Below are 144,179 nucleotides of genomic sequence, written 5' to 3' on the forward strand. Positions count from 1 at the left end.
ATGACATAAGTTTTACGCTGTGGTTTTACGTTATCTATCAAGTCTTTTACCGTTATTAAATTGGAGGGAAGAGTATAAATATTATTTTAAATTTTTATTTTTTATCAAGTATAATAAAATATATGTACTCATTTACTGATTTTTAATATTACAGCATTCTGCATTCTTTTTAATCTTTAAAACGATTTTGTTTTACAGAAGAAGGTACATTTTCGTCAATATTGGCGGCACTTTGAAATAACGATATCTATGACATTGATCTTTATGACAATAGAAAGAAGTGGCGAATATTTTAATTTAAAGTAAATTTTTGTAAGTAGGTACTTATGCTATATAAGCTATATTATTATTAGTAGGTACTTATGCTATATAAGCTATATTATTATTAGTAGGTACTCTTAAATATAAGGAACATGGTAGGTAAGGCAGGTAGGTTATTTATAATAATTTGAGGCAAAGAAAAGGCTGTGACTGAGATGTTGCTGAGATGTCAAGTCAATTATACGTCATACCTCCTATATTGGGCAAATTCCGCTCTATTCATGTGCTCTATCAATATCTTCATCTTATGACGTGTTCATGAAACGTGTGAGCTTTTAAAATTAAACCTGCCAAGTAGGTACAAGTCGGATTCGCGCACCGAGGGTTTCGAACTAACAGACAGTCAGACGAACGGACAACAAAGTGATTCTATAATTGTTCCGTTTTCTCTTTGAGGTTCGGAACCCTAAAAACACTTAAAATCTAGTTCCTATGTCATGAAAAAAAAAATGAAATGTTTCGAAATCTATTATTGTTTGTAGCTGGTAGCAAGAAAGTTCCACAATCATTTAATAACAGAATAATTGACATTTTATTTGTAATATGTATTACAGAATTTTCAAAAATGGTGAACAGCGTGTTAAACCAGTATTTGCCGACCAGCCGAGTTTGTTGCTTCTGCATACCACCAAAACCAGCTGCCATTATGATTGCAATCGTCGGTTTATTTCCGAGCTTGGTTTATGTTTCATTTTACGAACTGGGTGAAGAGATTTTAAAGAGATTTAACATAGCTGAACTTCAAGCACAAATCATTGTACATATTTATGCTGTAATGGGCATTTTATTAGTAGCTGTTCACGTTTCCCTTTTTATTGCGGCTGTAACATATAACGAAGTCCTCATTTTGATATATCTCTGGTGTGTTATAATGTTTAGTGTAGTTGATATTTTGGTCGTATCATATGTAGGTATATCTTTAATTATTGGCAATTCTATTTTATTTGGGATCTTTATTTTTTTGGGTGATTTATTTTTCTGGATAATTGTATATGTTTTTGTACTGCCTGTACTAAATGGATTTCGAAGGAATATTCATACAATAGTTATAGTGTTAAGGTAAATTCTGTACGTTTATTAAATTATGTATTCGACACATCTTTATTCCACAGAGTATTATTAATAAAGCTTATTAAATTAATAACCTATTCCAATATCAAACTATAATAAATGTATAATTATTGTTACCTAATCATAATATTTAATTAATATTGATTACTAGCTTCCGCCCGGGACTCCGTCCGCGCGTAAAAATTAAGAAAAATTAAGATTTTTTTTCTACGTATTTTTCCAGGATAAAAAGTATCCTATTTTATGCCCAGGATAATAAGGTATAATTATACCAAATATAATTCGATAGGTATACGGTTCGGTTTCATCGAAATCGAACCGTTAGTTTTCACGTGATGTCTGCATAAACAGACAGACAGACAGAAAGACAGACAGACAAAAAAAAATTAATCACATAACTATTTGGGTTTGGTATCGATCCAATAACACCCTGCTATTTATTTTTTCAATATTTTCAATGTAAAGGATTAACCACATTAACCCTCCTACAGATTTATTATAATATGTACCTAGGTCGGTCTATATATTATGATAACGAATGAATTAAGTAGGTACACTACGAATATTGCGTCAGTGTTACTTTCAGGAAATTATTGAATGATGCGGATGCTTCAATTTTTAATTTTTATTGGTTTTTCGGTTATGTTAAAATATTTAAATCTATTAAAATTACCTAGTTACCTACCTGTGAAAATATGATTAAAAATTTTAATCCATCAAGTTATTGATAAATATAACAAAATACAAATTATTGCCTAACAAATTACAAATCTCATACAGTCAGTCGCCAGGTAGAATGGGGAGGGTGAAAAAATAAAACAATAATAACAAATTTATGTTTTGTTTAATTTGTGACTAATTAGAACTTACAAAAAACATTCGTATAAATATCAGTAAAAATAATAAGAAACATTTTTAACGACTAGAATTTTCGTCAAGTTGCACAAATCCCTCTCCTACTCAAAAGGCAGTTATATAAATACAAAATAATTTTTAAAACAAAAGAAAACAAGAAACAAATGCAGTTTTATTATTTTTTAATTAACGATGTTCTTTAGTCTATGCTTAAAATCGTTTTAAATTTAGAACGTGGTATATTTCAAAATACGGACGAGTGTTCCATTGATGTCTTCGGTTTTCGTCGTTGAAAAAAGTAAATGTTCTAGAATGCCCAAGTTGGCGATACGACAGATACTGGGCAGAAGTAACATGAGCCTGCCGAGGCGGGATGCGTCCTTGTTAGCACAGTTCCTTTGGAGGTGTATAAGCGCTTGCTCTTGTAGGACTTCAACGTGAGAAAACGTTAGACAATCTATGAAATCTGTGAAAGGTATATTGTTGGACTGTAATAATATGTTAAACGTTGTACTTGTTACGAACTGCAAATTTAGTTCCTTCGATTTGAAAAAAAATACCTATTGAAATTTTTCCTCAATTATGTTTATATAATTCTAACTAATTTTTTATTTAATTTTCAATAAATTTTGATTTACCTGTCCTGAAGAGAAGGGCGGATTTCAAGCAGTCGTATTCTAACTTGTCTGGTCGGCAGCGAACTATTTTTTTCAAAAGCAATGTGACTTGTTTGATTTCATCTCTTATGTTTGGCCGCTTCGAAATTAATGCGGACGATAGGTGTTCTATAAAATAAATATAAAAATTATTAAATAGGATTTAAGAGACCCGGTCAATACTGGTCAAAAGCAGAACTTTGAAATGAGGAGATAGTACAATTATTTTAAATCTTTAATGTACCTAATAATAATTTGTTTAAATGAGTGTGTGGGTTTCGGTCTCTCCAAACCTACATGTTTTGTCAAAATTCTGAAAGTGAAACTAATAGTTAGTTATAATCTATGGAACAGGACAATATTTTATACATACCCTGATCAAATGAAAACGAACATTGCGCTGCTGTTAAAATAAATAGTTCCTTCCAATTACTGATAAGGAGACAGGTCTGTTCGTTTGATGTCATCTGTCTATATGGAGAAATGGTGTGCAGCCACTTGATTGCTCCCACAAGTAATTTCGCAGCTGGTGCATACAATTCCTCATTGCTGAAATCTATATGCTGTACTGGCATAGATGTCTCATCAAATCTTATAGTACTCTCTGCTTGATTCACACTTCTACCTTTTTCGACAACTCGGTTATCCACGGAGACTGGAATTTTGTCGCTGTCAGAATCTGGGTCATCATTGTCTTTGGATGTATATTGGCTCACAGAATTCTCGAAATTAATTGATGGTGGGATGTGTTCTTTTTGTGCTGTTGATGAATGAATATTTAATCAGAAACGTAACAAATTATCAAAGTAATGATTAATCCTACGGTGGACAATAGTAATAAAAATGTAACTGCGCGCAGTTCGCTATGCTGCATGCAACTTTCGCAATGCAATTAATTCTAAATATTATACTATTATAAATAAGGATCTCTGAGCTGTTAACATACAAACCATTGCTTCTATCATCGCTAGTTTCAATTTTGCGCGCCTCCTCAGAGCTAGACACTTCATCGTCTTTTATTTTTTCCACCTTCTGCGAGTCCGGTTTGTCAGAATTGATATAAAAAGTTGGCGAGTACTTCAGAGAATTGACTGAGGATTCTGTGAAGGTAGTGAATTTCGGTTATGTTTTACTTTAGATAAAACTTTAAAATAAAAAAATCGATAGTGGCAAACGTTAAGAACATCATTCATGTAAATGATACTGCAGTATGCATAATGCAGCGTACTTACTGTTATGCAAATATTCCAACCCGTGCAAGGTGTCCGATGTTATTATGGGAGGATAGAAAATATTTGTCGGCAAATATCCGGGATGCGGCATCGGGTAGTGAAGTGGCGTCGGGAATATCGGGATCTTGAAAGGATTTACAGAGCTGAGAGAAGTGGGAGTCGATATTAGTGGACTAAGCTGAGGTACTTCTGCGAGTGTGCCTTCGGGAAGTCGGGAAAAGTCTTGCAGTGTATTTTCTATAAAAGGAATGTGATGGCGATCGGGTAATGTTCGATATGTGTGAAAAGGTGAGAAGCTGGATGAAGGAAGTGGTGAGTTGGGAAACGATTGACGGGTCAAGTTGTAGCCTAGCTTTTGTAGCGCTAGCTGCTGGTGGTTGGTTATCGGTCTAGGCGCGCGTTCGTGCTGGACCGCTAGAACAAAAGTATCATTTTTATTCCATATTCTGATAAACCTATCTTTATACTTTGCTATTGATTATGTACTTAGATATTTTGAAAAATTAAAGTTTAAAAAAAAAGTAGGTACATATCTGAAATTCAATTAGGACCCATAAAGATAGTATTAAATGTGTACACGAATAATATTTATCCAGCAAACAAAGCTGTTAAAATTACAAGCGATGAGCAAACATAACTTGGGGAGCATTGTGATCGCGGTGGCAGGGTTTAGGTTTTCGTTTCGCGCCAATCAAGTGACATGTAAATAAACATGGCGGCTGTGGGTGACGTTCCATTAAGGGACAAGTCTGAGATTGTTAGTTTTATAAATTTTTTTGATAAATAATTATAAAATTACAAAGTAAAAAATAATTTTTAATTTACGTAATATTTATATTCTTATCCCCTCTCGTTATCCCTGTAACTATTTTTTTTAAATATATTACATTTTACAAAATATTTTGCATTTTAAATATCAAAAAGTTTAAATATTAATTAATTAATTGTCTTATTTAATTCTACGAAAAGCAATACCTACTTACGTGATTTCAATATCTACACAAGATCTACACCCACAATATACGAAAAGCGACAGATAATAAAAATAGTGTTGGCGGACTCGCGTGTGAACCTCAAGCTGTGGCTGATCGTGGGGCAGGCGCTTTTTCTCGCCTTTCACCGACACTTGTGTACCGCAAATACTTGAGTGTCTCCTAATGGAAAAGACATGCTGCTACGAGGATGCCTGAATAAATACTTTATAGAGACAAGTGCTCGGTCGTGTCATCGCGAAATCTTCAATTTCTGAACGATTTGCCGTGTGTCAAATATTAGAGGGTTCAAAATTAGAAATCAAGTTAGAAATGCAATAAAGCGGGAGAAGATAAATAATTCAAAAATTAACTGAAACTACTTATGTACTAAGCCGATTACCGATATATAATACAATCATAGTTTTCCATTATAAATCATAATTTTTAAGTTAAACTCCTATGTTATTCTCTGCTTAAAACAAAAATCCGACAATTAATTAGGAACCTATATTTTAAATAAATAAAAGCGAAATTCTTTTAGATTTTTAATCATAAATTATTATTACATTATCTCTTTACAGAGAGGAACGGATTTTCCCGAGATGTTCACAAATAAACATATCGTATAGAAAGTTTTGGTGTCAACGTTCGTAAATTGCTAAAAATAAATCATACTTTACACGTAGGAATATAAAAGCTTCTTATACTAAAAAAGCTCTGACTAGAAGAAAACATTCTAAATTATTTCTCATTGAACATTATCTTACCATCTTTCTTCATATTGACGCGAAGACACTTAGAGAAGCGACAGGCCTGGCATTGGTTCCGACGGTTCACGTCCACAACGCACCGCCCATTTTCTTTGCACACGTAGTCCAAGTTACTGTGTAAAAAAGTTATTGAAATTATTTCGGATTAAATCACAACATAAGTCAAAGTATAAAACAAAGTTGCTTTCTTTGTCCCTATATGATTTAATCTTTATAACTACGCAGCGGATTTTGATGCAGTTTTTTTTTAATACTTAGATAGAGTGATTGAAGAGGAAGGTGGTACCACGTAGTATATTATTATTAGCCTGACCTACGTATAATTTATTAGGTTGTAGACTCAGCGAGCAAGGCCGCGGCGGAAAGATTGTAAATAATAGAGAATATTCTCAATTTACTGTCTTATATCTTGCTTAGGAGAGCGTTGTAACAAAAACCCACAGACCACTCTATTTATAATCCTTATTGATTTATCTTTGAACTAATTACAGCCTCGCTTCTTTGTTGTTTTAACAACGAAGTTCAATGAACAAAACATTTAACTTACGTTTCAATTAATGGACTATTTTAATTTTTGTTTCTCCATACATTAAAACATATTGTTATGATGGAAAATTGATGGTAATTGAATACTAATTGCCCAAAAAGTACTTCTTGTATGATAGGACTGGAAAAGGTTGAATACTTACTTGTCATATAAACAAAATAAAAATACAACCTCATTGAAAATTTTAGTACTCCTAAAACGGTGATATTCCTGAACATATCTGTCATCCAGTCTCCAGATCTAGAGACCTACTGCAACTTCTACATTAAACAATCTGTTATACTAATATTATAAAGCTAAAGAGTTTGTTTGTTTGAATGCGCTAATCTCGGGAACTACTGGTCCGATTTGAAAAATTCTTTCGGTGTTAGATAGCTCATTTATCGAGGAAGGCTTTAGGCTATATCAACACGCTACGACCCACAGGAGAGGAGCCTCGGGGGTGAAACCGCGCGGAGCGGCTAGTGAGTTATATTTTAAGTAAGTATGTCTATAAGAACATTACCGTCGTATACTCCGCTTGAAGAAGCCTCTGCAGCCGTCGCAGGAGGGCACTCCATAGTGCTTCCCTGATGCTTTGTCGCCGCAGACCCGACACAGAGCTTCGGGCTTCGCTTCCATAGCTATGTGACATACAAAATCATTGTAACGACAGTATTGTTTTTGGAAAATAAAATTATTGAATAATTTAAAGATATATAGATACCTGCATATTTGATGAGATAAGGAAATATGGATAAAAAAGAACGTGATGCTGTGTAGGATTTGACTATGTTTTGATGGTCAAATAATTTATATTGGCAGCATATTAAGTGAAAACTAATTCTATAGAACAAATTAGCAGAGAAACCAAGCGTAACTACTTTTTTACTTTAGTGTAGTTCTAAGATACCTATCTACTACCAAATTGCCATCTATATTATATACATATAATAAATCTGTAGAAGGGTCAATTCTGTACATTGAAAATATTGAAAAAATAAATAGCAGGGGGAGTTACTGGATCGATACCAAACCCAAATATGTGATTAAAAAAATTTTTGTCTGTCTGTCTGTCTGTCTGTATGTTCAGGCATCACGTGAAAACTAACGGTTCGATTTCGATGAAACTTGGTATAATTATACTTTATTATCCTGGGCATAAAATAGGATACTTTTTATCCCGGAAAAATACGTAGAAAAAAAATAAATCTTAACTTTTCTTAATTTTTCCGCGCGGACGGAGTCGCGGGCGGAAGCTAGTAAACAATAAAACTAGCTAGAGAGCTGAGGCAGGAGAGTGAAATTACTTTAGATACCTATAGAATATAGATACATTTTTTTTAAATAATAGCAATAGCTCGTACGCTTCTCTACCTTGTGACTTGTCTTTAAAAATATTTTCTAACAATAATAAAACAGTAGTTTCACCGCGATGGCCAACAACCACAGCTGCGACCCGAAAACGCGATTTTAAACAGCCCCAGCAGGCAAAATGTTAAAAATATGTGCATAACTTGTTCAACAATAGCTCAATCAATATCGGCTCAAACACGTAAAGTTTCAAAGAAAAATGTCGCATCATCATATCGGGTATTAGTAATGGGTTGATAATTCAATAAGGATCCGATGTCATCAAATTGTTATTCGATGAAGGGCTTGAATTACTTTTTGATGTGGCTTACGCAAATGTGCTAAAATTTGATATGGATGTTTTAATATTATCAAAGTTTGATACTTATATCCATACTAGTGGTCCGCCCCGGCTTCGCCCGTGGTAAATGTTTCGCAATAAAAGGTAGCCTATGTCCTTTCTCGGGTATCAAAATATCTCCATACCAAATTTCATGCAAATTGGTTCAGTAGTTTAGGCCTGATTGAGTAACAGACAGACAGACAGACAGAGTTACTTTCGCATTTATAATATTAGTATGGATGTGTAGACGTTCTAATATCGAGTTGGAAACGCACGTATGAGGGAAAAATATAAATACATAATTATTTTTCTCATGTCTGAATGCGTATTATTGTATCATTTTAATAACTACTTAATTATTTTTTTTAAAAAGACTCATTCATCTTCTTCTTTTAAAAATGTAAAATATTTTTTGGAGAAAGTAGGTACCCATTACATATCAGTAATTAAGTACTCGCCATCCTGATCAATATTAAAGCCGCTGTGAACAGTTTTCAAAAGGCACATGACTTATCGCTCAATCATACCATTTTTCAACCTAATAGATATCACGTAAGCTGTCCGAATCTATATAATTTCACCTCACATTCTCGGTCTATCATTACCGTTGTGCTACCAATTTCAATTTTAAACCAAAGGAATAAAGTTGAAAATAAAAAATCTCACAATACGGCCTATTTGGTTATATTGAACAATGATTTTGAACCATAATACAGTGTGCTTAGGTTGAAAATAGATAAAAGCTGCCGTTACAAGTGGCAGGTTTCCCACGCGGCCGCGGGTTGGAAAGGGAATGACTTCAGGACTATTTTGTTAAATTATGATCGAAGCGATTCGCCGACGTATCATTATTATTTCCTATGTGGTTTCATTATGAAAATACACCATTATTTACGTTAGTAGTACTATATCTGTGATTTTATTTTGCTTTCAAATTATACCTACGTCAATCGTGGGTATATTACCTAGGTACTAGTTGTAAGACTATCTATTATTTGCATCTTTAAAAAAACTTGCCTATAAATTACGATCAATCAATCACATTCATATATCTCTAATTAAATTTAAAGTAGGTACACTTACCAGCTGTTTTTGCTATTATACAAGTATAAATATACATAAATGTGTTCATAGTAAAATCGACAAATAATATAACAAATTACTAGTTTATATACCAAAAATATTTCTTTCTGAAATGCCTAAGTTATTTTCTTGTTTAAAAATTTAATTTTGAAAAGTCTTAATGATATTTAAATATAGATAAATAAACAAGTCAATAACTGCGTTAAAAACAACCGACTTCAAACTTGCACTTGCAACATTTACAAATACAGACAAAAATGCTCATAAAATAAAAACTACTCGGCCTATCCGAATAAAATTTTTATGGGACCAATTCGACACCATCCCGCATCGAAAAAAAAAGAATCACGTAAATCGGTTCAGAAACCTCGGAGTAATCGGTGTACATACATAAAAAAAAAATAAAAAAAAACATACCGGCCGAATTGATAACCTCCTCCTTTTTTTGAAGTCGGTTAATAAATAAATTTCTTTATTTGTTAGCCACATTATGACTTGACTTTAACCACCTTAAATATGTAATTAGTGATTGTGCAAACAATTTGACCATATGTAACCCAGCAAGGGTCAACATAGCACGTTCCATTTAATGGGTGGCCCGTGGCAGGGGTGTGTCACAAGCTGTTTATAATGAGCTCAATTATCAGACCCCAATTAAAAGTCAATAATTTGTTACCGATCGACAAGTGGATATTATATTTTATTTATATTTTACACTGGTGTAACGTGGAGAGGGTTTTGCACCAAAATAAAATCAGTGTGATGAATGTTTCCGAACCGCTGGTAAATGGTATCTAAACTACTAACTATGTAATCATCCAAAAGTGCTTCTAGAAGAAGTCTAATTTAGTGAATTAATGTTTGAGTTAAATTTATTTTTCACGATCATAGCAAAAAAGGGCATTTAGGTATTATTTTTTTTAATACCTACAGAATATCAAAAGCGTAGGTACTAAACTAGATTGGACTAGGTGTCTTGGAGTCCTGTTTTATTATTGGAAATTCAATAGGTAGTTAACTATTTGATCAATTGGGATCAACGAATTACGAAGGTAAATAGTTCTATTTATATCTACAAATCTATACAATCGATAATGTAAATCAGGTGTCGAATTAATATATTTTTGTACCCTGTATGTACACTTTACCCTATAGAGTATAGAGTAAAGCTCCAGCCGCTCACTTCATGTTAATTTAAACACTATTGGTAAGTATAAGAATTAGATCATTCAGGTTTTTAATTTACCAGCGGCGTTTAAAACATATGGAGGCTAGGATATTAACTCAACTCGATTTGACTCGACGCCGCGGCCGGGCCGGTCTCCACCCTTACGCCATCGACATCCCACCCATACGCACTAAGCGTTTCGCTTCTTCCTTTCTTATCCTACTGGTAAGGAGTGGAACAATCTTCCGGCTTCCGTTTTTCCCAGAAACTATAATCTGGATTTATTCAAGAGAAATGTGAATAGACACTTATAAGGCGAACATTCTCCATCCTAGACCACGCTTGTCGCTTTCCATTCGGCGAAGCTATGGTCAAATGCTTGACTAATCCTAACTTAAAAAAAAAGTTAAATTCCTATTATTTAATTATCAAACTTTTAACTTATCTGCTACCTATTTGTAGCAAACTATTTAATATGCCCCAATAGAATAAGGTAAGTAAGTAGTACTTATTAATACAAATTCCTTACTAAATTATATTGATATTAAATTATAAATATAAATAAAATGACGAATAGATAATATTTCTAAGAACAAATCTTCCTCAATTCATGATAATAAACTACAACAAAAAGACAACTCATTAAACATAAATTAGTACAAATCAAAATCTCGCGGCATTCGATGGTAACCCCAAATCTATAATAATCGAACCCCAGTGTTTAAATGTCAAAATAGCGACATGTTTTCATAAATGTGGCGTGACGGCGGACCACAATTATACCGTATGGCAATACTAGCGGGCGGGGCTCATGGGTTTTTAAATGGTTCACCTGTATCACAGATAATATAGTACTCTTGTGTATAGTATTCTTGTACTCAGCTTGTGCCATTGCAGTGAGGCAATAGTTTAAGGAATGATTTGTTGGGGTGGCCTTCTTGAGTTCTTTATTAAAAGTGAAAATTTTAGGTGTACTGGGTAACTGTTTCAAGTGACTTCGCCTACATAGAAGGTAGAGATCACTTTTTATTCACGAATTGATTACAATACTCAATGTAAACAATATACCTACTGTAACCGAAGAGTACCTACCCACTACAATTTGTTTCAGTTAAACCGCTTCTATTAGGTACCCGAACAAATTTATTATTTGAATTATTTTGATTCAAGTAATCAGAATAAGGGCGGCCGTACACGGACCGCTTCAAGCAGTTGAGACCGACGGCTTGAAGGCATAGGTACATAACTTGTTGGTCTTTGTCTTGAAAATAGGCGTTGTTCAGGTAAAGATAAATATTTTTTCTAGAATTAATAATAGGACCGGTCTAATAGGACCGACTGGTAATTAGGCAAATTTCAAACAAGACAAGATTTTTTCTAATTTGTCTCTCATCGGGGAACTTACAAAAAAGAAGATTACGACGAAATGAGAATTTCTTATATTTGAACTTGGTTCAAAAGTGTAAGAGAAGATCAATCGGCCCATTGGAAAATCAATGAGTGAAACAGATGTGAAATATCTACCCCAAACACCGAAAGGAAACTCGAGACTTTTAGTTAACTTTCTGTTGCAATATATGCCTATCTATAGATATATCTATGCCAATAATAAAATTGGATAGTTTGTTTGTAATATTAAAATAACCGCCTTATACTAATAAAACCTATCACAAAATATAATGAAATAAGTTACCTAAATAATCAGGTCACGTTATACCACCGTAGTATATATCTGTCAACTGTGGTTATACCTACTCCTTTACATTTTTCTATTATGATAGATTTTTTGATATAGATTTTTCCAGTCAAGTAGCCCACGTCAGTAACGATTGTGCCAACTGGCCATTTTATTTACACTAAACATAATATCAAGATTTATTTTTATTGAAATAATAAATTAGATTTAACAAAAAACTAAACCGCCTGAGGCACCAGTTTTAAAATAAAAAAAGACCCAATGGAATGTTAACAAAGCTTAAAAAAATACTGTCGAAATGATAACCTCCTCCTTTTTTGAAGTCGGTAGGAAATATTATTGAAGTAATAGCGTATGGAACCCAAAAACAGTTATTAGTTAGGTAGATTATTTTCTAAAGTGAAGGTGAATGTCCTCGTTTCTTAGCTAAGTGCCTAGCTATCAACATCATAAAATAGAAATTAAATAAATTGCAAATTCTTGAAAATCGCTTCATGGGTGCTTTATAAATATAATATAAATTACTGTCATGAGATGTTTATCGAATATTCTTTAATATATTTGTTAAAAGAGCAATATCTTTACAATTTATCTAATAAATACTACCTGCCCACTGGTTCCGCCTGGTTTATAATCGAATCGGTTTATAATCGAATCGAACAAACATAGTATTTAAATGAAGAACATTTTTAACAATGAAATATTACAAAAAATAATTAACTTTTGACCATATTAGAACCCATACAAAAACTGAACCTTACTTGTACTTCAATATAAAAATAACTGCGTTAAAAACAACCGACTTCAAAAACGGAAAAGTAAGAAATAAAAAAGATTTGATATTATTAATTACTACATATTATTTTTATGTGCTATTTACTAAAAAGGTTTGATGTCGGTGCATGGGCTTAATACTAAGTGCTTAGTGTTTGGCACCGACTTCAAACCTATTTAATAAATAGCACATAAAAATAATATGTAGTAATTAATAATATCAAATCTTTTTTATTTCTTACTTTTCCGTTTTTGAAGTCGGTTGTTTTTAACGCAGTTATTTTTATTTAATACTTTTTAGTGTATTTTTCAACACGAATCAAACGAGCCCAAACTCGATAAAGTTGAGTCAATATATTACTGAGTTCCTATGGCCACCTTCCGATTCCATCATCAGATCAGCTCCATGTCATGATAATGTTTCATCGCTATCCAATTTACATTCGTATACAAAATTTCAGCTCAATCGGTTACCGGGAAGTGAATCAAAGTTACTTGCTACATTGAAATTAAGTCATCGAGTACTGACAAAAATGCTCATAAAATAAAAACTACTAGGCCTAGCCGAATAAAATTTTTATGGGATCAATTCGACACCATCCCGCATCGAACAAAAAAAGAATCACGTAAATCGGTTCAGAAACCTCGGAGTAATCGGTGTACATACATAAAAAAAAAAAAAAAAAAATATATACCGGCCGAATTGATAACCTCCTCCTTTTTTTTGAAGTCGGTTAAAAATACACGTACGGTCTATCTAGATTCAGCTATGGGATGAAAAAACTAGAAAATGATATTTTTTCGGTCTAAATTATAATATCCAAGGAGTTACAGGAACGTATTAAAATATGTACTTTTTTTCTTTCTTGTCGTAGATTACTCGTTTACCATTAAAGACATATGCTACGAAATTGCTACGAAAACGAGCAAAAGCATGCCTTTCTACGACATAAACTGCTTACCTACGTCAATGCTAAATATATATATATACAATACCTATATCGTCACATTTCGTTCAGCGGTATTTTGGGTAAGACTTTGTAAGATATACTGAAATAGGGACACAGTAGAATATCTAGACGTTTAAGTTACCTACCTATAATTAAAGTGTAAGAAATTTTGCGGCAAAAAAAATATCTAAATAATGTATGGCATATTAATCACTACATAATATAAAACGAAGTCACTTTCTCTGTCCCTATGATGTGCCTTTGTATGCTTAAATCTTTCAAACTACGCAACGGATTTTGATGCGGTTTTTTTTAATAGATAGAGGAAGGTTTTAGTATATAATTTAAAGAGGGCGAAGCCGCGGGCGGTAAGCTAGTTAAATTATAATTATATATAGGTAAATAAGAAGCGAATTAAATATAATAAAAATATAGATATTAAGTTGTAGCTAGGTAGACGTCGGATTCGTTTCAGATTTAATTTTTCTACCAAGAATTTGTTGTTCTTTAGTTTATTAAACAATAAAGCTGTTTAATCTTAATAATCCATACTAATCCTTTGATTGATCATTTAAGATAGAATTTTATTCAAGTAGGAAATAATAATTTCTCAAATTAATAACTTAATAATCAAACAATAACGTAGTTAAAAAGAAATTAAAAATTTGCAGACATTAGACAGATTATAATTTTCCAACTGTTTTCAGTTTCAATTTATTTTCTGTTCTCTTATTTTTGTTGAAATACCTAAATATTTTTTACACGGATAGGTATAAACCTTGATAATATTTTTCGAACTGAGCCTGTATAGCATTAATTTTAAAGATGTTTAATTTATTACTAGGTAATATTATTATCGATTATAGTAATTTCAATTTAATGCAAATATTTATAAATTATTGAAGTGCGCATATTTTAAATTGCCTAATTGAATTAAATTGAGCCTTGTCTATAGCTAATAATTATTTTAATTCGCATTGCAAAATTAGAAGAGGTCATTTTCATTTGTTGTTATTGCAATTACAAAGTTAGTTACAGTTAATATTTAAAATTAACTAGATATTAAAGTCTTTAACATATATAAATAATCTTCAATAGGTATTTGTCCATATTAATTTTAATTTCAATATACTTTTGTACTACTTATGAGTAATACTTGAATATTTTCTGATAATATTTTAAATTTAATATAAATTACAAAATCACTCAACTTTTTATTTGTAACAAATAAAAAAAATTCAAATAATTACAAGGTTCCTATCGCAATCTCATAACGCACTACATCCAACAAAAACTTCTAACCAAAAAAAATTTTATGTATAAAAAAAGACTCACCTCAACTCCAGCCAGTACCGTCACCACTGCACATCTGATATCTATGTCCATGGGCGTAACTAAGTAGGGAGGGTTTGGTCGAAGGGCGGCAACCCTCCCTCGCTTCCATTGGACACAATAGCTTGGGCGTAGCATTGTGTGAAGACATTTAAGGTCCGACCGCACTAGAAGTAACGCGGCAGCGTAGCGACGCGACACAGCTTTATATTCTTAGTATAATTTTTTTTTTTGTCTCTCGATGTTAGCCGGACGGGCCAAGGAAGTAAGTACATCTTAACCCGGACAGAACAGAAGATTCACCGTCAGCAACATGCACAACATCCCTTAACGGGGTTCACGAAACTCGGCTTGGGCTGTCACTTGATTATGAAATTGTATGAGGTATTACGCACTACGCGAACTTAACCAATCGACAAAATATGTGTCTCGTCGTATCGCATCGCATAGTTACGCGTAGTGTGGTCGGACCTGAAACCGTAAGCTTGAAGTGACCCTAGCTAACTATTTAGTAATCTGTGCCCCAGCTATAGACTGGCTGTTAAAATATTAATTCGTCGATATGGCACTCATTAGTTATTTTATGGAAATGTTTGTATGCTGTAACTGCTGGCTATTAGTTAAAGACGTAAGCTAGTAACTATACATATGTAGATAATCTGTGCTATTATATTTCTTTTGAATAATATTTCATGAAGCGACTTTATTTGTTGCCTGTACGTACTTTAGGTATTTATGAATCGTGTGAGTGGGTTGACGTGCTTAGGTATTCCTCTTTTTAAATGAATAAAATTGAGTACCTACCTATTACAAACAGGTGAATAGTTAACAAAACAAAAATGTTTTTTTATCAACCTTCTTTTTCAAAACTATTTGAAGTTCAAATAACGTTTTCAGTTATTAAATATACATATTAATGTCGAACCAATTAAATCACAAAGGTAGGTTTGTAAATATACCTTATTTATTTGTCACGTCAATAAGAACATAAGGAATGTTTTTAGCATTCCTAACTATAAACTTGTAGAAAAATTGTTTTTTTATCGATTTATAAGCAACTAGCAACCAAGGCAACTTGGCAATAGGGCGGGCGGCAAGTTAGAGTTAGGAAAGCTTACTACTTAAATTTAGTCATAGTCTTAATATTTATTTATTTGGTTATTAAAGGGAAGAAATAAAACGAATTGCATGTCCGTGGAACCTATTTAATGCCGATTCCCATTTTTATAAAACAAAATGTTCTAACTTACATAATATTATGTATTACACAAAATGTGCATTAGATGCGTATGACGTAACCGCAATATAAATATATTAACAACAACGTCAATAAATAAACCGCTACACATAACATTGTTCAAACTAATTTGTGCTTTGGACAACACTTATAAACCAACAGGGATAGGGTAGGATCTATACAAACGATATTTCCCGCGCATTTTTCTAAAAAATATTCGATATGACATTTATTGCTTACGTTTGTCGCAAGATATTAGGTACTTTTAGTACTTCAAATGTTGGACGCTTACTCCTTTGAGGATTCTATATAATAAATTAATTAATGTAGGCCAATGTGTATTCAACATTTACGTAGGTGTTATTCAATCTTTAATTAAACATCGATAACAAAACAACAAGGATTTAATCCTTATTTAAGTGGAAAAATGAATTATTTTATTAGAAGTTATTTGAGTAGCTAGGTTATTTTTTTTTCAAATCATTATCTTCATTTTACATGTGATGATAATCCAATTATTTATATACACATTTGGATTCAGATTAAGTCTTTTATTAAAAAGTATCTACTCTCATTTCATATAGTTATAAATAATCTCGGATTAAGATATTTCTAATTTGTAAGTAATACTTACTTCTTTCGTTGTCATAGGTAAATATCAATCCACTTTTCCTTGTCATATAGTTTGTATGGTAAAAAAGATATACAAATATGAACGTGGATGTGAAAGGAAGTTAATGAATAGTCAATAAAACAGGTATTCAATAAGGAAGGTTGGAACGACAAATTACATTTATTATTTTATTAAACAATACAATTAGGCACTGTAACTACAAAGGATTAGATTTTTATGCAATTTCCACTATACGGATCAAACTACACATGAATTTAATAATGCAACTATGTACTAAATTTTCATTGATGCCGAAATTACAACTGTTATAATTTCTTCGTGAAAATCATCGTTTGTATAGATCCTTATTTAAATTTAATATGTCGACACGACTATACAACGTATTGTGAAATTAACTATAAAAAATATATTTGTATGAAACCCGGATGGTTGAAAATAAGAATAACTTAAGTGACATAATCCATATATAAAGATTAATTAATTACATTTAGTTAAAAATTGCTCCGTAACACAAAAAAACGTACAAAAATGTCTCTTACATACGTAAAATTATGTAACTAAACAATTACAAAAAAAAAGAAACTTTATGCAGATAGTCTCTAAGTAATACAAAGCGTAGTCGTGTCGACACTATCCTAAATAAATAAATAAATATTAAATATTAATAATAATATGTGCCATAGACATTTAAGATTCCACATACACAAAACAGCAAGTAACTAGAATTTATATGCAAATGTGTAACTTAGCGGAGTGGCAATTGTGTACAATCAAGATTACCTCAACATTAGAATCACGAGTAAATGTACATATGTAATGAAAATATAATTTATCCTACATATACCACATGGCCTTTCCTAATGATTAAAATGACAGTTCGCAACACAAACTTTCTATAAAGCTTTGCAATATGCTATTAGAACATCAATCCGTTTCACTGAATCTTCCAAACACTGCCAAAATCACTCGTTTATATCCTTCAAAAATGTTACGGCAACGACATTAGAGCAACACTTCAAACTGTTATATGTATAATGTTTTCTAGACAATTCTATGATAGAATATTAAAGACATATCCATACCGATGTTTTTAAAAAAACACATTTAGTGAGAGAACACGTGTCTCCTATGTTCTTGCTCAATACTAACTCCAATCAATACATTCCGGGTGTTTCCCTTGTGTTGCTCTAGGTTACATTCTCATACAATCTTATCCTTGCAGATATGTACTTGTAAAACTAGTCCTCTTGCCCTTAACATAAGTAATCACATCTGAACCGACTGTTTAACTACAAAGCCGGCTAACACCAATATCATAAAGTAGACATATAAGTATTTAGCATTATAAGATAAAATCGGCTTATGTTACAGTTGACATTCATATGTAACAAAATAATTTATCACCCGTCAACCTAACGCTTGTGCTTCACAAGCAATTACAACATTCCACCTCTCCGCTGTACCCTATAAAATCGTAGAAAATTATGCAAAAGTAACATTTTTTGCGAGTACGAGAAACAGCTCTGAAATCCTTAGTCACAGATAACTACGCTAGTTGCCAATCTCTATATATAATCTGTATTTTAGCTCTAGATAGTAAGCTGAAAGTTGTAAGACATTTTTGAGTACGGCGCTGCTAGGTAACGCTTTGCAGAAGATTGTATACAGAGATCGGCATAATAAAGAGATCGTTGTATAGCACGCCTCGTGCAATCAAGTGACTGTGTACACTAGCCTTAACGTTAACACGAAACCTTATGTATCACTAATTCTTTTTGCATAATTGTATGCATCACAAGGGACACGATGTCCCACGGTAGCTATGACACTTAACACATTGAGGTTTTATATTCACGCCGTAAAGATGTAAGTGTAGAGATTCATAGTGCCAAAATAATCACCATTCGTGTTTAGTGCTCTTAAATACATGAGTCATTGTCTAATGTTTTAAAAGTGATTTGCCAAACCTGTAATTTTGCATACACTTAATTAAATGGCGTGTTTTCAAAACGAAACATTACTTTTACAGAGTGGTTTCAATAATTGTTACTTAAATACTGTGTCTTGTGTCCGAAATGTTAAGAAAATCGACGTGAATCTAGAACCCTTGGTATCACAACAAGAACAAAACATGATTATACCGTGCGCGTACAAAGGTTGCATTAATACATAAAACTATTCAGTCACTGTGCATAGCATCGCACATTACCCTTATACTCCTACTACACCAACGTATATGTTACTAAAATTCAAAGTACCTACAACATGCGATACCCTACGCGGTACGCCATCTATGAGGTAAACGCCTAAAAGCACTAAGCTAACTTTAACGACGGCTTCAAAATCTCTTAAAAATCTATTTTCTAGTGTGTAAATAAAAAAGGACCGATGCTATCTTCGTTGTCGATGAGTTATGATTATATTTTAGAGGATCAGACAGGTAGATATGCCTGATAATACAGGAAAGGCAAGAGCTGTCGTACACTACTTAATAGAAATAATAAAGCGCATCGACAAATATTCATTGTTGATGACTTTAGAATGAGCGCGTAAATAATTTAAATGAATTGGTAATTCATTGAAGTGTTTAGAAAGTGTTGCTGTAAATGACAAGTTACCTGTAGCACAGTAGATACTAGCCTTTAGTACCTACCCCAAATGTACATTTTAATGTTAACCTATATCCCTAATAGGATTCTTTTTTAATTTTGTTATATTTTATGATCATAATATTCAAGTTCTTATTTTGAATATGCAGTGGTAATTTAATATTTTTTAAATTATTATTGGTATTAATATCACAAAACAGTGATATCCTGCGTCAGTTTTATAAAAAAAAAGATATTTATATGAACACTTGTTAACTATTAATAATGTCTTAACAGTTTTTTTTGTTAATAATTTCAAAAAAGTTTTTTAAATGTAAGATTAATTAAGGAACACATTAAAGATATGACGAAATATAATTATTGCTTATTTTTTCGTAAAAATTTGTAAAAAAGAAGAAAATCGAAACGTTTTGTATTCGTATCGTAAAACTTCTTTACCTACTTATTGTGTTTATGTTGATTCCAATTTTTAGAACACATTGGCATTTAAAAGATAATAATTATGATATGATTGATCAAAGAAACCTTCACAACCGATAACTTATTCGACTTCAATGTCGTTTTATCGAACACAATTTGATAAAGCATTTATTTATTTATATTTTTTGTTTATTAAATTTTAAATTAACTCTGGATACCCACAGCACTTGAACCTTCAGCAGTTCAACAACAAGTTGGCAGTAAAAACTAAATTTAACTGCAACTAGAAAAAAATCATTAAATCTAAATGATAGGGAAATAGCAAATAACTAATCACTTTTGTAGTTTAAATTATGGAGATAAACTTGGTACCTATATTTAATTTTATCAGATGCGATGCCTTATTTATATGTGTTGGTGATGTTAATTAATTAAATGTATTCTTAAGAGATCCATATTTAAACACTATGGGCACTAAGGTTCTTGGAGTAAAATACGACCAAGTTATAATGTTACTCAGGAAAAACTCTACCTATGTTAAAAAGTCATATGCGTTAACTGGTCGTATAATCCTCTGACCTAAAGAAAGTTGTAGTATTTTGAAGTTTGTGTCAGAGGTGTTCTTTATCTACTATTTCTATCAAACCTTGGCTATTTCTACCAAAGCTATGTGTAGCTATTTGAAGGGCCAACATCAACTTTTAAAAAGCCCTTAGCCCTATATATATGTGATTGTTAATAAAGAAGTTATCAAATCGGTGTAGCACAGTATGCGTCAGGTTAACCGATCCTACAGAAGCAATAAGCATACAAAATATATACTTTGCTTACCCTATTGTCTCTACTTCACACTACTCTATACTATTTCATTTTCTCTAACATTTAATATTGCCGATTTGATAGACATCAATTTAAAAAAATGTGGTACTATAAAATGTTTGAAACTGGTATCTTGACAAGCCTACAAGTTGGCTATGTTCCTATTTATGTAGCTAACGACCTATACTTTACCAAAACCTTCTCCGCGCCGGTATAATCAGTTACTTAATATTATGTTTGACCACAGCCACTAAACATTTATCATTTTGTTACACGTAATACATTTTCGTGAGCGATATAATTAAAACAACAGCCATTGAATTCGAAAAATACTTATTTGGGAACAAAATCCACTGTTAATAATGTGACGAGCGATTTGCACTTTATTTCTGTGCAGCAGAGTCGATTTTGTATTGGCACGGTATTTTTTAACTGGATTGACCGAATAGTGAGGAAAGTTTTTGTAAATGTATCATCTTCTGATATGCGTGGGCTAATTTACAAAGGTATGAGGTGAACCTTAAATTACGATTCTGTACAAAAGTCCACATTGCTTTTATCAAGAACTATGGATAATGATGTGTATTGTATTTTGATAAAAATCACAGACTAAAAATTTACTATCAAAACACTTCAGTTTGTTACAAGTTTGTTATTTAATGTTATGAACCGGAATAACTGTATCTTTGAGGAACCAGGAAAGGTGTGATTCTTCCAATAATTGTTCTCTCTACCTACCAATTTTCTCTTTTCATCAAAGTGCGATTCAAAAAGTGGCAATTGGGTACTTTTTTTGCGATTCCGTATTCAGATAGTATCTTCCTTTAAATATCGCCCTTTATAACGCGAGTGGATATTATTCCCATAAAAAAATGAAGTTTTTCTATTCTAAGCCTTAACAATATGGCTGACACGCTCGGCCCCCGCCAATGCCTCTGCTATATATACAAGTGTACTTAACAAGGCCGTTTGATATCAATTATAAGTTAGCTAAAAATTTGTACTCAGACAAGTGCGCATCACAAACCGGGCGAAAAACCACTCAATTCCTGTTTTGGTGGCGAAATTATTTACAATCGTTGTAACTACCGCGGTTCGTTTAAATTATTTGGTTCTTATACTAGATGACTCCGTCGATAATCGAACTTTGAACTCTTAATAGATTCAAATTGGACATATAAGCTTATATGCCATTCATGATCGAATCAATTAATATGTAAAGTATGAAAATTGCTTTTAGAAACTGCATCAGAAAAAGAGAAAATTCGATTTTCAACTTTATAGTCACCGTAATACAACACATTTAAAAAAAAGAAGACACAACATCGATTTTTGCCCTTAACATTATTTGATATGTTTGCAATACAACATACCACTTGACACATTATCGTGACGACATGTCGTCTGCGATATCGTGGACGACACAAGTAATTAATAACACCAAATACTGATTCAAGTACATACAAAATACTTTCGTTCAAGGGTCGATAATACTACATGACTGAAAACGAAAAATTAAATGTATTTTTTATGAATCATATCTCAATCATAATAATAAATAAATAAATAATTAAATACCAAATCCATATAAAACTTTAATATCAACAGTCACGTAGTACATATTGATCCTTCCAACTTCCCATACAAGCAACGTCATACTTCATTATAAATATAAAGTTAGACTCCATACATATTAACGCAGTACATGATATGAAACAATTTAATAAAAATTTAATCAACTGAGAGTTGCCAATAGAAGTTCTAACTTAAAGAGCTAGCGCGCAAGAGCAACTTTTGTCTCCGCAACTATTTTGTCTCTCCCATCAACTCTATGGGCTAGTAAAGTGCGCGCACGTAGCGACGCAACTTCCCATAGAGTTGATGGGAGAGACAAAATAGTTGCGGAGACAAAAGTTGCTCTTGCGCGCTAGCTCTTAGATAGCCTAAGTATGACGTGGTCTCCGTAATTGTCACATATAAAAAACGAATAATATTCGAGGTATTATAGAAACAGAGGAGTCTTAAAGCAGTATTGATTCCAGTGTGGATAAAGGAAAGAGCTATATAGGTTGTCTAGCGCCATCACGTTCGCACACTGGAAACAATGCTTTAGTATATCATTGTCACCCCCTGGAGGGAAAACACAGGTGTTTATAATTAGAAAGTGACGTTTTTAAAGAGAGTGTACTTTGTCTCATTTTAATTAAAAAATTGCGAATTAATGATTGACGTAGAGTGCAGTGGGGAAATTTCGGATGTGGGTAATTTCGGAAAGTAAAGTATTTTGAAGATATTATATGAAAATATACAGGTTTGATAGTAAAAGCATTAAATTTAATCATTACTTAGGTATTAATTTCACATTATTGTTCCCACTCCTTTGTAATTACCCCAATATACCCTACGATATTCCGTCTCTTTCTACCTAAAGCTTGGTAATATCTCTTCTCCTTTTCAATACCTCTATGAATAACATCGCCAAAATAAACAAACTGGTCCTGAATTTCAACAGCTCAATTTCGCAACCAATTACACAACGATCGTTAAACTTGAGATTTATCAAACACGTTGTACTTTCGTCAGTTTATAACTAAATGACGTATGAATATGATGAAGGTGCAAAAGGTTATAGGGGCAAAATGTGTATGTAGAATTGAAATACCCGAACAAGCGTAAGCGAGATAGCGAGGGATCGGCGTCTATTGTACAAGCGAGATAGCACGCGGTTAAGCAGTTACTTCTTTCAAATGACGTTTTGAGTGTGTTCACATACACATAGAACCCCGAAGCTTTCACCCACACTAGTCTAACGCAAAATTCATTCCATAATTGCGTTAATCACAACAAATTTGTACTCAAACTGGATGAATTTCACAGTTAGACAGAATGACCCTACTGTATTAGTTATGAATACTAAGAGCACTTTATTACGTTTGAAAACATTAACTTAGAAGCGCAATGAAGCACTCGAATGGTTTGATGAAGCGAAATCAATTAAATTTTGAGGGTCGAGACGATTGTTTTTTTTTTGTCACTTTTTTTTTCTTTTGAAACATACATAAAAGTAACTTCACAAACTGGACGCTTAACGTTTTATGTTCGTAGGTGAAATAATCTTACCTAATACAGGTGATTTGAGTAACTTTGAATTTTTGTTTATTCAAACTCAAACTCAAACATTTTAAGAAAGCAAATCATAACTTATTAACTTTGTTTGACTATCTTGTTTTCAAATTATTGGTATAATTTGTAAATATAAACGTAAAAGTAATCAGCGACAAAAAGAAACCATTTTTTCAGCCAAAGACAGGCGTATTCAAAATTACCAAAAAATCTTGATAAAATTGAATCCGACAAAAGAACAATTACTTAAAATTAAAACACCAATACTTTTTGAAACAGTTAGGTAACTAAAAATGTACCAATACGCCAATAAAATATTTAAAATGTTATTCAAAGTTACCCAAAATTAATTTATAGGGATTAATACATAGACATCATTTAAATTCTATCACCGATGTGTACACACGTTTTTAAGTGCTTTGCTCATTTCTTCATCTAAGCATTTAATTATTTACTCCACTATTTATTTAAGAAATAGTTGAATTAATACTGAAGACACTTGAACGAGATAAAGAATACAATCTATTTGATTCCAGAACGTTCTACGTAATTCCGACCTCCAAATATACAATCAATTTTTATTTCATCGTTTCTCTTCCGAATTTCAAATTTGTTCTAGAACGCCACGTTCCAAACATAGAACATTCCAGAATAATTGCATTTTTCACTCCGTTTCGCGGTGTTAGAAATTAAATGAATCACTAAAATAATTCTCAATGGACAATGAATAAAGACGATGGGATGGCAACATCGTATGTCGTAATTCAGAGACGTTTACATTTTTTGTTCCTTTAAAGTATACATACTTAACTTATATACACTACGTTACTTGATTATTACATATTATGTACATTAAATTACATTTTAATTCATACGATAGACTTAGTGTCATATTAATGGCAACACTATATGTTACCGTGAATTTCTAAACCGAGAATATCATTAAAATTGACTGTATTTGTATCAAGGGGCCATGTTTGGGCATGTCCAATTTATTTGATGGGAGGATTGATCAAGCCAATTGTGTGTGTGTGTGTGTGTGTAAGAACATGTCACAAATCTTGTATGGAGCTTTTATAAGTATGATGTGTGTTTTTAATATTAACATGTCTACTCGCATGATGTTAATAATAATATATTTGATGTGCAAAGTCCTTTAGTTATATATTAGTTGATTTGTTCTAGCCTCATGCTATCCTTGTCTTTTCCAGAAGGAGAGATAAGGATATCTTCATTTATTAGTCTCATCCAATTTAGGCTTTAACAGCCAAATTTAGAAAATCCGATGTTCAAATTATTTGATTACGTAATTATTATCATGTAGGTCTTATTATCTTCTTTGATTTCTTATATGTGTAAAATGCGTGTAATGCCTGTGGCATTTTAAACTTTATGGAGAGCAAAATAGGGCACATTATGAAAATGCGATTTTGCTCTTATTATGGCATCTAGAATCTGAGGTATGTCCAGTATTTTTAAAATATGCGTCAACGTCAAAAGGAATGTTAGTAAAAATATGGCCGTCCGAATAAAGTCGACCACAGTATAACAGAATGTTAAATAAAAAAAAAAATCATAATAAAAAATAAGAAAAACAATAATTTATTATTAATTTACAATATTTTCATCTTTGGTGAAATAGACGTATGTGCGTCGTAAATATACAATAAAATCATAAATAATAATAATTAATAATCATTATCAATACTAATTAATAAAATGTACATTTGCTAATTTACAAAAAAATAATAATAACTAAAATAAACGCAAAGCAACAAATAATTAACTAAGATATAGGCAAATAAAAACATTTACTACTTAAGTAGTACAAATCACATTATAGTTTAATAAGAAATATTATGCGAAACATTATTATGCGACAGTTAAAAAAAATCAACGTATATTTATTTTACTAAATAATAATTATTTAATAATAAGGAAATTCATCATTGACTGGATAAAATAAATCATTTATTAATCCCAAAAGAAATAAAATTATAATTAATCCCATGTTACGTATACAATAATCACAAAATTGCCAAGCAAAACAACAATAGGTATACATAGAATTAAATAAATATACAAAATAAGGAAAAGCGCAAAACAAACGTCAGGATTTCATTTTAATTAAATTTTAAGTGTCATAAAAAATTGAGGATAACAATTTCATGAATCAGTATTAAAACAAATGCCAATTAAATTAATTCAAAAAAATAAAAAAATAAATCAATAATTTCCTGACGCTCAAAAACCAAAGACTTACATAATAATACTGTTCAGTACCACAGCCTGAATGTATAAAGACAAAAATATTGCTTTCCACGAAATTTAAACGAGTCAAATAAAAAAAAAAAAAAACGTTTCGCATATATTCAGTCATGTTCATGTATTTCAATTTAGTCACATTAAATCATTCTATATAGAATTCGACTTGTAAATTCCAAATCATTCCATGTAAAATTCGTCTGTAAATTATAGATCATTCCAAACAGAATTCTGTAAATTCCAAATAATTCCATACAGTATAATCTGTAAATTCCAAATCATTCCATATATAATAATCTTATAAATTCACAATCATTCCATATAGAATAATCTTATAAATTCACAATCATTTCATATAGAATTGGTCGTAAATTCCAAATCATCTCCATCGTTTCCTTACATCTTAAAACTATCTAACGTACGCTAAGCCGAGTTCGTACACTACACTCGCACTAAACACTATCACATGGGCTAGTCTACGTGTTGCATGGACGTATACTGTGCGGTTGCACGTTCAGCTGGTGCAACATAACCTATAAGTCCGCTATGAGCTCCGAATAGTAATGGGTCGCGTTCAGGTAGTCGAGCAGACGGCGGGGCAGGGGCAGGCTGCTGACGAGATCACGGCGCACTTGCTTCAAGATCACGAATCTGGAATGTATGGAGAGTAAAGATGAAATTTTGTCACTAAAGATTGTAAAAGTGATATGTTCCCTTGAACATATTATACAAAATTATTCGGTATATTTTTTTATTAATTAATAGAAAGAGCAATGCGGGAAGGAATAATGTACCATAGTATGACTAAAGTCAGAACGCAATAAAATACTGATGGAAAAAATATTTTAAAAAGGATTTTTCTATCCGCGATCTGCCCGAACACCGGCCCGAGAAAATACAAGTTGTATCCACTGCTAGAAGCATCCACTTCTAGAACAATCTAGAAGTTACTACGCACCTGCACATGTGCTGCAGGCTCTGCACGCGCTTAAAGCGCGAAACCGGGTACAGCAGCTGCACTCGCACCGGGCCCAGCACTGGACGAAGGTTCAGGAAGAACAAGTAGCGGCCGCTTCTGGAAGTTTCCACCGCGTTCTCGATGAATTCGACTATGGTCTGCGCTTTGAACATTGTGCACCCGCCGAACGAGAAGTTACCTGCAATTGTATGTGGTTAGTGGGTTTGATATAAATCTATAGAAAATATTTACTCGTCTATTAATACAAATGGGTATTGAAGACAAATTGTTTTTAAGAACTAATTGATAAATGTATACCAATATTGCATGAATACATTAGAATCTGCATCAATTAACAAATTCTATAAAATCTTAAATATTTGCCCCTACTCTTTTCTGATACAATTTTGTACAAGTAGCATTTTAGTAAAATTCCTGAATTCCGAATTCCATACTAAACTTACCCTGATCATGTTCTATCCTGACATGTCGCAGCCCGTTGAGCTTGAACGTGAGCGTGAAGATGTAGTGATCGTCGCTGCTATCGCGAACTATGAACGAACCGTCCGGCTCGTTGGAGAGGATCTTCTCCGCTGCTTCCACTGATATCGGACCCCAGTACCATCCATACTGGAAAGTAGTAACGTTTCAATTATTGATTGTTTTAGGGAATAGTAAATATCAATTCGGAAGCGGAATTTAACCTGCGAAATTTCGGTAATTTCTTGTAAAATTTGTAACACTAATTTTTTTTGCTGTAAGAGGAATTTCAGTTATTTGACCAAGCCGAATAAGTTAATCGATATGTTACATAAGTAACTATAATACTAACAAATATCACTTACATCTTTGACTTTCTGGATTGAGGTTGCGAAGTCCATCACAGTCTCGTCGTCATTAGCGGATCGCCTCGAGTTGGACTGGTGAGGCGACTGCGGCAGCGGAGGCAGAGCTCGCCGAACGGCCGGCGGAGGGGAGTCGCGCCCTATCTTCTCCACGCTATCGCCGTCGCTAGACCGTCTCCACCGGAACAAGTTGCAAAAACTCTGCTTCAAATTCATTGAAAGCAACCTCACGGGTGATATCTTCACTTTACTACCCTGATTACCTTTCTTCTTCGCACTTTCGAGCTCCATAATGGTACAATCTTTAGACGCGTTCTCTTTATGCTTCTTGTTCTTCACATTCATGTCCGCTGTATTCTTGTTCGTCTTTTTGTGATTGTTATTCGTTTCAACAGTCCTCGGTTCGTGACTCTCTTTAAGAAACACAGCGGTGGGGGCCTCTTTTTGGCCCTGACGGGCGTGAACGGTGACGGTTGTCAGAATATTATTGTTCTTTTTATTTATCGTGTTTCGGCATTCAGAGTCACTCGAGCTGGAATACAGCGTATGTAAATATTTTCTCATTTCACGTAGAGTTAAATGTACTGACTCCGAGTCAGATTCCGCCGGGACCTTTTTCTTGCAAGAGGAACCCGGCAAGGAGTGCCTTTTGGTTTTAGTATCCGTGTCTCGTTTGTGTCTCATTTGATTTGCCTTGTAGGCCCTTTCAAGAATAGCATTATTTGTGGCCAGAGTTATTGTATGTGTTTTGCTCCGTCGTTTGGTTGTTCTTTGTGGTCGTTTTACTTTACTCTTCATATTACCTTCTTCAGGCCTAATCATATCGATGGGTACCGCGTAGATATCGCTATCGAAGGGCACGTTGTACACGTCAGTGATATCCGATGTTTTCGCGGACAGAGCGTCGTGAGATATCGCTTGAGTAATGAAACTCGAATCGTCGGCTTGAAACTGCGTAACGAGAGAGTTATGACTGCTCGAAAGACGCGAGGAAAGGGAATTCCTGGATGAAGGTCGTGTAGCTCGACAAGGACTGAGATGTAACAGTCTAGGGCTAGCGAATCGGTGGTTTAAGCACTGCCTCCTGTCGTAAAGAACTTCAGGTTTCAATTTCCTGGGATATATAGGGGACACGTGACCGGGGGCGACTGGTATATTTAAGCTCGTTGAGTTTGATTTAATTATATTATCACTGGTACATATAACAGATGGAGGCACGCACACAGCCAAACGTTCCTTATGTGTCCCAACAAACGTAGGAGTACATTCTACGCTTGTTGGGACCGGGTTATCCTGAAAGAGGAAAAAAACGATCGTTAAATATAATTATGAAGATGATGCACACAAGCGATTACTAATAAAATGAGTCAACAATTAACCGGATTAAGATGACCTTGTGGCACGCGGGATGTATAATAAATATGTTGTGAAAACAGCACTTGGGTTAACAAAAATACATTGTTTTAAAAATATGTTAGACACAATGCACATGTTATTGAGTCACGAGTGTGCGCTATTGGTTTTTGAAAACAAAAGTTATATTTGTAAAAACATTTTAATATTTGACTGTAGAATTCTAAAATGTATCGGTGAAATTCTAATATAAGGAATACGTAGATAAAGTATTCACCGGAGATTATCGAATCTCCGGCGAAAAGTTTGTGCGAATCAAATACGGTATATTTTTATACATTCCTTAATCTGATTTCCAACTATAAAATACACTCGCAAAAGCGAAGTGAACGAAGCTTAACAGAAAAGGTTTTTAATGTCTTGTTGTGTAGACTGGAATATAAACATTGCATAGGTACATTTTTAACATTTACGACATTACGAGGTTTGCATCATAAATAAGTAATAACTAATAGGTATGCTAATACTACAAAAAATACTCAAATATGTAACACACACACACAGTGTACACAGTTCGTTTTCTGAAGCTCAATTATCCACCTACACATTGTACATGTTAAAGTAAAAATTAAAGCATGTTTCTCGTACACTAAATAGAGCTGAAATATTATCATAAAATGCTGGTTGAAAAATAATGTAGCAAAACGTTATACTAGCTCCCGGCTAGATTTCTTCCCACTTAACGATTTTATGGTAAAAACGAACACGAAAGATGAGCTGAGGTTAATACAGCAGAAAATGTAACATCCGCATTAGCAACAATGTTAGTTGGAAATAAAATGCAAAAGCTTTTTTAAAATCTAAACAGCAAATTGAAATTTAATATCACGAACAGATAATACCCATTATTAAAGCGAGATTCATAGAAAATACACTGAATAAATTTTAATATTTATTTTGAATATCTGTTACGTATGCAGACAATGACAACGGTTATTTGTAAACAAAATTATGTTAAACATTGATTGTCATGTGTAAGTAGGTATGTTAATTATTGCGATTGATTGTCATATTTTGTAATGTTATAATAAACATCCGTCTACAATAACAGCGAGAAAAATGGAATTGAAACAAAATTTATAAACCAACACTTAAATAAAAATAATTCATATTGGCTTTGATTTCGAACACTACATAAATTATAGAAAAGAAAATATAATTCGTGTGTGTTAAAACAAATGTTTTATTTTCCTTCTATGTGCTTTATAAAATATTTATATTTAAATCGGCAACAATCTTACTTATATCGGTCACCACTCAGCGCGTCTAAAAATAAATATCGATAACATGAATACTTTAGTATCCCGTCTATACAAGTTTATAAGAATCATGCCCTAGTTACAAATATAGTTTTTGTTGCAGACATAATTTTGTTTTTCTTTGGTTATAAGTAATGTATTTGTACCTTAATCATGTGCGTAGTGAGCCCTGTTTTTTGAAGTCTATTTTGTTTTAAGCAAGTCCTAGCCGTGCGGTATATCGAAGTACTTAGTTATTTCTTATTATACACTAGTTTCCGTCAGCGTAGTCCGCGTAGTCAAAGGAAAACCCGCAGTTCCTGTTCCCGTGGGATTTCCGAGATAAAACCTATCCCCTGTGTATGTATGTCCTTCCTCAGGTTGCAAGCTATCTCTGTGCGAAATTTCAATTTGAAGTTAATCCATGCAGCACTTTTTGAGAATAGCTCCGATACACAGAAAGAAAAACAGACAATATTTCTAAAAACTATATATTTTTGGCTTCCATATCGATTGTAAAGCACGCCTCAAGTAGGTATTCTTTTAAAATAATATTCAATGTACAGATTGACTTTCTTACGATTTTATTATTTATGTAACTAGCTTTCCGATCGCGGCTTCGCCGGCTTTGTCTAAACCCTGATAAATTACACACAAAAACCTTCGTCGAGCATCACTCTATTAAACTCTATTAAAAACTACTGCATCAAAATCCGTTGCGTTGTTTTAAAGATTTAAACATACAATGGGACATAAAATGGTACGGCGATAGGACCCAAAACCTTTTAACAATTTTGTTACTTTTAATATTATTCATTTTCTCTACATGAATGATAGAAAATGAATAATATTAAAAGTAACAAAATTGTTAAAAGGTTTTGGGTCCTATCGCCGTACCATTTTATGGACCACATAACGTTGTCTGTGGATGTTCATGAATTCCCTATATCATTCACAAGCACTAACAAGGGTTATTTGTATTAATTACGTTTATCAAACACTTTATCTTTTTCTTTTTTTTTATTATATTAATATATTTAGTTCACTTTTAACATCAAGCGCAATACACACATGCGCCGGCGCGTGTTGCCCGCAGACATGTTGGCGGCTTGGGTACGCCTGCGCTCAGTTGCCCGGCGACGCTCGACCTGTAGTTGACTGTCAAATAAATTTCTCATCTCAAGCCGTCGACATGCCACCGACCAAATTTTCCGGCTTATAATAAGTGCAGCCGCAAACAAAAACTTGGCCCGGCCGGCGGGCTCAATATATATTGCGCTTTAGATATCCATACATTTCATCCAAATTTCAAATATTTACATTATTTAAATCAAATTAATCCTCATATACTTATGTGAAAATATATTAACGGTACTTCAAATAATAATTATTAATTAGTTTGTGGATTTAGTGCGGATATTAATTTGATTACTGAATTTAACTCTATGTGCTTATAATACATTACAACCACATAATAATACAAAGTCAAATAATGTAGTATCCATTTAGTTACTATTACTAATGCTTTTAAAAACATTAAAACGTCATCGTTTTAAAAACATAATATTTTTTTATGTAAGAGGAGGCAAAAGAATAGACGCGTCAGTTAATCAATCCTCCAATTACTTCCTTTCTCTACCTTTAACTTTTTACAACATACGAATATCATCATATCCATACATACAATATGTTCTCATTCCCAATAATGCGATGAACGTAAAATGTGGAATATTTCAGTTCAATCGCATACCGGCTAATTCGATTAGGGGATATTTTTAGGTGACAATCTGAATTAGCATATTTCCGTCGGTCCAATCTAGCTGGCCTTTGTATGACACAATACAACAGCTATCGATCTATATCAGAGAGTTAGTTACATCACCTATAAATCAAGAACGGGTTGACTTATTTTAGTGATTTTTGATTGTGGACTTGTCTTTTAACTGTCAAAATAAGGCGGCTAATAATTGATTAGTCTCTACATACTAAAATCACTTTTTGCTGTGTCTGTCCCTATGTATACTTAGACAATAAAACTATGCAACGGATTCTGATACAGTTTTTTTAAAGGATGGCTTTAATGTACCTATAGTACATGCATAAAATAGCGTAGTATATTCAGTATTAGCGTTATAACTTCGCACGCAATCGGAGCAAGTCTCTAGTTATTTGTACGTTTTTAAAACTTTACACTAAACCATAAGATACACTGATAAAATGAATAACGTATCAATTTAGGTTGCAGTTCACCTGTTGCTAGCTCCCCAGCCACCTGACTAGCCAGTCAGAGAAATTATTTATTACTCTTTCGAGTACTAAAACAATCGAAAAACCTTTCACTTTATCGGGTTTTTGGACTGAAGAAAACTGTAAAAATGTAAGCCTATTTGACGTTAGAGTACTTACTAAAAATATCCATAATTTCTTACAGAACCATGAAATTGTTTTGTCTACCGTGTAACTAAGCTATAATGGTTCATCGAGTACCAATAAGATATTAAAATAATAATAAAATAAAATAAATGTTTATTTCACCTTTAGGATATGTATACAATATTGATTATGAGGCTCTGGCTCTCTTGTTAGGCATAGCCTGTGTTAAGAAAGCCAGTCCCTTCCCTTAATACATTGTGGTCTAGATAAAGGTAAAAATAAAAAGAAAATGTATACAAAGGCAAAAAATAAAAAATAAAAAAAATATATTATTATTTTAGATGTTATTATTTTGCAAAAATAAAATTTCCATCCATTACAACTTAGAGTTTATAAAGAGAATACTTTTCTATAAAAGATTGTCTTTAGGCTATGAAATTTGAAGAAGTTACTCGCTTATTTGTGAATCGATAAGGACGAATCATTAGAGACATCTCGGACGATGCCTAGACAAAAGAATGAAACGGGGAAATAAATATAGAAACAGAGATAATTGCAAATCATATCATTTTACGCCACGTTACCTGTATTCTACGAATACACCGGAAATACTCTCGTGTACATTATTAACATTATTATGTTAGCAGACCGGATATTACAGGAAATGAGTAGTATTTCGGGCCGTTAATATCATAATTGTTCGAAATGACGTCGCCTGTAGATCAACAGAGTTAATTCGAATATCATCAAACATCTCCGCTAATTCCGAACACATTTAATCGTTCTAATAACGTTTGCAAATACGGCGTCCAAAACGTGAATTTCCAAAACTGTCATTAAATTAAATACGAAAAGTGCGGTCTTGTATCTTCCGGCTAAACTCGAGGCAGAGTCAGAAAACTAGAAATATTTATTTCACAGTATTCGCATAAATATTAAATGTACATTTTTCCGTCTCAAGTTTTAAATAAAATTGTCACTATAACAAGTTCACAATTAACTCAACTCGTACTGGAACGTTTCATTAACAAAGCTGTAACTTTTAATTTACCTTCTAAACGATAAAAACTTATTTCAGCGAATTCCCTTTGACACTGCAGTTACCATTGTTCGAGTTATCAAACGCTTTTTAAATCGCATGCCTTCACAGGTATTTCAAAATTTCAGATGGATAGAATTCCGTATTGCACATTCCGCAGAAACAACGTGTAAGGTCCATTCACACGCGCGGCGGCCGCCGGGCTCCGCCGAACACGCTATTGCCAAACTTACTATTTCGTAAATGCACCGTTTCCCGTTTAGTTACCTCATAGTTAAGCTCATAACTCAAAACGGATTATTTGAAAACTTGTCAAAAACAGTCAACTCGCAACTGAATCCTGAATCGTGATTTTCTATAGAATAATCTGTGAGCATTAAATATATTCCATTTTGGAATAATATTTTAGTAATGGAATATGTAAATCATGATATTAAACTAACCACACATTAGTTTAAATCAATGTAAACTCTTTAATGTTTAACAAGCAGTTAAAAACGGTCGAAATATTATGCAAACCACAGACGCCGTTGTGATTATGCTTTCAGGTATTTCAATAAACGCAATACTAAACGATTAATTATGTTGTTTAATTTATTACTAAACTCATATAATGAACTATATTGCAATATTTACTTACTTTGAATCAATATTAGATTAAAAAATGATTAATACGTAGTTAAAAATGTAATACCTATGAGCTGAGAATACAGTTTTATTTATTATTTATATTATATAAAAATAATTGTATTTTAATTGAAGAGATTTATTTAAATCCAGTTCAAACATTACCTATACCGATATTATATTAAGACTCAAGGAACAAAATATTACAGTCCGCACAAGATGGAATTTCAGTTGCGAAAAACATCGAACTTTTTTATAATAAATACTACAGCTACTGCTCGCTCCGGCTCTGCCCGGTTGGATGTGTTACAAAATCTTAAAATATATTATCCTAATGAATCTTCCAACAATTATTCAAAATTCATAAAAAGTTGAACTGTTCATTTTCAAATAATAATCGCAGCGTCAGTCGAGAATGGATTGGCCAATAAGCCTAACGTTTTTGTTAAGTCACAAGGAAAGGTTATATGGAGAGAATTGAAGTAAAAGGATGAATAGGGTAAAACAATGTCTGCCGGGACAGCTAGTTTTATAAAGATTATAGATATATTTTTCATTACTATTTATTTATTTAATTAAGTCACAAACATTCGTTTAGAATGTTCCTAAAACGCTAATTTATCAATAAAAATCCAATGTTTCGCTTGTTCTGCAGATAAGCTCTAGTTAACGTTCAAAGTTAATCTTCAGAGCTTTATGGAAAGCTTTAAAATATTGTTCTACCGTGTACCCGCTGCATGCTCTCTGAACTTTCTAGAAACGTTTTAATTGACCACGTGCAGTTTGTTGGAAGAGGATTAGTAACATAGTAAGCTGGTATTCGATAGTTTTATAAAGCAAACAAACATTTTCCGTGAATTCACTAATAAATACATTTTGTTACAAACAACACAATTTGTGAATTAATGTTTCACTATAATACTAAATTTCAATGCACTTTTGTAATCTGGTTTCGACTCGACCTCTATGTAATCTGGCACTAGATCCCACTATGCCTATTATCCCCTTATATACAAATTAATCATAGACATGTTTTCATTAATAAGTCTAATCAGTTTAATTAATATATACACAATAATTTAATATGTAAAAAGTACGATGTCGCATGAAATAAAATAGTATTAAAATACAAAATACATTAAATTAATAGGTGTAATAAGTATTATACGATCGAGTATTAACCTCACATTGTTATCATGTTATAATGGTTTTATTAATTCCTTAAGCCTCTTTCGTCGTAGTTCATAATGTGTGTAAAAATTTAAAAGTATTTTATGTAAATTAAACAAATTTATTAATTACTATAAGAACTGCTGTTGTTTCCATCGTGTTTATTTTATTAATCTATTATACAATTTTAATAGTATACTTATATATTGCTATTCAATTTGGACATCTAGTTTTAACAAGTTTGATATGACGATTCTCTCTTTATAATATCATGAACGTGAAACAATATCCCTGTTTTAAACCGCCAATACAACATAAGCTCTTATTCATCAATAAAAATACAAATGAAGAATATAAAGGCCGGCTTATAAATAAAGGTAAACAATTTTCCAACACCACCATTGTTTTAATTCCATAGAAATTGTATAAATAAACAATTTGTTAAATTCAATTTTATTGGTAAAGTTCACATGTTCACATCAATTCTGTATCTGTATTGTCACCAAAAATAATTTACCGGATTACGTGCGAACAAAATGGTTTCCGAGAACGTAATACAAATATAAAATAATAATCATTGCACAGGTACCTGCAATATGCGGTGGGTGGATTTATTAATTAATTCACATATTCATCTATAATTTAATTTGTTAACGTGCACATAATTGATCCTTACCTTATTACAAATATGTTTCAATCGACATACTCGCCGTTGGCCGTGCGGAGCGCATCGCAACCCGCTGCCAGAACTTTAGAGAATGTGCATCGAACGGAAAATTGATATAACACAAACACTAGTTTTAACTAACTCGCCCGCTCATTAGAGCTCCCAATATGAGAGCTTTGTTGCTAATCGATTGCTCTAGAACCGATTTACGTATCTATACAGGTCAGGGATGCTGAAAGTCTGCATGGAATTGGACGAAGGGTGAGCAAGACACAGGTCGAAGCGAGTTCAATATGTTTTAGTAATTGACTTTCCTTTGAATCCAGGCCGTACACTATTCAGTTTCCATTATCTACAAAGTAGTTGAAGCCTTACCCTCGGTTGACTGTAAGCTCTATTCAAATTTCAACAAACATTGGCTACATAGTTGAGGAAACGTGTCTTACATACAGTAATATAGATGAACGTTTTGTAATAAATTATAATTACGATGGTGATGGTCATCGATTGACTTTTTAAACAACCCGTTTTAATAAGTTCATTTTACATTGTGCATTTTACAAAATTGTAGGTATTACTTCCGAAAATGTGTGGGTGGCGAACATTTTATAAAGTTGTTCATTATTTTTCAATTATGACGTTGCCGTGTCACAAAAATAGTAACTTATATATTATTAAAGTAGTTCTGGGAATATCAAAGAATATTTTACAAGCATGTATATTCAGCTAGGTACTTGGATGTATGTGTGATATATTATCCAACGTGTGCTTTGAGCACACACGACGATTGCTGTAATCGTTGTAATTAGTAGTACTCTATATATAGAATATAATATTTATATACACTACTATTTTCATAAACTATGTACATCTAGCACAAATATATTTGGAAAAAGATCTAAAACATAGGAATAAACAGAAGATAAAAGTATAACCAGAATACGCATTCGAATATGTGGAAAAACTACAAAATTTATTTATGCAAGCTCCTTCAAAAGCACTTATTCATCGTCGTATTACACATCAATTAAATATTGCCGGTAACTGGATCGCGCAAACTATTCGGCAAATTGTAAAAGTATGCGAGCGTATAAAAATATTTCACGAAGATGACTCTCGAACCGGCGATATTCGCAAATGATTCGCGGATGCTACAAGTGCAGTGGGATCGAATACCACACCGTCCGGACCCCATCCAGCCCGCCAATTATTTGCAGTCGTAACTCGCTCGTGAATTATTTAGACTCTTGAATAGCACTCCGATGGTATTAACTAAAAGCGCTACTAAAAATATTAACTATTCAGGCGTTACCGCAATAACACGCGCAGTTATAATCCGTCCGTATAATATTATGATTCTGAAACCTCTATGTTATAATCGTTAAATTTATTTTACTATGTCAATTTACACGTTGAAAGGGTAAATATATTTTGTACCTTACTTAACTAATACGGCTATAAAAATAATTAGAATCACAGAAACACTTTGAAAATATACGCGAACAATTTGTAACAAATGTAAATAAATCCCATTGATATGAATGTTTATAATCTTAATTAATGTATTTTTTTTTTGTATTAATGAATAAATCTTTAATATAAAAATGAATCCCAAAATGTGTTGGTAAGCGCATAACTTGAGAACGGCTTAACCGATTTCGTTAATTCTTTTTTTATAATATTCCTTGAAGTTCGAGTATGGTTCTTATGTAGAGAAAACGTGAATATGTACCACGGGCGAAGCCGGGGCGGACCGCTAGTTGTATTATAAATTTGACCTCCCTATCGCATTGGGTAAACTGTAATCGGGGATCGTATTTCTATTTCATTTTAATGAAGCGAGTATGTAATGCAATCGTATATATTATGAGCACATCATGTATAATTTAATAAAACCGACTACGATTTCCTATTTACATACAAAACTTTTGCCACAGACTAATGAACCTCATTTGTGAGAATAACTAATCAAATATAAAATTGAGAACAAAATGGATTACATTTTGTTCGCGTCGATGAAATATTAAACACGATTTTTTCGAACGCAATTCTGCCATCAAAGAAACCTTTGTGTAAATGTAAAACATTTAACCACATCACGGCAAATTTTTTTACTGACATTGTTGAAAATGTTTGGAAACTACCGTCAAACAAAGGTTAAACATGACTTTCTCCGCGTCGAAAATCCAAATTTCATCGGACCGTCCGCGTAGTACGTAACGAATAACGATGCACATGCACACTTTTTTAAAAAGCAGCTTAATTTTAATGACGCCATTTACAGCCGAAATATCGCGTAATACATAAAGCGAGCTATCGAAAATGTTCTTAAATTAAGAACACACGGTTTTAATGAGAACTTTTTAATGCAGACTAACTGTAGCTAAGCCTTCGCTAACGAGGCTTAATCCGCTTTATATAACAATTACATGACGAAATGTTTCATCGAGCATCGATCACAACCACGTTGTATTTCGTTTCGTTTCAATTTGCGAATCGCTTTGTATGTTTTTGAGTCTTTGATGAGACCGTTATAGCTACAAATGGGACACAGGAAATTATTCTGCGGTGACGTGCGCCATTGTGTTTAACCTTTACTTGGTGTCTTTATGACCTCGGTGACCACCGACCTACCTGCCCGCTTTATTGCTACGGTTTCCTACCTCGTCAATCGAATGTCTCACCGATGTTTGACTTGCTCTACATTCGCTGCGAACGTCATACGACTGACTTAAATGTGAGCTTCTATCAATGCGTTTCCTGCTGTTTCACCTCACGATTGATATTATAAACAGGAAATATTACGTTGTATGTTCGAATGAGCTCCGTAGGAAATAATTGATTTTATAAATTCTTACACCAGCAGAAAAACTCTAGATTTTCAGTAAATTGTTTTGTTATTATTCCAAGTACACGTGGGCGCATCAGGGACTAACTAGGACTTACCCCATAAAACTGTATAAGTAAGTTTTTCGTCCCACTCAACGTTTACACAAATAACAGAGACAGGAAAAAGGCAGATCATTAATGTGGTTTTAAATGGTCTGTGAGTGCTTTATGTTACAAAATTGTATTAAATATCGGCGATTATAAACAAATTGTACTGGCACGTGAAATACATCAGCATCAAAAGGCATGTATTTATTTGCAATAAATAAACAGAGTCACGTTTAAAATATTTACAGATCTTTGAAGAGGCTTTTGTACATAAAGCTCAATTTTTATTACTCAATTTTATAGTGTTATATTTTAGTTTTTACATTGCCAATTTTATGCAATACTCAAAGGATTATTTACTTTACACAGAGCTTTGTGTGAGTGTTAGCAGTAGTGAAAGAAATTAATTTAAAACATTTGACAATATTTTCATGATTGAAAATTCGATAGCTCTGAATGTATAGTTAAGTTAAATGCATAAATATAACTGTAAACTAACATGTCAATATTTGTATAAATCTCTCTATGACACTATGATAGTATAACGATTTGTAAAAAAACGCTTTACCAACTAACTATTAAAGAGATGCTTAGAATAACCGCTGACGAAACTATAATGCATTCACACAATACATATTTCCCATATACTATTAAAATTACCGCTCTTAATTTAAATACGCAAATATTTTCTCTTGTAATTTAATTTTGACATGAACGTACAAAGGTGTGACTTTAACAAAGTTGTTAGTGAGCTTACGAAAGCGTGTCGTTGGAGGGCGGTTGTTTTTAACATGTTTAGCGATGTCAATTATAAGCACTCACGATCAAAGCTTTCACAGCTGGTAATCGGTATCGCTCACACCGAGCTTTTATGTGCTAAATATTTGTTATATTTTATTTATTACTTGAATAGATGTAGCCAGGCCAAGTTCCGACCGGGTATACATTATTTTTTGTTATTGTCCTAAGGCAAGAGGAGTCAAAAATAGGACATTGAAATATAGTTTTGCACTCTTTATATATATCATTTTTTGCGTCTCTAATTAATAAAGCTAAGTACCATCCAACTTATATGGTAGTCAAATATTTATTAAAAAAAAGTTTAGTTACGCAAATAAGTCTTTGACGGTCCGCCCCGACTTCGCCCGTCTTGCATATTTATGTTTTTTCCATAAGAACCATCCTCGTACTTCAAGGAATATTATAAAAAAAAATTATCAAAATCGGTCCACCCGTTCACGCATGATGTCGTGACCAAGGAAAACGGGTTTCATTTTTAACCGACTTCAAAAAAAGGAGGAGGTTATCAATTCGGCCGGTATGTTTTTTTTTATGTATGTACACCGATTACTCCGAGGTTTCTGAACCGATTTACGTGATTCTTTTTTTGTTCGATGCGGGATGGTGTCGAATTGGTCCCATAAAAATTTTATTCGGATAGGCCCAGTAGTTTTTATTTTATGATCATTTTTGTCTGTATTTGTAAATGTTGCAAGTGCAAGTTTGAAGTCGGTTGTTTTAACGCAGTTATGACTTGTTTTATATATATAGATTGCCGGACCGAAACGGACTGACCGGACGAATCGCTTAAAATTAATCGTCTCTAGTTGAAGCACTTCTGCGTACACTTGCAAAGCAACACCTGCCAACACCTTGCTATACATCGGAACCTATATCAAACAATCGATTACATGTCAATTATCGCGTCTTTGTCTTTATGACGGCAGCATCTTTGACCATTAGACCGGACAAGGGCAATCAAAAGCGTCAATACTATCAGATTATATTAATTGGTGTCATATACTATGTACAAGCTGTCTAATATCAAAGGCATCGGATGTGAAAGGGTGCAACAGTGTTATAATAGCCGTGCTATATAAGGCATGTTACGTAATACTCAAAGCCATGTCTATTATGCGTTAATTAACTTAGGATATGGGCGTTCATTAATGACCATTTGGCTAATCACTGTATTCAGAGGCGGGAACTGTCCAATTATTATTTGTTTCAAACGCGGTATTAATTAACATGTGTATTTATTGTCACAAAGCGAGTTGACAAAATAATTGGTTATATCTAAATTTAATCTCTCAAAACCAAGTTTAAGAAAACTCAAACACATATTTGTTCAATTAAACTTCTAAGAAGCAACGTTATTCATGATAACATAGTTTTACCATTTGGTACCCGATTGAAAAGCAGTTTTAAGGGAGATGAGCCGACAAGAAACGTTGCCGCTCTTTTAATTTTTTTTTTTTTGAGAATAGGGTAGCGCTTCACCAGAATCTCGCCTGATGTTAATAGTTAAGGTGTCGTCTAAGATGGTACGCGCTTCCCTAGAAGGTACCCCTTCATTCTACGCTTGAAAAAATCATGTCAATTTTGGATATTAACCGATTAGCAAGTACCTTTAAACACGAAGTTAATGACAAAGTACAAATATACGTCCACTTGTTTGATTGATTAGGGCGTGATAACAATAGACGATCTACGGAGACAAATACTCAATAGCAATTAAGGAAACGGTCACACCTTGCGTCACGTACTCACGTCTAACAATAGACAAAGGTCCACAGCCACATATTGGAGATGCGTTGAACGTTGGTCTCTAGGTATCTTGTAATAAATGAGACTATTAAGGGAATGATTCGGAAAGTTTTGACACAAATTCGATTCTAGGTACATAAAGATATTATATTGCAATTAACCTAAAAATAATTGTGTTTTAAGTAGGGTAAGGATGATGTTAATGATAAAGTTGCTATGAATGTGTTGATATCGTTTTTGTATACATATAAATTAATTACTTTTGTTGATTGATATTTTGTCTGAAACAAATAAGATTATTATGAAACTATAAACAACCTAATTATGTATTACATATAAAGTGAACAATGTGGGCGAGCAATAATTAAGTGTGTCAAGAAGATCGAGGATTGTTCGTCGGTACATTCGTGTAATATTCTCTGCTATATGGAAATTGAAATTGGCTATTTTAAAAGCAATCAGGCAAAAGAATATGTGACACGAACATTTTCCAACAAAACACGTTCTTAAATGTATATTAAAATTTTTAAGTTGCTATTTTAATATACGAAATATTCAATACATCACAACGCAGCGTTTCTATGAAACAATGTTATTCAACTTCCAGTTACATGTGACTGAAGAGACAAATCCGTATTCTAGGATAGTAACTAGAAGCTAGTAGTTATCCTAGAATACCGATTTGCGTTCATTAACTAACGGTGATGTTCTGACAATACCCTTAAGTTTCCGCTCTCCTGCAATTCCCGGTATTACAATATACAATCTTGCCGTTTCCGCTTCTTCAGAATACACTACTGCGACAACGAAGCGAAGCGATACCGGGAAAGCTAGTAAACACTTCGTATAATTACTTGGTATTAATTAACTAATTAATAATATATAATAAACCCTTAAATCAAGTATTAGATATCGTGTTACAATTTTTCCGAGAAACATCCAATTAGCTGCAATAATAACAATCTAGTTATGTGAACTAAAGCGTGGACTATAGAGACGTTGTTTTACATCCACAATATAATAGACGAAAAATTTCTAAAGAATGAATAAAATAACGTTACAACTATAACACTATTATAAATAATAGTCCAAATCCCCCAACGAAGCGTTTCGAATATTATTTTTGCACCAACACTTTGCGCAAAGAGAAGGAATATTATATTGGACAGATAACGTGATTTATAGGATTCCGAGGCTAAAAAACGAAACCTTTATAGGATCAGTTATTTGTACGCCAATCTCACTGCCACGATCCTTCCTTTCAGAAGCCGATTGAGAGATCTAGTTTTAAAGGGAAATTTATATCGCATTTTTCCATTTTTTACTCGTTCAACGCGACGAGTTTCATAGGATTTTTATTTTGCATCGGAAACGTATGTAAATATACGTTATTTATTCAATTTTATGAACAAAATTGAATTAGCTCTTCCAAATTTCTCGATGTAATCCGCAACATAGTCGCGCCGCTCGTCATACCAACTTCTCGTTTGTTTACTATCTTGAAAATTATCTTAGCTTTAACCTTGCCTTCTAATTAAAAATAAACACAAAACTTTTAACAATGCGCGAACTCTGGAGCGTACATTAAGTTTTTCGACACAGCAACCTAAGACGACAACTAACTCCAAACTATCACTATACCTCTTCAAAATTGAACACGAGTCCTGAGTCCTGAGGCAGCTGCCAAGAACATCATATTTACGGCGCAGTTCCACACTGTGAGTTATATTTTGTGCCCGTGTATATTTTCCATTTCATAAGATGGATTGCAGCATATGTCAGATTTATATTTTTTATATTTTATAGCCAAAAACTTTGCGAAGAACACTAAATGTAAAAATAGTGTCCGCTTCGGATATGTGGCAGATGGATGTCTTGCTTGATTTTCTGACGGATTTTTTCCATCGGAAAAATAGATTTTTCAATAGAAGAAAGCACTTATTAAGGGCACCGGTAGGTAAACAACTACGTAGGAGTGAACAATACTAAGAAATTTCTGTCTTCCACCATCATTAAGGTATAAAAGGAAATCCTAATTAAAAATATTGCGTTATCGACTGTCGTTTATGATGAAACAATAAAATATTGCGAACAAACGTTCGAAAATGTTTAGCAAACTGAAACGTTACGTCAAAGCGGTAATATTACATTGTTTATTTAAACATTAGAAACAGCATACCTACAGTTAATATCTGTCCACATTCATTACCGCGGAGAATCTAGTGTACATTTTCGTAGCCGCTAAGAGCGAGGATGTTTGTATTGAGCATACTCCGCTTTCCGAATACTTCGAGGAACAAACTTCACAAATTTGTTAACATTTACGAGCTTATTTATCGAGTTAGGTGAAAATCCTTCACCGAGGAGCACATGTGCACACTGTTTTTGTTCCCGACCCTTTTGTTCCTTGGCCGGTATTTGAATGACGATTGCACATTCAATAAACTGGGAATAGTATCCACTGGTACGTGTATAATGCGCGTAAGGTCATTAGCGGTATCAGTTTTGAATACATATTACACAATGGAAAAGCAGTGCACTGTTTTTAGGGTGACGATATTGAAACCTATTTTCCGCCCGCGGCTTTAATCACACACAGAGTGCACGTTATTACACGACACCAGTCAATTTTAATTTCGTGAAATCCCTATCGTTCTCCATTGTTCATTTTATTTACAACACTTCTTATAAAATCGTTGTGTTGTACAGGCGTGAAAAAATATCAGAGAGAAAGAGAATATGGATTTACAATATTACTTTTGTGTAAATATTAGTTAACAAAGTGGCTTTTGTGTGTGTAATTGTTAATTTTTGCATGCCAATCGATTGGCGATTTGTGCTGAACAAAGAATTATGTAACATCTGTAAATCTTCCACATTTCTTGCAAAATAAATCATTTCATTTGTTTACTGATTGATATTTTAAGCGGCTTTCAGTGTCCCCTGAAAGATTAAAAAAAAAACAAATGCTCTCCTAGCAGAGGTGGAAGTAAACTACTTTTTACAATTTTCTAATGTTCACAGGAAACATTCTATACAAAAAATCAATCCCGGTGTTTCGGTTTGTTTATCGGGGAAGTCACAGAGCGTACAGCAATCCGATTAAACACTATATATAAAGTAACCGACTTGAAAGCCAATTACTGGCTTACATTCTACCGTTTACACGTTTTCATTTACGGCGAGAGTTTATCTTATGAAAAAAGATTATTCCAACATTATTAATTTAACGATCGGGATTCCATACCGAGCTAATTGTTTCGCTGTTTGACCTGGCTACGTTCAATGTTCATATTCAAACCCTCAAACATTTCTTGCGTAGCTAGCGTTCGTAGACATACTACGGTGTAGCAGACTAAGATAAGACCATAATATTATACCTGCATACGTACAAATTACATAATAGATAAACATTATCTAAAAGGGACCTCTCATAGATAACCAAACTCCAGATTTGCAAATAATAAAGTACCGCCTGAGTTTCATCCAAGTGTAACCACTTGACAAAGGATCTTACAAGAGTACATTTCTCATATGAAATATGCTACAAATTTACCCTGAACGGAAACCAGCCAAGTATATGAATTTGCAGTATGATTTTATTATCATGTTATCTATTTAAGTTGAGTACGATATGATGGCTCTCAGGGAGCACGATGAATCGACGAGTGCTGTTGCGAGCGAGGTTGTTTATGAAATTCTCAAAACAAATGTTGTTACAGAACAAATCGCTAAGCATACAACAACACAATAGTTGGAACTAGTGGTACTTTAGTTCTTGGAATAAATGCGGCTTCGACACGCATTGTTAAAGAAAGAATACATCTTTATAAAGATATTATCCAAGATGTTTACATGCGTAGGTATGTAGTTGTGTATTTGTATTTTGTATCCACATATCCACATTTTACATATGTTATATTCTTTTTACATACATGTATAATTTTGATAAGCCCATGTTTGTTTTATTAAGTTGGTTTTTAACCGACTTCAAAAAAAAGGAGGAGGTTATCAATTCGGCCGGTATATTTTTTTTTTTTTATGTATGTACACCGATTACTCCGAGGTTTCTGAACCGATTTACGTGATTCTTTTTTTGTTCGATGCGGGATGGTGTCGAATTGGTCCCATAAAAATTTTATTCGGATAGGCCCAGTAGTTTTTATTTTATAAGCATTTTTGTCTGTAGGTATTTGTAAATTTTGCAAGTGCAAGTTTGAAGTCGGTTGTTTTTAACGCAGTTATCACTTGTGTGATAGTAACCTCGAACAGCTCGTTACGAACAGATAGCGCCACCGAATATACTATTAATATTTTTACGTCATACTTTTAACGATCCATCCATCGATACATTAATTAAAGAGTTATAAATAAAGCAAAAATCAACATCGGATAATTGGGAAACAAAAAGTCTATTTAACCCTGAATCCGTAATTGCACGATGCTAGAACAAACGATCGTATTTACAAAAACAACAATAAAAACATTCCGAATCATCCAATTATTTGTATCCAAGTGTAAGGCAACTGTAGGCCCAGTTGTCGACGAATGTGCGGTTTGGAAAACTTAATATTATAATAAATCTATTTAGAAGCACATATTTAAAAACCCTTTAAAAGTGCAGTTATGCCGAATTTTGACTAGAATTTATCTAGAAGAATACTTGTATTATTTATCGATTTCTCTGTCTAAAATTCTTTATCTAATTTCAAAAACTAAGTAGGAACCTATTAGTATTAAGGACAACTTTAATTAAAACGTAGATATAGATTTCAAAAGATAGATATTATTTCATTCATAGATTTCGATGTAAACTATTTAAACTCCTAGGTACAAAAATCTTTTAAATTTCTCACAAAAAAGCTGGTCGTTTCATCTGTTAGTCAAGAGTTCGCAAACATGATTAACGCTCCAAAAATGTAAGATTCGATTCTGCAAACATTGTACGATTTTTTTTTTCAGAATTACTCCATAGTATTACATAATATTATGGACTATTGAATTTACACACCCGATATTACAAATACCGAATACTAATATTTAGCTGCACAGTGATCTACATACGTCTGCAACAACCCTTCAGGCGATACGGGTGTTGTGTTTCCCTTCAGTAAACCAAACACACAAATCATGTATAAATATCTTCGGATATCTCCGGAATTTGAAAAACTAGAACCTGCCGTATTGCAGGCAGACGATATCCAGCGATGGATGTAAATCTACCCTTGTACTGTGAATTTCCGAGAACGTCTTTCATATAGACTTCCTCGATCATTTAATATTGCGTTCTATTGAGAATGCAAATAGTTTATTACCTACATTCAATATATTCAATGTCGATTTTTAATATCGCCGCTCTCAAAAAGTAAAAAGCATTTATCTCGCTGTAAAAAGTCGTTTCTCGTCGTTTTCAAAGAAATATTATGTTGCCTACTATATTTATCATCAACCATTTCAAATTACACTGTTATTTACATGCCGTCCTTTTAAAATGTTTTCGGGGAAAATCCTTTAACATTATGATGTTCATTATAGTTATCCTTTGATTATACGTGGAAGTCCGTACGTTGCGTTCAGTAATATAAATCTGATAAAGTAAAATCCTGTAGAGAATCATTTAATTTTTAGATTATTTTGTAAATAATTATATTAAATAACTTTCAATTAATATAGATAAATTTTAATAGAGAATATTATTAATTCGTCGAAGAGTATGTGCTAAATAATTAAATTTGAATTCAATCACTCGTTGTTTTATATTTTCATGCAATAACGTACATTAATTAATCTTCTTCTCTTCAATTAAACTACCTACATTTTTTTCAAATTTTAAAATGATAAGTAAATATGCCGTAATCTAAGTGGAGACAACGGATTTAACGTCGTTCTTGAATTCTAAGTGGTGTAACCAGTACCATGTTCTTTTATTTAATGAGAGGGTAAGTAAGATATTTAAAAATCAATTGTTATAACCATCTCCAATCAAATGTATTATACAAATGAATATATAATTTAGCGCATAATACCCTTGTGTACTGCAGAATCATCATTAATCAGTTGCGCCTTGCCTAGTGCCTACACGTTCACAGCGAATCTACGCACACAGATATAATTGAAATATTCACATAATTTAAACCACATTGATAAGACGAAGCCAAAAAACAACAAAAAAACAGCAAACACATAATATTTCAACGCACGTTATTAATAACTAAATTGAAGTGAACTATAAATTTCTGGGCAATCGCTTACATTCTAGTTGAATTCAGCTCATTGAATTGAACCTATCATTATGCCTCAATTTATTTTAATATTTACCCAAAAATATTAAACTACGCAAAATTATAACCACTTGTACAATTTTTAACACGCTTTGATTACATTAATCTATTAATTATCATTGTTTGTAGTCATTTTCTTTAAGCTATTTTGATCCACTTAAATCGGACAAAATTAATTCAAACTTATTATCTTAATATCCTGAATAAAATCTAAAAATAGTTTCAGAAAAATATTTTTTACTTTAGTCGATTATATCGTTACAGCGTGCTTTTTAGATTTCTTTTACTACATCCATACTAATATTATAAATGCGAAAGTAACTCTGTCTGTCTGTCTGTCTGTTACTCAATCACGCCTTAACTACTGAACCAATTTGCATGAAATTTGGTATAGAGATATTTTGATACCCGAGAAAGGACATAGGATAGCTTTTATCCCGGAAATCCTACGGGAACGGGTTTTTCTTTGAAAACGCGAGCGAAGCCGCGGGCGGAAAGCTAGTTTATGATAACTGAAGTTCATCTTCCACGTTTAAGTGTTGCTAGGCAAAACCTTGTGTCTTCAAATTGTATTATTTCAGAATACATCTTCACAGGGCTCTAATAAATAAGGTTATTTTTAATAAAGACGTCGCATGTAAAGGCTCGGGGCTGAGGTGATCTAATTAAAGCCACAACTGCATAGAGGCAGTCTGAAAGCATCATTATTCAACAAGTAATGTTATCAAACGATACGTAGACATATTCTATAACTTGTGTTCCACAATACATAATATATATTAACAATGAAAAGGTTGATACAAAAAGATAATAACAATATTTGATTGTCAGTAAGATATTTGATTCGTAGCTTTAATTGATATGTATTTTGATACGTCGGTAGTTATCTTTACCCTTAGGTTTTCGATACTATATTTATATCTTCGCAGTTTTTTCGAACATTTAAATTACTTTAGTAATTCTGCGAATTCGTATCCAAATATCAAACGTTATTTATTCACACATATTTGAGCAATTAAAGTAGCGCAAGAAATAATATTATTTTCTGAATAACTTTTCGTTTAATTTGCATATATATCTCCTCGACCTAAAATTTACTATAACCGAATAAAATTTAATCGAAGCTTTCTATCAGAATGATATCAACTGTGAAATCGCAGTTTTATCTTTATAAATGGATATTTCAATAAATTTTATTTATTTCTATTTCCCAACATCCATCACCATTTAGTTAAACCGGATCAGACGACCTATTCACGTATCCCGTACGGACGCGCCGTCGGAAAACTTTGTCTAACTTGAGTCAATGTTTCAACTAACTCCGTAGTTCGAAACACACGTGAAACAATATTCAAAATTCAAATTCAAATGAATTGATTAGCGTACAATTACATTACTATAGTTCAATTGTGATAACTGAACCCCTTTTTACAAACATAATTAGATACTGATTAATTAAAAGTCTTTCGCCGTGTTCTCTTTCAAGATATTTAGCATAACGAAGAAATAAATATCAGTTTCGTTCAGTTTCAGCATTGATTAATGAATACAGGTGTAAGAGATAGGGATTTTTTTCTATTTATATTAATTACCTTTCGTCAGAGAACACTTATTGGAATAGCTTTCTCTTTGTTAACTTCTAATAGAACGCTTTACAATAGATGGATGTAAAAGCTAGGCGTATTTGTATCCGTCTTCACTTAAAAAGCATTTCAAATTAAAATCAGCGCAACAGCCGAATATTTGTATTCATTAAATATTTCGAGCATGGAGATACTATTCAAAATATATCTAAAATAGCACAAATATCAATACAAACTATAATCGGATTAAAATAGAATCATATACCATAGTACTCTCGACTCTCAAACAAGAAATACATGTACTCGTATTGCAAAGTGGGTATTTGTTGCTATCAGCTAATCCGCCTGTTCCAAACATACTCCGACAGTTAAAAATAAAACAAAACAGGCATTAACATCTACAAATCTAGCATACAGTGTAGTGTGTGCCCGTAACATAAGTAACCCTTTGAAACGGGCGCGGATTGTATTTTCGGTGGCGTTTTTCGAATCCGTGCATTGGAAATATTGTAATGAAAACCTGTCAGACACGTTAGAAAAATGTGCGGCCATGTAAGGATAATATTCGTTGGATGGGTGTTTATTTCAGCGTAAAATGTTTGCTGTTTAGTGGTGAGGTCGAGCTTAGAGGGCATAGCGTGGAAACCGCATTCGTTCTGTCAGTAAATCGGCCGGAATCGGAAAGGATCATTTCAGTGGATTCGCTTGTTTAACTCGTTTGCTTCCTCTTTGTTTGATTTTGCCTATAGCGCTTTCGGAACATTATGTTTGTTATTGATGTTAGATCGATTAACATTTTGTACTGTTTATAATAAAGAATTGAAAGTAAGTTATTAATGTTTTTTAATAGTAATTCTAATTTAAATTAGTAGAAATCAAAAAACCAAAATCGCTCGTATATTTAACAATTAGAAAACGAAATGTACAAGAATTGTGAGGGTTAAATTCATGCAATTCATCAGAACAGTCACGTCAACTGAATTTTCTCAAATAAAATCGAACTTTGAGTGTCGAATTAGTCGTCCAACATTCACGAATGCAAACACAATGCCCACAGATTGTCAAAGAAAAATTTTCCCAGCACGTTTCAGTATAAACCGATGGCGCATAAGAAAAGAGCTTGCAAACAAAGTTAGACGCGCAAGACGTCGGCCCGCGACGCTATTAGAGACCTTCTCGGCTGACCGACACCTTTTTTTAGTGGAGATATCTTGCATAAGATACCAAGCGTTCTCCGGGAGAGAACTGTGGGTTATGTCGAATTCTAACCGACTAAAACCCCCTAACCGAACGTACCGAGAGACCGCTACCTCGCTATCTGCCTCGTTCCCCGCCTAAGCTCACCGACGTACACTTACGACTATACTACTTCACACTATTACCAAATGCTCCGGAATTACCGAACATAACTATATTATGAAATACCGCTAAGGAGCTACTACATTTATTCAATTTTTTCACAATGACTTATGTTAAAGCGTACGAGGTCGGTTTAACCATTAACATTGTGTAAACTAATACATATAATAAAGAGGAAAAACTGTCGTTAGGTCAACCCGGGACAAGCGGCCGTTTAATTATATCCTTAATAAACAAATTGTAATGAGCAAAACACAAAGAGAGCCGGGAGTGGAAATAAATCGCTTATCTTGTTCCAAGTAATGAAATACAACCGCAATATTAATTGAAGTCATGTGTAATCAACATGCCAGTTTTTACATGAGAAAAACAATTTCTCTCTTTCGGCACAGACATTATCTATTATCTTTTCGTAACTGAAATCTAAACTGTAAACTTTGATAGATAAATAATGAATTAGTGCGCGTATACCATAATTGTCGTAATAGGTACCCGAAAAACTATACACTTCCATATTACAATACTATTACAAATAGAAATTCAATACAATATAGCGATAGATTTTCTAACAAACATAATACACCATAAATGAATGCATGTAAAATACGGATCATTAGTCGATCGTTAAGTTATCGACGCTTGCCGCAACTTGTTACGGCAGCCCTTTGTGGCTGTTCATTTCGGTGCATGAAGATTGTTTCGGCATAGAGGAGATAAGCTTCGTGTACTTGCTTCTATTTAGTTAGATAGATGGAATATGTATATTGTAAGGGAATATTATCCAAAACGTAAAATGTGATGATTTTTAATAATTACGAAAAATTAAGGCTTTGTTCCTATTCCTATTACCTATAACTATACGCTACATCCATACTAATATTATAAATGCGAAAGTAACTCTGTCTATCTGTCTGTTACTCAATCACGCCTAAACTACCTACTGAACAAATTTCCATGAAATTTGGTATGGAGATATTTTGATACCCGAGAAAGGACATAGGCTACTTTTTATCTCGGGAAAATGACGCTATCCCGGAAATCCTACGGGAACGGGAACTATTGGGGTTTTTCTTTGACTGCGCGGGCGAAGCCGCGGGCGGAAACCTAGTTTCTTATAATGTAAATAGATTTTGACTCTATTTTCCAGTCATAAAAATATGAAAGTTTTCTTATTTCTAAACACAAGTAGTATTTAAAATAGAAATATAAGTAGGTTTAGACTTGAATATGATAATCAATTTTATTTCTATGGTTATTAAATTGTCATAAATATTGATTTTTTAGTAAAGTCGCCTTGATGTTTCTCACGCGATATTTCCCAATTATAACCATAGAACTAAACACATTTTAATGTTCTTCTTGATTTCTTTATAATTTATTTGCAAACTCCATTTTCAATGAAAGTTATGAAAGTATTTAAATGAATATTAATCGTCTATTCCGTGGGACCTCTTCCTTATGTCAGTTAACAAGTATGTAATGAAAGACTTAGTTTCCATTTGATGTATAATTTAGTTATAAACGGAACGAACTTTGCGGTGAAAGATATGAAAAAAAACTTTATTTTTGAAAAATACAGATATATAATTATTTAAAAACATTCTCTGCATGCTATTCTCAACTTGATATAGGTAATTTTATGCTTTTAATTTGTCTTTACTATTGGATAATAACGAACTTCTTCCGAAGGCTAAAATTCAAACATGTTTTCGAGATGTTACATTACATTATTTCTCGCGGTTACTTGATTTTATTATTTTATGAGATTTTTCAAATAATTATTATTAAAAAAAGGATTATAAAAATTTGTTGAAGAAAATAATTATTCACGAAAATTAACAATTCAATGGCAATCGATTAAGTTAGGCTGGTTGGAACGGCGGTACCAACATAATACGTTTATAATTTATTTATTTTTCTCCGTCAGAATTAATATAACAACAAAAACAGTCTCGGACGAATCCGGGACGAGCAACTAGTAATCATAATCAATATTATCTCAGAATAATGCATCCAGATACCCAACAAATAAATAGCATTAAAGTGCACCAACCATGTTTTATCTTCACGTTAGGTGAAACGGGCGGATAAATAATAAAGTTTATTTTATCAACTAGAGTTCATTATTCACTCTCCAAGTTTTCTAATAACGTAGGTGTAAACTGGAAACGCATTTCCCCGATATTCCTTGAACCCATTAAGCGTAAGCCATTCTAACAAAGCTTTTCCTCATAAGCCTCTTTACAGTGTACATTAAAATCAATTATTTAGATGCAATTCAATTAGTTCCTTAAGGCTTAAAGCATTAATATAACAGTTGCAATTCAAAATGAACGCTAAATAACATGTAAAAGACTCGGTCACTAGATTAAATTATATCAACCGTTTATTTTAATTACCATACTGCAGAAATTTGTTTAAAAAATTAATAAAATTTGATATGAGGTAAGATTATTTCGAAGTATTCGTATAAACATTTCATTTTAGGAAAATGATGTTAATTTAGAATTAATTTATTATGTTTTAGCATATTTAAATAAAAAAATAACCTATTGTTGCACCACTTATAAGCCAAAAACGACTGAACGAAATACAATAGGATTTTGTATTCTTGAAGTCTCCTCTAGAATTAAGATAAGATAGTTAAAAACGGAAAAACTAATAAGAAAAGCTGACCAGGCGGAGCCGGAGCGATCCGCGAGTATATTATTAAAAGTCTGGTTTATTACTGATTTGAATTATTATTATTTAGAAGGATTTATCTCCACTTGTATTAGAATAAAAACTGTTAGAACACTGAAAAACTTATAAGAGAAGTTCACCCGGGCGACGGCAGAGCAAACTGCTTTGGTCTATTATAAAATTTAATCGGTTTAATTACCTATACCGCGTATAACGCAAGAACGGAAAGAGTTACTATATTTTTGTTTTGTTGTATAATAATAACTGTTAAAGTATTGAAAACTACCAAGATTACTACTTACGTTTACTCGGACTTAGCTATTTAAACAAAGTCGACTTAATTACACCGCTGATATATCAAGAACGGATCAATTAAATACAATGTTTTTTGAACTGTCGAAATTGTCTACTCTTGAATAAGGATAACAGTTAAAAAGGGAAAAACTTATGATAACAAAGCGGAACCAGAGCGATCGGCTAGTATAATATAAAACCTTTTAATTACAACGCTTATATCTCAAGAACGGCTAAACTGATTTGAATAATTTTTGATTAATTGTATTCGTGTATGTTTGAATTATGATAATAACTTTTAAATATTGAAAAACGAATAAGAAAAGTTTACTTGGATGAAGCCAGAGCGGTCTGCTGGTTTATTAATTATGAAATAAAGTCGAGTTAATTATACCGCTCATATCCCAAGAACGGCCGAACGGATTTTAATGATTTTTGGTTTGTTCGATTTGTCTGGGTTTCAATTGATTTTATAACTGTTAAACGATACCAACTAACAAGAAAAGTCTATCCACGCGAAGTTCGACCGAAAGGTTAGTATATCTATACTAATATTATAAAGCTGAAGAGTTTGTTTGTTTGAACGCGCTAATCTCAGGAACTACTGGTCCGATTTGAAAAATTCTTTCGTTGTTAGATAGCCCATTTATCGAGCAAGGCTATAGGCTGTATATCAACGCTAAGACCAACAGGAGCGGAGCCACGCTTGTAAAACCGCGGGGCACAGCTAGTTAATTATAAAATAAATTCGGATTAATTACACTGCCTCTTAAAAATTCGAAAACAAACTATTTAGGCATGAATATGTAATCCAAGATTAATATCGTAAACATAATTGACAAAAATTACCGTAGACGTCGCGTAATTTAAAAATGGTCCGCAAAATTAAAATTATATAGGTCTAACGAAAACCAAGGGGTGTACCGACGGACTACAGAGAGGATTACGATTATACAAAACATATAATTATAATGACATTACTAAATCATAGTTTTTCGTGTGTATTGGTTTGTTTTTTTTAACCGACTTCAAAAAAAGGAGGAGGTTATCAATTCGGCCGGTATATGTATGTACACCGATTTCTCCGAGGTTTCTGAACCGATTTACGTGATTCTTTTTTTGTTCGATGCGGGATGGTGTCGAATTGGTCCCATAAAAATTTTATTCGGATAGGCCCAGTAGTTTTTATTTTATGAGCATTTTTATCTGTATTTGTAAATGTTGCAAGTGCAAGTTTGAAGTCGGTTGTTTTTAACGCAGTTATCACTTGTAATTTATTAAACTAAACTACTATTATAAATATTAAAGAATTAACGTATAAAAATAATAAATATAATACATAAATAATATATATCATAAAATAAAACTTTTAATTAATTGATAAATTAAAGAAGTACTAGGTTTAAGTATCAAGTGAACTTTCCGACGGGAGATTTACGAGTTTGTAAGTTACATAACGTATCAAATCATTTATTTTTGCAAATAACTAATAATAATTGTTTCGCATAAAAAATAATTAATAAAATAATCAAAATAACACTTTTAAAATACTAAGATAAATTTTAAACGCCCAGAATTATTCAAAATCGCAGGCTGCAGCGAAACAATAGCATATAAACATCGCTAATAAGTAGCATCATTAATTAGAAATAACAATTACTTTTCCGTTAACAAGACGCAACGAAATTAAACACATCCTGTCTTAAATATAATAAATCTTTATCAAACAAATAAAAATGGTTGTAATGACAAATTAAAATCATTAGAATAGGTATTTAAAAATTAAAATATATTTATAAATACAATATACATATATAAAAAAAATACATATTATACAAATCAAATAGAATTTTAGAAAAAAAAACGCTTAAAAAAATCGTTAAAATGCGATACATTCGCACATTAAAGGCAAAAAATTGTCACATACCTGAAATTCTGGGGGTGGTTCGATCGCCGTGACGACAACTTTGCCGGGACCCTTCTTCACGGTGTTGAAAAAGTCGCCGCAAATACGCTCCGAAGCTTCCGTGGACTCGCACAGCGACAGCGACCGCTCGTCGAAGTCGCTCTCCTGCAACTGTTGATAACAAGCTTGACAAGGCGGGTGGCACTGAGCGGTACAGCGCGTGTAGCCACGAGCGCGAGGCTGCATGTCTGCGTATACGGGAGCACGCGCACCGTGCATTCGGCTGCACTCGCCGGCGGCTGACGGAAGAGTGACTTACAACAATACGGCAACGGCCATACGCGATACAGATTCATCATTTTATCTAGCACCGGTTTTCAATGCTCAGATCACAGCCCGGCCGACACACCCCCTTAGGGTCGATTTAAAAACTCTCCGAACAAAGGACGGCTAGTTTCACGGTAAGGGTGGGATTTTAATGCAAATTAACACCCGGGCGGGGCTTATCTCGAATGGAGAGAGGTGTCCGTCGTTTTTTCTATTAGCGTCGTAAACAAATTAAATTGACTTGCATTTACACCGGCTCTTGTAGGACCAACTCGGCGTTTCATTGCTGTTTAGAGCCGTTTCATGTTTATACATTACGGGCCGCTTAAATGTGTCCGAGTGCGCTTAACATGTGCAAATAACGCTTAACACTAATAAATAAGCAATGCATTAGCTGAATTAATAACAGCAACAACGCGTGCCGAATCACTCAATTATATCAATGTTTTGACAATATTACGGAGTCGATTGTTCAGTTGAGCAACTTTATTAATGAACAGGCTGATGGGCATTGTTATAAAAACCAATAGTTGCACATCAAAGCGCTGACAGCTTCTTTTTGAGAAAATAAGAGCCATAATCGAGTGTACGACTTGTAATACAATTAATTCGTAAACCTCGCGTTCTCGCAGAATGCATTCGAGGAGTTGCGTTCATTATTATATTTATAACTGAAATGCTTCAGCGCTTGACTTTTATATTTTTCGCACAGTGTATGAATGTCTAACTTTTTTTAAAACTGCGAGGCCAATCAAGCGCCTGCTATGTAGTAGAAATTTGAAACTTTGTTTATTCTGTTTGGATGCAAGTTGTAAATAAATTTGCATAGACCAGCAAGGCCAGCAATAAATACAAAGTTTGAATATAATTTTTCATAGGCTCGTTTCTGATCCAAATTAGCGAGTGAGTTGCCAGTTTTACAACAAAACTTTGATGCTGGTAGCTTTTTAAAAAGTGTTGTTTCAACTTACAAATTAATTATCAGCCAAATAATGAAACAGTAGTTTTCGTAAAATTGTTAAATAAATTACATGAAAATGCAAGAAAAACGTTTATTTTTCCACGTTACAAGTATTGCTGCATACAACGAAAAAAGGCAAAATAATATTTATTGTAAAAAAAAAAACATATTTTATCTATACAAATATTATAAAGAGGAAAGGTTTGATTTTTTGTTTGTTTGTTTGTATGAATTGAATAGGCTCCGAAACTACTTGGCAGATTTGAAAAATTCTTTCACTGTTGGAAAGCTACATCATTTCTGAGTGACATAGGCTATATTTCATTTTCAAAAAAAATAGGCATCCTTACTAAAATTACGATAACGTAATCCAAGGTGTGAAAAAAATATCAAAAAACTACCTTACATCGCGTGCGCTGCGAAAACTGTTGATGATAGAACAAAATGATATACTACATTTTTTTAGAACACACCATTGTCTACAAAAAATCAGCGGCAGCATATCTCTAACTATTACAGTCATGTCACAATAAGCGTTTTTTTATTGAAAAAAAGAAATTAAAATACCACCGCTACAAAAAGCTCTTTAATTGTACCTTGGTATTAACCCTTATCAAAATAAATGATGTATTATTTAATATTATATAATATTTTAATAGCCATAAATATTACACTGTTTTTAGCTTTGTTGATTCTACACGTTGGGAAATGTAATACTTATAATAAATGCGAAAGTTTGTGAGGATGGATGTACCTACTCACTCTTTCACGCAAATACTACTGAAGATTACATTGAAATTTAGTATACATATATAGAGGGTAACTTGGATAAACATATATGTATATCCCGGAAATCCCACAGGAACGGGAACTATGCGGGTTTTTTTAAACGCGGGCGAAGCCGCGGGCGGAATGCTAGTATTTTATATCCAGCTAGTCTTCACGCGTAGCTCGTAACTAATTCGTAGCAAAAAAGCTGTAGCCGATTGAACAACGCCGTCGTGTCGTAGCTCGCATGCTACGACACCGTAGGGCGGCGGCAAAGAACCGTCCGCATAGAATTTCAGTGACGTATAAGTTATTTAACCCAAATGCCCATCCATCTCAACCCCGCTCATAAGCCGGGTGTAAATTATTGAAGTGTTCCATAATTAAATTTAAACGCCACAGACTATATTTTAATTTGTCCGTTAATTAAACGGTATACCGTACGGAGTGACATATCTCGATAATGACGGTATGGATTTGATCCTTCTATGTCCTCTCCGAGAGAGACGCATTTGTATGGTGCTAGAATTTCATACCGGGGGGTGCCGTGAAATCCGGCCTAGCTAGAATAGGACTAGCTGTTAATAACGTTTCAATTGGAACGTTGTGTTTATGTTTCAGGTAAGGTAAAGCTCTTAGTGAAATGCAGTTCATATTACGATTTTCTTATATTAATATTTTGTTTTATGGAACCCAATTTGAAATAATTATTTTCCGTTGATCATTAACATTATTGCTTTCGTGATGACCTATTGTATAAACTTTGATCGATATTTAATTTGACAAACGAGATAGTCTCGTTAAATATACTTTACAAGTTGTAAAAGATTAATATTTAAGCTTTCTATATTTAGGTAGTCACAGCGATGGCGTAATAAAAAATTCTCATTAAGCCAAAAGAAAATCCATCCACAGAAATCAAGAAACAAATTCGCAAGTTCAGTTCGCCATTTTTCAATCCAGCAATAATCCACTTACAAATATGAGTATTGGAAAACCAAATCGCGTCAAAAACGCAATAAATCCGTCACATTTCATGCGAGCGGAGCCGCGGGCACCCTCCGCGCTAATATGACATCATATGGCTGACGAACTCGATGGGAAATCTAGTTACAGATAAACTCGACCGGCGACGGGTCATGAATAATAACGTTTTCCATATAACATTAATCGCGAGCACGCACAAGTGAACGTTAAAAACGTTAATAACGTCGAACGGGCGTCGCGAGCCGCATGATGGGCGCTAAATGAAATGAAGTTTGCTTTAAATGAAGTTTGCGAGACGAAAGAGCGCGCAAATTGTGTGTGCTGCCCTTGTGTTGCCCTTAAAATCAATTACTTTTCTGTCACATTGTGACGCAACGTTCTCATTTGGTTACTGTGTGTATTTTTTGAGAGCATCGCGATGAACCCACTTATTATTGAACTTATCATCATTGTCTAGAAGTTGTTGAGTTTCTCGATCCAAAACAAATATCAACATATTATAACATTCCCGTTCTTTCTATATTACAAGTTTTGCAAAGGCAATGCGAAAGGGAGAAAAATCTAGGCAGAACATATTAAATGAAAATCACAAGAAAATTTCAAGAAATTAAAAGTTTTAGAACAGCAAAGTAAAACCTAATCATTGAATCGTTGCATGCGGTGGCTGGTGTTTCCACGGATTCTATACTAATGCAATAAAGGTATGAAGTTAGGGACGGTGAAGCCCACACTCCAAACTTGACCCAAGGAATTGTGCGCTTTCGCTCTCTCGAACGTAATGAAATCATGTTGAAAACTAGGAATCTAGGAACTGGCAGTCTAGTTCCCGATATATATACTTAACTGGAACTTTTCTTTCGAGAAACAATTATATCAAATAATAAAAAGGCAAATTAAGGATAAAGTATAAACACAGTGATGAAGAATTTAGCAGAATCGATAAATTCAATAACCTCGATAAGGTAAATAAATTCAATTGTCAAATTCTGACTAGCACTAATAAATCAAATAACACCAAAGCGCAGTTCTATTGTAGCTGTAATTTGTACCTATTAATTCAATATGGAACTAATATTCGTCAATTTGAAGGATGCATTCCACATAGAGAGATCATAGATTAGTATCCGCTCTTCAAATAATAATTTCGAATTGCCCATTCAAAGTTTCAAAGCATACCACAATATGCATCAAGGAATCGTATTGAACATCGAAGTAACCTTAAGTCCCGATCGATTCAAACATCTCGAAACAATAAACATTACAAGAAGCAACTATCTGAAGTAGTGAAGTATATAGAAACAATAAATGAGATTTCCTTTAATGAACCTATCAGCTGTAGTCAGACGTCTAATTGTTCCTTGAGCGATGCCTCAATGTGCCTCAATGTCGCTTTTCTATGGAATATTTATGTTTAATGTCGATATTAAACTCTCTCTGTAGAGACCATAATCGTCTATTAAACGTGCAATGTAATTTCAAATCGTATTCATATCGATGGACTCGCATACGATTTATTTAGAGCAATTCATACAAACTCTGCCGAATTGCGGATAAATTATCTCCAATAACCAATTGTTTTCGAAAAAATAACGTTAGCTTTAATATTTGATGAACTATATTGTTTACGGTGCCATACAAAGGGCTAATCATATTCAAAGACATACCGATGAAAAGTTGGCAATATCCAAGAATCATCGGTGAACCGATTCCATTGTGATCTCTTTTGAACTCATATCGATGTACGAATTTAACAAGTCATAATTGGTCGTAATATTCGATGTCCCGCAGGAAAGCAATTTCACCTTTCATGTGAAGTATGCACTTCTGTATTTATTTACTGGGAATGCGACGCCGCTAAAGCAACGAAACGAAATCAAAAATGTGCACGTCGCAAACGGAACTCAAATCTGGTATCTTTACCGTCACAATATATTCAAACAATGATATAACAATATATATATTTAGTGTTAAGGAAGAGCGGAACCTCATAACACAAGCATTTTAATTGCTTACTAGGAGTGTTCCAATTTATAAGTAAAAAAAAAACACAAATCTCGGAAACCAGAGGCACCAAAAAAATTGGACTGCGCTGTCGCCTGGCAAAATTAAAAATTCTTTCGTGGGACAAAGCAAAACTTGTCGAACCAAAGATATATATATAGAAAAAATGACGTTTGCTAAGTGCTTCTGAAAGTCTTCTTACAATTTTTACATCGGCTTATTGACAAAATGCAGAGCACTATACCGAATGCACTCACACATTTTCCAATAGAGTTAAACACGGTAAAAACATTTCGTATAAGAATAATTTGTAAAAAAAGCCTTAAAGAATGTAAATTGGTATTATTATCGAGAAACTCTCTTTCAATCTAATTGCAATTATATTAACAAAGAGGGAATAAGATTTAAAAAGTAGAATATTTTTATTGTGCGATACAGTTGTACTTCATCGAAAGCGAAGCATCCCGTTTCGTTAGCTTGTTCTATTAATTTGATTTGATTCAATCTTTTAAAAACATTTCTCTTAGCGCGTTTAATTCCAATAAAACCATTACGCCGGTACTAATCTTGTTATGACTTAATTACATTCGGAGCCGGTGCCTGCTTAGCTGCTAATTCGGAATCGGAGCCATCCGTAAAATTAATATGATACCAAGCTAAATCCAGACGTATTCCCGAAAATTTAAGCGCCTTTGATCTACTCTCAACTACTGACAAGTTTTAAATTAATTGAGATGTAAATAAGGATATTTCCCACTGCGTTTACAATATTATGTGCGACAATATTTTGCACGAAGCATACTAATATTAATCGAATAAGCGGGTGAGTCGGCGATGAGGGATAATTGCATCACATTACACCGCGATGTGAACGTGAAAAAAGTTGAAGGCTTCCTTAAACGGGACTCGATTATGGCGTGCATAATCACGTTCAGATTTTTTTAGAAAAATGTGTAATAAATACCTAATGCATACACAAATCGAATCCTTCGTATTCATATGCGAAAGAAAAGAACTTGGCGACTCGCTTCCCTAATGTCGAAATTTGCGAGCGAGCCCGGAGTAATTAAGCAGATAATTAACACTATCGGTGCGTGGCCCTACGTTTTAATTACACTTCAAAATAGAGCGCCATCGACGAGTGAGAGAATGCCGTTAGCGGAAATTATTTAATCGCTGTAAAGGGCAAGAAAATAGCGTAACGAATATTGTATTTAAGTTTAAATAGACCTCAGAGAAACTTGCGATGTGGCTGAAAGGTTTACACTGGTAAAGACAACTCAGTAATAACGTATTTAAAGTGAAATTGTTGTTACATGTAAAATGCTCATAGTGCTCGTTCTTTAAACATAGCTTTATTATAAACCGCCCGCTGTCAGGGAGAATGTAATCAAAACACGAGACAAGTTGAAATTCATATCCTTTTATGAAGAGTACCATGGATAATACAATCGCTTCAATCACAGATCGCTCATTATCCAAATGAAAATGCCTTCTATTCAAATTCCCTGAAGTCAAAGGCGGACAAACCGAATCAAAAGGGTAGTCAAATTATACAAACCACGTTATTGAGAACGCCAAAGACCCCCTCGCTAGGTAATTGGTGTATTGATGTTTTGATTGATGCTATTACGACTGCTAAGTACCAGTACGAGCTAAATTCCTTAGCTAACATACAAAGTTAGGCGTACTCACAGCTAATTATCGCGAGCGTGAGTGACGTGAAATGCGTCCATTGGATGACATCCATCCGCCCTGCATGACGTATCGCACTTACACACGATGATGCTCCAATGTAAACAACAATTATTATTAAATGATGTATAGATACAGGTGAATATCGGCGTTTCGAATTAATACGAGCCGGCCGGACGAGCAGTGCTGTGCGAGGAATGTTTTTCAATTATTTCGGCACCTACACGACAGTATGATTTTAATAACGAAAAACGAGGCTATTCATCCTAATGAATATTGGGCTCATCACATTTTTGTTCCAATATATACGTGAGAATGAATTAATAAGAGTCTAGATTAAAGTGTAATTAATTGGAGGCTTCATGTTTACTTTAAAATTGCCTTTATTAGATGGTGTCTCGTTTACTATTTCAGGTATTTATATTAAGAACTAGCGGTCCGCCCCGGCTTCGCCCGTGGTACATGTTTACGTTTTCTATCCATAAGAACCATCCTCGTACTTCAAGGAATATTATAAAAAAAGAATTAACGAAATCGGTTCAGCCGTTCTCGAGTTATGCGCTTACCAACAAATTTTGCGATTCATTTTTATAGTATAGAAGAAGAGTGAACACAAGAAAAATCAAGTGAAATATCTCGTATCTCTTTCAATTTATTTCTAAAGAACCGTAACATAACATTCATGCAGATTTCAATCATTGAAACACATTTTATAATAATGTTCACTCAATACCATATAAATGTCGTGCATTTGTAAGCAAACGTTACAATATTTAGTACATATTATACTTGCGAAGTTTCCAATAACGACGTGTGCAGGGATATGGCTGCCCACTCTAACAACTTTTATTATTTTCCCGATGGAACCTCGATAGGTTCGGTTACACGATATACTAGTTCACGACGCGGCTCCAGTCACGTGCACATCACGTTATCGCGCAACAGTTGTTCCCTATATACCTTTTTCACCACAGCCTTAAGCTACGTTATAATTTATTAACGAACACACGTGTTTGTTACACACTACCACTTTCAGATTTATAAGACACGACTTTATAATATAAAATTGTACGAACATTAATTATTTGCCTGTATAAAAACATCGTAGACACGCTCAACACTTGGCACAAGATTTCCGCCGCCCTGGTTGCAATTTAACGGATTCAGTCCTCATATCGCGTTCAAAAACTTGTTTACAGCGGACGAAGAATGAATAACGTTTGGGAACGCTTCGATGACCGCCCATTTGTCTATCAATGTCCCTTTTCAGGCTCGCGCCGTCAATTAAAAAGCCCAGACGTAAGCAAACACAAGTATTACAGCGTGTTTTCATATTTAAATTCAATGTGGATCTAATTTTTATGCGAGTGGCAAGTATAGAGATGCGTCTAGCCTTAATCACCAGAGTTATTATCGAAGTTACATCCATACAAGATTTATAAATAAAGTTTGTTGACTTTTTCAGCTTACATTCATGAAGGTGTCTTTTCATATCCGTGACGAGATGTAATCTATTGTTATCGACTTTAGAACCGGAAAAGTCGGCGTAGAAAATAATAAGATTTAGGATTAATAATTATTATACCACCGCAGCATTTGTGAAAGCAATTAAATAACACTTAAATCTAACTTTCTCGGCACCGATGTGACCTAAGTCAGCGTTCAACACCAATTATAACAATGAAATCCCCTCATAATTGAAAACTTAAAAATTAACTTTCTGAAATGAAAAGAGTATTAATTTCTCATTCTACGACTATTTATGTTAATATTTACCGCAAAGAACCAACCGAAGCGCGAATGGAAACGCACTTAGGAGGTTTTTCTATTGCCACAATAATAATTATAGTACGTACACAATATTCGATACGTATATTCGTTTGAAAGCGACGTCTCGTCTCGTACTTTTCTTTTTCACATTCCGTTCTATTGTTCCACATATCTTAAGAAAAGTTATGGAACTAAAATTTAGACTAAGATTAATAATGAATATACGCGAGTTTGTGAGTGAGTCTATAAGTGAGTACGCCAAGAAAGTTGGCGCTCGCTTAGTGCGACGTCGGCATTCTGTGTTGAACAAAGAATATTCCAGAATGTTAAACGAATTCATTCGAACATGTAAAGAGAACTATGAAAGTATTTGTGTCCGGATTATTCGACAAATTGTTCAGCGCATAATACACGCGATAATACAAATGCGAGCACTTTTTGCGTTATGGACGAAAATTTCAAATTCCATTGAAAAAAATTGCTGCAAATTGAATAATAACGTTACATATTTTTCGGTGCTGGCATCAATCAGACACCTGTGCGGTTTCCGATGAAAACCTAACAGACTACACGTAGATTCTATTGACTCCACGCGAGGGCATCTGAAACTAACGCAAACAAACTAATATGAAATATTTTTTCCTCTCGTCCTGGCAAAGTACAGCAATTTAAACTACATGCCGGTCGCGTATTCTATGGCATGTAGGCACCACGAAAATAAAAACATCGAAATCGAAAACTAAAATAAAGTTAAATTGGAAACAATACATGAAACATTGAAGTTTCGCGAATAAACACGCCAATTTTGAAACATGTGAATGCAAAGCTAACCGTGTATTTCTATTGTACATCAAAATTATTTTACAACCAATGTCCGTCGTTACACGGCGATGAGAGGTTAATTCAGAATGAACCAATAATCAACATGTTTAAATCGCATGTAATAACAAAGGGATAAATAAGTTAAATGCGTAATTAATAATTGATATTGAATTTAGCTTACAATTTTGAATACATATTGTATTTAAAACCGGATTAACAATTAACTACAGCATGAAAATTTGTATTACGCTCGGGTCAATGTTGTATGTTTCTGTGAAAAGAATTAATACAAAAACAGCACTAACATTGTTATTATCACTTTCCACTCACGCCAATCCCTAAGCGAATAATCCGTCTTACATAATATCCAAATCAAACCGACAAAATCAAGATCTGCTAATCTAGGAATTAGTTCTCAAGACAAACTAACTAGTTGCAACTACCCCGAGGGTCGTTCAGACGGCGCGAACTTCACGCGCCGTCATAGCAACGACGCGACGGGGAGGCGTACCTACTTTGGTACGTCTACAGTCTATACTCGGGAGCATAGGCCGTGATCGACGTCCATGTCAGAATATATTGTTGCTTACAACCTGCGATATATGTACCTACTCCCAGATGTACCGGAGAATATGCAAGGGGCTTCTAACTGACAATACCGCTTTGTGTAAAGCTTTTATAGAACGTAATAGGAAAATGTATTAAAATACAAAAAGACATGTATAATCGTATTTTATAAAAGACTCTATTAGGGCTTAAGTATACATAAGAAAAGTCGCTTTATATTGCCAACTGGTAAGGAAAATAGACGTAAGAAAATTAATTTGGCATGGGGTCATCTTAATTTTCTTACCTTCATGCTCTATAAAGGTTTCTGAATATCCAATTTATGTTCAAACATTTTCGTATCGAACAAGATCTCATGAAGTATATTTTATACTAGCTTCCGCCCGCGACTCCGTCCGCGCGGAAAAATTAAGAAAAATTACGATTTTTTTTTTACGTATTTTTCCGGGATAAAAAGTATCCTATTTTATGCCCAGGATAATAAGGTATAATTATACCAAGTTTCATCGAAATCGAACCGTTAGTTTTCACGTGATGCCTGAACATACAGACAGACAGACAGACAGACAGACAGACAGACAAAAATTTTTTTAATCACATATTTGGGCTTGATATCGATCCAGTAACACCCCCTGTTATTTATTTTTTCAATATTTTCAATGTACAGAATTGACCCTTCTACAGATTTATTATATGTATAGATATTCTCGTGTCAACAATTCTGGGACCAGTTTCTACAGAGACGAGTTCGCGAGTAACCAGATTCCCTCCCCCACCTTTATAACAATCTCGCACCTTTGTGAAGCACCAAGCAGCATATAGGATGTGAGTGCAACCCAAGTTTCTAAGTCAACTGAAATAAAAGACCTCGAGAATTCCCGTCTCCACTTGGTATTTTCGTCAGTCACAACGCTTAGTTGGCCTCCACAAACGTATACGCAAAACTTGAGGGAAAACCGCCAACTGGCGAGGTTCACGCTCACGGCATGTACTCCAACTTGTACATAGGTCAGAATTCCTAGGTGAGATTTCGCCTGTTTGTTTGCAAGTTGCGCACTCTGCGTGCAAGTTGGTGTAAGTGCTTTGCGTTATATCGTGTATCGATCTACTTGCCAAGAAAATAGTTTGTGTAACTACCACGCCGGCGACGTAACACCTGGCCATATAATTGTTAGGATGCTTTCGTAAACGTGTTACAATTAACTATGTAATTATTTTATTCAGTATTTCTAATGTTTATATTTTATACTCCTGTATACCTACAGTTTTGTCAATAAAACCAAAATATACATTGAATAAGAATTCCATTAAGACTTCAGGTAATTTAATTCTCAAGCACATGTTTTATCTTTACATGACTAATGTCTCTTGCATGTTAATAAAAATATTTTAGTGACCTTTAACCTCTAACTTTTATGAATTTTTAGCAAAAGTATCAACCTAAATTAAACAACATACATTATTACAGAACTCAATACAGTGCACGCTAACAGTTTTTGACGTAAATATTAAATACAAACACCTTGACCGCTACGTCATTGGCAGACTTTTACGATCCAAATTTTTACACTATTTCATAAAATAGTTTGGAAAATCCAAAAGCGCACGCCTCATAATCTCATCCTTTACAATAAAATTGATTATTTATAAAGAGTACACTATAAATATAAAAAAGAAATAAAATAAACCAGTTGGAAAAGTAAAGAAAGCGGTACCGTAATAATTGAGCTATTTTTCTTGTCGCCCCACCTAGATGTGAAACTGCGCAGGTTTAAGGGACTGACTACCAACTTATTTTTTTAAACCTTGGCTTATAGTTTAAAGAATCGAGATTATAATGGTGAATTTTGAGTACACTATAAATATTAAAAAAAAATAAAGAATATCTAATATATATAAATCTCGTGTCACAATGTTTGTCCTCAATGGACTCCTAAACCACTTAACCGATTATAATAAAATTCGCACACCATGTGCAGTTCGATCTAACTTGAGAGATAGGATAGTTTAAACATGTAGGTACCACGGGCGAAGCCGGGGCGGACCACTAGTAATATATAGATATAAGTACTAAAATTATGGAGAACAGTCGATATTTTTTTTTGTTTATTTAATAACAATTAAACCACATCGAATCAGACCCTGAAAAATGAAAGGGTTCTATTCCTGAGCATACTCAAGCGTAAGAGAAAAAAAAGACTCGATTAGTAAAGTATTTCGGTCGCTATCGTGTTAACAAGAAAATCCTCCGCACATACAGACACACGGACGTCCAAGACAGAACTTTTTTAAACTGTTTTTTAAGTAGTTTAAATAACAAAAATGACATCAAAAATATCATGAATGTTAAAAATAGTGTTTTTTCTTAATATGTGTGTGTATGTATTATCTTACAAGTGCAATGTATGATACATAAAGACATTTTAAGTTTGAAAAATCAGATGTTTTGCGCGAAGTGACAGTAGTACCCACCTCAACGCTTCGCTTATGAGGCGTGCAATATGGTTAAGTTTCGGCTTTCTGTGTATTTTATTTGATGAATAGACTAAAAATTTTAAAAGAATAAGTAAGCAAATCAATAAAAATCACACACAGTTAAATAGTTGTGAAAAGGATATTAAAAGTGTATAAATAAAAGGCACAAATCGACTTACTTCTGTACTTCAATCTGTAACAATCAAATAAGAATCAGAAAACATAAATTTCGCTTTGACACCGAACATAATTCCCACCCAGCCTTCAACAAGGACGCTTCCACGATTATAATGTTCTAACAATAGGTTAAATATTGGAAAATCCCCATACAAAAAGCGCATAATAAAATGTTTATTGAATTTACCGTCGAATTTTGAAATTTCCCCGTAATATTTCCGATAATTCGCGTTAAATGCTCCGCTAGCGAACGGATCGCACGCAAATTACAACGCGGGGACGTTTTGAGATTGTACCCTTTAATTTAATTTTAAAACTTCATGTAGGTTCACGGAAAAATCGACGGGTAAAATTCAAAAACAATTTTCGCGCACTATACTCTCATTATTTCGGGAATTCATAACAAACCAAACTCATTATATTCCCATACAAAAGACAGATAACTAACTATGATTCCCCAAACCATACATTGATTGATGTTATTGATAGTACATTATATATCGCCAGTAACGAGTTCCATATAATAACTAGTTCGAAAATGAAAATACATTGTCGTGAACAATATTATTAACTATGAAGTAATAGCAAAAGCTGTTTAGATTTACTTTCATACAAAGTAGCGTGTGGATTTTGCTGTACGGGTTTACACAAATACCTACGTTGTTACAATGTTTTAACTTACATTATGAGGATTCAAAATTTTAAGTAAACGGGAACCAGTTCTATTTAATGTGATACGTAAGTTAAAAATTATAAAAAACGTATATATAATATAATTAATATAACATACAACATATAAAGCCAACCCAGCAGTAAGCAGACATGAAAATAGAACAGACAGTAACACTATTTCCCGTTAATATTATTATGAACGCTAATAACCACGACTAATTAGTATGTCGCTTGCCATCGAGCGTCCTTTGATATAAATTGAATATTACAAAAAGAAGCGGAAGACGACTATCGCCAATCATTCACCCGTATAGCTAATTAACGGAACTGCGCTATGGAATATTTGATACAAACATGGCGTAACATTTGGCCCAAGATTTTTCAGCCGTGCTGTATACAGGTTGATGAACATTGGTCGGATTAATCCGCTTAGAGCTGCATCGGCTTAGCTTCAGTAACTGTTACAAGCTACCCGCTTACCGCCATTCCTACGGCCAAATACCGAATTCCGTTCACTCTACTACAATACTGTTTCAATTCCTTATTTATACGGATTCCGCGTTAATTTCATATTTCCATTCATACCGCAGTTATACAATTTAGACAGTCTAAAAAATATATAACCGTACAAAGAGTTAACGTTCAAAAGGGCCCATTCAATTCGAATTGGACGCAGGTCAAAGGAACGCGGTGGAATGTGAAATAGTTTTTTTATTAATTAAATCTGTTCACAAAAGAGTGACCGACTTCTTTAAGCGAAAAGTAGCAAATACCTTTGACCGTATTCTTAACATTAATTGGAAGAAGTTGCCCTATATAAATATATACGTCTTAATTTGGCGCCGAATTGTAACAATTTTTTGAATAGAGATAGTCGAGTGTTACTTTACAACTGGTGAGTAATCAATTTACTTCAGTAACATCCACTCATTTCGCAAGTCAACCACATAAAATTAAATAAATACCCTCCGATATTTGACCACGATTCGCTTAGACGTAATCGGCAATGCATTATTAATGGAGCCTACGTTAAGATCCATACCTACTTCAATTCCCACACGAGCTCAAGCGCGGAATCTATCTCGATTAATTGTTATGTTGATGGCGTGTTAATTGCTTATGACACTACTCGTTTTTTTCCTTCCCTGACCTTTAGCCGCATTTATTAGACCCGCTGCAGTAATTGGAACATGTGTTTTAATTTATTCCTCACTTCTGAGCAATTTAACAGAGACGCGTACTGAAAACATATTAAGAGACTCATTTTGGTACCTACTAGAACAAGCACATCACAGACATATTCACAAAAATTTATGTTTATAAAGCCGAATGTTACATCATTTATTCATACTTCATTATAATATTATAATATAATATATGTATATTCCAAGACAATGATGAGTAAATATCACTTTATCACTTCCCAAGTCAATTTAGCGCTGTTCGCATCCTACTTTCGACTCCCAGTGAAAAAATGTTCGGGCGGGCAAGCGAGAACAATATGATTACAACTGCGATAGAAAATCGATCAATGAGAAGACATGAATTGCATCAGCCCCTTCTATAGGCTAGACTCCGGGAATATGACTTTACATTGAATGTGAGAACAAAAACTAGACAGTTACGACCCGATAATAAAACTCTGCGGTACTTATCTTTGGAAGAACTTTGAAGGAACTGGTGAACCGCAGTTTTATAATTATAATTAGATATGTTTAAATTGAATATGTGTCTCTAGGGGCGATGTATGGCAGCAGACAACATCGGCCACCGGCTAGGCCACAATAAAAGGAAATCCCCGACGCGTCTAGAAAAACGGGTGTGGAATGATGATAGGAAGTTTTCAATTACCATTCACCGAACTATACTTCGCTGCAATGTAACACCGAAAAAATGCGTGCATCATGAGATAATAGCCTCTTTTATTATACTACAAATAGAGCTGTTTTTCCAAGACTTCCGGATAAAATACACTCGCATTCACAGAGTATTGAAGTTATTCTGAACTCAGTACGTTGAAGATACCTATTCGATGAAATACACTTCGGAATAAATGTATTTCAGTATTATAAATACGCTTTGAATTTTAACATGATTCTGAATGCAAATACTTATTTAAATAATTCTTTGTTCGTTTACAAGTGTATTTGCTTGAGTGTAATATAAATATTTTAAAACTTTAATGTTCAGTTCAAAATGCTATTAAGTATAGAAAAGGTTTTACGTAAAGTGTCACACTTACAAATAGTTCAAAAATTTAATAGCGGTGGTCAAAAAATTTGTTGAAGTGAATTGTACAAAAAGCCATCTACACAAATAAATTAAAAATTTGAAAATCTTTATTTATTTATTTCACCTTTGGATAAAAAATAGGTACCTAAACGAATCTGGATGGTAGGTACTCCATGCTATATTCATGCTTTAACTTATGTACAAAAGGCTAAATAGACCGGAAAATACTTACAATTACGGACACACACGTCTAATAAAGTCAGCATATATGTGTATTGATGCCATATATGTCTGAACTGTGAACATCGACAAAGCTATATTTCGCTACAACACAATAATAGTCAGAAATGAGACGGCATTGATTTGAACGCAACACAGTAACCAGCAAATCGAATATACATATTACTGTCGCCACAATCTACACATCGCACAAAGAGAAACCTCACGATTGACGCGAATCAATAGTTTAAATAACATTAGTTATTATGGATTCAATATGTCGGACTACGAACTGACTGTCGATCCTTTGTACAATATAAATAATTTTATATCATTTCAGTGGTGAACGTATAATTTCATTAGGCTCGTCTATTTTTGCCGCTTTGTAATTTTTAATTTTTATATTATAATGGCCGTTAAATACACGAGCTGTATGGACACTCATTAATTATTATTTTATCATAATGTAAAGGGAATATTATCGTGCGTATTGTGTTTGAAATTTCATCTGTATACATATTATTTAATTATTTTGACAAGTTACAGAGACAGATGATAATGTATGGCTTTATCAGCTCTTTATGATAAATCTATGTTATGACGGTATACTCGTGGCTACAACAATTATTACTAAAATATAAACACAGCTCATACATTAGTACGATCGATTATATTATCGAAATTACCTCAGTACATTCTTTCGCACTGATTTATTTATTCTTTTTTGAAGATATATACCAGATAAAGATTAAAAAGAAACTAACAATAAAGCACAGTGGTGGCTCAGTGGTGACACCTCGGACTTCGAATCGATAAGTCCGAGGTTCGAGACCAGGCGAGCGCGCAGGAAATAAATTGATTTTTCAATTTATCTGCGCATGTTGTATCATCACCACTGCTCGAACGGTGAAGGAAAACATCGTGAGGAAATCGACATGTCGAAGAATTAAAAAGTTCGACGATATGTGTCATCCGCCAACACGCACTTGGCCAGCGTGGTGGATTATGGCCTGTACCCTCATAGGAGGCCCATGTCCCAGCAGTGGGACCGTATAATATGGGCTGATGATGATGATGATGATGAATAAAGCACATACATACGAAAAGGCGGCCTTACTGCTTAAAAGCAATCTCTTCCAGGCAACCCTGCACTTAAAATACAAATTCAAATTCATATTCATAAATCAAATGCAGAAGCATAAGCTTATTATCTTGTTGCTCGGTAACTACTGCTTCAATTTGTAGCATTCAATTTATTAATTCTAATAAGAATATTAATTGAATATTGCTCTTAGTAAATCTAGATTACGGATGAATAATTAATTTAATAACACGGGAAAATCGGTAATACCTTAATCCTTGATGCTGTCGGAAACGCAGTTAAATCTTTGCTTATAAATCATGTAATAATAAATAAGATACAGTGAAATGTTTTTAAGGTCTCTTATGCACGATTATTAAGGTGAAATATTTAAAACTCATTAAGGATTATAAAAAAATAGCAAAGCCACTTTATACGAACGTATATTATATACAGATTAATTATAATACACATAATGCATAAGAGCCTTTACGCACAATACGTAAATATTGTACAATTGAAATCAAAAAATACCTCAATATTTTGTTTGCATTTTTTACGTGAGGGAAATAAAAATCTAATGTTTTACCTCTAAATAGATCATAGGTTACGTGTGGTGGGAGGGGTGGAATGGGGGTTGAATTTTAATGGTGTTGAAATAAAAATAAACGCGGTCAGTGAAGCGGACAATAGTTGTTTAATTTGAAAAGCTATACACATAGTATTTGTTTAGGTTAATGAATATGTTTGTTATTCGACCGCACTGATATTTCACATTACTTTTGGTATATTTTTTACAATGTTATTCATATGAATGTTTAGAGCTAGCGCGCAAGAGCAATTTTTGTCTCAGCAACTTTTGTCTCCGCAACTATTTTGTCTCTCCCTGCATCAACTCTGGGCGGCCGTACACGGACCGCTTCAAGCAGTTGAGACCGACCGCTTGAAGCCGCGACCGCGCGGCATTCATTCACCGCCGTACACGTGACGGCTCGAGCGGTCGTGTGTACGGCGGTGAATGAATGTCCATAGTTCACCGCGCTGTCGCGGCTTCAAGCGGTCGGTCTCAACTGCTTGAAGCGGTCCGTGTACGACCGCCCTATGGACTAGTAAGAGCGGCCGTACACGGACCGCTCGAGCAGTTAACGGCTGAGTGACGTACACGGACGGCTCGAGCGGTCGGCGTCAACTGCTCGAGCCGTCGGTTGTTGACCGCTCGAGCCGTCGCTACCAACCGCTCTAGCGGTTGATTTTTTTGACTAGTCAAGTCATTGATTTTCAGGGGGATAGGGAGCCGTCGCTCGACGGCTCTAGCGCAGTCAACGGCTCGAGCAGTCAGTGTATGCCTCACGACCGCTCGCGAGCCGTCAAAGGCACGGTGGAATTTCGTCATGCAGTTGACGGCTTGAAGCGGTCGCGACGGCTCGAGCCTTCACGTGTACGGCGGTGAATGAATGCCTATAGTTCACCGCGCGGTCGCGGCTTCAAGCGGTCGGTTTCAACTGCTTGAAGCGGTCCGTGTACGGCCGCCCTAAGAAAGTGCGCGCACGTAGCGACGCAACTCCCCATAGAGTTTTGTATTCATCAAGGGGCTAGTAAGAAAGTGCGCGCACGTAGCGACGCAACTCTCCATAGAGTTAATGGGAGAGACAAAATAGTTGCGGAGACAAGCGTACTATGTTGATGACTATTGCATTACTATATTTTTTTACAATATGTGGCTTATTCATATACATTTTTAGGCATAATTCCATAGCTATTCCATGGCATGGCTAGTCCATGGCTATTTATATTCAGTTATAAAAACTTGACAAATCACACGTATATGTTTCGTAACAAAACCTTAGTTGTAGAATTATGAGGAAGTTGGAGACATGCGGGCAAGTATGGCTTATAGTACACAATTGTGTATGTAAAGTTATCTATAAACATATCCTATTGTAGTGTAAACTTTAAGCCCTATTTCCCTTTGTCAATACATAACTTGCATCTATCTTCGTAAGTTTCCTTATACTTTGCAAAGGTTCTTACAGAAAGTTAAAAAAAAACTAAACGATTATTTACGCTACGAATTGAATTTTCATAGCTAAGATAACCTACTCCTTAATGCTAACTATAGGATAGATATAATACAAATATAAGATCGATGCTTATATTTGATCAGTAACTATTATAAATTTTAACGACAAAGTCAATTAACAGCTGTCACGGTAAATTAGTTATTAATTGCAGTTACACACATTGATAAGCAATTATTAGATTGGTTACATAATAACGACTGTTGGACAGGCGCCTAAAATAGGATCGTCGCGGTCGTGTGTTTACTTGGTAAAATATATCCTTAATTTATTTATTTATTTATTTAATTAAGGTCAGCCAACAGTTGTTTACATCAACACATACATACAGAAACAATAACACAAAATAACTTATATAAATGCAACAGCTACTTAAAGGCTAACACCACATGCAAGATAATAAAAACAAAACGGTTATGAAAACAAACAAGGCAGTTACTTAGTACTTACAATACAGTTAGTTTACATCTTAAGTTAAATTAATATTATGTGACATTTGTAATTAATTGCGCTTTTGAATTATATGATACTATAAATAGTAAATACAATGCTATATTGCAAAGTGGATTTGAATAATTATGTACCTAAATAATTGAATAGGTGTACCTATTGAAAGTACAATCCGCATGAAATGATTTTAATCATTTGAATCTTATTAAACTTATGACTGTTATAATGCTACCGGAATATTTGTATGAAATTGAACGTGAAAGAAACATCAGGTTATTGAATTTATTTTAAGTAAGGTTTTAACTTATTTATGAATTATTATTGGAACATTACGATTTGGCGCAGTCACACATCGAACAACAGACTTTAAAAACTTGAATTATATGTAAAAAATAAGCCGACTTTTTCTTCAAGAGATTATTAGACACTGTTTCCTTTTATATTGGCAAATTACATTATACAGCGGCTAAAAGCGTCTTCCTTTCTATAAATTTCCATCGGTTTGCCAGAAATTTCACCGTTTCGCGACTACGGAAAAAAAATCCCAGTACATGCGATTAGGTATTAATGTATTACGTCTGAATTTTTGTCTGCCCTGCTCCTGTAGCTGTATGTATTTGTTTTTATTTTTTATACACATTGTTAGTTACCAGCTTGTTTGTTTTGCAATATGTTATACCGTTGCTACATGAAGCGTCAAAGAAGTTATAACAAGGTACTATGTAAAAGTTGGACATTTTTCAGTGCGAATCGAGTGTCGCTGAATCTGTTACATGCAAATCTATTTTAATAAAATGTTACAAATTTGCAGGAAGCTTCGAACTGCTTACGTGTTATTATTATTTTATGAGATATGCTGTAGTTATAATTACGCGCTAATTATAGCGCGTAATAACTAATAAAAACGCGTAATATACTATAGATATAATTATCTATAGAGCAAAATTGGTGCTTGTAGACTTTATTTAATTAAGCGTCTACATTTTAATAAACAACTAATATACACTTACAAATACAGTACAAATACAATATTACACCTAGTTAATAATACCTATGTCCACGGAGACGAGAAAGGTTTTCCCTTATACAATAATTGCACTGCTATATCATCGCATCGATAAATCGCGTTCATTTGTTTCGAACAAATCTTAGTTACAAATTAAACAGACAATCTAAACAACAGCGCGAAGGATACAACAGACTACAGTCTTCAGACAACAGTATATACAGATTATAGTCTATGGAGCTCGAAGCCCTAGGATAAATCGGAGCTAGCGTGCGACGCCGGGTGCACAAACTAGCAAATAGTCCCTAGTGTTTATCCGGTAAGCGCACTTCCGATCAATCTAGCACGTACTACATGTATAATGGCAAATGAGTTATGCTTTTAAGGGCCGATTCAACACTAATAATACCCCTGATAATAATGTCCCTGATTAACACTTTGTGGTGGCTATTTTTATACATCTTTTTTGACATTAACTGGTTAAAAGCAGAGGTGTAAAGAACGTAGATAGTAGATATGAGAACGTATCTACGAACGTGTCCTGTACGTGTGAAACCGGACGTAAATGTTTAGTCAACTAATAATATGTATCTCAATATTATGTTAACTGATTATAGTTACTATTTTGTAAACGATCCTTTTATCTGGGTCAAATCTGGATTAAAACAAAAAAACTATCAGTACATTAAATAAATAATAATGGTGGTAAACAGATTCAAAAAATTATCAAGAACATCTGAATTTATCTGTTAAGAACAAAAGGATTAACTAATTCTCAGTAAATAAGTAGAAATGGAAAGAGGTCAGATAAAATCTTTACAATGGATAAAAGAGAGTATTTTTGTTTTATATATTTTCATTTAATCTATCATTTCAAAGAATTTATATCGAGTAAAGCCCTTTAAAATAGATTCTAGTTTTTACTTACATGTCTTACTTACCTACTTCAAACTCCGCTAATCTTACAAAACAAAGAATTGACTAGAAAGCATATAAAATTGGCTTTACAAAGACATTAAGCTAAGCCAATTGAGTGTGAATATGTAAAATCCGGAAAAATCTCTTCCGCACATTAACGCTCCGAGTGACGACAGGTGTTATCAGTTTAACGTGTGTGTTGTTCTACGTATATAAAACGGATTAACTGATTCAAGTACGGTTTTTCTTTTGAGAAAGTTTTCGTCGTGATGGTGTTAGTGAAAATGGGGACAGCCCTGACAGTCATAATAAGTGATTAGTTGAAAAATATAAAAGTTGAAGTTACAAATCGTATTTCTCGCTTTTTATGGTTATCATTTTACGATCGCTCTTCAAAAAAAACAGATAATAAATATGAATTGAACACCTGTTCGACCTAGGAAAATCATTAATTTATTCCTTTCATTAAGTAGATTCACGTGTACAAGCTTTTCCGAAATTAAAATTAAAACATAATCATTTTCATATCATATTTTAAATACACTCAAATGTAGATTATATACGTAGATATTCACGTATTGACCATCGGCTTACACAACTCTATTACTCCTTAATACAAATGTTCCCGTGTAAAGCTTTGACGATTAATCGATCAGTTCAGATTCGGTTACACGAATACCATTCGTCCACCGCCCAGACATCGAATGCAATACAAGCCTCTGTCCACCGCAAATATAATTAACACAGGGGGATACCCTTAACGACCACCCATCATAATAACTCAAGTACGGCCGAGACACAAGCAAATGGATATCTTTGACAACTTTGACGCATGAACGCAATCGCACACAGGAGCGATACAGGCAAATGGATATCTTTGACAACTTCCACGCTTGACGACACAAAGCCAATCTGTATACTTGTAGAGGGGAGATCGGTAGAGGGACAAACCCATCGGGTGAATAGAGATAAGCATTAACTATGCCATTAAAGGCACTCACGCTTAGGAGTGAAAAGAATACGTCACCCGCTGAAATTAAAAGAATTGTCACACGAGTAATCAGAAGTATTTTGTACTAGCTGCGCTCGCGTATGGTCTTAGCGTGATGATGTATATATAGCCTTCTTCGATAAATGGGCGCCGCCGAAATAATTTTTCAAATCGGACCAGTAGTTCTTTAGATCAACGCGTTCAAACAAACAAAAGAACAAACTCTTCAGCTTTATAATATAAGTATTTATTGCTTATGAAATTGCTGTCCGAAATGTTAATGATCAGTTTCCATTGAGTCTATGTTTAATATACAATAGTAAACTTATGTGCACTATTTCTGTTACTGTCAACGAAAATAATTGAGACTAATTTTAAATGTCTTGTCACACTACTCAGCCTTTGCTTTAGGTATAGGTCGACCTGTATTTTTTACACGCTTTATATTAGCTTCACCTTTATGTTTGTATGTTTGTAACCGACTTCTTTGGGCGCGATTTTGACCCACTTTAAACGGCCAGATTTCGTTCAAACTTTGTAGATTTATTGAGGACCGATGACAATACACTAATTTGATAAAATTTTCTATTTTTTAGTTCGGTTTAGCGTGTTTTTTAGTTTTTTTTAACTATTATTATTTCAATACAACTACACTATAATCGTATCCAATAATTCAAATACCATACATTTAATTACTGATGAATTCGGGCCGTAATCTCATTGAATATTACATCAAATTAATGGTAATTACTCTTGAGTAATAACCATTAATTAACCAAAAAGCGATCGACGTCTTGACGTCGATCGTCTTTTGTATAGCTCCAACTGCTGTCCCTCTAGGCTCTTAGGTACTTCCAATCAGTCTAAGTCTAATTCAAATCAAATATTCTAGTAACGAATATTTGATTCAATTTAACTGTATATTTATTATTCCTGATGCGAAATGTAAATTATTAGATAACGTAGGTAAATGTATTGATTCTTTCCCCATTTCAAGATGTAGTTGTTTTTCTTTTTCCCTTCTAACTCGGTACTAAAATATTTATAATAATTTATTGTAGGTATCTCATTTAATAGAAGTTTATTTCTTCAAACGACTTAATCTTTGCTCAACCACCTCTTTTAAAATGTATCTCTTCATTTATATAAATGATCGTCTGAAAGAGATTGTTACCTAGCTATAAGGCCGCTAATTGTACATACTTTTCTTTGTTTGTCTCTTATTTATTTTTTTGCCATGAATCTATCTATGTCTAATTGTGGCGCTGTAGCTCTGAAGCAAAAGGATAAATCTTTGTGCTTTCATTTATTGAAGTGAAACTTCTTTATCGGGGGTGGAAAAAAATTTAGTGTAACATTTTTTCGTTACGCGTGACATTTTTCCGTTACGCGCCATCTTTTTCTTATCCCTACCACGCGTGATTCGACGTATTTCTGTAAAGTTGCATATAATAAATTATTTTTTGAAAAATATGGTCATTAAGAAGTTTCACTTCTTGCGTGTGTACACTAGTACACGCACACATTTTTTTTTTATATTGGCGTGGTCAAGAAAGTTCAATTTTTGCAGTTGAAATAAAATTTAATTGTCGAGATATCGAATTTAAATTTATAATAATATAATCATTGTTAATCGCTGCAATGAAGCACCTAGACAACCCTTCAAAAATAATTATACGACTCGAATTACAGAATTTGTATACATGTTTACATTTATCAGTATCACTTTGCGTTAATACAGAACGATTGCGTTTCAATTTAATATATTGCAGTTAATCATTAACAACGAGCTATTTTAAATATGATGAAATAAAGTAGCGTAGTTCCCAAATTGAGACATGCTTAGCGAACTTTCATCCGGTTTTATGAAACGTGTTTCATTAAAAGCTAAGGTATTGTTTAGCTTTAGTGCATAGGCTTTATCATAATATAACATCAAAAGTTTTAACGAAAACATGAACGAAATCCCGTGACCCCAGTCCGGCGTGGCTTGTTCCTAAACCTATTTCAATTTAGTTCAGCGATCGAGTGGAGATCACTTCGTCCTGTACGTTTGTGTATTAGCAACTTTCCACCGCTTGTTTTTTGAAACAAATTGCATGATCAAAACTGTATGGCAGGACCAATTGTAACTCTGCTGTTGTAAATCCTGTCGATTCGGTTCTCACTGTTGAAAAGTTTTACAAAATGCTGTTCTGAAAAATTTGTTATTATACCCTCTATTTCCTACAAATTGGCTACCAGAAGTAAAGTACAACAAATGCAATTATTACTCTTATCGCGTTAACTGACTACTCAGTTCTCAGTCAGACAAAGCAGTCCACATCGTACAATGTGTGCAGTTTATAAAATTACGTCTAAAGCAGACGCCACAGACGTTCCTTTACAACATAGTTCACGATTTACGATCGCAACTTTATAACAGTCGTAAAGTATCGAATATATTCATAATTTTATTAATACATATTCGCTTTGCGTATAAAAATATCAGCATTAACGCTGGTGACAGGAGTTGGCATTCGTGATCGTTCCAGCCTACATACGTGCTTATTTTGGTCCTACGTCCATCCGCCGGGTTTATCTCGAGTGTCGTCGCTGCACAGTGCACTCTGTCAACAACTAAGAAAGAACGAGACATGGTCAGCGTTTATTTATACAGCGTAACTAGATGCACAAGCGTAATGCGATTCAAATAATGTCCGTGATAGCCAGTGGACGGTACGTCCTAAGTACACACTACACAGTATAGCCGCACACACGTACATGCCTGCGCAGGCTAGAATGAATAACGACTTGCAAATTAGAACTTATTCTGTTGATCCGTTAATTGAAACTCCGACGTATGCATTTACAAGTGTAAAGTTTCGTTTACTCGAGAACGAATTGTAAAAGCTATTGCATTGCTTTTGACTGGGGAATTGCTTAGTTTTTGCACGTAGTTTGATATCGTTGCTAAGGACAAACTGAAACAAATTGAATTTGTTTAGGGTATTAGTAATTAATGATAGTTTATATAACGTCCCTGTGCTGCAGTGATTAGTGGTCGAAAGTATTATCCTTGAGTTCTTTAGAGAGCCGGTTCTGGATATACACATCTTCTTATGAATAATTAGGGTAATTAATTAACCATATCATAAGCAGAATCACAAGTAAAATAATCAAATAATTAGAACAGTATTATCACATCAAGTGTTGTTTCTCTAACGGGCTAAATTATAGTACGCATGCAACAAAGTAAAATAAGATAACTATTTGTAATAAATACATCGCACGACACTATCACAATTCACATATCAACAACAATCGATTTGATGCCGAATCATGACGCAGCGAGACAATCTCCTGTTAAATTCCTTTCTCACATCATTTCCCTACATCGCTATACGTGACTATACGTGGCTCTTCGTAGCTATACGTAACTATACGTGGCTCTGCCAAAGATATATCGGCTGCTCGCTGACAGACAGATCGCTCAGATGGGAACGGCCGAATCCTCAGATGTAACTCAATTTTAAACCATCGTCATGTCTGATTACATCAATGTCGTATAAATTTGCATTGTGTCGTCTTGAGCGGTTTACGTGTTTTATTAACCGATGTCATTTTGTGTTGAGACACGAAACATATTTGATATGGAAGCATATTTTAGGTTGTTGTAGTATAATCCGTAACAGACCCTAATGCGCAAAACCGATTTGTTAGATAAGTACAAATCTTTAGTAATTGCATAAGAGGATACAGTAAAATCGCTCTGATTGGATGAAAAAAATACATCAATTAGATTGTAATACGACATGTCCATTAACTGAATGGAAAAAAGGATTAATCTGTATTACGTGAATGCCATATCGTCATAACGTGCAGTTCGGGTGATTGAAAATATAATATTTATTTCGGGAACAGAGAATTAATTGTACGTATAATAAATGTCTAGAGGAAAATGTTATATAATATTGCAAATATATATGTTATTCGAGATAACGAGTACGACATGTAACGTAATGATATGATATGTTGCTTGAAAAAGATTTCCTGATTTTCCTGATTGCTGGAAACATACAGATTGTTTCTAATTGGCCATCGCGACGTGCTAACAGTCTAAAGACGGTAGATCCCACCATTTCGATTCACTTTTTGAGGAGTGTTTGAGACAATTTAACAGCACGGCGGGATAAAATAGTTCTTATTGTCATTGTAAGTCCTAGTGAATGGGCGCCGTGCGGAACAAAGGACGCTGGTAAAAGTTAAGTTGCGAGCTCGTGATAAAAGAGTAAAATTTCTTGGCAATCGCTATGCCTCGTCTGACTTTTTGAGGAACTAAAGCGGAAGCTTATTAAAAGGGATAAAGAATCTAAAAAATATCCTTCGCTTGGACAATGTTGGTCGCTGGGTTATAATGCGGAATACCCGAGCGGAAAATAAGTGATAGAATTTGAAACACCTCCGCTATTACATGTGGCGCGTTTGTGTTCTCTACACTGCATGCGAGACGGTGCCACGAAAGGATACGGAAATAAAATTCCCTTGTATAAACAAAACCACAAAGAGCTTATCTTTTGTGGGGAGAAATAAAAATCTCTTGAAAGCCCTCGGCGTGGAATCGAGAAATATTTACAGAATGGACACTAATGCTCAGCCACCAGAGCAACTAATCTTCTGGGAATCATTCTAGTTACGTTTTTAAAATATTAGTAACAATTAGCCATTGTTTTCATTTATTTTTCCACTCCACGTTTAAGCCTTCGTTTATTTTTATTGTGGCAAGTTACTTCACTTTGAATCTATTCGTCCACTTTACATAATAAACTCTCTAGTAAAAGCGTAATTGAAAAGGTTAATATTTTATTTATTGTCGGTTATTAAAATGACTGTTTTTATTTGCGTTTGCATGACGTTCTAATTATATTTTAGTAAATTATGCGATTTCACGATATAGATTTATAGACCTTCCAAAGTAGGAGAAACAGAGGCGATATACAGAAGTTAACATAACAACATCCCCGAAATCCAAGTAAACTAATTTACGCTTAGAGTATACCTACTAACAGAAATTTAAACTAATTTATCAAACAGAGGTATGAACACGTTGCGTTATTCTAATTTCTAACGACGTTGCGCACACGAAACAAAAATTCATAACTGCATCGTCTAACTAGCTAACGAGACGAGGCGTCTCGATAATTGTGTTCGCAACATTGTACGGGCGCTTTGACCCATCGGACGCTGCAGCATAATGCAACTGCTTCTACATCACGCTCGCACTAACATGCACTAACTACACGAGTGTCGCTGTAAACACTGTGTCAAGCGCTAAAGGGATTTACGCTTTAAAATCACCCTTTGATTTCGGAAATTAATGCTGAAACACAAAGCGCGGTAAACGCGCGCCGCGTATCGTGACGTGGAATGATTTATTGTAAATAAAACATACTTGATAGATAGATTTCAACTAAAACAACAAGCTTATTTGGTCAGTGTTTAGACATTATATGTTTGGGAGGCCTTTTGTATACCCCTTTAACGGATGGTTAAAAACAGTCGTAAATGTTTTGTGACAACAAAATGATAAACTAAAATGTAAATCCTGATTTTTAAAGGTTTTCTATAGGCAATCAATTTTTTTCACACCGCGATTCAATTCAAAAGAGCCTCCGCAGTTAGAACGTATTTAAATTAAAGGGATTATTTTAGACGTCACACAAGAGAATTTGTCAGTATATTTTACCTAACAGTCTTTGATATACAAAAGTTGTTGTAGAGATCTAGCAATTTAATAAACAAGTGATAACTGCGTTAAAAACAACCGACTTCAAACTTGCACTTGCAAAATTTACAAATACCTACAGACAAAAATGCTCATAAAATAAAAACTACTGGGCCTATCCGAATAAAATTTTTATGGGACCAATTCGACACCATCCCGCATCGAACAAAAAAAGAATCACGTAAATCGGTTCAGAAACCTCGGAGTAATCGGTGTACATACATAAAAAAAAAAAAAAAAAAAAAATATACCGGCCGAATTGATAACCTCCTCCTTTTTTTTGAAGTCGGTTAAAAATGACAACCGCACCGTACGACCACTTTGTGTATTTAAAAAGCAACTTTAGAGTGTACCGCTTAATGTCTAGTTTGTCGTATCTAATTTGCGTCGGATGCACTCATTTGTCTCGGTACAAGGCGCTTTTTAGTATGTGTACGTGCATATAACTTAACATCGACGCGGACTAACTAAAACTAAATGTTTTTAACTGGAACGGCACTTTAGACACTCCCTCGGATGAAACACCAAATTGGCAAGTCAAATAGGGCATCCTTTGTCACGGAATCGTTTCAAGCCGCACAGAAATGGCCTTGTCTTCGGGTCCAGGGGTCAAAGCGATGCAAACGACGTCAATTAGCCCTTTTGCTGAAGCCGCGATACAATAACAGAACATAAATTATGTACATCGAATTTTATTATAAGTTATAACAATGTCGAATCAATTTTGAAGAATAGTAAGTAAGGCACACAAATTGAGCAAGATGTATTTGAAGAAGAACAAACAAATCATCATCTTCATCATCAGCCCATATACGTTCCCACTGCTGGGACACGGGCCTCCTATGAGGGTACAGGCCATAATCCACCACGCTGGCCAAGTGCGGGTTGGCGGATGACACATGTCGTCGAACTTTTTTAATTCTTCGACATGTCGGTTTCCTCGCGATGTTTTCCTTCACCGTTCGAGCAGTGGTGATGTTACAACATGCGCAGATAAATTGAAAAATCAATTTATTTCCTGCGCGCTCGCCTGGTCTCGAACCACGGACTTATCGATTCGAAGTCCGAGGTCTCACCACTGAGCCACCACTGCTCTAAACAAACAAATATAAGCTTAATATTATGCCGCCATCAAAATCAAAGAGAAACATCGTCTACAACATATTATCTCATTAAATTCCACAAGGACAAGCAATTCAACAAACAAGCTTTTACATTCCGTCAAAGCGTGTTAATTCCCCAAAATAATGTTAATGCTCCACTACGTTACGTAAGGAACTTATTATGCAAAACGCCAAGTTAGCAGAGTCGGCCGCACGGGCTCCGCATTGTCTGCCAGTTACTTGTCAACAATTCTGCTAAGCGCAACATGCTAATCGGCTAGCGTACAACAATAACATCTGAAAAACTGCAACCATTATAATCTGTGATTATAATGTTAGTATCTAAACGTCTTATTTACATGAATATTAAATATAGTTTACGAGCGATTCCCACGAAAAGCTTATTTTAGTTTCAGTTAAACACAAATTTGTTTAAAATATGAATTAACAGTTAACGTAAATAAATATATGCTCTTTGCTAGAAATCCATGTGAAATTTGTTCAGAGGGCAAAGTTTTGCTCATCAAAGTTTTCAAACGTTTATTTACAGAGAATTTAACGAGCACATTTCAAATTAAGAGATGACCCTTTACGTTTACACATTTGCGATTTTTGTCGAGTCGAATAGTATTAAAACAAAGTTTCCTTACGAACGTGTATACGTAAATGGTGCTTCAAACTCTGGGATATGTTCATCTAAATATGGACAAAGCACAACTATCTCTGGCTTACATCTACATTGATACCGAGCGTAACGGCGCCAATTAGTAGTTTAAGACATTGCGGAAACCGCGGACCGCAACGCCGGCAAATGGCTATCATATAATGTGTCTACTACGTGTAACATATCAGACGCAAACCCTGGAAGCGGGCGGTCTGTACCACTGCATCGCTTCAGCGATTCATTACGTTCAATCGCAAGGTTTACAGTACAATTTCAAAGGTCAGCTGTACCTGCGAACGTTACAAGGGACTACTCAGTTATTAACTTTTAATAATAAATATAACAAGCAAACGGAGTCACTTTTAACGTTCCTCGCAATCAGGATTCTTTGAATTATTAAGTTAGTATGTTGTGGCAAGTATGAATTAATAAACGAGCGTTGAATATCGCTAGACCACTAGTAACAAATCGAATGACATTAACTTGTTTCATTTTATTATGAAGTTATAACCGACTGCCACGGAGTTGGCTTGAAGGTTACTTCGCGCTAACTCCTCGACACCTACCTATGACACGACTCATGTATGCAAATTTAAGCTTAATTGAACACTGGGAAGTGGGTCAAATTCAACACAAGGAATTTGATTATTCGCAGACAGTCATCTAGACAAGTAAAACTGCATCTCGGAGAAAGATGTTGACCTTGAACACTTATTATCGCATCATTAGCCAATAAACGGCAATTCCAATGGCCTCATAATGTCAGTATCAATTTGAAATTCAACAGTAATTAGCGCCCTAACAATCGAATCACAATTCGAGACTCCATAATTAGACAATTTTTCACCACTCCTAGCGCAACCCAATCGCTATGGTAATTATAGGAAAAAACAGAATCATTATTGTGATATTTCTGGAATCCCGTTGTTTCCCTTACCCTTTATAACATACATGACACGGTTGATATGAACGAAATATTCATTCCATTTACGATCGCTCGAAAAAGACAATAACAACGCAAACAAGCGGCTCCGAGAATTCGTGAAAAGCTGAAACTTTGGACGGCATGAATCGAATCAAAGGCAGCTGAAGTATTGGATATGTAGTACAATTATTATTGATACTGTATACAACGTGACTCTGTTTCGTGTATACAACTACCCTTTTATTAATAAAATCTCCTGTACCCTGCACAACCAGATTCCGGAACCTTGCAGTTCCAGAAATTGTATTCTTTTTAATGGAAATATAATTAAATAATTTTGAGAAGTCAAATTCTGAGTCCAATTTACTTAATGAGTTCGAAGAAAGTGTCCGAAAGTTTTGAGAAGATGATTCGAATTAAGTCCGAAGATAAATTCAATTGTTTACTCAAACTCAAACTCAAACATTTATTTATTCAATTGGACTTCTTCGAGAAGCACTTTTGAAACGTCAATACATATTTTTAACATTTACCACCGATTCGGAAAGCAGTATCTATGGAATAATTAAGTTAAGTAGTAACTACTATGCAGTCATTATTCCACGCGGACGAAGTCGCGGGCACAGCTAGTAAAATATTATGCCCAATCTATAAACATCTATCATCCCACGATCCAACACCTCTGGGAATTATCGTTATTTCTTTTATTCAGAATTATCTTGCATCGAATAATTCCTCCTATATATAGAGCCTCCCACTTTGATCGGATTCTCAACCGGTGCGCTCAAAAGCCCACACGAGTTATACACGTGTAAATTCTAATCCGGGATAACAGTAACATGCAGGAAGCGTGGAAACCGCTCGGCCGGTAGCCGATGGCAACGGTACGCGCGGTTCTGACAGCTTTTCTATTCCGATGCCACGTCGATAAGTCTCAATAGCTAATAGAGGAACAAAATCAACGGTTTAACATCTGAATCCATTTTACGCCGAGCGTGCACTTGACATATTGGTCGTTTGAACTGAGCCCGTGATGAGTTTAATCAGAGTTTCCGCTGAGATGGCATTTATTGTTCTTTTAGAGCGGCCATTTGAATCTGCTGACTATTTGTTCGATTTATAACAGATGTAATGAAAATTTATTTTTTACCATTTACAAACGCTTCGGTTGAACGAGTATTTCTAGAATAGGTTAGTTTTTGTTATTAGCCTCGAATTTGTGTCTGTCTCAAAAAGAAATATCAGTAACATAACTAATTTACCTATTTATTAGATTTTTAGGATGGATTACTTCAATGTGGTTTCAATAGATAAGCCCATACAATTACAATTACAATTACAACGTAACTTATTACGAAACAATGGCAAGAAATACGACTAGACGCGATGTAACGTATCGTAATCATTTCTTATTTCTTCTTAATTATTATAATTGAGAAGGTACCGATTTAGAAAGACTAAGTCTAGAAAAATAAATAGCAAATACTTACGTAAAAATCGACGGCAAGATCAAATTGTAGCGAGTCACAGGGGAAATATATAAAAGCAACTAAAAAGCAAATTGCGGTATAAATAACAGAAAAGCGGAATACACTTGCTTCAAGATATTTTTAAGTTCATTAGTCTCGAATGCGGGAGAAGCGCGCTATGCAGGAATCTTTATTTTAGACGGTTCAAAGAAAATTTCAATGTTATCATTTTTATACACTAACAGCTGAATGAAATATTTGCACTCATTTAATATCCACATTTTTTCAGGTAATCAATACATTCATACTAATATTTAAACGCGAAATACCGTCTGTTTGTCTCTCTGTTATGATTTCACAGATAAAGGCACCCTTTTTGTCAAAAATCAGATCCTAAAGGGTAATTTTCATTTCCTATTTCAATAGAAAATAAAAAATGTTATCCGCTGGGACTTTGTGCCTGCGGGTGAATCCGCGCGTGGCGCATGATCTAATAAAGACAAAAAACCGAGACACCATATTTTTGGATAGCGTAGCATTGATTTGTGTGTTTTCTAATAAACTTATACAAGTGCAACGTTTACAAAATAAACAAGACGCCCCGCTGCGTTATCGCGCACTGTTCGCTCGCAAATATTGCTTTTGTATCAAAGTACTACAAAGATGAACTCTGAATTTAATAACTCTGATCTTAATTTTAACACTGGCCTTGGCCTTTAAGACTCTAGTTACTAGAGCGCATCGTAGCGGTTCGTTAAGTAATGAATTTAAGAGGGGCTGGTTCCATCCCTTTATGCAAGACGTCTCGCAGATTTAGATCGGTTTATGATTGGACATGAACGGCCCGGAGCGGGGTTTATTTTATGAATGGGCCGAAACGTCGTCAGTCGACCGTCCTCTCTATCTGTCCGTTGCTTGTACTATGTTACTGGGTCACAGCTGTTATTAAGTGCCCCGGTTGTATGGGAATTACAATATGTTAAGGTTATGTACGTACGATCAAAATGTTTCGTCCCAAACATTTATTTTTAAATAAATAATAAAAACTATTTGGCGTTTAATGTTCGTAGAAGGATGAGGAAATTATTATGAAGGTATTCATAACCATGATCCAAATTCCCTACAGGAAACAAATGATTCAGATAATGCAGACATAAGTACTTGTAAGTTGTAAGGGGCTGTCCATTAATCACGTGAGGCTCGAAAGGGGGGGGAGGGGGCCATCAAAACATCACGAAATATCACAAGGGGGAGGGGGGGTAAAGTGTATTTATTTTTCGACAAGCGCGCGATACTCAACCGAAAAGCGGCGTTACATGTATTCATTTTTAGTCAAACGCGTACAACTTTTTCGCATATCTTTCATTATTTTTATGTCATTCAAAAACAAACTGCAATCTTTCTGTCTATAGACCGGGAGATACTGACACAAAATTTCGAGTCATTTTTAACAGGATGGCGGTTCTACAGGGGTCTTAGTACGCAATGACAAAAAGAAAAACGATGGTGTGAACGCTGGTACCGGCGGCTTAGTCGCGTGGGCGTTAGTCGAACTCGTCGGAAAAATAGCGAAACCTACCTTAGATGATTACATAAAAACTACCTTAGATGATTACATTAGATGATAGTTATACCAGTATTTTTTTATAAATAAAAAATTGATTCTTTGCAGGTACGAAAAAATACACGTGATATATGGGGGAGGGGTAGTCTTAAACCTCACCACGTATCACCAAGGAGGAGGGGGGGTCAAAAAATACCAAAATAAACTTCACGTGATTAATGGATGGCCCCTAAACAGTTATGTAGGTACTTGTTAAAATTATTGTTAACTAAAATCGTACAGTCGAATGTCAGTATTTCAAATCAGTTTCAACTTTTCAATATCTTGTACAAATATTACTTGTAAGTTAGATCATACAATTTTGAATTTTATTTTAAATGATGTATGAACAGAAATATTTTAAATAAAAAACAATTAAATACAAACTATTTTAATACAGATAGAGGAAATAAAACAACATTAAAACACCCCTGAACGATTAGACATAGTTCCGTCCGTCCCGGCAACCTTTGCGCGTAATTGTTCTTTGACTCAAACTTCATCGTCTAGAAGAAAAGTATATTAATTGGTGCTGTCACCAGCGAGAGTTCGCTAAGTCGCTGGAGCAGATTGCCAATCTATTTCTAGGCAAATTAGGTACAAAGTGGTCCGCGGAAGTTACGTTTTCTAAGGCTGTCAGGTTAGTTCGCGACCGTGTGGACGACGGTCGCCAGATTGGTTTATTTCTGGGCGAAGGCGGAGCGACGCCTTTGTTTCGAGGCTTCACCTGACCGACGGACGGGCCGGAACTGACCTCCGCAAATATTAGCTCTAAACTCTATACAATGGATAACAGTAATAGATTCCAGGAGTGTCGCTCAGTAGGGACTCGACTGCGATGTAACGAGATACCGAGTTTCGGATTTGGTTATATCAGTTACTGCGGCCCGTTATCTCTCGACTGAATGATAATTACATTATGAGATGAAGTGAAAACGCACATTTGCTTTATCATTTCAGACGAAGCGACATTTCAGCTTCTGGGTATTTGTTTTTGCTGAAATGTACTTCATATCATTTTACTGTATCTTTAATAGATGTAAATTGTAAAATATTCTTAGGTTAAATATACTATATTTATGTATATATATTTTTTTATCTGCATACAGCAGAGTAAAAATAATACCTACATTTATAAAATATGGAATGAAGAAAAATTAAAGACCATGTTTGAATAATTCTAGCATAAAATCAATTATAAGTAGGAACTTAGACATCGTTTTCTCTATTATTTACTCTCATTTTCGTGTGCTTTTGATTCGTTTTGACTTTTTTTGCTTTCATTTAGAATTTAGAAGGATCTATTCTCGCAATAAACCTTATGGGCGTTTTTCCATTACCCGGCCCGGCACCGGCACCGGCGCCGGTGGCGCCGTGACGTTGCCGGGGAAGCAAAAATCTATGAAAATGTATGGCTCGCTTTTTCACTTACCGGCGCCGGCGCCGGCACGGCATTGAGTCCTGCCGGCGCCGTCGCCGTCGCCGGGGTAGCAAGCTTCCCACATGTGCCGGCCCGGCAAAATTGTATATTTATATGAATTATCATATCAGTACTGTACCACTCACCGGGCGTAAACCGGCATCGACACCGGCGCAATGGAAAAACGAAGTCCCGGTGCCGGTACCGGTCCCCGACCATGCCGTTGCCGTGCCGGAGCCGGGCCGGGTAATGGAAAAACGCCCTATGGGTTAGTACTGTATATACAGTTAGGAAACTAACCCCCCCCCCCCCCCATGAAATTATGACGTATAGCTATAGGGCTGTTACTTTTTGATATTTAACCGACTTGAAAAATAAAGGAGAAGGTTATCAATTCGGCCTGTATATTTCTGTTTGCTTTTTTTCACAGTTGATTTTGTGGTAATTTGGAGATTAAAACCCGTTAAAATACAAAAATGGTGTAGCCTAAATATGAATTTACAAGAAGAAACAATCCGAATTAATACAGCTTGTAAAAGTAAATACGTTTTTATCAGTGCTATATTACGAAATCTAGTTTTGTTATGGACGCCGAAGGCTATTTAATGTACCTAAATTATTTATAATGCTTGATATTTGTATTATACATATATTCAATAATTATTTTAAACCAGAATTTACAATACTTGTATGTAGGTATACCTACTAAATTATTTTTAAAACGATAAATTAAATTAAATTAAAAAACACAAAATATGCAAAAATAAATTAAAATTATTATTATACGAGCATAGAACCTCTACCTTTTTGTTTTAGGATGAAAAAGAAAATAGTTTGACAGGCTTAGTGCTTGACAAAGTGGTAAAGTCACGTACCTATCGATAAAAATACAATAATTATAATATCTATCTTTTTCTTCCCTAATATTTACGTAATTATGCACATAAATTTAAACAAGATTTTTTTAAGGTTTCCTTTTTTTATATTTTCGTGCTCTTCTAGATTGCGTAAAAAATAGATGCGATCTTTAAACAGACTGGACTCCTAATAGGTACTATTTGTAGCTATCATTTTGATAATAAAGAAAATATGTCAACATAATTTAAAACTCATACTGCCATATCTATAGAAATTAAAAAATAGTCTCTTTTTAACTTGTAGTCAGATATGGTATTTACAAATATATTTATTGAAAGGGCTACAAACTGAAACAATCGATATTTATTTAATGTGAATTGACATCACTTTAAACTTTTTTCCATACTATATTCAAAATCTGTGGATGTGTCAACCGCTACTATCGATCCCCCTCAATACCCTCGTAAACACGCTTGATGGGGGGGGAGCCATTACGAACATTTTGTATGAAGTTTCCTAAAAGGGCTGATAGACGTACGAACTTTAAAGTCGCGGTTTTAAAGTTCGCGTACTTACTCGGCTCGCGGCGGTGACAGACGTGCGAGCCAAGGCGGGCTTCGAGTAAAATTTCAAACATGTTGGATCGTCAACGAACTTACTCGACGGTTTTTAAGTACGCGTACTTGGGGTGACACACGAGCGAAAAAGGTCGTCGAGCCACAAGTTCGCGTACTTACTCGTACGTCTGTCACCCCTTTTACTGTATGTATCTGTATATTGTGGTAAACGTGACTACGATTTCTGATTAAAAGCAAATAAACGCATAATAAAGTTTATAACTTTTTCCATATTGTTGTTATTACATTTCGAAGACTGTTCTTTTGGAAGATACATAAACAGCGAAAAATTGATATGACCGCAAAACGGATTATTAAGCCGGGTTTAAAACCGAATCGGATATCGCGAAAACACTATCATTATAAAGCTAATTCAACACATCCGATTATAAAATAATGATATATTCTATAATTATTGATACAAAGCCCCCAGCATAATGTGGGAAATTATTATGAACAATGGATTGAGTTTTTAATTATCTCATTGAAATTGGTTACTTTGCTTTAATTATAACGTATTAAAGTGGTGTTTAGATCAATTATCGATGGATTGATTTTGAACCTTCTTTGCATTACAATGTCTTTGTTTTTCTTTTTTATAATACAATGCAATAGAAATATTTAGACAGAAAATAGTTAACAAAATTATTATAATGAAGTTACTTATATATCGTCGCGTCGTATAGAATTATATACTCTCCTTGGTTTTCAACTAGTTTAGCATTTATAGGTAAACCAGAATCTGATGGCAATTGGGGAAATCAAAATTTTGAGTGTGCAACCCTAGGGAAAATGGACTGACCGATCTTGATACTGCTTATTTTTTATTTTGTCCTCAACATTATTAGTCACATTACATAAGTGAACAATACTGTACCAAATAATGAGATATCCACTTAATATTTTGTAGGTACTACTTACATGTATAATATACATATTACTTTTATCTATGTAATACATATTATTATTTACCTACACATACCTGTATTTGTATATTCATTATCATTAAGCCATGTAAAAATATGGATGTAATGATAATGCAGATCAAAACTAGATAATGCTAATATTTTTTTTTATAAAATAGAAATAACAATAAAATAAAATAAAACTATGTTTATTTTCGTAAGTATTAACAGATACACAAATAATTATAAAATTGACTTGGACAGCTTGGACTTGACGTATAGCCGTATTGGAAACTCCTGTAATAAGTTTTCATAAAATTATATTGTAATCAAAAAACAATATTATAGTTAGTTACCTACCTACTTATAATATTTTTAATTTTAAGTATCAAAACGGGCAAGTCCAATTTACCAATAAAATATTCAAAATTGAAAATTGTGATGTGTTTGACCCTTCTTCATCGAATGTTTTTCTATACACATTATAAACAACACCTCTTGCTTGTGATCGCAGCGGCTTTTTCGACATCTTCGAAGATTTTTTAGACAAAATCCTAAAAATTATTCAAGAATTGCAAAGAAGACAAATAATTTGACAACCATTTTGATAGTTGTCAAATAAAATTGCCATATGAAAATCTTTTATTTCTTAAATATAAATATGCCATCAGATTCTGGTAGACCTATACAATGTATTGTTTTTACATAAATAAAGAGTAAAATAATATACCTACATTATGAAGAGAAAGGTCGATGCAAGGAAAAGTAAATTCTAATAAATACGATGGTTGTTATGCATAAATAATATTTAGTTGTATTTTTCCACAAAAGAAAAAGTGATCTACTTAAATAGCTTTGACTAAGGCTTTGACATACAATAGCATAGAGACTTGAAATTCCAACAGTTAATTTGCAAAAGTATTCATCATTTAACATTCACATTTACAAGAAATCCGTCTCATTTTATGGAGCAGAAAATATCTTTACATTAATTTAAAATACATTTCATTATGTCGGAATAATATGTTCGGTTATTTAACAACTTGCTTGAATTCTTTCACAGTTTCATTATTTATCCAAATGGAATTAACTGTATTCATTAACTTTATTAAAAATATTATAAAGGTATATCTGTAAGGTATTTAATCTATGGGTCTGTACAATTTATTGTCTGTTACCTGAATTAAATGTTATAAATAAAATAAAATAAATAAAATATACAATAATAATAATCTATAGAAACGTTGTATTGGATTTTTCTTTGTATTTTTAAATACTATATTTATTTGTTGTTAAGCTGAAGTTTGTATATTTGATTGGTCGCGCTTATCTCAGGAAGACTGCTGTTTGATGAAAAATATGTCTATGTTGGATAGTCGATTTATCAAGGAATGTTTGTGGTTATAATCTTCTGCTAAATATCATCACTCTACGACAAATAGGAAAGTAGCAGTAATGAAAAAGCGGATGGAGCCGCAAAACACAGCAAGTACGAAATAATTATGATGAATAGGATTTATTCCGAAAATAGATTTTTATTTCATTATACATATTCGGAATATTTTCCGTTAAAGAGCTCATACATTTTCTATAGTAAATAAATGCGCGTTGGTGACGATTTTATTCAATTGATATTTGAAAGCTTTACACACCTTTTTCAATGCTGTACAATCTGTATAACGGTGAAAAGCGTATAGAATTTCTTCAATAGTTTTCGATTCATCACACTAAAAAAGTTACAGGTTATAAAAACAAAAGGAAGCGGCCTGTGGATATTACTTTAGACTCTATAATCTTGTGATAATCAAGAACTAAAGCACATTGCACACTTGCGACTGTTTCTCTATATTTTAGAATTCTTGTAATTTAGGAAGCACTAAAGCCCATTTCACACTTGCGACTGTTTCTCTATTCGTGCTAAACCCTGTAACCATAATTTGCGTGGAAGCTGTCAACTCCGTACAATGTGAGGTGTTCTGTGCGGTTATAATAATAATTAATAGTGTAAACTAAATCACAACTGTTTGTGTAATTTTATAAACACGCTCTCATAGGATCCACCTGTAGGTATGTTTGTATATAGCTCTCGACTGTATACTCTTTTTTTCACCCACATTAAATGGATAGATTTAATTCGTACTTATCAAGGATTGGTGACGATTATTTTAAGACTTTTTTTTCTATAGCGTTATATTTTACGCAAATAAAAAAAAATATCTTAACATGAGATGATGTACCTTACAAAAAATTAATGAATCCTTCCATTCATCGAGTGCACAAATAGTACCCTTTACTTCCTTATAAGTCTTCAAGATAAGAGATAGGTACAATTCTGAAAATTCAACAATTCGATGCGCTTTCTTAACTCGAGTTCAAGTAACTATTACGTTTAGAAAACACTACTTATTCAGGTTAATAAAATTTGATCTGTTATCTCACATAATACTTAACGGTACCGCGAATAATTACCTGTATAACATTAAAGTCGAAAGTTTATTCGACACTTGCAACCAAACATAACACACGGAGCTTATAAGATTAATTGATTTAGGGCCTGTTAATTGGAATCGAAACTCTATTGAAATGATTGGACTAATCGAAACGTGTTACAACAAAGGCTTTGATTGGTTCCTGTTATACCTAGTTTACTCGTCTACCAGTTTTGTTATTTGTATGGAGGAAAGGCATTGTGTGCTTTTGATTTTCCAACTTAAACTATGTACAAATACCGCGTATTCCCGGTAAAAGGTTAACGGTAGATTCGCAATTTGACGTGTTTTTAATTTGTATTGATTCGCCCGCAATTTTCAGCTGAGCGTGAATTTTTTATTTATTTATTAAATATACATTTTATTTGAGGAGATAGTTTTCATTCAGGGTTCGTGAAATATGAGATACATGTTTGATTCATATTATTGACGTTCCGAGTGTATTTTTCAGTTAGTAGATTTTTTAAAGGTATCTGAATGCCGCAATTCAAATATGAACTAATGTTTGGATCATACACTAAATATTAAGTGCCTGTAGACAGATATATTGTTCTAAAATGTACGTAATTGACTTAACGTAATGGCACCGAATACCGACCACTGATTGATACGGCTAAATGAATCCTTTAAAAGATAAATTAAAATAATATAAATAAGAATAATTTTAATTTTTATTGGAAAATAATTGTGTTTTAAAATCAGTTAACCAATCTACAATATAACTGTTTACTACGAGTATATGTATAGCTATTTTTTATGGATCTCATGGCGCGTTTTTATTTATTTATTTCTGATTCCTGACAGCTATTCTTACAATAATTACATAATAATTGAACAATACGCCAATGAAAAGGAATAGTAAATAAAAACACAATAAAAATGTACATTCTATGATATCCGTTATTACCAAGCTGAGTTTTATTAGTAGACTACATACCTACTTGGTGCAATTTACTTCGATAAGATATTGCCACTTATAGCGTATTAATAATCAATTTAACCTGATATACATCTGTGTACTTTTTTTATTTTATTATATAGAGATTTAGATTCGTTGACTTATTTTTATTTTAAAATCATTTTAAAAATTCTTGTTGGTAAATTTAATTTTTATTTCAACTAGGAGGTAGGTTAATAAATACGTCGATATTTACAATTTATTACAACAAAAGCCTAAAAAGATTGGATTTATTATATTATTATCTATATTAATATTATAAAGCTGAAGAGTTTATTTGTTTGAACATGCTAATCTCAAGAACTACTGGTCTGATTTGAAAAATTATTTCGGTGTTGGATAGCCTATTTATCGAGGAGGCTATATATCATCACGCTAAGACCAACAGGAGCGGAGCCACGCGGGTGAAACCGCGGAGCGCAGCTAGTGCATTATATAGGGATTTAATTTGCACATATTTCTCACATGCAACGTAATTAAAATATAAAAGTGAATTCCTTTTTTTTCTTAATCACGCTATAATTTGAGAAACACCTAACCGACTGCATCCGTCTTTTTCCTTAATTTTACAACACTTTTGTATAAAGGTTCGTTTGAAACGGAACGTTCATTTGAAAATCATGCAGGGTCATAAAATGAGAGAAAATTTCATGATAAATACAGTAACCTTCGTGTGAAAAATGCACATTTTGTATTAAACTGATCATAATAGGTTCTGAAAAGAACCTGAAAGGAGGAGGAGAATCTCTCAGAACTCTCTGCTCCCGGAATATAAATTCATATAATATATGACATATCGGAGAATGCACGTACATATTATTATTGAGAAATGTATGTCGCACAAAGACAAACAAAGAAAGGCGTGAAAGGCCAAAATTCTAAAAATTCGGCCAGAAAAGGACCTTGGCTCCGCAATAAAATTCTTTGACCTGGTTTCATGAACAATTTCGATAAAGCGCTACGAAATAAATTGAAAATAACGACTAACAATTTTCGGCATCTCGTTTTATTTTACGCATACCTACCCATCGTTTTTGTAGGTGCGAAAAATGCCTCGAATTCTCGCTGTTGATACGATTATTTGATTTTACCGCAATATGTATAATTATTTTGGCGTGGACATAGTCCATTGAAAAGTTACATTTGGGGTTGCATTTCTTAGAGGACGCAATTTTATTTTTTTGATGTGTAGAGGGGGTTAGTGTGAAGCTATCAACAAGTTTGTGGGGTCGCCACCCTTGTCCCACGGCCGTCATCTTGAAAATAGCGGAAGATATGGTTTATACGATATATCTCTTAAACTGTTTATCTGATAAAAAAAATTTGTAGACATTATTTGATGCAAATTAAATTTTCTACAATTTTGGTCCAGCAACTTTTTGTCGTAGAACTATAAATAAAAAGTTATAAGTGAAAATGTTCAGATAATAGAGATATTTATATTTTTCAATAAAACTTTTTTTTATCATTTTACGAAGAAATGATATCAGACCATTTTTGTAGATTTTTTTCGAGGAACAACTTTTACATACAACATTTTTTCATAAAGTCAATAGCCTAAGGTTTTAAAGCGCTCCGAAATTAGTACTATTTTTCAGTACTCTTAGCTATACGTTATACATATAATATGTGTGTACTAATAATTATTTGTCATCAGTTATTGTTTTTTTTTGTTATTATAATATTTTTAATAATTAATTTTGCATTATTAATAAATAATTATTGACTCTTTTCCCCACCATCCAGGAGGTAGAGTCTGGAAGCACGTTTTTTTTACGTTGAAAAGCAGGGCTGAAATGTTCTGTTCTTGCAGTGCTGCATGGGAAAAGAGCCAATAGCCAATATATGTATAGTTAAGAGTACTGAAAAATAGTACTCACTTCAGAGCGCTGTAAAACCTTAGCTATTGACGTAATGAAAAAATGTATGTAAAAGTTGTTCCTCGAAAAACAATCTACAAAAATGGTCTGATATCATTTCTTCTTAAAATGATAAAAAACAATTTTATCGAAACATTTAAATAGCTCTAATTTCTGAACATTTTCGCTTATAAATTTTTTATTTATAGTTCTACGACAAAAAGTTACTGGATCAAAATTGTAGAAAATTAAATTTGCAACAAATAATGTCAACAAACTTTTTTTATCAGATAAATAGTTTAAGAGATATATCGTAAAAACCATTTCAACCACTATTTTCAGGATGGCGGCCGTGGGACAAGGGTGGCGACCCCACAAACTTGGTTTTAGCTTCACATTGAACCCCCCTACACATCCAAAAAATAAAATTGCGTCCTCTAAAAAATGCAAGGTTAAGCCAAAAAAATGTAACATTTCAATGAACTAACAAGCTTACACACGTAATGTAATCTAGCGTAAATATATCATTGCCAATATGGTACGAGAGCTACCAACGTTTTAAAAAAAGTCATTTTAGTGTAGTTGGGTTTTTGATATGCTGTTTCTCCTGCTATTTCGGTTAAAGTCCGGGCTGTCTGGCTGGCGGTAGTGGTTGCGTTTATTAGTGCGCATCTTATCTGCACAGGACTTATATATCTGCACTTAACTTTAGTCATTTTTTAACGCGTAATTTTTAATCTTTTGCCTTTAGATAGATCCATCAGACATACATTTTTTTCGTTGTTAAATAGGTGCCAGACGCAATTTTTATTTATCATATATATGTAATTTCACTTATTTCGATGACATGTTAATTATTTTAAATAAAAAATTGCGTATGGCACCCATTTAACAACGAACAAAACGTCTTGCAATAAAAAAATTATCTCTGATGGATCTATCTAAAGGCAAAAGATTAAAAATTACGCGTTAAAATATTACTAAAGTTAAGTATATCTTCCTGTGCAGATAAGATGCGCACTAATAAACGCAACCACTGCGGCCAGCCAGACAGCCCGGACTATAACTGAAAAAGCAAGAGGAACAGCATATCAAAGAATTAACTATACTAAAATTCTCTCTTGTCAACGTTGATACCTCCTATACGAATAACAATCGCTGATTTCTATGTTTTCTATTTTTATTTACGACCAGCGCATCATATGAGTTTGATACTAAAAATAGATGATAATCTGAATACAAATTCGTCGTCGTTGCGCCCGTCAAATATGGGAAAAAGACGAGAGATTAAGCATTAATACGTTTTGTCAAGTGAGGGACAATAACCATACATCCTTCTACAGAACCAGTCAGCCACTATTCAGTAAATGCTCTTTATTCATGTACAAGACTTGTTATTTTATGCCCCTATAAAGATGTAGACATATTCTGACTCAGTTTTGACAATACTGTAGGTTACATCTGCTTAATCACCCTCTTCAAATATACCTTTTCCATTTGTATTTTTTCAATATGGGTTATAATAGATCTAAACAAGATAACTATTCAATGAATTATAGCTAACATGGTAACCATACAAAAACAATACAGATTGTAAGAAAATTTGTACATCGCTACTGCAATTGAAAGCTTGTCAAATTAATGATAAAGGGTCGAAATTGCTGGACCCTTTACACAATACTGACTTATAATAAATTTTATAAATGATGGCTTAATAGCAATTTATACTATAAGACTAAGGTAGGTATATGGGGTAATTTTGAACTTAGCACGGACCAATGGGCATGGTTTACGGACATGGTCCATCTATAGAAAATGTATTTAAATAAAGTCAACATTGGAATACTAGAGAATAAGCTGTTTTTTATTATAATTAATAGACCATCAGCATAACCTGTAGATAGTCACATGCTTATGATAAAGAGCATATTTAGATTGACAGCATCACGGCTTGTATGCTAAAATATACATAAAAAATTGCATTAGCATTGCATGAAATATGCTTTACTCTATTTGCAATATAATATTTCAAAATGAATTGAAATAATTAAAAAGTTGTAAACATAACACATTGAAATGATCAGAAATGGATACCAAATGATATTAAATGAAATGGTATATTCATTTAGCAAATGAAACAATTTAATAATCTAATAACATTGAGGATAGCAGAGCACACATTGAGTCACAGAAGCATAATAATTTCAGATTAATATTTATGTAATGCAATGTTTTTTAAACATAAATACTTTATGAATGATTGAATATGTCAATATTCAAACAGAAATGTAAGAGAAATCAAATGCTAATCAAAATTATATGATTATTTGTATGAATTAAGAAGTTGTTCAAGTTTTAAAATATGATTAACAATTTGAAGTTTTCAAACTAGAAAAAAACATATTATGTTTTTTATAAGACTACCTACTTAATCATTTCAATTGAAAAATTTAATATTATTGCTGAGTGTCTATGGTAAAAATAATGTGTTCCTTGTTTTAGCATGAAAAAATTACAAAATAGAATAAATTTTATCTTAAACACCTAAAAATATGTTTAGACGTAGCATAAATATTAATAATTTATCCTATTGATAGTATAATGCTATGTTTATGAATTTTCAGTGATTGTTTTTTGTTGTTTATTTCATAAATATGACACTTGTATACTTTTATAAACTTATGCAACATCTTAAAGCAACCTTGACTTAGTCATAACTTAGTATAAATATTATAAAAAGTTACATACACATACATAAGTAATTAATTAAAACTATGTGTAATGAATAGGGGTCCTTGGTGAATTAAAATCATCATTTACGTAATTAAAAAAAAACTTCGCTGTGCAAAACTCAAAGCAAAAAGGTATAAAACGGCCAACAAAACATTTATAAAGAGTGCAGTAATTAGAGTATAGACATACTAAGTATAGAAGAGTACACGAGAGCAAATTTCTAATACACAAGTACACATAGCGTGGAGCGTATGAATGTAAACACAATAACAACCTTCGTTCACATAACCAATGTTTCTGTAATGAATGAAGCCATTCGCTAGAGGGACTTTATAAGTTTGGGAACTCACCTCAGATGCGATATGATGCCATCCACTTGCGGAATCACTAGAAAATGAGCCACTAGTAATAAGCAAGCCACTGTCTTCACTCAACGGAGGCGCTTCGGAGTGAGTCGAAAAGGAAGGCGGCGACTCCATCACCCCACAGTTCGCTATATTCTATAATACCACGACGAATACATATATTTAGCGTAAAATACTACGTTTTCCATATAAAGAACAAAAATTACAAACGTCTCTATTACAACATCGAACATAAAACGTCTAACAAAATGATTGTAGGTATGTGACTGATCACGGAAACCATCTATCTCGCTCCTACACTGTCGTTTGCATTGCCAGAAATAAAATCTAAGTTGTATAAGGCAAGTTGTTAATATTTGTTAACTTATAAAAAACATTAAAACTTTACAAAGTATGAAGGCATACATTTTGGTTGAAGTTGGTTAGATAAACACTATCACTAGTATTTTTATACTAAGAAATGACCACAAGTAACAACAATCGATCAAATAATCTATTTCATTTCAAAAGGTTTAAAAAAAACTAAATTCCTACTCCAATTTGTGTCATTTTAATAAAATATCAATGACTCTTTAAATTTATATATAAGATGTACCGTATGTATAAGAATTAATTTTACATTTGTCGGTTGATATCTGTTTAAACCTTTTGTTTAAACACATAAAGTTTTTTTCGCTAAAATTTCGTACTTTTATTTTTGAATCGGTACCTAGCACACCCCGGACACTCCATACAAAATTATTGTTTTGACAGTCACACTGTAGAGACTGCAAACTGGTGTGTTAACGCTTTATGGTTGGCACATTTTGTGACTAGCGTAAAAAAAAATTCGCGTTTTTCTGATGAAATACATCCGTAAACAGCACAATATTTAACCATTTTCTACGAAAAACGATAATCACAAATCCAAAATAATAAAATTACTTTAAGTCAATTTGATTAATGTTGTCACTCTTCGTTGCGTTTCGTCTAATAAAAGGCCCTACTCACGGTTCAACGTTCAACACAACCCACAATCTGCTGACACCTGTGGCTGACACAATTTGTTGCAGTCGCGATTGAGCGTTCTCTACTCACGATTCATCCAACCCTCAATCTGATGACACAATTTCATTCCGCGATTGCTTGCCACAACGTGTGCACGTGGTGTGCACGTCACGTTGATGCCTGGCCTGACGCTAAACCTCAACGCAATAATACGCATTATTAATGGATATACTAATTTATGAAATATAAGATAATTATCTTTGTAAAGCTTGTATTTTTTCCAATTTTATTGATAGATTTCAAGGGCTATAAAATATAAACATCTTCCTCAATTATGTAAAAATGTCTTTCCCGCGTTTATCTCAAAACCGCCATTTTGCGATTACTGCATTCTTAGTTATCGCGGCAGCGCGATTGAGCCGAGATTGGAGCAATCACAATACTCACGTTTCAACACGCACGCAATCTGCTGAGACAATTTATCTGGTTGCTTCCGCGCCGATGCAATTCGCAACATGTTGGGTTACACCCCCAACGTGCCCTCAACTATACTATTGACGACACAATCTGTCGGCTCACTGCAGATTGTGTCAACAGATTGTTGCTGAAATTGAATCGTGCGTAGCTAGCTTAAAGGTCGATTCACACATATCAGTGAGCACGGATACGGAACTGTAACGGTACTGTGCCGGAACTGTGGGCTCACTGATATGTGTGAATCGACCTTAAGTCGTCGTTGGTATCGTCCTTGCGGAAAATGGGTACCAGGGTCTTAGCAGCTAGAACATTTCACTCTCAGTACATTTATGTTGGTTCATTTTAGTTCGGACATAGCTCAACAGATGTCAGCCTTACAAATTCTTTTGACAGATGACAGTTGACACATGTTTGTTTTATGTTTATTGCAATGACTAAGGAATCCTATGGACAGGGCATAATCTTCTATACAAACAACTGATTATACAAATATCATGCATTTCGATACCGAAATAATAAAACGAATACTGTCTCTTTCTAACTAATGAATATTCTGCTAAGTGAAAATATATGACTATACGTCAGTCAGTGCTAATTCTATACCGTTTGACATTTGAAGTTAGCTCAAATACCTACTGTGGCCGGGCGCCATTTTATGTTCTCGTTATTATGATGTACATGCTCTGTCATTGCTCCGTAGTAAACATTGAAAAATATTGAATATTTTTGTGATTGTGACAAACATTTGTGTCTAAAACATATAGAGTGGCATAGGACAAATAGTGGCATAATACCAAAGCGCAGTATTGTGGGATGTGGCTCCGGAAAGAATGAAAACTAGAAAAGTTTGTCTTTGCACCGGTATGTTTACGTTTTGACTGAAATATTAGTTATTACTTTGCTGATTTACTTATTTTCATGTATATTGAATTGAGGAGTATTCACAGACTATGTTCAGTGTAAAATTGTTACCAAATATAGCTTTATTTTGTATATTTTCGTTCTAGTAAAATAATGAATTTGGGTGCTAGTGATGACTTATAATATCGACATCAGCAAAATGTTCGATGAAGACGTGCGTCTCCCAAGGCTGTGTCATTAATCTTAAGAATAGTTGCTTTGGTGAATACACTTCCAAAATAACAAATTAATTTTGCCAAGAGCAGCAGAAGGAAAAATAAAACACTTAAATTTACCTAATATGAATTTTAACTTAAGTAAGATTAATCGCTTTTATAGTAGGTACTTTAAAAATGTATTTATAAATAAGTCAGGTCAGGACTAAAATTATAATAACCTAAAAATTCATTTTTTGAAGGTTACCAAGAAGTGAAAATAGAAAAGGAGAATGGTTAGAAGCAATTGAAACTGAAAATATCAAGCCAAATGTAAAGGATATAATATCATAGTATGTTCCCTACATTTCCCCGAAAGTGCTTTCAATAGAACAATGGATGTGATTAGTCTGCACGATGATGCTATACCAGTATGTCTGCCGCTGCATTCACACAGGGTGAGGTTTTTATCTGTAGACACGTGATGTCTTCCAATTTACTTTTGGTCTTTTTATTTAGATTTAGGGCTGTCATTTATAATCTAACGTTTCTCCTATTTTGAAGGAGGCCTGTGAACAAACTGAGAATTGAGATGGTTTTATATGATTTTTTGAGTACAAACTTGGGTGATATTTGGTTGTTGAAATGTTATTGACTGAGGGAAAGTGCAATTTACTTTAAATACATGGGGTGTTTTAAGTTATTTTTCTATTCTTTATAAATTTATATTTATAAAGCATTTCAATGCCATAAAACCAAAAATATAAATTCAAGTTCCGCTATTGTAAGCCCTAATGTTGATATTAATTTCAAACCATCAGCATTGCCCTTTTAATTAAAATGTATTGCATTTTAGTTTAAATGTAAAGTGAACAATGGTAGTTAATGTAAACTGTGACATTTCATTTCCAGGTACCAGTTGAGCCTCAAATCCCGTACTCAAAAATGAACAGAGTGTATTCGAGTGCATTCCAGGCTGCACAAAATAGTTAAGCTCTATAATTTTCTCTATTATTATATATTATTGTTTTTTTTTGTCTATTATTTATAAATAAATAAATACAATTACTGTATAATGTGTTGTTCATCGTAATAAAATACTATTATATACCTATATTAGTATATATTATGTTGTTTCATTATATTACCTTCCTCAAAACTGAAATTACCAAATTGTAAGTCTACCGTAATCCTTATATCGAAGTCAAAATTGAACTGGATTTATCAAATTATACAGGGTTAGCTATCTTGTCCGGCGAGGTTACTGGTGTTTTACAAGTAACCCTGTATAGGTGTTTTTTCCATTTGTAATTTTACTTCTATGTTTTGTACAATAAAGTTAAAATAAATAAAAAAGAGTGTGTGTTTATGTACACGCGTTAGAAGTTACGCGCCAAAAGAAGTATAACTTCAAAAAAAATATATTAATATTATTTTATATCGATAAACATTATTATGTTTATCGATATTCTCGGCACTAAACACCGCCATGTTTTGTTACAAGCAATATGGCGCCGGCCACACTTTTTTTGTAGGTATGTCACTTCCATGTGATTCCTTATTCATTGCAATAAACATAAAACAAACATGTGTCAACTGTCATCTGTCAAAAGAATTTGTAAGGCTGACATCTGTTGAGCTATGTCCGAACTAAAATGAACCAACATAAATGTACTGAGAGTGAAATGTTCTAGCTGAAAAGACCCAGCCAAGTAATAGTACATACTTGACCATAGATTAAACCATTAGGGCGTATTCAGAAAGAAAGCTTGAAACTTATAAGCGCTTATAAGCGCTTGTCAGGCGCCATATAAAATTTGTTTTGGTCTGCTTCAACGATCCAGCGTTGATAAGCGCCGATAAGCGCTTATAAGTTTCAAGCTTTCTTTCTGAATACGCCCTTAGAAACCAAATAATACGGGTACGACATTGCCAAATAGCCTTGGCAAATTATAGTCACAGTACCTATCTTCATAATACTTGCTCTGTGGTATCTTCTCGAGTTCTTGCCATGAAAAAAAAAGAAAAAAAAAAAAAACGAAAAAACGAGGGTAAAAGAAAAATTTAATAGTAAAAAATATTTAAGTGTAGGTTTAATTCGTAATTGAGGTAATTCCTGGTAATTCGATAAATTTGTGAAAATCAGTGGATAATATTTATAATAATTAGCTGGCGCAATTATTAATGGCTCCAAAAATGACGACCGCTGCGGTATCCGAGGTATAATAATGCAAATAATATTCTAAGATATCCTTGTATTCTTATACTTACATTTGATATAATTTTAGGCAGTTTCTGATTGGACTCGAATTTTTCCAAAGGAAGCGACAGAGAATTATGGAAGCTCTGTTACATTTATTAAGCAACTGACAGTAGTTGCTGTTAGCACTATAACGTATTTGAAAAATCTTGCCCCCGAAGATTCTTATATGATGGACACTTTTGGAGGTATTAAATTAAAAATTCTGAAGAAGACATGTAGAGACAAGTGGGGCCGGTTTCTAAGTACGAATTTAATACGAGCCTTCGATGCTTTTGATAAGAAATACGTAAGATTTTAATATTTATGAGAATACTAAAGTATACAATAAGTAAACAATTAATTTTTATACTTAGGCTGGTTAACGATACGCATCAACAATTGTATGACTATGACAATAATGCGCATGACAATACGCGTGCGCATGGTCGGTCAAGCTCTGCAACCAGCCTATGCTTTCACCTTATTACCACAGTATTACAAAGAACTTATTACTTTTCTCAAAGAACATATTTTGTCAAATTCCAATAAAACATTATTTACTTTCGCAAATGCATAATTGTCATTGTAAATTTATGATAAAAACTATTATAGGGAAAATCAAATACATTTTAGTGATTTTATTTTTCCCTTTTTTTTGCATACCATACGGCCGTGTGTGAGCGAGAGGGAATGATAAGCGCCGCCATTGAAGATTCGTTTCTAGAACTGACTAAACATTGCCTATAAGTTTCATCATTTCATAATCATGTCATGCTGTGTGATGTTTTTGTTTAAAGTATAAAGTGTAAACAGCTCATATTCATTCCAGCTTCACCGATTAGCTTTATGTTTTTACGAAGACGAGTATAAATTGGAGAATTTGGTGGAGTAGGGTAATTGCGCTGGTTTGCCGTCCAGCTTCTGTTTTCGTCCATTTGACTGACCTGCTACAATCACGTGCGTAAAACTTGAATACAAACCTACCTTCCCGCGCAAGTTTGCACTTTTTACGGTCCATATTGTTTAAGCAACAGTACTATCAACATTAAAATTTGATTTGACAAGAAGAGAGTTCAAAAAATTAACGTAAATGTGGCCGCTTCGCATACGTGCCTTGCAGATGTCATCGCGCGAGAGAAAAATTTGCCGGCGAGAAAAGTTCATGGTAAGGTAAATCACTGTTTTAGCTAGTTTACGTAATGTTTTTGGTACGTATGTTTATTTATAAGCATAATAAACGCAATTATAAGTGTTTATCATACATTTTTATAATACTCTTCGAAATATTAAGTGGACGGATACTAGGTTACCAAATTCTCAAAATATTTGGTTTTCGTCCAAGTGGACGGAAACTCAAACAGCTACGTGAATATTTGTTAGGGTCATTTTACTTTATCGGACCTTTAAAATACTGAATAGTTTCTCCCGAAGTGATCTTTATTGCTATTAGTTTAGTTTTTTTGGTTTCCGTCCACTGCTATGTCAGTGCTGCCAAAATAAAAAAATATTTAAAGAAGTGGACGAAAACTAAATTTAGCTTTAAATGTTTTAGTTTTCGTCCATGAATGAGTATTGGAGTATCCAATAATTAAATATAGCCATTCTTTTGCATTACTTTTCGTCTATTTTTACGTATTGAAAAGTTTTCTATTCAGTATCTTCCTTATAAATAATTGGTGAGGGCCAGAGTGTTGTAGGTACCTAATATTGTCATTCATTCAGTCATGTATCATTCTCCTTATGTGAAGTAGAGTCAATTATTCGTAGCATAAATGGGGGTAGGTCAGACATAATACACTGTATTTTTCTTGATTATCATTCACTTGAGTATCATCTTTTATTCTAGGTCTGTTTTGCCAATGCAGTATTTTTTTATTATACTTACTCAACGTATCCTCAGAAAGATCTTATTGTTTTTAGATGGCCTCGAAGGAGTCTAAGAAATCTAGAAAAAATAGACGCTGCGTACACTGAAGATTCTGTAGCTAAAACTTATTATTATGGCTGTGTGTTTATAGTACGTTTCATTTGATAAACAAAGTATTAGAATGAAAATTTTTGTTGTTAGAATGAATATTTCTGTTTTTTGATGTTATTTCTTAGTCCTGTAATTATTACTTGTTTCATTTACATTGTAAGGAACGCATTCCTTTCTTTATTACGAATGATTATACAGTCATCACTAACGCCTATAAGGACTGCCAAGTGCTACATAGATCTCAGTGTTGACTAGTTATATTGATTATTATTAGTAAAACCACAAGTAAAACTAAACCTGGGTAGTGAGAAATTGTAATGTTAATTAAATAAACGTATATATTTACCTGTAATTGATTTTAAACTTAATAGTTGACCTACCCTCCTTTTTCTACACGGTGGTCGAAAACTAGCTTACACTAGGACGAAAACCAGTTTTTTTGGACGAAAACTAGCATTTACCCTACTTTTGCAGAAAATAATTTAAATAAAAAGATACATCAAAATGATTTATTTTCCCTTAATATTATCTTAAAGAAGACTATATAAGGACTTAAAAAAAAAATTATATGTTTAAGGAAGGGTGCTCCAAAATATTTATTTCGTATCACAAAGTTGGCAACTCCTATAATTGGACGAAAACCAGCGCAATGACCCTATCATGTTTTTGAGTATACCTATAACTCTGACGGGGTGAACTCCATGAACATTCACTCCAAGAACCGGAACAGTACCAAAAACACAATGCGGTTTTCTTTGGAAAATGTTAGGGACAGAACTATCCAGTTACTTAGAGCTTGTGTGGTCATCACGCAGGCATACGCAACACAGTTTTCAAACATTAATTATGTTTGCTTGCGCCTTTATTACAATGAAAGTAAGTATTTATAACTTCTTTTTAGTTCATTTTATGCTTAACATTTTATTTGTATAAAGTATAAAGATATTCTATAATCAAGCTGATATAAATTTGATTATGCGAATATTTTATGTTCTTAAGAAAATAATATTTCACATAATTGTAAACAAAGATGTACCAGCGGACTACAAAGCACCAGGTTACGTGAGAACGAAAGAAGACCACCTGAAGCCAACAATTCAAGACAAACTAAAACTTGGTTGGGTGGAAACGCCATACCATAAAATTGTGACTTACTCCTTCTATAAGCAACCTACTAGCTATGAGGCAAATGTAAGATTTTTTTATTGATAATTTGTAAGGCAGCTATAAAGCTATTTTTAACACGCTTTAGCAAGCTAATAAGCTTCACCTGTATGATTCTATGTAACCGTCATGATTGTATTTAGTACACAACTCTTATAGAATCCATTTTGACCTACTTTAAATGGTCAGTTTTGATTCAAATTTTGTAAATTTTGAATCAATTTAATTAATAAAGGATTGGTGACAATAGATATTATAATTGCATGAGTTTAAATTAATGGTTTAAGTTTTTTTTGTTTTTTTATTTTTGAAACTATAATAATTATTCAATTTTAGCCAACAGAGAATCCACCAGAGCAAGTGCTTACTAATGATATGGAACTATCAGGTATATAAAACAAATATTACATTTATTCGCACACATAGTAAAATCAAAATTTGTGTACTTACTTTATTTTTTAATGTACAAAATAAATGGTAGATTGTTATACTAGTTTTCAACTTAACAAATAATATACTAAAACCTTCCTCGACAACTATAGTATCCATTAAAACATACAACAGACATGGACAGCACTTTGTTTAATACTATGTAGAGATTTTTCATAGACATTAATTACACATCTACAAAAAATATAGATTACACTTATTAATAATTCCTCTAGGTACTGTTGAGATGTCGCAACCCAAGAGGGATGGAGGGTTAAACGGACACGCTCGTGTCCGTTAATATTGTCCCTGCAACAAGTATGGGCCATGTGACGCCTTTACCCAAACTGAATTGTTAACTTGTCAGTAAGTACCTACTAGATTCATAGAATTCTAAATAAGAGCAATTATAAGTAAATATTAAACGATTGTGTGATGAAAAAAGCTGCTTTAAAATAGCTACTTAAAAATTCATTAAAATGTAATCTAAACTGTACCTGCATTTTATCCTCTAACTTATTGTCACGAATGGGCAGATTCTAGACTTTAATTGAGGTTTTAAGACAGTAAAAAAAGGTTTTGGAACTTTTGTACCTATTTTAGATTCCATTGTATGATTAGATTTTATAAATAAACAGTTTCAGAATTTAATTTTTCATTAAAGTAAATTAGAGTAAATAAACTAAAAAAAGTTGTTTCGATTGCTGGTACCAATCGCTTAGTAGCCATAAATAAGGTGTCTATATGTTATTAAGTTTACATTAAGTAAAATTTAAATTGTAGCTACTGCAAGCTCCAACAGCACGCAGCGTGTTTTGGCGTAGTTCGTCACTTGGCATCTCGAGTGACGGAACACTGTTGTTCGAAATGTTATGATGTCGATACAACCCGTACTCCTACTGATACTAAATTGGTTTCCTTGACTATGAGGAAACGGGAGGTAAGTATGGTTTTTTAGATATATTTTTTTTGGTAATACTCATATGAATTATTTTCTTGTAGTTAGCGTTTGTTTTATAATGGAGATGTTTATTCATGTTGAAAATATTATATTCACCATAATTATAGTGTTAAAATATAGATCAAAACTAATCAATAATCGAAATTTTTTTGAAAATCATCAATAAATGACTGAGATATTGATTATTGAAGTTTACATATTTTTGCACGGAACATCTGTGAATTCGATGCGCCTGTGACGTCATCACACACAGTCTTTATAGTAGCGCTAAGGCAGATTGCTTTGATTGTATGATTTATCTATTCAAAATTGTTATTAAACGTAAAGTAAAATAAAATTTTAATAAAAATATTGCCCATACAGTTAAAAAGAAATAATATATAATTTTACATATTTACATGTTTATTTATATTATATTTTTATAAGTTTAATTAATACTAAATTAATTAAATTCAGTACCTTTAATAGAAAAAGGCTTCGTCGAAGGTCGAAGTGAAATAATTTGGTTAATATTAATATAATATAGGCCTTTTTATTCAATTTGTCATAGGTTACTTCTGAAATTAAAAGACTTCAACTTTTTTCATTAATTATAATTTATAACATATTGTAGCTAAGTACGCACTGGTTGTTTAAATCGTCCCACTAATTGGTAATATTTTGGAGTATTTAAATAACCAATACATGGACATAGTAAATATACCAAAATTGCTTTTTGAAACGAAACTTCTTTAGGCGCGTTGACGTTGAGAGTAAAATTTCAAGATCGCGTCATGGCAATACCGTCACGACATGGCGACGATTTGGTATCTTTGCATCTTGCCAAATAAGTTTAACTTCTGACACGTGTGCTCTTTTTTCAAATTTTGCCTTTTTGTCTGGAACGGTTGAACCGATTTTGATAGGAACTTGGTTACATCTACTATCTTCTATCCAACTTTAAATTTCGTATTTATTTATTTGACAGAGTCTATGCATTTTACGTCGAACATTGGAGCTGTGTTCGGAAGTCGCACCATTGGAGCCCGGGACTTGATGGACAAATTCGATATATCTGAGTCCAACGCTGCTAATCTAATGCAGTTACTTCATTCCAATAAAATTATCCAACAAAATTCACAATCCAAGTAAGTGAATATATTTTTATCATAAAAATGTATAGTGTGAAATTGTAGTTAATATACTTTAATATTGTTTTCTTTGTTTTGAATCTAACAATACATTTTTTTTGTCTAATTAATTATTAAAAGTTTTAATTCACGTTTTTTCATCAAATTCATCTAATAAAGAAGGCTTTCATCTTAATAACTTTTTCACAATATGTAAAACTCTTTTCAGACGTCAAAAAATAGAAAAGAATCAGTTAAAAATATTGATGTCCAACTTCTTCCACACTACCGAGGATAACATAGTCGATCTACTATTAACCGAATTCGCTTCCCAAGAAAGTGTACCAGATCCCATTTCTAGAGCTCTAAATGTCACGGAAAAGATTTCAATCAAGAGAAAAGAGAAACGAGCTCAAAAAAGAAGCATTGAGATTGAAGATAAGGCAATGATCGCCAGGACTGGTGTTAAATTTAAATTGGCTAGAGTTGTACTAAAAAGATTGTTGATATAATGAAAATGTAAATGATGTTGATGAAAGCTGTAAAAGAGTCCATTGAAAAGTTACATTTGGGGTTGCGTTTTTTAGAGGACGCAATTTTATTTTTTTAATGTGTAGGGGGGGTCAGTGAGAAGCTAAAACCAAGTTTGTGGGGTCGCCACCCTTGTCCCACGGCCGCCATCTTGAAAATAGCGGTTGATATGGTTTTTATGATATATCTCTTAAACTATTTATCTGATAAAAAAAATTGTTAACATTATTTGTTGCAAATTAAATTCTCTACAACTTTGGTCCAGTGACTTATTGTCATAGAACTACAAATAAAAAAGTTGTTAAAAAATAAAAATGTAAAATTATATATTATTTCTTTTTAACTGTATGGGCAATATTGTTATTAAAAGGAGAATGGCGAACTCCCATAGGACTTTGGGCCTAATCGTTACACTGATGATTTATGTGGGGTTAAATATATAAAAATATACAGATTCTATAAATATAACAATTAAAGATCTGAGATTCTATGGGATAGCAGAGACATTGAGCATGTAACGTCACTAAAATTGAGGTTAGGTTTGCTCGAGTTCAATGAATAGTTTATATTCTATAATATACATTATTTAGATAAAGAGTGTAACAGAAGAACAGTTAGGTAATATCTTCTTTTAGAGTACCAACCAAAACATCGTAGGTACTTATATATAAAATAATAAAACTCGTTTTTTCATAAATCGTTTATTCATCATTATCATCATAAACAATTAACACATCATCCAGAAACTGTGCTGGCGTCATTAAATCTGGTTGATACCTTGCCCAGCTAAGGTACCATATTATGGACATAACGTGACAGCAGCAACCTACAGTTCTTCTTCCTACTAAACAATTACAACAATAAACTGTTATTGCTTCCCTTTCTATGAGAGCACTGTCGACTAAAATATATGTAAAATAAGTTTTACTACTTCTATGCCTGGATTGAATGCGAATAACCTAACCTTAGATAATACTAATCCACTAACCGTTAGAGGAGCAGCCCACCGTTGTATAATATTGATATTATTGCGTTATCTTGTAACAAATGCATATGTATAGCATTGTCATTCAAATTGTACTAAAAAATAGTACTCACTTCAGAGCGCTGTAAAACCTTACCTATTTACTTAATGAAAAAATGTTGTATGTAAAAGTTGTTCCTCGAAAAACAATCTACAAAAATGGTCTGATATGATTTCTTCGTAAAATGATAAAAAAAAGTTTTATTGAAAAATATAAATAGCTCTAATTTCTGAAAATTTTCGCTTATAACTTTTTTATTTATAGTTCTACGACAAAAAGTTACTGGACAAAAGTTGTTGAAAATTTAATTTGCAACAAATAATGCTAACAATTTTTTTTTATCAGATAAATAGTTTAAGAGATATATCGTAAAAACCATTTCAACCGCTATTTTCAAGATGGCGGCCGTGGGACAAGGGTGGCGACCCCACAAACTTGGTTTTAGCTTCTCACTGACCCCCCCTACACATAAAAAACATAAAATTGCGTCCTCTAAAAAACGCAAGGCTAGGCCTAAAAAATGTAACATGGACTAAAACGTGTACCTATGTATTATGTTTTGTGTAGAAGCACACATTTAAGTTTTTTTATTAAACATTATTTTTTATTCTTATTTCTTATTGTTTTTAAATTATTAACAACATATTTTAGGTATCTACTAATAACTGATTACTTTTTAATATGTCCTGAATTTCATCTAATTAATTCCAAATGTTGTTTTTTAAACTTGTTAACAAACGTAACTCACAATTTCCAATGATCTACATATTTTTTCTGAAATGCAGTAATAAATTGCATTAACAAGACTCCGTATATTTCCACTAATTATCAAATTATTACTTACTTCAATGCATATAGTTTTTTTTATAATCAATATACTTACTTTGAAATAAAGTAATTTGATCTTAAAAATCAGTCAATAAATTAATAAATTAACAACAAAAACACGGCTATAATCTGTACTTTAATGTAATGGTCCCTCTTGACAATCGAGAGCGTTGGCCCAACAAATGATCGTCAATGTTTGCCGCCATTACGGCGATTATGAATACGCGGGCGAAGCCGCTGTCGAAAAGCTAGTCTGCAAATCCTACTATCCTATCCTACTATATAATAATAATAACCTTGTCGTGGGGGGGGGGGGGGGGGGCTTACGGGAAGGCATGATCAATTAATTGATAGTCACTGCCAACTTGACTAAACCCTGTGAAAAAAACCAGATGAGACTCAAAATAGCCACAACATCTCGGCACTACCCTTCTCAACCAACGGTCCCAACTAGGTACCCATTTAACATTTGAGATTTTTGAATTTAATATGGAGACTAGATTATCTAAAAGAAAACGTATAGGGTCGCTGCCCGGGGGTGATCGCCGTGGCACACCTGGAGCTGACGCTGGGTGTTTCAGCATGCGAACCGTCAGCGATGAGGAGCTGAGCAGACGGGCTTCTACCGATTAAAATACTACGCACGTACCACAGAGCAAGTAATATAGCACGTAGGTACTACTAATACGTAGCCGAACGCTACGACGAAAATGACGCACTGAATAGTAATTAGAAACGTTGCTATACTTATACCGCTAAATTTAAATACCCAAAAAACTTCTGGAGGAGAATCTACACATGAATATGAATAAGTTTAACTATGGAACCGACTCCAAAAAGCGCGAAAAACAATCATGCATTTGTGCTTTTAGAGTCGGTCCTAACTATAATTAATTAAATGTTGTTGTCCGTTCCCCACGCTTATTGAATTATTAATAAGTTAAGGTGGCGTAATTATCAAAGCGATATTTCGATTTAAAATGAATTTCTAAGGGGGTGAAAATTGGCTCCAAATGGTTCGTGTAAAAATACACACGGCCGCTGCTCGCCAGCCCCCCTAGCCAAGTGGCATACGCTTCATAGCGTTTCTCTTTCTACAAACTTTAACGCCATAAAGGCTGGTTCACACTTTGATTAGTGCGAGTGCAGGTGATTAGTGCAGGTGTTTAGTAACTACGTGTGGACAGCGACTGTTTAGTGCAAGTGTTTAGTAGGCTGTGTAGTAAAGTGAATAGAAGCGTGTTCTATTTTTTTGCGAGTGGACTGCGAGTAGCCACGTCCCGCGCGCCCTCCCTTCCCCCTCACTCGCAGTGTGCCTGCCTAAACACGTCTGGACACGAGTGTTTAGTGTTTAGTGTTTAGCGTAGTGTGTAGCGTCGCGAATTGCACCATTGACCTGCACTCCTACTAATCACCTGCACTCGCAGTTGAATTGGACACTACTCGCACTACACACCTGCACTCGCACTAATCACCTGCACTCACACTTTGATTAGTGTGAGTGCAGGTGATTAGTGCGAGTGCAGGTGTGTAGTGCGAGTAGTGTCCAATTCAACTGCGAGTGCAGGTGATTAGTGGGAGTGCAGGTCAATGGTGCAATTCGCGACGCTACACACTACGCTAAACACTAAACACTAAACACTCGTGTCCAGACGTGTTTAGGCAGGCACACTGCGAGTGAGGGGGAAGGGAGGGCGCGCGGGACGTGGCTACTCGCAGTCCACTCGCAAAAAAATAGAACACGCTTCTATTCACTTTACTACACAGCCTACTAAACACTCGCACTAAACAGTCGCTGTCCACACGTAGTACTACTCATCACCTGCACTCGCACTAATCAAAGTGTGAACCAGCCATAATCAAAGTGTGAACCAGCCAATACGAATACGCTATACGACAGGTAGCCAAGTGGCTTACAACTTTGCGAACGCTCATTCTATTGGATCGTACGCTAATGTCTATGGCTTCGAATTCTAACGTCAGTCAGGGTACGTCACAATGAATAAGGAATCACATGGAAGTGACATACCTACAAAAAAAGTGTGGCCGGCGCCATATTGCATGTAACAAAACATGGCGGTGTTTAGTGCCGAGAATATATCGATAAACATTATTATGTTTATCGATATAAAAATAATATTAATATATTTTTTTTGAAGTTATACTTCTTTTGGCGCGTAACTTGTAACGCGTGTACATAAACACACACTCTTTTTTATTTATTTTAACTTTATTGTACAAAACATAGAAGTAAAATTACAAATGGAAAAAATGACAATGCCAATATGCGAGAATGGATGTTATTCTTTCACTGCGGAACCGATTACAATGAAATTTTGTATATACACACATAGGTTAGGTTTTATCCCGGAAATCCCACGTGAACGGGAACTGTGCAGGATTTTCTTTAAAAACGCGGGCGGAAAGCTAATATATTATAAAAGAAATTTTAAAACTTGAAATGTAATTTAAAATAAAGAAGGAAATGATGATAAAGTTAAAGGAGTGAGGAGAAAGGCACAGTCAGCATGAAGGAATCATGCAGCATTTTAACAAGTTAATAAAAGGACAGTCTTAATGAAAACATTTTCCTAACATCCTACTAATAAAGTGAAAGTTTGTGAGGATGAATGTTTGTTACTCTTTCACGCGAATACTACTAAACCGATTATAATGAAATTTGGAAAAATTACTTTTGATCCCGTAAATCCAACAGGAATGGGAACTATGCGGGTTTTTCTTTGAAAACGCATGTATATTAAGTATGTATTTCAATAGTAGTTTCTCATCTATGAGAACTGTCATTTAATCAACCGTTTAATTTTCACATAGTTACACATTTAAAGTAACTTATGTGTAAAAAATTTCAAAATAAAAATTCACTCTCTTTAATCAAATGTATTTATTATCTAACTACAGGAACAAAAAAAACGTAAGCGTAAGATTGCACAATTCTTCTAGAGTATCCATCTTGATAACACGCAGGCTCGAAATGCAGTGAACACAATATAGCAAATTGTGGCGGCGTCCAATCAACTCATGTCTCATGTTTTATACCCATTTTTTATTTAGCTCTGGAAATCTAAAACAAAATGAATTTATTAATAATCTGAAAGAGAAATTAATAAACAACAAACGAAAACTAAAACACATAAGGCAAATAAAACAACCACGTGGCCGTTTTATTTTCCTGCGGTAAAAAATTTACATCTATTATTTGCAAAAACAACTACATAATATAAATCTGATATAAGAAACAAAATAAATAAATCAACGTTAATATGAAATAGATTTTTTGTCATAAATCGATAATATACGCTAGATGTGTTACAACACTACGGTGGTAAACAAAATGCCAAACGTGATATTATTGTGACATTTTTTAAAAATGATTTCATTATTCTATATTCCACAACCCCATAAAGTGGGTAAATGTTACAGTTACAACATAAAATTACAAAAAAGCGCTTGATAAAACCTTCAAATAGGTTTAAAACATAAATATTTATCAATTTGCTGAAAATCACTTACCGATGGAAAGATATTTGCACATTGTTTTTATCCAAAACTCCCATTCGACTAGTGATAGCCGGTTGCTAAACATACAATAGTTATTTTAGCACACTGACAAATAAAAAGAAACACTGTACACTTTATATTTTCTAAATATTTCGTTAAAAACACTTGACACACTGAGCCCACCAGCTGGCTGGAAAACAAACTGACTGCCGGCGCGCTATGGTCCGGGAGCCAGAAGCAGATTTTATGACCAAGTTCCTCTCAAGCGGTAATTAGTAAAATGCATCAAAGTATAGTATTATGAAGCCTCGTTAACGTCAGCTGGAGCTCGGTTGGGGGGGTGAGCGGTTGTAGCCTCCCACGCACGTAAGAAAAAAAAGTATATTCATTCATTTCCTCTCAGCTAAAAATTTGTCAAATTGTAGCTAACCCAATATCTCAACGAAAAATAATAATCAGCTGGTTACAGCATGGTGTATTATGCGTCAGCTGGTGTCTCGAATATAATGAGACATTAACAAAATCATCGAGATACGTGGAATTCCATCAACATAAGTCCCCGTAAAAGATAAGTAATAACTTTATTAATTATATATTATACTATTATTTTTTTAATAAATAAAGTTAACTAATGTTTTTAGTGGGTTATTTCATATTTGTTACACTTTTAGGTAGTTATGTGAATTTGATGATATGATAGTTATTTTTAAATGCAGTTTATAATATTTGTAAAAACATGTTTACCGATGTGGCTGAATGTACGTAGTGTATTCATGCGCACAACTAACCACCTCCAAGTACCTTATTACTGTCTATATTATGCTAGCGTGTGTTGCTTGAATTTTTAAAAATAACGATAATAATTAAAGATACGTCATTTCATCTCAGATGAAAATTTGTGAGCTGATTGTTATTGATTGATTGTCGATAAATAAAAAAAAAAAACAGCTAGCAATAATTCGAGGAAAACCTAGTCAGTTGATGCATATAAATTGGCAATAGATGCTTCTGTCTAACTCCTATGTAATAACTTTCAAAGTAGCTGACGGTTTTTCCACCCAGATACAGCCCGCTGACCTATATATATATCCACAGTTACATATAAGCTATCATCAGGTAAATTTTAGTTTGAGAGGAAATCACGGAAAATAATTTTATTTTTTTCATGTTCGAGACACCAGCTGACGTTTAATACACCATGTTGTAACCAGCTGATTATTTTTTTTCGTTGAGATATTGGGTTAGCTACAATTTGACAAATTTTTAGCTGAGAGGAAATGAATGAATGTATTTTTTTTTCCTACGTGCGTGGGAGGCTACAACCGCTCACCCCCCCAACCGAGCGCCAGCTGACGTTCACGAGGCTTTATAATACTATACTCTGATGCGTCTGACGAATTATCTCTTGAGAGGAAATAATTAACCAAATTTGCACCTGGCTCCCTAACCATACGTTTGAAGACAGTGCAGATACTCTATCGCCTAAGTCTATCGCTATCTCAATCTGGCTTATGCTGTTATTGACTAAGAGTAAGTAGATTAGAAAATATGTATTTTGTTCTGTCTCAATATAAGAACTCTATAGGTTTATTGCTCTAAAGTAGCCTACTCACGATTCAATTTCAGTAACAATCTGCTGACACAATCTGCAGTGAGCTGACAGATTGTGTCGTGAATAGTATAGTTGAGGGCACGTTGGGGGCGTAACCCAACATGTTGTGTATTGGATCGGCGCGGAAGCAACCCGACAAATTGTCTCAGCAGATTGTATGCGTGTTGAAACGTGAGTATTGTGATTGCTCCAATCTCGGCTCAATCGCGCTGCGCAGTAATCGCAAAATGGCGGTTTTGAGATAAACGCGGGAAAGACATTTTTACATATTTGAGGAAGATGTTTATATTTTATAGCCGTTTATACTTTATAGCCCTTGAAATCTATCAATAAAATTGGAAAAAATACAAGCTTTACAAAGATAATTATCTTATATTTCATAAATTAGTATATCCATTAATAATGCGTATTATTGCGTTGAGGTTTAGCATCAGGCCAGGCATCAACGTGACGTGCACACGTTGTGGCAAGCAATCGCGGAATGAAATTGTATCAGCAGATTGAGGGTTGGATGAATCGTGAGTATCGGCCTGAAAGGCCCTACTCACGGTTCAACACAACCAACAATCTGCTGAAACAATTTGTTGCAGTCGCGATTGAGCGTTCTCTACTCACGATTCATCCAACCCTCAATCTGATGACCAGTGTTGCCAACTCAGTGGAATTTACACTAGATCTGGGTGGTTTAGCTCCCCCATTTAGCGGACAAATATTGGTTTTAGTGGCTGGTGGATTTTCCTAGTGGTTTAGATGAGTTCAATTAGTGGTAAGGTACGACATTCAACCACTAGGAAGATTTATTTTGTGTCATGTTGTTTCAACGAACATTCGGGAATTCTCCGTTGTTTGTCTATTTCTTGAATATTTTTGATTATAAACTTTATTACTATTGATATAAAGTATGATTTGATGATTCAAAAGGTTATATGTTTATTCTGTATTTGTGTACAAAAACAATAATTGTCAGTACCTACGTATTGGCAACGCTTAAGAGCGTTTTCACATTGTCCGGTCCGATATCGGATATCGGAAGCCGATAGCCGATATCCGATATCGGACACAATTTGCCCTTTCACATTATCCGATAATATCGTCCCGATATTATGAGTGTTGCCAGAAACTGGAAAAGTAGATATATGGAGAATTAAAAAAAAAACAGTGGATGCATTTATGTTACAAAAAATAAACTTTATTTTTAATAAAATAAATAGTTATAAATAAACTATGTTTTTCAAACCGGTTTAATCTGCTGACTGCGGAGTTTGGATTTGTAGCCTCTGCAGAGTCAGAATCTAGTTTCAATATTCAATTTCATTGTGAGGCTTGTTTTTTTTATATGCTGTTTTTCTTTTTTTAATAATAGAACATGTTGTGTGGTCATAGTGAATTTAAGAACTTTTTTATTTTAAATCATGTTCTTATACAAATAAAATAAAATTCAACTCAGTATTAAAGCGACGAAACTGGCAAATATAAATTCAAATTACATTTACAAATGTAGGTGCTGTTATCTACCACAGAACAGTAAATTATCTACGTAGTACCACAGACTAATAATAATATAGCCATATATAATCTAGCATACGAGCCATGACAACCAAAATAGTAAACAAGCCAAACAAGCTCAAAAGTCGCCGCGCGTTCTTGACAAAATGTAAGGTCGCCGCATTCTAATTCTAAAATTTTAGAGTAAACTAAACAAAATTGCCGTATTGTAAATTTTCTTTTCAATAAAAAGAGTTTGATTTAAAAAAATTCAACTGATAGATTGTAGTTGTACATACAGTAAAAATAACTACAAAAAAGAAACCGACTTCAAAAACAGCTGGAAAAGTAAAATATAAAAAAGATTTGATATTATTAATAACTTAATATTATTTAGATGTGCTATTTATTATACAGGTTTGATATCGGCGCTAAAACATAGCACTAAATCTGTGACTCAATGACAACAATACAATAAACAGCTTACAGCGCAACAGTAGTCCAAGTAGGAGGAGGAGCGAGGCAGAATGAGTAAATAAAGATAAAAGACACTAATATTTCGAAGATACGGTTGAATTTAAGAACGCAATATATTTTTCCTTACTTCAGTTCAGCCAATTGCCGTATATTATAGGACGGTATTAAAATAGCTCCCGTAAAAATAGTATTTTTAATGCCTTTAAATACTTAAATGAATGTTTTCTTAATAAAAAGTTTTAAAGTAAATGAAAGGATTTTTTTTACATTTAGCGCTTATAAATGACTGAAAATACACAAACTAGTGCTTTTTTTGCTGTTGGTATACTACCTTTTCGAAAATTGAGTTGGTAACACTGAACATTATCGTCCGATAGTTCACGGGAATATCGGTGTTGGCTCCGATATCCGATATCGGACCGGACAATGTGAAAGACAGGTACCTAAATCATACATTTTACTTAGCCTCCGATATCGGATATCGGCTATCGGCGCCCGATATCCGATATCGGACCGGACAATGTGAAAACGCTCTTACGCTGCGGCCGCGGCGGGTAGCTTCTAGCTTGACGTATTTTAATTAATTTTGTGAAGTAATATGGTTTTACATTAAATATGCCCAAACCACAATACACACCAAAATTTCTATCACAGAAATTTATTCTTCACATAGGTACTGAAACTCTAGAAGAAGCAGATTTTTCTAGATGATCTTTAAATGTAACAAAAATAAAAATAATTGGTTGCCTGTAAAGTCGGTATACGGGCGAAAGTTTTACGTGACAACGACTTTTTATGTCTGTCTCTCTCGCTCTTAGGCGGGCTAACCATGCCCGCGTGCCTCTTTCGGTGACTCATCGTAACGTTACCGAGCGTTACACTTTTTCATAAGTGACTCCCAGCCGCAACGCGGCTGCGCGATTGAGCCGAGATTGCACGGTTCCCAACTTAGGGGTTTTCCCCTCAGATTTAGGGGGTAAATAAGTGAGATAGGAATTTTTTAGGGGTCTGAAATTTTTAGGGGTATTTTTAGGGATTTTTTTTTGACTGTTTAATATTTTTAAATTGATAATTACATAACTAGTTTTAATATTTATTTCTTGACCTAGCGACTCATAGCGACATCCAGTACGTAATTAAATAAAATTTTGCAAAGCATCATGATGGTCCGATTTACATTAAATCGAAATGGTGGATCTTGTACAACATATTTTAATCCATCCAATAAAATGTTAAATTTATTCAACATGTATGATTTCAAAAACGCTGAATCTTCAGATGAAGACGAAATATTTTATGTATTAAATAACTTGTAATAAAAATACTTTTGAAACATATTACAGCATATTATTTCTAAATCATCATGAATTTATATTTGTGTGTTTTTTTAGGGGGACAACTGAATAATTTAGGCGTTTTTAGGAGTTTTTGACACAAACTTTAGGGATAAATATTTTTGAGAGTTGGTAACACTGCGAGATTGGAGCAATCACAATACTCACGTTCCAACACGCACACAATCTGCTGAGACAATTTGTCGGGTTGCTTCCGCGCCGATCCAATACACAACATGTTGGGTTACGCCCCCAACGTTACTATTCACGACACAATCTGTCAGCTCACTGCAGATTGTGTCAGCAGATTGTTACTGAAATTGAATCGTGAGTAGGCTACTTTACGCTAGTCCGGAGTGATCACCTGTGGTGATCACTTCCCTGTAGGTGAGAACTCACGCACACAGAGACAATTTATGATAGTTGATCTAGTTTAAGTGTGGCCGCTATTTGTAAAAATGAGTGCATGGCACAGGTGCATGGTAGATTTAAAAAATATTGTGACTGTTAAAATTTTCTCTAATATGACTAAAATTTACAATAAAAAAAAACACACACACATTTATTTGTATAAAAACAATAATTTACGTTTTTTTCTTTTGTACAATAAAATATTTAGTAGACATATAAGATTATTATCAGAATTTCCTAGTTCTTACTGGCAACATCGTTATTTTATCCGATGTGACATTTGTTTTGAATAAAAACAGTTGTGAGAATGGTGAGAAAGTTTTACCGGGTTTATGTTTTGCTCGATTTCTCTCAATTTCTTCATCTTGCAATCCTCAAGCAGCAGCAATACGTCGAGTCGAGCATTTGCGTCTCCTCCGTATTTCTTCTTTGGGTGATTCAAGGCTCATGTATCACCATACGGTATTGGTATTGTGTTGTGAACTTGTGAGTGACTAGTTTTGTGCCAGTTTTACTGAGACAATTAGTGAGAAATAGACTCCTATAGTTTTTAAGTACCTAATCTGTGTGTTATTTACTTCGTTCACCATGTCTCATGTGTACCGGAGGTTAGTAAAAGTTCTTATTATTTTGGGAGTAAATATCATTAGGTCTTTCAATAGAGGCTCATGCGATGTAATTTTTCAGATGCTCCAAGTGTGGTGCTAATCAGGTATCAAACCCTGAGTTGAGGATGCACAGGTTCCCGACTCTTGGAAAAAATAAAGAAAATGTTTACCAGTAAGTTCATAAAACTACATAATGTTTTAATTTGGATAAAGATTATTTAAAATAATGCTTTATTAATTGACATTAGCAATTTTTTTTCAGATTGATGTCATGGGCAATGTTTTGTTACCCAGACAAAGACTGGTTTGACTTGCAAGCTCTAGCCGATTTGCAAAAATCTTGTAAGGTTATTTGCAGTAAGCATTTTGCAGATTCTGCTTACACAACACCAGCAAAAATACGCCTTCATAAATCTGCCACTCCATCCATAGATGAAGAAAATCTTCATTCACCAAGAGCTGGACCGTCTCATAGTAATATCTGTAATTTTCTAAGGGTAAGTATTCCTTATTTGAAAACTTTGTTTACCATGTTTGATATAAATAATAACTCTGAGTCATTACTAATAAATGATTACAGAGTGCGGAACAATTAAAGTGTTAACTAAAATATTTGCATTCCACAGACTCAGTCCCATACGGTTATGTCAGTCACTGAGGAACCAACTGCTGAGATTAAAACTGAGTCAGTAACTTCAGGGTCTTTTGCGGTAAGTGGTATAATATGGAATAAACATAATATAAGTTAAAACATTATACAAACATTTTTTTTGCGACTTAAAAGTTAAATTCTTAACCAAAAATATTGTTTTTTTGCTTCCGCAGGCCCGATCCCAAACAGTTACTGAGGAATTAAGTGCGGATATAAAAACTGAATCAGTACCTTCAGTATCTTCTTTGGTAAGTGATATATGAAGTAGCCATATTATGTGAGTACTTATGGCAGTATAAAAACCGTCATAACTTATTTAAATAAATATTTTTTTGTAGCACCAATCCCAAATGGTTGCCGAAGAACCAGCTAAAGAGATCAAATCAGAACCCTCAGTATCATTTTTGGTAAGTAAAATAACCATTACTGAGTAACCTACCTTGCCAAATAATTAATTATAAATAAATAACCTTATTGAATGTAAAATCATTTTCTTTCAGAAAAAAGAATCTTCGCAGAACAAGGGGAAGCTGTCAGCTTCTGAGAATAAAGTTTACAACAAATGTAAATACTTAATGAAGCAAGTTAACAAGCTCAAAACTGCTTTAAAACAGAAGAAAGGGAGTGATGTTCTGCAAGTTCTGCATGATAATGAAAATGTCCAAAGACTGTTTGGACACAAAATCAGCCCATCAATGGCGTTAATGCTCCAGGGCGATCTTCAAAATGGGCAAAGAAAGCACCAAGCAAGACGGTGGAACCAAAAGCAAAAGTTTTTGGCTTTGGAGCTCTATAAAAAATCTCCTCGGACATATAAACTTATAAGCAGACTATTTTGCTTGCCAAGTCCATCAACATTAAGAAGGCTTTTGGGGAATTTTGCATTAAAAGCAGGAATCAATAAAATGTTATTTGAAAATATTAAAAAGTTTTCAAAGAAAAACCCAGAAAGTAATGTGTGTTTTTTAACATTTGATGAAATGTCTATCATGAAAAATATATCTTACAATTCAAAATCGGATGAAATTGATGGGTATCAGGACCACGGACTTCAAGGGAAATCTAAAGTTTTTGCTTCCCATGCTTTGGTGTTTATGCTGGTATGGATAAGACGAAGATGGAAGCAACCTGTTGCATTTTATTTGTCTGGTGATAATGTCACTGCAGACAGATTAACTGTCCTTATTAAGGAGGTATGTGTTATATTACATAAATTTGTATTATTCCATAATTATGTTATAAATAAAATTAAAAACATGCACGGCTCAGTGTGACTGGAGCCTTTGCTCCAGATTTTAAAGATACAAGTAAAGTTTAATGTCTTTACATTAAACTTTACTTGTATCTTTAAATCTCTCTGGACTGGATTAATTGAAACAATAACAAAATATGATAGGATTAACCATAAAATTCGAACAGTATATACAAAAGTGAAAGTGATTTCTTCCAGACAACCTAAACAATGTGTTTAAAACTAATTGCACGTTCTTCACGAATGTCTCAAAACGGGAATCAATGTTTGTGCAACAGTTTGCGACATGGATGGAGTCAATGTCAGAGCACTGGAGAACTTGGGTTCCACTGTAGAAAATCCTTTCTTCATATTTGAAGGAGAAGAAATAATTACTTTGCCAGACCCTCCGCATCTCCTAAAGTGCTTCAGAAACTTATTTATGTCATATAATGTGAAATTACCCATCCCTGTCCAATCTACAACTACAGGAAATGCAATAGGAACAGGTAATACCTACTATTTAATGCTTGGTCTAACTTGAACGCTAAATCTAGTCTAAATAAACGATTTATCTATCAACTATCTATCAATTAATCTATCTGAATATTATTGTAAAAAAAAATTAACGCTTTTTTATATTTCAGGTATCGCGTCTTGGAAGCACATTGAGCAGTTCTTTGAACTCGACAATTGCAACCCACATTTTGTTTTCGCCCCAAAACTCTCACAACGTCACATCCAACCCAATGGAAAGGAAAAAATGAGGGTTAAATTGGCCACCCAGATTTTTAGTCACTCCGTGGCAATCAATGATATTTTATGTATAGATACGTTATATACTCATAATATATCCAAAAAAAATGCTTCATATGCAGTGTCAGGCACACACAAATACAAGTTTCATTTTACTTAATTTATTACATTGACAGACTGTATAAGAGAGATGGCTATAATAAAATGATATAAACAAAAAAGACAAAGATAGTTTGTCACTTCCGCGCAGGTGTAAGCAAAAGTCATAAGAATTCACCAATTAAATATAAATAAACAAATAGTTGCCATGGCAATTGGCATAGACTAGCGACACAGAAGGTTCAATGTTATAGATGTTTCGTTTCCTGCACACGTAAACAAATGTGACAATTTCATTTACTATTTAATTATTATTATGAAGTTTTATTAAAATGAAAAAAACTTTTTTGGAGATATAACTGATTGTAGCCCATAATTGTCTTAGTGTACTCAATTGTTGGTAAGCCAAATAAATAAATAAAAACAACAACCATGCGGACAATGTCGCGTGCACATTTTATGATTGCAGACAAACTAGTTCCAAATACAGATATAGATAAGCATGATAAAATCCTATAATATATATTAATATTATAAAGCTGGGGAATTTATTTGAAAGCTTTCAGTGTTCGATACCTAGTCTATTTATTGATTGAAAGATTTAGTTAGTTCCTGAGATTTGCGCTTTGTTTGTTATTGTGCATAGTCACTGTTGTGTGATTACTGTAAATGTCATGATCCTTTATTAGAAGTATAAAATACCCTTTTCATGATATAATAAATTTTATAAATAAAGTTTGACTAATTATTGTTTTATTTTTTTCAGATTTTGCAATGCATCGTTTCCCAGATGCAAAAAAATTCCCTGAGAGATTGAAAACTTGGGTTAATCTTGTTGGAGGAAGACTTGAAACATTGTCAGATATTGAATATTACAAGAAACAGGTTATTTGTGACATACATTTCTGTGAAACTTACAGAAATCGAAATAATCGGTTGAACGCATTGGCAGTTCCAACACTTCATCTGCCTGGTAAGCCTTTTAATTTTGACTCATGTTGAATTTATTTTATTAATTGTGGTGTTTAATGTTGGAGTTGGATTTGAAACCACCTTTAACTTACAGACAAGATTTATAATGTATAACCAAGAGTACTTCTTAGGTCATTGGCATCAATGTTTCCTTCACTATTTACATCATCGTATCCCATACCTGGATAAAATATAGCCTAAGTTCACCGGCAATAGTGTAGCTTCCCAATGGTGAAATATTTTTTAAATCAGTCAAGTATTTTCGGAGCCTATTCAATCCAAACAAACTATCAAATCTTTACTTTTTATAATATTAGTATCAATACCATACAAATCATGTTGTGGCACATTAGCTAATAGAGTAATTGTAATAAATTTCAGGCCTAAATTTGAGTCAAATCACATCGGGACAAGCTTCAACTTCCACACAACATAATTTAGAACCTACTTTAATACAGCAGGAAAATTCAGGTAAATATTTGAAATGTTTTAAACTATAATAATATCAATGATTTTGATTTTATATTTAATACAGTCACCAATTACATTCCAGTTAAAAATTACAATAATTGCTTGATAAATAATTTTATCATCTGTTTTAATTTAATTGAAATAATATATTTTCAGAACCATCTGTGAGCCATGCTACTTCAGAACAACCATCACCATCATTACACAACCTGCTGCCTTCAACATCGCAACCTATAGCTGCAGGTAATGGCAGTGTTTGTCATCTACTAATGAACAAGTTGTCTTAATTTATATGTCTGTTTGTTCATGCATGATCACAACATAACCATCAGTCTGATAAATAATACCTCGAGATTTACAGAAGCTTTAAAAACTCAAAATAAATTGTCAAAATATTGTGTACTAGCTATTTCCTGCAGTTTCACCCGCGTCCCGGACCAATATCTTCTCGTACCTATTTTTACAAAATAAAAGTAGCCTAAGTTATGCTTTATTACATCAGCTACCTGCCATAATAAAAGTGCCCGTCAAAATCGGTCCCTCCGTTTTAGAGATTAGCCAGGACAAACAGATAGACAAAAATTGTAATAAATGTTATTATGGTGTTTGTACATGTGTGTATATGGTGGTGTGTATGGTGTATATCATATGCATGTTGTAAAAAACGGTTATTTCAATATTACAAACAGACACTCCAATTTTATATAGGTGTATGTGTGTATAAAAGATTTATAGATATAGATGTATATATAATAATAATAAGGGGTATGAGTGAAATAGAAATGTATAATCATATATTATTCAAATTTCAGATCCATCTCAAACATTTTCTTTGGTGAACAACATGATGATGGAACATAATTACAGTGCTATTAGCAGGCCTAGAAGAAAAACTGTGAAAGGTATTAATTAATTTTATTATATATCAATGGTTAATAGTCAATAATTAATATCTACAAAAATGAAATTTCACAAGATGTGGCTTTCGTGTGTGTTTTCGGCTTTTTCCTTTTCTATACATATGTTTTTAATTTTTATTCTAAAAATATAGTTGTTGCACCTATGATAAAACATTATAGATGGCATAGCCGTGGGACAACCTGTATATTATTTACTAGCTTTTCCTTGCGGTTTTACCCGCGTTACGTTAGGTTTTTGGTTACTGCCTCGCTCCCGTGAGACATAGCGTGACATTATATAGCCTATGTTACTCAGGGATAATGTAGCTTTAAAATGGTGAAAGAATTTTTAAAATCGATCCAGTAGTTTTTGAGCCTAGTCATTACAATCAAACAAACAAACATAGTTTTCCTCTTTATATATTAGTATATATTATATTAGTATAGATAAACATTAATTTATCATACAATGTTTTTCAAGGCTTAAGTGGTTCGCGGCTATACTACACAATTTCTAAATTGAGCATTTTTCCACAGATCCAGCAGCTCCACTGCGCACGAAGATTAAGCAACTGCAAACTGATAATTTATGCGTTTGCGGAAGAAGGGGGAGTCTTTCAAGGCAAGATTAAAAAGCGCTGAAGACTATTCAAACAATACCCTGTTCAAGCATTTCGCTAATAATTTTAAGAAACCCGCACGACTCTTTTTAAGTATGCAATTGCAGGCTGCAAAAAATCCAAAAGGGCGTCGTTTCACGACGGAAGAGAAAATATTAGCGCTTTCGCTTTATAAGAAAAGCCCGAAATCGTATTCATTGTTAAATAAATATTTTACTCTGCCATCGGCTAAATCAATGAAGCGCCTTCTGGGATCCATTAAAATAAATGCCGGGATAAATCCCATTGTTTTTGAAAAAAATAAAAAAAACACTTAGCGAAAAAAACGAAAATGATCGTTTGTGCTCATTAATGTTTGACGAAATGTCCTTGACTCCGCAAGTGAACTACAACTGTCAAAAAGATAGTTTCGAAGGCTTGCGCGCGCTTGTCTTTATGATTAAAGGCGTTAAACAGAATTTCAAGCAGCCCATAGCCTATTACTTTACATCTAGGCTGAATAAGACCGAATTAAAAAATATAATAACTACGGTCATACAATATGCTCAAGACTCTGGTCTAATCATTGTGAATACAGTGTGTGATCAGAGCACCGTAAATGTTGGTGCAATCACTGAGCTTGTAACTGAAACGAAAGCTAAATATTTGAGACGTGGTAAGGAATGGCGTTACGACCATATGTCTATAGATAGAAAAAAAATTGTACCATTGTTTGATGTACCCCATTTAATAAAGGGAATAAGAAATAATTTATTAAATAAAGATTTAGTGTATACATCGAACAATGTGCAAAAAACTGTGAAATGGGAGTATTTCCAAAAACTATATGCGGCAGACAAATCTTATGGGGAATTACGCCTATTAGACAAACTCACAGAAGAACACATAAATCCCGAAAAAATTAATAAAATGAGGGTAAAAACAGCAACACAACTTTTCAGCCATAGTGTTGCTGTAGCAACTGAACATTTGTCTGCTAGAGGAGATCTCCCAGAAAGCTGTAAGCAATTAATTGATATAACGCTATTATTCGATAATTTGTTCGACAGTCTTAACGTCAGTACCTTACACGTTCCCAATGGGAAAAAATATAAAGGGCCTATAAAAAGGCACTCGCCTCACCACGAGCTGTGGATAAAAGCAAAAATTATTTTAAAAACAATCAAATTTACTTACATAAAATCGACCGGAAACAAATCTCGATTGATCGAAACAAACATACCATCTATAACAAATTTGATTAAAACTATTGAAGGTATGGAGGCTATTTGGAATATTGTATCCCAAAGATACGGTTTTGATGCACTTTTAACAAGAAATTTTAATCAGGATCCGGTCGAAAATTTCTTTGGGAATATCAGAAGCTATGGGGCAAGAAATAATGCACCTAATTCGGTAGCTTTTGAAGGTGCTTTTAAGGCACTACTGTTAAATAATTATAGTTCCCCTCATTCAGGCAGAGCAAACTGCGAGGAAGACTCTAACAAATGTCTTCAAACATTAGAGTTTTTTTTAACAGAAAAGTCAACGCCCCATGCTTTTGATGCTCCCAAAGAAAACGAGGCCATCGAATATAATGAAAATGTTTTAAATGTTAGTAGAGAAAGTGATGCAGGCCAAAGAAATTATGTATGTGGCTGGGTCCTGTCGAAATGTTTAAAAAATATTGTAAAAAATTGTAAAAACTGCAGACAAAACCTAATAGATCATGGGGACAATCATGGTAGAAATAAATTCATTAGAGCCAAAGAATACGCTAACAAGAAATGGTTATGTTACCCAAGTGAAGAGTTAGAAAATAGCTTTCATGATCTTCAAAATATAGCAACAGGATATTTAAAAAATAATGTACCGAAACAGAACATTAAAAGAAATATCAAATTGTTAGCAGATGTGATGGTTGAATATCCTTTTAACTGCACCACGCATATTGAAAAATTAAAAGAATATTTTATAAACGTTACTCTTAATGTTTTATTATATAGCTGGTGTAGATCGATCAATCGAATTTTGTCCGGAAAGTTAAATTATGTAGGTGACGATGAAACTAAAATAGCTGCTCAAAAATATTATGACAAACATAAATGTTATAAAAATAAAAAGTAATATTGTGTTAACACTGCCTTTTATTTGTATAAACCTTTTTAACTCCCGATTTATAAAACTCTATGTTGTCAGTAACGAAATGAAATAACTTTGCACTTCAAAACAACTGAATGCTCCTTACAGAAAATAAAGTGCAGAATTAATTTCATTTCGTTATATTTTATAACATAGAACTTACAATAAAAAATAATTTGAAGCGGCCATATTGCCGCCGCCGTAGTTTGGAAACAAGTTTCAGATGGCGTTGACTGTCAAACAGTCTGCCCAAAAATGCTCAAAGAGGGCTCTCTTTACCCTATATATTATAATACTCTTTGGTCCAGACGGCAATATCGAGGCGAATATAATACGGCGCGGCAGCGCGATGAGCAGGACGATGAGCATAGTGTAGCGGGGGTATAAGGGTATTGAGGGGGATCGATACAAGGATCGATAGTAGCGGGTGACACATCCACAGATTTTGCGATTTTGCAATTGCCATAAGACCCCACTGCAGGATTACTTCGTTCATAGTTTTTTTGATGAAACCAAAATTTGATTTTAGGTATTTATACCTGATTAGGAAACATAAAACTTTGGATTCATCAAAAACACTATGAACTATCCTCCGGTGGGATCTAGTACCTACCATAATTTGAACTTTAATACTTAAAGTAAAAAACATGTTTATGAAAATATAATATTTTGTATTACAAATAATTATATTAGGAATCCTATACTTAAGTAGGAGGAAAAAATGGCGACATACGCGCTTTCCTAGGCTGCGCCGAGCCACACAGGCTGAGCTTCTTCGCTCAGACGCTCAGCAGTTGCTTCGCGAGGCTCGCCCTGTGTGAACCCGCCTATAAAATTTATCTATTAATTATTTCTGATAAATATTTGATACCTACGTTACGCACTGAATAAGTTTTATCACTATCCACTAATTAATAGGTAGATAATCTATTGTAATAAAATGCTCATTTTGGATAAAATTAATGTTCATAATAATTAATATCATTTAAAAATCCGCAAGTATTGCTTTCAATTTTGTTATTTTAAATTGAAGTGTGGCGTTACAATATGATATTAAAAATCGTTTTCATATTTTATATTTCCGAAGAGCGAGGCTAAAATAATTCAATATTTGCTTACTGAGAGTTTTTCGACTGAAATCAATATATCGTTTTAATTGAATATCACCTTTTAAAGGACATTCGAAAATAAGCAAGCAAATAGTTACTAATAAGTAATAACATAAGTACCTATATTGGAATACGTAAAATGTAATAAAATGTGTATTTTATAATATCTCTGTGTAGAGAAGCGGCACATAGCACCTGAGCACGGCTAACAAGAGGAATACAATAAATAAGTGCGAATTCACGTGATGCGATATAGAATCCATCATTATCTATACATCCATTCATAATAACGAAAAATTTAACTAAATAATGTTGTTTCATGTACCTAAAGTAAATGGTGAGAAGTAAAGGAGATTTAGCACACGATACTTAATTAAAATAAGGCAAAAATACATATTTAATTTTCAATTAAATCTCGATTTTAACCAGCGTATAAAAGTTTTATAAAATTCCTCATTTACCTGTCCAGAGAGAGTTTAAATGCAATAAAAAGCTCCTAAAAAAGGTGGCTGAAAAAATTGCTTTTAAGAAAAATTGCGGATAAATTCTACAAGGCTTTCATAAAACTGTACTCTTGATAGCTATTATAGTCCGCATCTTTATAATGGAAATAAGCTCTAAATTAACTTAAAGTATCCTTATGTAATCGTTGCTCCTTAGATTACAAAATAAAGTACAGATGGAGCATGACAACCGCCCGTCGCCCTTGTCAAAGAAAATACGAAATCAAAAACAAATACGTCGCTGCACCAGTGCTATAGTGCATAAAGTGTCATGCAATACGTCAAAAAGGGTTTGCAATTTTAGACCAACGCAAACTTAACACCCCATCAATGGAATTTTGGGTCGAAAATGACCTTGATCGATAGGTCTCCGTTAGGTCCTTTAAGGTCCCACAATTTTTTCGTTAGGTCCCCTTTAGTTCTTTTTTTAATATTTTTTTAAATTTTGGGTATAAAAAATTACACTTTAGCATCCCATCCATAAAATTTTGGGACAAAAATGACCTTAATCGATAGGTCTCCGTTAGGTCCTTTAAGGTCCCACAATTTTTTCGTTAGGTCCCCTTTAGATTTTTTATAAATAATTTTTTTTTAATTCTGGGTATAAAAAATTACACTTTAGCACCTCATCCATAGCAAAATTGGCAAATTTTAACAAAATCGTATTCTTTACCGTTAGGTCCGTATAGATCCATCATTGAAATTGTTAATTAATTATTTGTTTTATTAAAATTATAAAATAATTAAAACCTGTGCATATTGATAATCGACGATGTATCGTTAAAGGTGGACTTCCGACCACCGCGGCTCCGGCGTCACTAACGCAGCGACAGTGACGCGGCGACAGAGCGATAGTATTATACAGTACGGACATGTATGATGGAACGTTCGAGCGCAGCGTCACTGTCGCAGCAACAGTAACGCTGCGTCAGTGTCGCGCGGCCGTAGCGGCCGTGCTATGCTCGCGCAAGCACTGTCGCGTGGCAGGCTGCAAAAGCACGTTGTTTTTAGGTTATTATCGAGTTATTTTCGAAAGAATATCTAAAAAATGGACGTTAGTAACATATTTACGCACATTACATGCAATTTTGTACGATTTAAGTGAAACGGGCTACAAAAACCAGCCTAAAAAGGATTCTATATTATTTATTTCTATATATCTATATTATTTATTATATCTATATGATTCTAATATATCGGTTCATTCCTACTGTACCGCACAACCGTCAGGTATGGACTAATAACTGTGACTGATGCCGGAGTCGCGCTGCTCGGAAGCCAATCTGCGTCTAAGCCGCTGCGACAGTGACGCAGCGGCTTAGACGCTGCGGCCGTTGCGATAGAGCCGCGCTGGTCGGAAGTCCACCTTTAGCGATATGATCAAGACAAATAATCGAGTCATGTTTACTCGATCATTGATGTGGCCTCACGAGACTGGAAAAAAAATGCTCAAATTTAATCTTTATGAACTAAGCAATAAAGTTGAATTTAGAACGCGATATTGAACCGCACTCCCTTCGAGACGATTTTGGAAAGAAATACAAATTTAATCTTTATGTACTAAGCGATAAAGTTGAATTTAGAACGCGATATTGTACCGCACTCCCCACGAGACTATCTTGGAAAGAAATATAAATTTAATCTTTATGAACTTAGTGATAGAGTTGAATTTAAACACTCGTCGCTTAAAAGGTCGTAAATTTTTACGACTTTCTTAGTGACGGACTACTTCTAGCTATAATTTGAAATGAGATGAGAAATAACCTTTATTATATTAAAATTTTGCACAAGTACACAAAAAGGAGTATAATGTTTATTTTATAAGTATATATTTATTAAAATTTTCGCTCCGTTACTTTAACTTGACAGAACATTTTAATGGTACGGAACCCTTCGTGCGTGAGTCCGACTCGCATTTAGCCGTTTTTTTTTGTAATGTTTAATCTTGTAACCTTTCTATTATGTAATTTATGTATGTATTAATATTACGTATGTTTCAGATTATATGTTTATGTCATTTCGTTCAGACTGACATAAACTGAATGAATACATATTCAAATACAAATAAAATGGCTTTTTATTGTATTTTCGTATGCATATAATAATGATGAAAACGTTACAAATGACCTGTGTAGTAGTTTTTATGAATATATTAATGTTATTTCTAATTTCAACAAAATTATTATTTTTGTAATATCGATATGGTTACATCCTTTTCCTTGTATTATTACGTATAATATGTACAGAGATTTTACTGTGGGTTGCAATGTGTGCAAAAATATGCTAGTGTGTCAATTTTGTAATAGTTTGAGTTTGTAAACACACAAATTATTTCTGTGAATGTGTGATTGTGTTTCATAGTGTGAGTTACCCTCTCCGCACCAAAATCGGCAGAAAGTTTAGTTAGAACATTTGCCAGCGTACTCCATCCATTACTTAATGATCTAAGGTTGAAAAGTAGGTTTTAAATAATTAAGCACTCTCAGAACAATTGATTTTTTTAATAAATGAAACGATACCAATTTAAATTTCGCGCTGTTTATCTATGATGTGCGCATGCCTTAATGCTCTAAGGCGCATGCGCAGGTTTTAACTTTTAATTATTTTATAATTTTAATTAAATACATAATTTAACAAATTCAATGATGGACCTAACGATAAAAAATACGATTTTGATAAAATTCGCCAATTTAGCTATGGATGAGGTGCTAAAGTGTAATTTTTTTAAACCCAAAATTAAAAAAAAAATATTTATAAAAAAACTAAAGGGGACCTAACGAAAAAATTGTGGGGCCTTAAAGGACCTAACGGAGACCTATCGATCAAGGTCATTTTCGAGCCAAAATTCCATTGATGGGGTGCTAAAGTGTATTTTTTTAATACTCAAAATTAAAAAAATTATTAAAAAAAACTAAAGGGGACCTAACGAAAAAATTGTGAGACCTTAAAGGACCTAACGGAGACCTATCGATCAAGGTCATTTTCGACCCAAAATTCCAATGATGGGGTGCTAAGTTTGCGTTGGTCAATTTTAGTAAAAAAATGCCGTCTTGTGATAATAAAACGCTGTAAAATTTGTTCCCGAAAACAAAAAAAAGATAAAACATCGTTTCACAGGTTTTCTGTAGATTATTTGGCTGATTTATTTCTTTAATACGAATAATAATTTTACAGATATGAAGGAATACAAAACTTCAACGTATGTTGCCAGTATTTTGAAAATGAATTTGCCATTTTTATTGGTAAAACGGTAAAATGGTTAAAAGATCTTCAGGGTAATGCAGTTGGATTTTTCGATCGTGAATGTGATTATTTGTATAGTGCACTAAAGGTTCATGATAATTATTAGATTATTTTAATAAGCATAATACATTATTTTGTTACTTTTATACTTAAAGCTTAAAAACGTCATAGTCGTTTTCGCTAGCGATTTAATTTATGTGAACTCCATGATGGATATGATGAAAATAAAATGTCCCGTATTCTCGACTAAAAACTACCGCTATTCGTATTAATATATTATGAAAAATAAAAAATAATATAATTATTATAGTTAATATTGAAACTTTTTTTATGTAATTTATTTAATAAAAAATTGAATACAATTATTTTGTCCATATATAACTTTAGTAGGCAGGTACTTTATGTAATAAAAGAATTTAAATAAAAATTAAAACTTGACTTCTCATTTATGTACATATAGCCTACGTCACTACCGCCACTAACATAATAATTCAGATCATTGCAATGAAACCTCACAACTCAAAATCGGTCCAACGGTTTATACTGCAGGGCGTGTCAAAGAAATATTATACATACATACATAAACTCGAAAAACATAACCCTCTTTTTTCCGTAGTCGGGGAAAAATTTGGGAAATTTTTCAATATCTGGCAACATTACACGCACACAGAAGCACCGTGTACGTACGGTGCAGCGGCGAAATGACAGCACACATAGCTTTATTGAAAATGACGATAAATTATTCGGTTTAGTTCGGCAACGCTCCATCTGTCTTCGTTGCTCTCATTAAAACGGAGTAGGTGTAGTAAAAATTTTATCGAGAATATTACCTGAAACACTTTTGTGTAGTTACTATTTTGTACGACACAGGTCATATTTTTTTACTTAATCCAGTCTGTATGTATTTATGCTCTACAAAAGGTGGCGTAGAAAATGTTTTGAAACAATATTGCTTAGGTATGAAAGGTTATTAATAAAAATCCAAGTTTTCGACCTTGACGGACCCAGGCGCTAGCATGTCCGTGAACTTAGCAGAGCATTTTTAGCAGATCAAAAAAATAATGTGAGTTCTTATTGCGTGCAGTTGAGTTCTAGAGTTCCTGATACTTTTTAGAAATAGTTCTGGCGTTTTTACCTGAAAAAACGACATTTGAAAAAATGATCTGCCAACTTCCCGAAGCAGAGCATTTTTAGCAGATCAAAAAAATAATGTGAGTTCTTATCTCGTGCAGTTGAGTTCTAGAGTTCCTGATACTTTTTAGAAATAGTTCTGGCGTTTTTACCTGAAAAAACGACATTTGAAAAAATAACTTAGCAGAGCATTTTTAGCGGATCAAAAAAATAATGTGAGTTCTTATCGCGTGCAGTTGAGTTCTAGAGTTCCTGATACTTTTTAGAAATAGTTCTGGCGTTTTTACCTGAAAAAACGACATTTGAAAAAATAACTTAGCAGAGCATTTTTAGCGGATCAAAAAAATAATGTGAGTTCTTATCGCGTGCAGTTGAGTTCTAGAGTTCCTGATACTTTTTAGAAATAGTTCTGGCGTTTTTACCTGAAAAAACGACATTTGAAAAAATAACTTAGCAGAGCATTTTTAGCGGATCAAAAAAATAATGTGAGTTCTTATCGCGTGCAGTTGAGTTCTAGAGTTCCTGATACTTTTTAGAAATAGTTCTGGCGTTTTTACCTGAAAAAACGACATTTGAAAAAATGATCTGCCAACTTCCCGTAGCAGAGCATTTTTAGCAGATCAAAAAAATAATGTGAGTTCTTATCGCGTGCAGTTGAGTTCTAGAGTTCCTGATACTTTTTAGAAATAGTTCTGGCGTTTTTACCTGAAAAAACGACATTTGAAAAAATTATCTGCCAACTTCCCGTAGCAGAGCATTTTTAGCAGATCAAAAAAATAATGTGAGTTCTTATCTCGTGCAGTTGAGTTCTAGAGTTCCTGATACTTTTTAGAAATAGTTCTGGCGTTTTTACCTGAAAAAACGACATTTGAAAAAATGATCTGCCAACTTCCCGTACTAGATAATTTTTAGCGGATCAAAAAAATAATGTGAGTTCTTATCGCGTGCCGTTGAGTTCTAGAGTTCCTGATACATTTCAGAAATAGTTCTGGCGTTTTTACCTGAAAAAACGACATTTGAAAAAATGATCTGCCAACTTCCCGTACTAGATAATTTTTAGCAGATCAAAAAAATAATGTGAGTTCTTATCGCGTGCAGTTGAGTTCTAGAGTTCCTGATACTTTTTAGAAATAGTTCTGGCGTTTTTACCTGAAAAAACGAAATTTGAAAAAATGATCTGCCAACTTCCCGTAGCAGAGCATTTTTAGCAGATCAAAAAAATAATGTGAGTTCTTATCGCGTGCAGTTGAGTTCTAGAGTTCCTGATACTTTTTAGAAATAGTTCTGGCGTTTTTACCTGAAAAAACGACATTTGAAAAAATGATCTGCCAACTTCCCGTACTAGATAATTTTTAGCGGATCAAAAAAATAATGTGAGTTCTTATCAGGTAAAAAAATCAGGTAAAAACGCCAGAACTATTTCTAAAAAGTATCAGCAACTCTAGAACTCAACTGCACGCGATAAGAACTCACATTATTTTTTTGATCTGCTAAAAATGCTCTGCTACGGGAAGTTGGCAGATCATTTTTTCAAATGTCGTTTTTTCAGGTAAAAACGCCAGAACTATTTCTAAAAAGTATCAGGAACTCTAGAACTCAACTGCACGCGATAAGAACTCACATTATTTTTTTGATCTGCTAAAAATGCTCTGCTACGGGAAGTTGGCAGATCATTTTTTTCAAATGTCGTTTTTTCAGGTAAAAACGCCAGAACTATTTCTAAAAAGTATCAGGAACTCTAGAACTCAACTGCACGCGATAAGAACTCACATTATTTTTTTGATCTGCTAAAAATGCTCTGCTACGGGAAGTTGGCAGATCATTTTTTCAAATGTCGTTTTTTCAGGTAAAAACGCCAGAACTATTTCTAAAAAGTATCAGGAACTCTAGAACTCAACTGCACGCGATAAGAACTCACATTATTTTTTTGATCCGCTAAAAATTATCTAGTACGGGAAGTTGGCAGATCATTTTTTCAAATGTCGTTTTTTCAGGTAAAAACGCCAGAACTATTTCTAAAAAGTATCAGGAACTCTAGAACTCAACTGCACGCGATAAGAACTCACATTTTTTTTTTTGATCTGCTAAAAATGCTCTGCTACGGGAAGTTGGCAGATCATTTTTTCAAATGTCGTTTTTTCAGGTAAAAACGCCAGAACTATTTCTAAAAAGTATCAGGAACTCTAGAACTCAACTGCACGCGATAAGAACTCACATTATTTTTTTGATCTGCTAAAAATTATCTAGTACGGGAAGTTGGCAGATCATTTTTTCAAATGTCGTTTTTTCAGGTAAAAACGCCAGAACTATTTCTAAAAAGTATCAGGAACTCTAGAACTCAACTGCACGCGATAAGAACTCACATTTTTTTTATTGATCTGCTAAAAATGCTCTGCTACGGGAAGTTGGCAGATCATTTTTTCAAATGTCGTTTTTTCAGGTAAAAACGCCAGAACTATTTCTAAAAAGTATCAGGAACTCTAGAACTCAACTGCACGCGATAAGAACTCACATTATTTTTTTGATCTGCTAAAAATTATCTAGTACGGGAAGTTGGCAGATCATTTTTTCAAATGTCGTTTTTTCAGGTAAAAACGCCAGAACTATTTCTAAAAAGTATCAGGAACTCTAGAACTCAACCGCACGCGATAAGAACTCACATTATTTTTTTGATCCGCTAAAAATGCTCTGCTAAGTTATTTTTTCAAATGTCGTTTTTTCAGGTAAAAACGCCAGAACTATTTCTAAAAAGTATCAGGAACTCTAGAACTCAACTGCACGCGATAAGAACTCACATTATTTTTTTGATCTGCTAAAAATGCTCTGCTACGGGAAGTTGGCAGATCATTTTTTCAAATGTCGTTTTTTCAGGTAAAAACGCCAGAACTATTTCTAAAAAGTATCAGGAACTCTAGAACTCAACTGCACGCAATAAGAACTCACATTATTTTTTTGATCTGCTAAAAATGCTCTGCTAAGTTCACGGACATGGCGCTAGCCGCCATCTTGAATTAAAGGTGCTAAAATTAGGTTTATTTTAAATAACTTCTCAATTGTTTACTAAATCACAAAAGTGTCTATGAGGGGTTCAAAGAAGACAAAATTACCTACATTTTTTGCATACATGATTATTCTGTAAGTCTTAAAGGTAAAAAGTTACAAGCGACGAAAATAATAATATTTACAGAAATCATATAATTTTAATTTTGTTTAAAAATTGTACAGCTATCATTTTTTAATTCTCTTTGATGGCCCAGGCTGGTTAATGGTGGCTTCTTCATTATCTTCGCTGAAATTTTCTGTTTCATTGTCTGTATTTTTAGTTTCCAACCATGAAATTTCGTCGTCAAGACCAGAAGAAATCGAAGACGCTGGAGCACGCTTTCTAGTAACTTTGTACAGAGGGGACATGGATAAGGAATCCTTAGTTATCAATAAAAAGTAAATTTAAACTTGCTTCTTTGCCGCCAACAAAGGACGCTGCATGGTATCATGCGTTTAGGACATAAGTACCACCAAGTCCAAAAATGGTATGGAATTGAAAAAAATCCAGAACACTGGGGCTGGAGATATGACACCAATAGGCTCACTCCAATAACAACGACAGAGAAAGCAGTACCTCAGCGTGTAATTTCTTGCCACTGTAAAAAAGGATGCAGCAAAGCATGTAGTTGCAGAAAAGCTGGATTAAAATGCTCTATTGTTTGTGGATTCTGTAGTGGTCAGCTGTGTGAAAATGCAGTAGAGATTAAGATAGATAACGAAGACTGTGATGACGACGAAATTTCATGGTTGGAAACTAAAAATACAGACAATGAAACAGAAAATTTCAGCGACGATAATGAAGAAACCACCACCACCAGCCCGGGCCATCAAAGAGAATTAAAAAATGATAGCTGTACAATTTTTAAACAAAATTAAAATTATATGATTTCTGTAAATATTATTATTTTCGTCGCTTGTAACTTTTTACCTTTAAGACTTACAGAATAATCATGTATGCAAAAAATGTAGGTAATTTTGTCTTCTTTGAACCCCTCATAGACACTTTTGTGATTTAGTAAACAATTGAGAAGTTATTTAAAATAAACCTAATTTTAGCACCTTTAATTCAAGATGGCGGCTAGCGCCTGGGTCCGTCAAGGTCGAAAACTTGGATTTTTATTATTCTTTCATACCTAAACAATATTGTTTCAAAACATTTTCTACGCCACCTTAATTTGTAGAGCAGAGGCTTTTACACTTCCCCACAGACTGGACTAATTACTATCTTTCAAGTTTCATCGATCTATCTTTATAAGAATGCCGTAGAAAAATATACACCAAAATGGACTCACTCAATCTATGCTTTTGATTTTTGAATTCCCTCCTGCACCTGTGCCTGCGCTCAGTTGGACAGCTTACAAGTGACGTTATCACAGATCACAGAAACTAAAGGGACGTTATTTATAGATACATCTTTCTAAAGAGGTCTTAAATAATTATTGACGGGCAATCTATACGACATTATTTTAATAAAACGACAAAATTAATTTTAATTTTATTACCACTAATAACAATATTCCTCCGACTGCCTCCTTGGTACAGTTGTTGACGCGTGGGCGTAGTACCGAGGGGTCCTGGGTTCGATTCCCGGTGGTGACGAAGAAAAAAAATGTCTCGGTCTGGTAGGACACAGAAGGCAGATCACCTACTTGTCCCTCAAAGAAAATCGATCAGTGAAACAGATGTATAATGCATCTGCCCCTTACCCCACTAAGGGGACACGGGACTTCACATAACAATATTACCCACGTATTACTAAGAAAATATAGTGACGTACGAATAACTTTGATTTTATAATTTGATATACATGATACATATTAAAGATTGTAATAATATGTATATAGGCTTTGATTATACGAAGTTGAAGCTTTTGGACTTTGGTCCTTTTTTACTAATTTGCTTGAGTATGATAAGTTCTCTTTTGTTTAACGAATATAATTCTCTGAAAATGAAAGCGTAGGCGGATGGTTGTGCTATGAAATATTATTACAGGATTTGTTTCGTGCTATGTACGTATATGTATATTAATTAATATTAATGATTGTGTGGAATACATACCTAATATTATTTGGTTTGTACCTACTTATTCATAAATAACAAAGTTGATCTGTATAAAGGGATAAGTAATGAAATGCTGAACTAACCTATGTAAATGAACATTCATTATTACCTAATTTTCTAAATTCTATAATTTTTTTGATGAAAATATTTTGTTTTTTGTAAAATAAAAATCATTATAGACATAATGTGATTAAAGTTTTCGAGTTAAGAAACCAGGTTACGGGTAATATGGCCGAGGTTGCATTTCCCTTAATTAATCATGTAAATTGAAACTGACCCATTCATTCTGCGGATCGCCTGAAGTCAAAAGCTTCCAGATTCGTTAGATTTTATTTAAATGTATAGATGGATATTAAATTCATTTAGTAACTTTATTTCTACAAAATTGAAATTTTAAGTTAAAGTGTAAGAAAAAAAAGAAATAATTCGCTTTTACAGTAACCATGATCATCAACCATGGCAAACGTTATCGAAATCGTTTAGGATTCGAATAATTCGAAACTTGAAAGAAACATAAACAAGAATCAGTGAAAAAGGCCGTTTTTAAGTAAAATTTATAAAAAAACTAACTAGATGTATACTAGGTATATTTTTACTATAGTCTAGAAAATCCTTTGAAGATCCTCACTGGACAATTTAATCAGAGTCCATATAAGTGTCTGGCATATTTTAGACTCGGAATTTGATCGTAAGTAACCAAGACAAGATGGATTATGGCAAAGCTTTATTAATACGTTATTTTTAAACTTTGTAACGTGGCTTTAACTTGCATATCATTTCCATTTAAGCAAACGCCGTGATAATCTAATATTTTATAGTTAGCTCTTAATTTTAAAGTTCTTAGGTAGGTACGTAAAATTTTAAATTCGTGTGCTAGGTATGTTTTACATTCAAGATTTTATCTCTAATAATTCTAATATACGGTCTAATGGCTAATGAAATATCTTCCAACTTAAATGTTGGGAATCATGAATT

At 33.7% G+C, this 144,179-nt stretch overlaps 5 protein-coding genes and 1 long non-coding RNA gene across 9 annotated transcripts; 4 read left to right on the forward strand and 2 right to left on the reverse strand.

Annotated features, from left to right (window-relative positions):
* Nucleotides 1-2,474: 2,474 nt before the first annotated feature.
* On the reverse strand, nt 2,475-7,047 carry LOC123705407 (nuclear receptor subfamily 2 group E member 1-like). Its single transcript, XM_045654155.1, has 7 exons — nt 6,932-7,047; nt 5,877-5,992; nt 4,150-4,549; nt 3,854-4,011; nt 3,277-3,663; nt 2,886-3,032; nt 2,475-2,713 (listed from the first exon to the last, which is right to left on the reverse strand). The coding sequence occupies exons 1-7, from the start codon at nt 7,045-7,047 to the stop codon at nt 2,475-2,477; spliced, it is 1,563 nt and encodes a 520-aa protein (XP_045510111.1).
* Nucleotides 7,048-25,525: 18,478 nt separating this feature from the next.
* LOC123705005 lies at nt 25,526-102,328 on the reverse strand. Of its 2 annotated transcripts, XM_045653544.1 has the most exons (6): nt 102,045-102,328; nt 56,152-56,301; nt 28,015-29,307; nt 27,634-27,799; nt 27,170-27,368; nt 25,526-26,862 (listed from the first exon to the last, which is right to left on the reverse strand). In XM_045653544.1, the coding sequence occupies exons 1-6, from the start codon at nt 102,171-102,173 to the stop codon at nt 26,745-26,747; spliced, it is 2,055 nt and encodes a 684-aa protein (XP_045509500.1). In that variant the 5' UTR covers nt 102,174-102,328; the 3' UTR covers nt 25,526-26,744. The 2 variants fall into 2 exon arrangements, with proteins under 2 accessions (XP_045509500.1, XP_045509501.1); XM_045653545.1 differs by lacking the exon at nt 56,152-56,301.
* A 1,967-nt stretch (nt 102,329-104,295) lies between these two features.
* On the forward strand, nt 104,296-105,553 carry LOC123705006. Its single transcript, XR_006753242.1, has 3 exons — nt 104,296-104,384; nt 104,842-105,036; nt 105,491-105,553. It is a non-coding gene; the product is annotated as an uncharacterized LOC123705006 (long non-coding RNA).
* Nucleotides 105,554-109,460: 3,907 nt separating this feature from the next.
* Nucleotides 109,461-113,130, forward strand: LOC123705007. Of its 2 annotated transcripts, XR_006753243.1 has the most exons (7): nt 109,461-109,674; nt 109,829-109,989; nt 110,299-110,350; nt 110,628-110,757; nt 111,175-111,331; nt 112,320-112,479; nt 112,691-113,130. XR_006753243.1 is itself a non-coding variant. In XM_045653546.1 (2 exons), exons 1-2 carry the CDS (start codon nt 112,325-112,327, stop codon nt 112,971-112,973), a joined length of 438 nt encoding a protein of 145 aa, XP_045509502.1. In that variant the 5' UTR covers nt 111,809-112,324; the 3' UTR covers nt 112,974-113,126. The 2 variants fall into 2 exon arrangements, 1 of the variants encoding a protein (XP_045509502.1); XM_045653546.1 differs by lacking the exons at nt 109,461-109,674; nt 109,829-109,989; nt 110,299-110,350; nt 110,628-110,757; nt 111,175-111,331 and having other exon boundaries at nt 111,809-112,479; nt 112,691-113,126.
* A 10,789-nt stretch (nt 113,131-123,919) lies between these two features.
* On the forward strand, nt 123,920-126,520 carry LOC123705202. Of its 2 annotated transcripts, none has more exons than XM_045653891.1 (8): nt 123,920-124,291; nt 124,371-124,463; nt 124,554-124,788; nt 124,918-125,001; nt 125,117-125,191; nt 125,282-125,350; nt 125,444-126,136; nt 126,394-126,520. In XM_045653891.1, exons 1-8 carry the CDS (start codon nt 124,272-124,274, stop codon nt 126,400-126,402), a joined length of 1,278 nt encoding a protein of 425 aa, XP_045509847.1. In that variant the 5' UTR covers nt 123,920-124,271; the 3' UTR covers nt 126,403-126,520. The 2 variants fall into 2 exon arrangements, with proteins under 2 accessions (XP_045509847.1, XP_045509848.1); XM_045653892.1 differs by having other exon boundaries at nt 124,276-124,291; nt 124,540-124,788.
* Nucleotides 126,521-127,093: 573 nt separating this feature from the next.
* Nucleotides 127,094-130,392, forward strand: LOC123705203. The gene is made up of 5 exons (XM_045653894.1): nt 127,094-128,002; nt 128,383-128,472; nt 128,629-128,715; nt 129,285-129,374; nt 129,909-130,392. The coding sequence occupies exons 1-5, from the start codon at nt 127,804-127,806 to the stop codon at nt 130,001-130,003; spliced, it is 561 nt and encodes a 186-aa protein (XP_045509850.1). The 5' UTR covers nt 127,094-127,803; the 3' UTR covers nt 130,004-130,392.
* Nucleotides 130,393-144,179: the final 13,787 nt, after the last annotated feature.

Source organism: Colias croceus, chromosome Z (assembly GCF_905220415.1).
Source record: "Colias croceus chromosome Z, ilColCroc2.1".
Classification (NCBI taxonomy): Eukaryota; Metazoa; Arthropoda; class Insecta; order Lepidoptera; family Pieridae; genus Colias; species Colias croceus.

What these genes read in the sequence shown, in the direction of transcription:
- LOC123705005 (XM_045653544.1), bottom strand. Translation starts at nt 102,173, where the DNA reads ATGGAGTCGCCGCCTTCCTTTTCGACTCACTCCGAAGCGCCTCCGTTG. An exon ending in GGCATCATATCGCATCTGAG is followed by an intron (nt 56,302 to 102,044) that starts GTGAGTTCCCAA and finishes TGTTATCAACAG; the next exon opens with TTGCAGGAGAGCGACTTCGA. An exon ending in CAATCCAGAAAGTCAAAGAT is followed by an intron (nt 27,800 to 28,014) that starts GTAAGTGATATT and finishes ACTACTTTCCAG; the next exon opens with TATGGATGGTACTGGGGTCC.
- LOC123705203 (XM_045653894.1), top strand. Translation starts at nt 127,804, where the DNA reads ATGCATCGTTTCCCAGATGCAAAAAAATTCCCTGAGAGATTGAAAACT. An exon ending in AATACAGCAGGAAAATTCAG is followed by an intron (nt 128,473 to 128,628) that starts GTAAATATTTGA and finishes ATATATTTTCAG; the next exon opens with AACCATCTGTGAGCCATGCT. An exon ending in ATCGCAACCTATAGCTGCAG is followed by an intron (nt 128,716 to 129,284) that starts GTAATGGCAGTG and finishes TTCAAATTTCAG; the next exon opens with ATCCATCTCAAACATTTTCT.
- LOC123705007 (XM_045653546.1), top strand. Translation starts at nt 112,325, where the DNA reads ATGCATTTTACGTCGAACATTGGAGCTGTGTTCGGAAGTCGCACCATT. An exon ending in CAACAAAATTCACAATCCAA is followed by an intron (nt 112,480 to 112,690) that starts GTAAGTGAATAT and finishes AACTCTTTTCAG; the next exon opens with ACGTCAAAAAATAGAAAAGA.
- LOC123705202 (XM_045653891.1), top strand. Translation starts at nt 124,272, where the DNA reads ATGTCTCATGTGTACCGGAG. An exon ending in AATAAAGAAAATGTTTACCA is followed by an intron (nt 124,464 to 124,553) that starts GTAAGTTCATAA and finishes ATTTTTTTTCAG; the next exon opens with ATTGATGTCATGGGCAATGT. An exon ending in ATATCTGTAATTTTCTAAGG is followed by an intron (nt 124,789 to 124,917) that starts GTAAGTATTCCT and finishes TGCATTCCACAG; the next exon opens with ACTCAGTCCCATACGGTTAT.
- LOC123705407 (XM_045654155.1), bottom strand. Translation starts at nt 7,047, where the DNA reads ATGGAAGCGAAGCCCGAAGCTCTGTGTCGGGTCTGCGGCGACAAAGCA. An exon ending in TTCAAGCGGAGTATACGACG is followed by an intron (nt 5,993 to 6,931) that starts GTAATGTTCTTA and finishes TTTTTTACACAG; the next exon opens with TAACTTGGACTACGTGTGCA. An exon ending in TTCGTTTTCATTTGATCAGG is followed by an intron (nt 3,033 to 3,276) that starts GTATGTATAAAA and finishes TTTATTTTATAG; the next exon opens with AACACCTATCGTCCGCATTA.